Source organism: Chrysoperla carnea, chromosome X, assembly GCF_905475395.1.
Source record: "Chrysoperla carnea chromosome X, inChrCarn1.1, whole genome shotgun sequence".
Lineage (NCBI taxonomy): Eukaryota > Metazoa > Arthropoda > Insecta > Neuroptera > Chrysopidae > Chrysoperla > Chrysoperla carnea.
This window is the reverse complement of record NC_058342.1, coordinates 20,508,907-20,651,490: the sequence shown is the minus strand read 5'-3', so window position 1 is coordinate 20,651,490 and position 142,584 is coordinate 20,508,907. Positions and strand designations below refer to the sequence as shown.

Below are 142,584 nucleotides of genomic sequence, written 5' to 3'. Positions count from 1 at the left end.
ACAAGTTCGCATGTATATGACTTTGTTAAGTACACTCAGGCAAACATTTTCCACCAGTTCCCATAAAAATCTATTGACGAGAAGTCTATTCCTTGGCCAAATGCTTTATTTCCTACAGTAAAAGTAAAATAATACACGCTTAAATACATGAATGATATTTAAACAATTAACTCTGTTTTATATATTTGAAATAATTATTTGAATTTGATTAATAAAAAAGATTTATTTTTTAGGTAATGATTACATTTGGGGTACGGGGAAAGTCGGAACAACTTGTCACGGTAAGTTTATAAGCTAATAAATTTGATCTAATCTCAATTTTCTTTCTACTCAGGGATAATATACTAGCACAATTAGCAATTAATTAAATGTTTTAAATAATATTGAATCAGATCATTCTGTTTTTCATTTAAGAGCACTATGGTTGTTAAGAAGAAAATGCTATTTAATGATAAACTTTCTAAAAATTAACAGTCAATTATTCATATAATAAAGAAAGTTAAACCAAAATATAGAGTCATTCCTGTTCTGGGTTTTCGTGAAAAATGATGTTAAAGTCACTATTTTAAGACGGGTTATTGTATTATAGGTAAACGACAGTAAACACACTAGGGTTCTTGATTCGAGACTCCAAAATGATAGTTTAACAAACAGCCATCACAGTACTTATTAAACAAAATTAATTAATTAACGAAAATTATTACAAAATGTATGAAGATTAATATAATTATGCTTGGCAATTTTGCTCACATGTTGAAGGCTTTCAGGCCTTTCGGCCGCAAATTTGTTTTAGTTTTCGACAATTTCTAATAAGAGACTAATACTTTCAATAACAAAAGAATTTTTAATTATTTTTATAAATGTATTTAATAGCTGGATAACTGAGCTTTGCTCGGTATTTTTTAGTAAAAAAGACACAAATTTTATCACTAATATAAGAACCGTTGAAAATGTCTCCATGCAAATGTCAATTTGAATGTCCCGGTAATTTACTTTATTTCGTTAACTACGATATACACCAATAGATGTCATGAAAAGTCATATTTTGCAGTTTATGTTTCAGTTTTCCTGAAAATACAGATAAAACAACGTTTTTTAAAAATAAAACCTAGCTAGATCGACTTTTCGACCTCAAAAAACCCCTGCATACTCATTTTCATGAAAATCGTTGGAGCCATTTCTGTGATCGTTGATAAATATGTACAAGAATTGATCGTTTAAATATATAAGATTAACTGAAAAATAAAAACTTTAATTTTGCTTTAGTCGCTCTCATGTTTGCAACAAAGTTTTCAACCCAGCCATGAATCAATATGGTTGTCAAAATAGTCACTCGCAGAAAAAAATCAAATTTTTTTGCTTTTATTCAACATAAAATTCAATCATCAATCCATCCACTCACGTCCAACTTCGCTCGTACATCCTTAATTGTAACAGTTGATTAAAAGTGACACATTTTCTACACAGATTTTTTTCAAAAGCAACTTATTGATACTTTTTTGGAACCAAGAAAAAGGTTCCTTTATCGTCAAATTTTTGACCAGAACCACAAAATAATTTTTATTTTCGTCAATAACGAGTTTTCATCGAAAATCCGCAGACCAAAAAATGCTGTGAATTGTCCATAATATAAAATATATGTATATATATATATATATATATATTTTTTTTTTTTTTTAATTTAAAATAAAGATAATGTGGTGTCCGGAAGTAGAGTACTACTTATTGAGTACACTGAGTCAAACTTTTTCCACCGGCTGCCATAAAAATCTACCGATGAGGAGTCGATTCCTAAGTCAAACGGAAAATTTGTAAGGAAAAAAACTTGAACAACATAAACTATTAACTTGTATCAGATAATTTTTTTTTTTTGTAAGTTCCGCAATAAATAGCAATAAAAAATCGAATATTTTAATCGGCATAATATCTGATCCCAATATCAACATATACAATTTTTGTGAAACAAAGTTTAATCCTATCAACATAAATAAATAATTCACTCATGATTGGGATGATAAAATTTATTAAAAAAAAAAAAACTTGTGAGCAACAGAACTCCATCACTCAAGTCATATTTCCCTCTCATTATATATTTACCCGATTGAGCACAACGCAAAGGAATGGTAATGTGTTTATCAGTCTATGTCTGTTCTTATGTGGCACACTAGGCCAAACGCGTCGGCTGATTTTGATGAATCTAATATCAATCGATTTGTCTTAACCTTGCGAATGATACTGAAGATATGGCTGTATTGAAAATTCAATATGGCGATCACCAGACGCCATAAAGTGTAAAAAGTATGTGTGTTCCTATGTGGAAAACTAGAGATCAAGCGCGTCGACCGATTTTTATGATTCTGATGTTAATGGATTTATCTTAAGGTAGTACCTACACGAAAGTGATATTTCAAGAATTTCTCAAAACTCAGAATATAAAATATTTAATTCATAATACACATGCTGTTAAAATTAGGAGATGATTTACCATGCCATACATGAGATATTAGCAATTAAAAGTGACGCAATTTGTACGTGTACATGGGAGAAGCGTATAAAAATACACAAATTTACAAATATTATATTTATTTATCAATGAATGACGTTCACCATCTCTATGAAAAACTAATATAATGTAGAATACTATATTTAGAAAATATATTAAAAAAAATAAAAATTATTTACCATATAGTTTCGATAAAAAACTTAAATAAATAACTCGTTTTAGCGATCTTTTTTTGTGGAGAGGATATAGAAACTAATGGTAAACGTATATATCATAGTGTGTGTCTGTATACGTATAGGAGATAAATTAGTGTGTAACTACAGTCTTGTGAAAATAATATATGGTATATGTATAATAGTCATAGCACAGTTAATGCACTGAATGATAGTATTAGTCCAAAACTTTTTGACTGGACTGTCGCGGAGGAACTACCTTAACCCTGCGAGTGCTGGTGAAGAGATGGAGATCAATATGGCGACCACCAGACGCCTGAGACTGACTAATAAATTGTACATATTTTCAATAATAGTTTCCTGAAAATGAATTTGAAAATTGTAATTGAGTCCTTGTTACTCTTACATAATGTAAAACAAAATCCCCACTACTCTACATTGATCTTCGATACAGTGCATAAGTTTATATTTTCGGATAAAATATGAATAAAAATTATAAAATAAAAATATTACTATTGATTATATTCGAAGGTTTATTTATAGAGTGAAAATTAAAATTCTTGTGATTTGAGTGCATTTCTCACTAATTATCTTCTTTTTAAAATCATTAAAAAACAATCCTACTTAGAGTTAAATTTAGATGGCAGCACCGTGATGAATGTTTAATCTGCTCATAGGCGTACGGAACTATAGTTAAAAAAATATTTAAACAAGTGTTGTAAACAATGACTGAATTAATTATTGAAATACCCTATAAAATTGAGTATTTTTTTTTATAAATAAGACAAGTTTAAGATATTTGCAGTTCTTAAGCTAAAGCTATGGTAAAATTGTTTTTCAGCAGAATTTAACTAGAAATTAAATAAGAACTTAATAAGGCTTACTATTAAATTTCAAAGTTTTAGAAATTTTGACCGTTTAAAACATGACATTATTATGTCTACGTTCCGAATTTTGACCAATTTAAGTCAAAATTAATAACTAAAAATTTATTTATTAATTTTATTCTAAAAACATTTCTTTTACTGCTACTTTTTTTTTCAATACTGACGAGTGAATTTTTTATATCGTACAAAATAGCTGAGAGGACATTGATTTTTACATGCTTTGAATGGAGAAATTTTGAACTTTTAAGCTGATTATCTCACGATCTAAACGACCAAAAATTCTGCAACTTCGGGATCCTCACAGTCTGTCGATAAGTCCATTCTTGCTGGAAATACGTTAAGAAAAATAAAAAGATTTATGTATCTATGATAAAATGTTGGCCATTGTTATCCGAAAATTTTTCTAGGAATTTTTTTGTTTTTTGCCAACAATTAGCCAAATAGAGTTTTTTTTTGTAGTAATTTTGCATTTAGGTCACTCTTTCACACTTTGATAAAACAAATCCTCTATTTAAGTAGTGTTTAAATGGATGAATTTTGTTTTGATAAATATCTTATATGTATATTATTACTCTAGCAAGTTTTTATCAGTCCTACTCTTATCTTTCTTATTTATCCAATTCCATGGTTCACCCCTCATTTTCAAGCTTATTACGTCTAGGTTTGACGAAAAATATGCTCACGATCTAAAAATGTACTGCTTGAGAAAAAAACACGCTAGACAAATAAGTTTATTAGGCAAACATGTTAGTTTTTACAGATGCTCTCCTGGTACTTCAAACATATAATACTCAAAACATTATGAGGCAAACATGTAAGTTTTTACCGATGCTCTCCTAATACTCTACATATAATTACTATGTTTAATACATGTCTCCTAATATTATTCTAAAGACTTTTGACTTTTTTCACGACTTTTATACGAAATTTGTTCTTTTTAGCCACGGGTACAGTGTAGCCACGGGTTTCACTACAGGAGCCGAATTCCGCACGGGTCGAGCTAGCATTTTTTGTTAATTTATTAATACAGGACTAGGTTAATTTTCTCGTAAATTAGGCCTCAGATGCAAATTTGGTAAAGAACATATTCTTCTGTTTTTTCTCAGCTTATTCAGGAAGCGAAATTTTGTAGACATTTTTAGAACACCCTGTATAGTATGTATCATTTGGGAATATCAGTTATGTGTGTGTGACATGTATCCATATGTGGCTATCTAAGAGTGACTATCTTTCTTTACTTTCATGGTATAAAAAAATCAAACGATTATCAACACTGTCCATACATCGTATTTCAACAATTAACTCAGTCAATTGTTTATTTTCACTTCATGAGACGTTGAAAATTCTTTAGTTTGTAGAACTACCCATATAATAAACTTACCACGTATTTAGTTATCTTGAGAGGTAAAAATATTATAAAAAAAAGAGTGTGTGTACTTATGTACACGCGTTAGAAGTTATACTTCTTTCATTCAAAATTAATTATTCATATGAATACTATATTTCACAACCATCGACTTGAACTGGCTCAGGGATATAAGTACTATGTAGTGTATAGTATGAACACTCAGTACTGTAACTATATTCAGTGTTGAAAATATATTTTTTTATTATTTCAATTCTGTGGCTAACTTCATCATGTCGTTCGTGCGCGCGCAGCTCACAAATTCACTCTCATCCAAACGCGCCAAAAGAAGTATAACTTCAAAAATCAGTTTATAATTTTACATTGAACAAATCGGTTCATGGTTTTTTGCCATATCGAAAAAAAAATGTGTAATATTCTCACAATATTTAAAAAAAAAACTCATAAAATTGGCGCTAGTGACATTGAGTCCTTATCAGAGATTTTTATTAAATTGATAAATAATCTACAAGTTAAGTTAATTCCAGTATTTATTATAAATTGACCTAAATTTTGCGAATAAATTTTTTATAAAAAAAAGCACCTTTCTTTGAAATAACTTAACTGTTTATTATTATTATTTTTTTCATTTAATATCAGTTCCAAGAAATTCCGTGTTATAATGGGGCTTGTTCAAAATAATCCGTGATAAAACAATTATTTTAATTAGCTGTGTTTGTATCACTTCGAAGGTTATTTTTAAAAATTGAATCCTAGGAAATGTCTTTATTTTAAAGATATGTTTTAATTACATCAATTCCGAGAAATTTTACGTTTTGGAATTCGTTCAAAATTATATAAATTCGAAAAATAATTTTATTATTAAATTTTTTTGAAATTGGCATTTGTTATGGAATTTTCCTTCCATTTATTTTTTAAGAAAATGGAAATTTTTGATTAGAAGAAGAATTGTGTTAAATCGGATAGTAAAACGGAAACGTATTTCGTACCAAAATCCGAAGAATAGAATGTTTCATTGATGTTTATATACCTCAAGTCCCTTAAAAATTCAAATAATTATCTTTTATTTGCAATCAGTTTATGCAATTCATATTACATAAATGATAAGTCATTTGCATAGAAATATTTTTGGAACAACCAATAGGAACTGGACATAGTATCATGGTATCAAGTCTAGTTTTACATTTTTATGGGTAATATGGCCAATTCGACATCAGGATATTCTCCTATTCTAGTGGCTCAACTGGGTTAAGTGTAACAAATTCCGTACGCTATTACCCAGGATAGCGGATTCGATTTCCTAAAACATACTAATGGATCTGAAATTATCAGCGGAAAAAGGTGTTAACACAATGGCCCGTATAACCTAACTGTTTCACTCGTGGAAATTAATGAAAACTGTTTAACCAGGGTCAATTTTTCGCACTATGTATGTACTTGACCCCGTTTTTCTCACTTTCGTAGATCTTCAAGTATGTCACTTGTCTTGGATGTGGCCGTTAACTTTTTTAATTTATAGTCTTCGGTCTACCTTTCCCTCAATATATGGATTAACTGCGTGGATTTTACTAAAATCGATTAACAAAATTGATTTCTTTTTGTAACAAATTAGGGAAAAAAACTTTATCTCGAATAAAATACTAAAAGACATAATTATTAATGTTATTAGTGTCCGGCAAATTTCCTGATGCGTTTTTTCAGACCGATAGCTTAAATATGACGTTATCATGCTCATTAAAAAACGCAGCACTTTCGAAAAAAGTTGTGGAAAGAAGTTTGGTAGACTCGCCAAACGGAACCCACTCCCGAAGTTTCAAGTATGTATTAATCATTTAACAAAGCACCCTTTCTGTTCCACGATCTATACATTTAAAAAATAGAAATTTTTGAAGAACCAGGCGTTTGGTCTGTATACTGCCTGAAACTAATAGACATACATACATAGTAAAATTCGGATAAAAATGTTAACAATTTTTTTATGATTTGGTGTTTTGAGTTTAAATTAATTTGATAACAATTTTATCTAATGAAATTTTTATTTAAAATCAAAAACAAAAGTACTTTTCTGTTGGAGCATTTTAATTTTTTCCTAAATTTTGTCCACTCTGTACATTTCAATAAATTTTTTTTAATGTCAATCTTATTTTTGAACTAAGCAGGGCTTTTTATAAAGAATGACTTTTCCCTAAAACCCGTAATAACAAGTGAAAACAAAACAATTGACTGAGTTAATTGTTGAAATACCCTGTATAGAAAGTGTTGAATGTCAGTGTAGGCATTATTTTTTTTTTATTAATTGAAGAGTTTAAAAAATCAACCAATGTTTCACAAGACCATTAGTTGAAGCTACCTGCAAATTTTCAACTCTGTATATTTTATAGTTTTGGAGAAAATGTACACCAAAGTTTTGTCCTAATTTGCGCTATCACGAGTAAACAGTAATGTTAACGAAAAAATTTTTCAAACAAAAGTAATTAATTTTTTTATAAGAAACATTTTTTACATTTAAACTTTTGTTCTATTTCTAACCGTTTACAAAATGGGTCAACCAATTGACCTATGTTGCTGTTTTACGAACTCAAACTGACTTTTTGAGCACCTTATAAAAAGTTCAGCTTGATATCTATCTCTTTTTGTGTCATCAATATTTCTAATCGTTGCTAATTTGTGACTAAAATTTGTATACCTTGATATATCATCTATTCTATTATTTATATACATAAGCGATTTACCCTTTGAAAATTCACTACTGGAATTGTCAACAGAGTGAGAACCACGCCTCAAAGTAGATTGACAGGGATAATAAATGCCGAGGCCTGGTCATAATACGCATGTCTTAATATACAAAATAATATCCTGGCGCGTATTTAAAATAAGAGTATACCACTTTTAAATAAAGTTAAAACAGTATATTTTGAAAAAATTACCATTTTACCATTAAAAAATTGTTTTTCATAGAATTTAAACAAAATTATTTAACAATATTACTCGTTTGAACGTTAAAACAAAATAAATTTTATTTATTTATTTTAAGCACATGTGAATGTGAAATATAAACACATCATTGAAGCAGCTGATTCGGTCATACGATCATGCGCATTGAATACCAGTCCTCCAAAGTGGTGTTTTCTCTGTCAGCTGTTTGAATATTGTATTTTCATCTTTGTTAATCTACTCTGTGACGCCAAAATATACATACTTGGTATACACTGGGCTTATCTATTTAAAATATATGATCTAAGGATTTACCACTGACTGACTCATCTCGAAATCTCCGAAACTATCGGTCCAATTAAGTTCAAATTTCGCATACTTACCTCTTTCGTGACATAGACGCCCACTAAGAACGGATTTTACGGAATTTCTATCCCTACGGATTTTCAAATTTATAATTTACTTTTTTCAGAAAAATTCGTTAAAAATAAACAAGAAAAAAAAGTACTAATAGGTCAATTTTGTAAATAAATGTTTATTTAAAAAAAAAAAGATGGATTACTCTTTAAAAGAAATTTAAACAGTTCTTCTGAGTACTGTTTGAGGTAGAAATTGATGACAAATTTTCGACCGAATCGAAAAGAGGTGGATTTAAAAGTGGTCGATTAATACTCTCCGATAGCCACTAGCTTAAAGGATAAGGCCTATAAGGCCTACTGGGGATCCTGCCATAATAAATAACGGGAACGCATCCCAATACACAGTACCTCATGGGTGATGTGGAAATCTGTGTATTCACTGACTGGCACTATATTTTCCCATTTAAAATTTGAAAAATTAACAATAAATATCAAATCGAAATTAAACATTTCGTTAATAAAAGAAGTATAGAGTCACATCCAAATGGTTAGTGTGCTCAGCGAAGCGAACGGGAATCAGCTAGTATAACATATATACAGAGTATAAAAATGTTTTCCCTAAGGTAAACTCAATTAGCGGACATACTGTATACACAGAGTATACAAAGTATCGTGCATTCTGTCACGTATGTTGCAATAATTAACGTCAAAGTGCAACAATTACAACGATTCGAAATTCTAAGTGTTTATCTTATAATTCTAGGAACAGTTAGATTTCCCTTGTCCAATAAAATATTTTCAATAAATGCATTATGTCACGTACTACACTTCTCAAAATAAACCAGTATGTATTTGTGTAGGACCGACGAAAAACATAGGCAAAAATTTTGTTAGTGTTTTCTCGAAAATCCTAGAAGTCCATTTTATAATGACTTTTTAAAATCCACTATATTTTAGGAGATTGTTAAAAATGTTTTTTACCATTTAACCTAAAATTGTGATAATCTCTGATATATAATAATTTACATTAAAACTGATACATTAAAGTAGTTCGGCTGTTTGAGCACGTACTGTGAATGTTCATTTTTTTTGTAGTAAATGATAGTTCGAAGTCCCTTGATCACAATAAAAACAAAGGGGCCTCTTATGGGACAAAATTGTAAATTATTTCATTTTAAAATTGTGATTTTTAACACAATACTTTATGTAAGAATTAAGAATAATGTTAATTGTAGAAAAATTAATTGGATTTAACAGATTTTGTGTCTATGCAAAAAAAAAAAAAAAAAAAACATTACCTTACGGCTCTTTCCAAAAAGAAAACAAAAAAAACGTTCTGGACGTTTAGACGTTAAAAACTAATCAAAGTGACGTTTAGATTTTACCTTTTACGATATTTTTAAAGCATTAAAAAACATTTACGTGATACAAATATTATTTTTATTCATAATTTTATTCATAACTTAGATTTAAATTCAATGAATATAAATTGGTTGCTATCTTGACTAGTCATGTGACGGCCGAACTACTTTAAAAATTGTGACGACTAAACGCAAAGTGGTCGACATCTCCGAATCAACTGGTCGGATTGCGGTCATAGGCTTTAAAATTTTCCTCATTTTTTTACTTCATTCGCCGAGATATTCATTTACTTCATTCGCCGAGATATTCAAAAATCAGCAAGAAATTGTTAATTTTGAACCCTTAATTTGTTTATAACAATTGAAGGGCCAAAGATAAAAGGTCGCAAATAGTCTTAAACGACGTATTTTGTTAAAATGTTCATTTTTTGTCTCTTATTATTATTATTTTTTTTTTTTGACGCCCAGTTTTACATAGAAAATCGAAAAATATTAAAGCTCTGAAAATTGCCGCTTAAAAAGAAAACTTTTAACAATGGTTTTATAATTTTTGTTGTCACCACTTTTATATAAAAACTAGCTCCATACCCGCTCGCTTCACTGGGCCTAAAAGTAAAAACCACCGCCTTATAGCCTCCACCTCTCTTGATCTTACTTATCCCCCTTCCATAACACTCGAAGGGAATGTTTTACACATCTGAAATATATTTACATCAATTGTTTTACATTTACTATTTCGTAATTTTACAGAAATCTTTAATTTATGGTTCAAAGTTATGGTTATAGATGCAGCAGTAAAATGTCGGATTAAATTTAGTCTTTTTTTTTATATATATCTTTATAAATTATATCTCATGTGTTATTCTGATGTATGAGCTATATTGTTGTACAGTTTCATTCTGTAGCTTTTGCGTGAAAGCGTAACAAACAAATCAACATTCTTACTTTCACATTTATGTATATATATAGGGATATTCACTGGCCTCTTCAGATTTCTGACGTATATCGATAGTTTGAACTTTTCTTCGATTAAGTCAACTCGCCTAATATTTTTTTTGGAAGCTCGTACTCTGCCGATACGTGCCAGACTAAAATAATTATCTATGTGACTTATGTGAGAGATATATTTGACTCGAATGAACTTTTTTTTTTGCATGTTGCGCATTTAAAACAATTAATATTATATATGAATCATTTTTCAAAAATTATCGTCCTAGTTTTCACCTCTATGTACTAAACTACAAGGTAATACATTAAACTTGCTACTTACCTCCGTGTGCATATTAACAATGTTGTTTGAATGTTGTGTTGTACCTGACAAGGTCACAGGTTATCGAATACTGAACCAGTTTACAAGGTCACAGACTATCAAAAAATCTGAACTAGTTTCAACAATTTAAAGAGAAATGAATAAGCTGTCAAAAGCTTTTGTTGAATTTTTTATAGAAGCCATTTGTGTCTCGTGTACGCTCTTAAAGTATTTCGGCTGTTTGAGCAAGTATGGTGAATGCCCTTTTTTTGTGGAATATGATAGTTCAAAATCCCTTGATCACAATAAACACAGTTTTCTGCAAAAAAAAAAAAAAAAGCATAACCTTACGGAGTTTTTCAAAAAGAAAACATTAAAAAATTAGTCAAATTGACATAAATTTTATCTTTTACGATATTTTTAAAGCATTAAAAAACATTTACGTGATACAAATATTATTTTTAACCATAACTTAAATTCAATGAATATAAATTAGTTGCTATTATTCGTTTATTCTTTCTTGGCACTCCAAAATTCGTCTTTTACTGCGCAGGCTAGTCTATATGCATTTTAAGGTAAGGTCAAAAGCAATAAAAATCTTAGTCCGCCCTATCATAAATTATAAAATACTCCCCTTTTATAACATACAATATTATTACAAGCAGTGTCTCTCAAATAAGTTCGCTTGGAATTTTTATTACTATTGTAAAAGAAAATATTTTGTATTGGATTTACTTTCATTTACTTTTGCGAATAAACTGAATGTTGTTTATTAAAGAGAATTGAAAAAAATACACTCGAACCAGGACTTCTTGGATTCATGTCAAGCGCCATAACAATTAGGCTATTCGAGTTCTAGACACGAATGCAATTTGTATGTTGTTTGTTTATTGTTCATTTATCTTTTGTTGTTTTGCTAGATTTTATTTTGGTTTTAAGTATTTAATGCTACACAAGAAAATTGCTAAAGCAATCGATCGGTCTAGCTTAATAATTTTTTAATAGTGTCAAGTTAATGGCTTACTAGATACATTTTAATCTCAAAATTCTATTCAATTCAAAATAAATATCGAAAGTCGTCATTTTATTCAAAATAAGCATTTCTTATTTATGTTGGTTTGGTTACTTCCATACACTTAAAATATGTTTTTTTGGCCACTGGATTGTCGTAGGTGTACGTAAAACTAGTCATAAATATTTTATCCTTTTCCTAAGCATAATAATATAATTTTCTTTTTTTCTAAAAGTTCAATAAAACTCGGTACATGCAAAAATTTTTTATTTTACAAATTATTATTGGTTTATGGATGATGCATTAATTATTATTGGATATTCAATAAAACCCCCTACTTTTATATTTCGGCCATATCCTGCGCTAAGGGTCAATAATTTTTGTAATCACTATAACTTGACTAGTCATGTGACGGTCGAACTACTTTAAATTTCATAGAAAATAAATAAAAATACTTTTTAAGGGATAAGCTTTTATTGCATTAAGAAATAGATAATATTAATACATGGAGGTAACAAGAATGTCTCACACTAAATTTTTTATGGATATAATTTATTTTATTTGCAATCTATAAATAACATGGAAAATGTATTATTTGGTTGGCAATCGTAATTTAAATAATTTACAAATATTGAATGAAATATTTATATACATTTTTATCCACTCAAAAAAAAAGAATCACCTCATGTTGCTGCTTAGCCTTACCCTGGCTCTGGTTTCTTAATTTTTATACCATATATATATGAAATATATCAAGGTATACTAAATTTAGGCCTAAGTTTGTAACGTTTAAAAATATTGATGTAAGGTTAGGTTAGGTTAGAGTGGCTGTCCTGGGGTGGGACACACTTAGACCATGGAGTCCGTTGTGATACCGAAAAAGGGTTGGCCCCTCCACTACCCCATGATCCATTTGAAGCTGTTTAAGAACAGCAGGAGAGCTTTGACGTCGACGGACTTTAGGTCGGAGAGGTCGTCAAAAAGAGGTTGGCTCAAGTAAGTCCATCTCTTCATGGGAAGAGCTGGGCAGTGACAGAGAAGGTGAGACATTGTCTCTTCCTCCTCACCATTGTGACAGCTCCTGCAGTAGTCGTAATACACTGCCAGGTTCAGGCGTTCAGCAAATATTGATGTTACGGACTAAATTTTTGTATAGGTGTTCATAAAATTACCTAAAGGGTCCATTTCCGGTTGTATGTTTGTTCGCCTGTCCGTGTGAACGTAAATGTACAGGATAACTCAAAAACGAAAAGAGATATCAAGCTGGAATTTTTACAGCGTGCTCAGGACGTAAAAAGTGAGGCTAAGTGCGTAAATGAGCAACATAGGATAATTGGGTGTATCTTGTACACCGTTAGAGATAGAACAAAAGTTTAAACGTAAAAAATTGTTCCTTGTAAAGAAATAAACAAATTTGGTTTGAAACATTTTTTGTAAACGCCACTGTTTACCCTTGAGGGTGCAAATTAGCACAAAATTGGTTCTCCAAAAACTATAATATATAGGGAGTAAAAAATTTACAGGTAGCTTCAACTAGTTATCTAGTGAAGTATTCTCGAAAAACGAAAAAAATTCTAGAAGATTTTCGAAAACCAAATAACAGCGTAAAAACCAACACACTTACATTTTCACAATATGGCATCTGATGGTCCCCATATTGAATTTTCATTACTACCATATCTTCAGTAACACTCGCAAAGTGAATACAAATCGATTGACGTCAGAATCATCAAAATCGGTCCTCGTGTTTGATCTCTAGTGTGCCACATAGAGACACACAAACATTTTTTTTTCACAATATGTGGTCTGGTGGTCGCCATATTGAATTTTAATTACTGCCATATCTTCACTAGCATTTGCAAGATTAAGACAAATCGATTGACGTAAGAATCATCAAAATCGAAACACGCGTAGGCCTCTAGTGAGCCACATAGGAAAAGGCATAGACTGATAAACACATTACCACTTCTTTGCGTTGCTCAGTCGGGTAATAATGAGTAAATTTCAATTAAAAGCTTCCTATAATAAGAAATATATAATTCGAGGGTAATATGACTTTTAGTGGTGGAGCTCTACGGCTCACGAATTTTATTTTTTACATAATATGTTATCAATTTTTATAGCTTATTCATGCGAAAATATTTTAGATATATTATACAATGCTTAAGGTAACACATTTACGCTGTTTATTCTCTAAACATAAATTGCGCAATAAATAATTATTTTTATCACATCTTTATACCGGGTGTAATAAAACGATCGGAACATATTGTTTGATTTTTTTAGCGCGTACACAAAGTGTCAATTTAAAAAATCTATTGATATTATAGTATAAAAAAAAGGACGCCGCACACAATACATTGATTTATGGTTTCGGTCCAAATTTTTTGAAAACTATGTATTAAAGTAGTTTTGGTTGTGCTGATCAAAAGTTCTTTTAAACTCAACCCTCAAAAACCCTTCCATTCCAAGCTACGGCCCTTCAAAGGTTATGCCTACATGAGATATAGATTTTTGATTTCGGTTAAAATTTTTTGAATGCTGTAGATTAAGGTTGTTTTGATCATGCTGATCAAAAATTCTTTTTGGCTCAACCCTCAAAAACCTTCCCATTTCGAGATAGGGCTCCTGTAGGCATAACTTTCGCTCGGAAGGAAAGAATTTTTGAAGGTTGAGTCCATCGGAACTTTTGATCAGCATAATCAAAACTAACTTCCTAGCGTCTAGTAAGGACCTACTACTTTTACTAAGGACCTACCGTCCTTTAAATAAAAAACACAAATATGACTGATCTACTTTTTAGTACAATAAAAGCTTCCCTAAACAATAATTTGTAATGTAAATTTTTTATTTAAAACTAAAAAAACGTATGTATATCAAATATGGTGGAAGCGATGAAAAAATATGGTCTTGCTCACCATAAAAATTCATTATTACCCGATTTACATATGCATGCAAACTTTCAGCTCAATTGGATACCGAGACTTGGATCAAATTTAACTTGCGAGATTTGATTACAGACACCGGGGACAGGTGAAATTAAATAGATTAAAATTAGAATTTTCTACTTTTAAAAAAACTAACATTTCGAAAGTAAATAAATAAATAGATTCTACAGAAATTGCAAAATTGTACCTATTACATTGTGATTCTGTTTCGATTTTCGCGGAATTTAGTCGGTTTCGAAAAAATTGCTTCGATAGAAAATTTTGTACTATTGGAAAATCACATCCCTATATATATTATTAATGTGAAAGTAAGGATGTTTGTTTATTACGCTTTCACGCAAAAAGTAGCGAATAGTTTTTAATAAAACTGTACAGCAATGTAGCTTATACATTACAATAACACATGAGCTATAATTTATAAAGATATATAAAAAAAGAAAAAAAATGAAAAAAATTCAATTTAATCTGACATTTACTATGTTAAATTTTTACAGTAATTTTTAATTTATGATTCAAAATGATGATTATAGGTGGAACGGACCTATGATCATCATTTTGAATCATAAATTAAAGTTTTCTGTAAAAATTTTAAATAGTAAATGTCAAACAATTCAAAGTCACCTTTTCTAATATACTTAATGAATTATGACTATTTTACAATTTATAAAACAATCCCTTCAAGTGTTTTGGAAGGGGGATAACTGAGATCAAGAGAGGTGGAGTCTATAAAGCGGTGGCTTTTACTTTTAAGCCCAGTGAAGCGGGCGGGTATCAAGCTAGTATTTTCATAATGCATAAACGTTTTAACTTTCAATAATAGATGGCATACATGACCACTTAATACTGTAAATAATTTAAATGCAGATACATTTAAAGCCTTACATTTAAATCATTGACTTTATTATGGTAGTTCTTTTATTTTTTTAAGGTAGATTATTTATTTCCCGGCTTGTATGACTCGCAAAAAATCCGTTCGGGATTCAAGTTGTGGGGCTCTAACTTTTAATGGTATCTTTTTGTAAATCACAATATTTTGCACAATCGGAAACATCCTACGAAAGTTAAAAAAAAAAGAAGCACTTTCTTCATTAAGACTTATCCTAAAACCTTTCCATGATTATTAAACTCATAAATGCAAGATGAAACGCAAAAGAAAACGACAACCGCAGCTTCGTTCCCTTTAACTCAAGACCGGGTACCTCAAGTACAATAACTTCTATTTATAATTTTTTCAAAAATGGGAATAGAAGTTAAAAAATTATTCTATCGACCACAACGTTGAATAAAAATTAGATTTATTTAAAATAAAAATGCCATGTGTCTTTAATAAATTTGAATAATTTAAATTTTAAAATTGAATAATTATATATTGATTCTTGCCTCGCATACATAAACCGCAACCTATCGAGCTTAGGAATCACAACAAAAAAAAAAGAATACGATCTATTAAGTGGAAGATTTAGTTCTAATGCTAATGGTTCAGTTTAACTTTGTTCGAGAATTTATATACGGTCAAGTGGTCAACAACAGTGGTTCATTTTTTCCCGAGGCCTATTACTCAACTCTAAATTAAAGAGATATGCAAGGATTGAATAATACTATCGATTTCAATAAAACTTTATAAATACATTTTTTGATTAACAAAGTTTCCAAAAATCACAAAATTTCTTAAGTCATCAGGTTTATTATTATTATTTTATCGTTCAAAGTTGGCTGAAAAAATTATGAATCCATATAGGTTATCCTTTTCAATTGGATATTTCTATATCGAAAAATAGAGAGTGTAATAAAAAACTATCTAAAATATTTAGCCAATCTTGTAGTTTATAATAAAACCATAAAATATAAGGTTATCGATGATAGAAAAACAAAATTTTAATTTCATTATAAGTTCATCGAAGATCCATCATTTGATGAAGAGAGACGACTATAGCTAGACTATTGATGATTGAAGAGCGATATCTATATTATCAAATTTATAAACAGCACTTGTACACAATATGTTATATATTTTTGTAGTTGCGTGGTATTGTAAAGCTAAAAATAACACATTATTTGACTACAAAGCATGTATTGGTTTTATATATATACCGTGCAATAAACCAAAACTTTTTTACAATATTGTAGGGAAACAAACACCTTAAGGTAGTTTGGTCCTAAACCCACTTTTCTTGTGAACTTGATGAAATTAAAACATAGTATTTAATCGAGGAAATAAAACCGAAAAAACAGTCTAACTGAGGAATTTTTTCCTCGTCAGTAAATTTATATGAGAATCGGTGAAAAATGTTTGTCTGGGTGTATTTAACAAAGCCATATACATGCGAACCTGAGCTTTTTCGATTTACTCTCAAAGGGTGGTACAGAAGTACCCTACTTCCGGACACCACATTCTTATTACTTTAAATTTAAAAATACTATTGTATTTTATATTATGGACGATTCCCAGCATTTTTAGTTTCAGATTCTTAACATTCTTTTATCTAGCCTGACCGTTTTCGAAATATAAACATTTGAAAAAACAAAATGCGGATTTTCGCCGAAAAACTGATTTTCATTTTACTTAGGCACTCATGTATTTGACTGATTATAAATAGTCAACTTGACGCGCTTGGAAACTAATATGATTAAACACAGGCTACCAAAAGCACCAGATTATCCAAACACTATAAATTTCTTACGAACTTCTAAGACTTAAAGACTAAAAGGTATTTCGGAGGCTCTCAATCTGAGATTATTATTAGAAAAAATCTAAAGGGTCCAACTTGATAGTGACCTCTTCAACATGTAAGCGTTACAGAGTTCGCTCTAGATATCATGGGTGTATGTCATTGAAAAAATGTATTGCATATATTTTACCATGTAACAATGGTACATTATGCTGCTAGATTCAAGTTACATTACTTTGCGTATTTGAAATAAACCTACTCAAAATTTAACGTAATATTTAAAACTGGATCATGGTACAAAAAATTACTCAGCAACAATCAATGATTTACATAAAGGTAGTACGAGCGCCAAAGCTCTTACTACCTTTTAAAATGTTTAGCAAGTGGTTGAAATTTGTGTTCCTTATTTTCAACTTTGATGATGAACTTTGATATAACTTCATGAATGTCGACGAAAAATAAGAATAAAATTTTTCGATATCTGCCTTGGTTTTTGAAATATCGAAAGCTAAATAATTAAACAAAATTTTCAGTTTTCGATATTTTGAAAATTATTCCAGATATTGAAAAATTTGATTCTTACTTTTCGTCTTATATTATCAAGTTATAATACAATTCACATTCAAAATTGAAAAAATATATTTTTTAAAATTTTTGTCCCCACTTCCTTGCTCATACATCCTTAATTAGTCGGACACAACGGGTTTTTTTGTTATAAATTATTAATAAGGTTTTAAATTTGATAGTTTTGTTTTTAATTTCTACGGAATAGTTTTGGAGAAATCTATGAAAACATATCATCCATCTACCGTTTTACTATAAGACCAATGTTTAGGACTTCTTTTGAAGTCATTTATTTATTTAAATAATCGGGCATTTTGTTTGTAGAATCAATATTTTTTAGCGTTACAAACTTGGGGCTCAACTTAGTATATGTTGATATATATTACATATGTACAAGAGTTTTCAAAAATACTTAACAACATCAAACCAAATAAGTATAAACAAAGAGGTAAAATTTTTTAAATGCATCAAAATTCGTTGCATAGTTTTAAAGATCTAGGCATATAAAGGGATATGATAGGTACAGACAGCGGCAAGCGACTTTGTTTTATACTATGTATTGATAATAAATTTGAGAGCTTACTTATCTGTGACACCGTGGTTAGCAGTTTTCGAGAAATACCCTTTCAGAATCGTCAAAAATTCGCATTTCGACGTGGACTTTTATGTTTTCGTTTGTAAACGCAATCATTTTGTGAACAGGAGGTCGTGCACTAACGCCATCTGTTGCTGCATCAGTGAACGAGGTCGATAAATATGCAATACTAAATCGGCAATTGATATCTGTTAGTGCATAAGAGAAGTAAAGTCGCAAGTATGAGAACTAGTATGGAGTGTATAGGTAAGGAGGACAATTTTATATAGGGGTCAAAGTAAAAAAGTGTCCCAAATAACAGTAAAATAACAGTTCAAAAATTGATCATAATGGCGCTTGTGTAGCAAAAGATGTTCGATGTGAACTATCCATCTTTAGAAATTTGGTTGGATCTTTATTTGACTATTATTACTTTGTGTTTGGTGTAATGTTTATGTCTCTATCCTTCTCTAATAACTTGTTTAGATCTTTATCTTACTGTTATTACCTTAAAACTTACACTTTTGCTACAGCAGCGCCACCGATTTTCTGCTTTTCGTGGACACTTTTTATATACAGAGATATTCTCCTAATCTCTATCCTACAGACGTAAAACTTAGACTGTATCAAAGATGCAGCCCAGCAGGTATTTTTCGAATATTAATTTTATTTTTACGATAACGTTTTTATGACTTTGAACGCGAGGGAGTAACTTTCCAGGATATGAAGGTCGTGATTAGTCTCAAATATGTGTCTTTTCGGGGCTATCAACTTTCCAGCCCCTAATTCCTCTTTTTCTATACCATATAATCGTTTATTTTTTTTATTTTTAAGGCATTTCTCCAAAGTCTCATCAAACTAAGTAATAGGTTGAAATTTGTTATATAAGTTATACCAAGAATTACCCCTTTTTCGTGAAAATTCCATCTTTCTAGCATATATACAACGGAAAATCCTTTTTTTTTTCTGTTTTTTTGTACGCTCTCTTAACAATTAACAATCAAGCATTTAAAATGTAATTAGGCCAAAAATTTTTGCGGAACATTGTTGAGTAAGCTTTACACTACAATTAAAATTTGAATACATTATACAAATCTAATTTTATTCATACATTTTTTATTCAAAAACTGAAGGGCTTAGAGAAAAATGTCTGAGAACTTTTTTTTTGTTAATTTTAACCCCAATTATATGATAAAAATTTTTCCGAAGCGATTCGTTCAATATTATGTATTTGTTAAAAAAAATTAGTTAAAACAATATCCTACCGGGTTATTCACCGGCAACTTTTTTAAACGGAATCCTACAAAAATTTTCCATGCGAAAATTATTTATGCTAAAATGTTAAATGATAAGAAATATTAAATGGGGAGAAAAATTAGTTTAAGTCATGGACGTCTGCTGCTCCTTTTTTTTTTTTTTTTTTTTTAAATTACGCCCATTCTATAAAAAGTTCATAGCGCAGCAGCTTCGTTAGCTAAGCAAATTCTCCCAGAGATTTAAAAAAAAAAAAAAAATCTTAAAATCGAATAAAATCACAAGAGTGGCTTTTTGCTTTAAACTGGTCAAAAAATACAGAAATATTTTTATTTAGAAAAAAATTTTTATAAAATATAAAACAATATAATAGTATTTTATAGTTGAAAATAATAATAAACTTTGTAATATCATTTTTAGCTTTTTACTAAAACCGGATGAATTCAACATAAAATTTTTTTGCGATGTATTAAAATAATTTGGCCTCGATCGTGGTCACAAATCAACTTCATGATTTTTAGAAACAGCATCCTAAACGGAAAAAAAAATTAAAAAATTGATATATTACAATTGTAGATTAATTCCACAAGTAATAAATTTCCATATTTATCCATAGTAATAATTCATATACCCAAAAAAAGATGATTATTATATAATCCATTTTTTTTTTTTATCAAAAAAGATTACTAAAAAAACGAGTTTATGTGATAAAAAAAATTCAAAGGCTTAAAAATTAAATACTATTTTTTTTGTGTGTTAAAAATTATAAAGTGTTATCTTCTCTTTGGAGTGCAAGAGATTATAGCATTTTTTGAAAGTCTCCGCGAAAGATTTATTTTATATCGTAATTATTATACTCAAACACATCTACACTCTCAAAAAAACTTAACTACTTTTTTTTTGCTAAATTTATCTTTGTTTAGCGCGCGTAGTACATTTTAATAAAATTTAAAAAGAATATAAAAAAAAATTACGTATTACGTAACAAACGAATAAAAAATGATGGAAGACATGCACGATCAATGGATAGAAATGAGAGAAATATATATTAAAATAATATATGGAATATTATAATAATTCGGTAGAAATCGTATTAAATCGTTGTCATATGCTCCGTCCGATTATTGTCCATGGTGTATGTACCGACAACGACGGGCCAACACACACAAACTTAGTTGTTATAATCGAAAATCATAAGTTGAGAGAGCGATTGAAATGGTTTGTAAATGGTCCGTGAGTCGCGCTCGCATCGTATTATAAATACAAAGGACTATTAAAACCTTTTGATAGAAAGGCAATGAGAACAGCGCAAGGCAAGTGTGTCTTTTCAGTTGTTGCTATGGTCCTATCTCACTCATATACCGGGCATATTTGATCTCGCTTTAAATGTAAATGTGTAACATTAAATAAAGATGGATATATATATGAAAAGATAGTAAGCGTGTGTGTATATATGAAACGACACATGAAGTGACTACTGGTGTTGAACGAACAAATACAAGCCTACACGGAAACGACCGATTTATGTATATATTGCGATACTATATACCATCAAGTCGATTGTACAACACATTTATATTAGACATGTATACGCGTATTAGGTCAATATTCCAAACTATGGACATCTCACCAAATTTTCCTGTAATAATCGATTGAGAGCCGATCGTAAATTTAGCTGAGTATAACCGACCCGCTTGAAAATATATGTAAACGATAGACGATAAACCAAAGAATCAATTGATGTTAACTTGCCAGGCGAAAACCGTCCGTAAATACAGAAAAAAATCGTTAAAATGTGGTTAAAAGAGATACTTTTTCGGTTATACGCGACCCGAACTTGTCTATGCGCGTTGGATAGAATTTTTATTGTACTTGATAGATTTACTAACTTGTCTAGTTGAAATCAGGTCGAAAAATATTAAAACCTGAGTAGTTGTTGACAGTAAGGCTGCTATCTTGGATTGTGCATGCTCTACGATGATAATAATTATCAAAGGATTGATTATTTTTCGGCCTGATTTCGACTAGGCATCCTTCAAGAACATTAGAAATTCTATCCACCGCAAACAGGCAAGCCCGGATCGCTTATAATCGAAAAAGTGTCTCTTTTAACCAAAACCATAAAAGATAGAGAGTTGGAAATTTTCAGGCAGCTATAATTAGTGGCCTTGTTAAACATTCTCGAAAAACAAAATTCTAGAAAATACTTTCGAAAATTTTCGAAAACCAAATAAGATTGTGTTGATTTTTTAAACTCTTCTCATTTATAAAGAAACAATGCATGCAGTGATATTGAACATTTTCTATACAGGGTATTTCAACAATTAACTCAATTAATTGTTTGTTTTCATTCGTTTAAATAAAATTTTGTAAAATAATATTTTATTTCGAGTATCGTGGTATTTATTTAAATAACTGTATGATAATAAACAGTTACTGGCCTTTGCTATAAAAAACTTGCCCTTCAAAGAATATTAAAACTTTTGTTGTTAATAAAGCTGTCAATAGGTATTAAGAGTCACGGATCAACATACGTATTAAGAAAAAGTTGTTGATTGATATAGAAGAAAATAAATCTCTTGCGATTATGCTTTTTTATACCCAAAAAATTTACATAACGAGTAAAAAAGTTGAAAAATTAACGGTTCCATATTAAATAATAAAAGATCATAAACAAGAATTATTTGTGATATGTATTCGCTAGAATCTTATATCCCTTATAAAAATGAAACGAATTAAATTAGAACTCACTTTTGATCCTTTTGAAAGTTAATTTTTTTTCTAAACTATGATAGATAATATTTCTGTATACTAGGAGTTTCAGCAAAAGAAACAACAAATACGGAGGACGATGAAACCTTCATATATGTTGTTTGCACCTGCAGAAATCTTCAGGGTGTCAGATTTAGAGTGTTCGGGTTCGAAATCTTGGATCCATCAATCCTGGAGAAGATCCCGGCTGAGAATCTGTGAATCCCATAGCTTCATCTGCTTAAAATAGTATCCTTTATTCGAAGACCGCTTTCGGTCATAGGGTTTTCGTAAGGAGGGCACAGAGTAACTCCTGGATTAGATGCTAAGGATTCATTTGCGCCCTCGTATGTTTTATTATTATTATTACATGTTCGAGAACAATAAATATATAAATTTCGTATGTATAAAAACTATTAGGTGTCCATGATATGGATATTTCACCCTAGATACAAGTCGATTTACAATACATTTATACAAAACATGTATACCATTATACCGTTGACATTATTAACACACACACATTGTATATGATTCAGATAAAGATAGATTCAATATGAATATGTGTATGTGTGAATGTGATAGATATAACAGTTTGGCGAACGATACGCGTTTTGTTCATCAGGGATAATAGATTGGTTTGGAATTGGATTCTCTCTTAGTTGTCGGAATGATTGCACTAGACTTATGGTGTATAGAGAGATGGTTGTATATTAGAAATTCATTATAAGAAAAAAAGGAGAACATTTTTTTTTCGTTTTTTAATTTAAGTTTAATTTTTTTTCTAAACTATTTTGTACATAAAAAAAATTTTTTGTGACCACATTGTAAAAAAATTAAAGTGTTAACTGTGATTTTCAAAAATTTAAATTTTACCCCAAAAAATAGAAAATTTTGTTCTATTCAACCTCCTTTATTGGATTAGTACTTAGTGGTGGAAAAACAGTATTTTTAAATTAAAAAAATAAATTTTTGTGATGTTAAAAAAAGTGTTCGAAAAATCCATCGTAACGAAAGTCTCTAGTCAACTAAGCTATGTCAACTTAACAGAAATATTTTATGAAACCAGTAAACGAGTTGGAAGTTCTCTCAAAGTGATGTAATTTTAAACCGGTCCAATAGTCACATTTTTTTTTCTTCAAGTTTTTTTTTTTTTGTAACAATACTTAAAACACACGGGAATTGCATAATCCAACAATCAAACGATAGTGGTGTATTTTATAAGTTTTTAAATCATGATTAGAAGTGACTCGAAATTTCGGGTATATGTATGTATAAGAAAATGTTCATTTTTTTATTAGAAATATTTGTTATTTTTGATAAAATCAGTTAAAAATTTTTTGTAATATATTCCGTTCGGTTATAAAAAGAGAATAAATTATTAAAAAAATTCGAAGCGACATCATCTTACAAGGTCACTATCGATATATATATATATATATAAAATATATTCGTATATATATATATCATGTATACATGGAAAAAAAATCTAGGAATACTTTAAAATTTTGGTAGTTTTATTTCTCTAAATTTTTGGATGCATATAAAAGTTAATTTGTGTCCATTGTTGCCCATTTTTTGAGGGGATATATAGGAGATTCCATTGTTGTGATTAACGATTTAAAATATCGTCAATTATTTACTAAAAATTAAAAAGTTAAACCCTGTATATACTAAAATAATTTTAGGAGAATTACGTGAATTTAATGGGCATCCATATATTAATTCCATATACGTGTATTTGATCAAACCGGTATCCGAAATTATTGAAAGTCTATTTTCTATTAGAAATATTTTCTTTCTGTGTTGTGTTAATTACGGGAAAGTTCTCTACAATATTGTATTCATAAAATTTTTAGGAAATCTTTTTTTTGTCTAAATTATTTTGTTGGATTTAGACATTTTGTGCATACCTGTATATACAAATTGTTTTTTAATGGTATATATTTCTAACCGGTACAAATCTAAACTCTTAAAGAGTATAAAAAATAAATGATAGGTTATGCCCTCTAGTAATATTGGTCTAAAAACTTTTCACTGATCTGTTAATAAAACAAAGTTGTATGTTAAATCTAATTTTAAACACTTTTTACTTAATATGCCGGCTTTAGCGTCAAATTATCTCTGAAATGTAAATTCTAAGAATCAAATTTTAAGTATTTCGCTTACAAAATTAATTAATTTACTTGAAAATTTATTTTTCGAAACGCGATTACAATTTTTGAACGACAAATTTTTTTAGATTTAGAGCAAAATTTTTGAATATATTTTTTAATGGTTAACGATTAAGAAGCTTTTTAAGCTTGTATACTTATATACTTATATATCGATAAATTTTATACTTAATTTGATTCCTATTTCGTAAAATTGTAATTAAATTTTTCAAAATTTGTCTAACCAAATCATAATCGTATTACCCAGTCGATTTGAATCTCGAATCAATTCCTGAAGAAGAAGAATCTCCTATTCAAACAACCCTCGTAATTCTTTTAAATGTTCTTATACCTGACGAATCGGACAGGGTGGCCCGTGGCTTGATGGCCATAGCTTAAGGAATTTGGTCCAAAATCCAATAGTTAAGAAGTTGCTATTTTTCTTTAACGTTTAAAGTTTTTTAAAAGAAATTTTTTTAAAAGTAATTTTTAGAATAATCTTTCAGTTAATTAATACATTTACCCCATTAAAGAGAGAATCGATAATCATATCCGAATTTTCTATGAGCTTTTCAAGGTAAAAATAGCCTGAACCAATTATTCAGCTGAAAGATTCACTGCCCTTTTGAGAGCATTTATAAACCATTTAACCTGGTCAAGACGGGCAGGATATTGCTAGCTACGTAAGGCGAGAAAGGCAATGAAGTCAAGCTAATTTTCTTGGCATATTTTTTGTTGAGTACCTTTACATTTCATAACGCCATATTCTTACAATGCCGTCCTGTCAGTGTTCAGAAAATACAAAATGGCTTCTTGATATTTAAAAAAAATACTACATTCCATCCGAAGGCTGCATGGAACAAAAGAAGGGTTCCAAAGACGCTTCCAATTGAGCCTCGTGGTTTATGGACGCTTTTTTTTACAAACTGTAGGCAGAATAGGTTTTAAACGATCTAAAGTTTTTTTTGCTCCATGTTGTTCACAAATTCGAACGGTCATAGTAGATTAAAAGAATCCACTATTTAATTTCGAAACCTGTCATGGAAATTAAACTAATTAAATATCTTTTCATAGCTGGTCTACTAATTTATTCACCCTCACATTAGAATAACCCAATTTTCAAATCTTGTGTTATTCAATGGCAAAAGTTTTGCTTCCTCGAAGCATTTATAACCAATTTTGGAATCTCAAGGTTTTGACTATTTAAAAAATATCGATAATTCAATTCATAGTCAAAATAAATTTTATCTCTTTTTTATAATTGTTTACTTTACCTAAACAAAGAAATTTTTTGATATGATTCAGTAATTTCAGAATGGTTCATTACCACAAGAAGTAGCTCTGAAAAGACCATAACTCCTCATTCACGCTCTTATGGATTATACTCGCCAAAGTTAACTCAAGTGAACTCATTACCACACTACTGTCTTACTTTGCAAGTATCTTATTACTATGGCTGTCATAAAAGTTGCAACAGCAGCTTCGGTAGCTCTCTGTGACAGGGGTTTTCGTAGGAAGTAAGATAAGGATGAGTTGACGCTGTGTTTTCTGAAGGTTATTACAATTTAATTTTTTAAATCGCTATAACTTCAAAACTATCGATTGTAACGACAAAAGTTTTCCCCTAATTCTGATAATTATGGAGATAATTACCGGTAATTCCCGAGGAGAGGCGCGCAGGAAGTGGGAAGTGCCTTCTGAAGGTTTTTAGGGAGCTGATTACGAATATGAGCGTCCATTTTACGTAAAGTGGTTCAAAGAAAAATAATTAATAATTGTTTAAATTGCTGTAACTTGTAAACACACACGCTCGTTCTTCGCCCTACTTGGTGCTACTTCCCGAGAATTTGTAGAAAATTTCGTAAATAGAAAAATTGTATTATTTCTTGCAAACTTTATAAAAATTAACTGAAATTTATTTCACTAGCACAAATTCCAGTCTGTTTAAAATATCCCTAGTTTTTTTTCATGAGTGTACATACGAGAACACATGTAAATAATATTAAAATAAAACTATATACTCCCATCAAATTAGGTGAAATTTACTGAAGTTTTGGTTGTAGTAATGCCACCTATTCGTTGTGTGCGTAGTCATGGTAGTGACAATAAAATCGATGCTAGCGCTTCCAGTGAAAAATTTTGGCGATTAAGAAGGCTGTTATGACTAATTTACAATTCTTTACATGTTAATATTATCGAAAATGTCAAATTAAAATTATCGAAAAACACTAATTAATTAAACTTAATGCATTAAAAATTGTGAAAATAAGAAATCAAATTGCACAAATATTATTTTTCAAATGTAAATTATCATAATTATTTATTTAAATTTGTGAGACAATAATATTAAATTTTCAATTTAAGTCATAAATGCAATCCATACAATTATATATGCATCCATACAATTCTATAATTAAAGTAGTGTATCGTTACTATGGAAACGCCTCCAATAAAACTCACACACGGTGCGAATACCAATTTTTAGCTATTTACCTATAGAATAAAAGTTTTCATATATGCAGAAAAAATAAAAAGTGATTTCGGAAAAATCAACGATTTTCCTCGTTTTACGACAGTTTACTCAAAATACAATTTTCCGTGTTTTTAATGTTTTTTTTTTTTTCTTCTACAACTGTGGATTTAAGGGAAAAAATACTCTGAATGAAACTTGTTAAAACTTGTTAAAACACCACTGGGGTGGTGAAATTTAAAGGCCGGAAAAAACTATATACATATCGATTGAAAATTTTACGATCTACAACTTTGGGCTGAAGTGTTTTTCCCTAAGATGCATACTTTTTGAATAAATTCTAAAAAGCTGCATAAAACGAAAAATATTATTGAAATATCAATTTTCATTCAAATACAACTTTTATTCAAAATATAAGTGAAATCAATGATGTAGATTTTTCAGAAAATATGACATTTAAGAAAAAGTTTACAAATTAATCGCAAATTTTACGCCCGTTAACTTTGGACTGATTTATTTTTTATCTAAAATTCATAATTTTCGAGTAAATTGCAAAAATTTGTGCCAAAATCGTTGATTTTTCCGAAATCAGACTGTTTTCCTGCGTATATGAAAATTTTTATTTCACAGATAAAAAAACAAAAATGGGCATAGGTTGGTATTGCTGCACCCAAAACTTCAGTAAATTATATGTGAAATTTCATTTAATTTGATGGGAGTAATATAACACTTGTATTTTTAATCTAGCCGGCTCGTTAGTTCGTAGTGTAACCATTCTCGCATAGTTCAACAAGCAACTACACACAAAAAAACACACCAAAATGAACTATTTAAAAGAAAAAGTGTGATCAAAAAGAACATTTTGGACATATTATATTTTTGGAAAAAAACGAGAAAAAAAAATCCTGAACACATTAAGCAGCAATAACAGAAATTTCTTAATATACATCTTTAAGCCGGTCGAAATGAACGTTATAACATCAACCGGAAGTCCTACAGCAGCAAATTGTATGGCAAATACCGTACCGGGTGATTTGGTTATGGACACTAGTCGTTTATTCACAAAAACAAAAGATTCCCAACTGGTTGTGGGTAGCTCACAAACAGTTTTGCCGGTGTTAAATATTGACTCCGAAAATTATATGTTAAGATGCGTGGATTCGTCATCTCAAATAGATGCGTCGAGCGAAAATTCTAGAACGCGATCGTTAAGTTTTACACATGGCACATATAAATTTAGTTCGGCAAATGGAAGTTATGGTTCACGACCGCATTCAGTATTTGTTAGTACGGCGTTGATGAAAGGAACTCAACCAACTCAAGTATCCACAATTTCTGGCTATCATAATAGTACGGAGGGTAAGCCATATAACTTTTGCATTTTCGACATAAGTAACGAAATTTGGCACGGGTGTTCGTAAAATCCTTTTTTTTTCGATTTAATAAGTGTTCGATCAGATAAGTTGGTTGCAAATATTTGATAAAATTTGCAAAAAAATATTTCAGAGTGGCAATCTACACGGAAACCCAGAAATTTTCAAAGAATTTTGGAACTCTTAGAAGGAAATTTAGTATCGGTCCAACCTAGTATTCTGGGTCATTTAATTCTGAAGACATGATTCTTCATCGATATTTCGGAACCTTTACATGCCTTTTAATCCGGGCAAGAGTTGGGTCCAGACGCCACACAGAAAGCAAAAGCTGCTCTCAGACTTGATGGACCCAAGGTTTTGGAACCAAACATTATATACTGATACCTTGCATTTTCTGCAGGTTCAAATAACATGTACGAAGGTTTCATTATCCCCAAGTTTTGAAGGTGAGAAGTTAAGCCCTAGTGAGTTTCAGCTGAGCACAATCGAAAGCTTAGCACATGCACTGCGTAAAGTTCCAGTAATCAAAATGAACTTGCCATAGCTACTCCTTGATTCGTTAAAATACGGAACATTTTGCCATGAGAATGACATGTTCCGATAAAAGGGGAGTTTGAGACGAACTGTCTCGTGCCAACGAGTCCGCTGCTTTGTTCGGTTATTTAGCATAATAAAATTGTATTATATAAAAAAACTTCAAAAATAGTTAGAGAATTTTAGCTATAATCATAGAACAGTTAGGAAATTTTATGAAAGTAATTCGATCGCCACTTTGAAATACAGAACTTTTGTATTTTTTGATATTTTTGCTCCTTAATTATTCTCTAATCAAGGGTAAGTCTGGAAATTTCATCAGACTAATTACATCCCGATCCTGTACACGATAAGGAATTTTTTGTGAATGTCACTATGTCAGTATGAGTATTAGGCCCATACTGATTGGCGATACGCACAATACTTCTGGTGGATAGTCCTATTCAATACTGTAATATTACTTATGCTAACATAGATACATAATAGTACATCCAAATTTTCAATCAATTTACTTGAATCCTATGAAAAATATTGAAATTTGGACCTGTTTCCATTTTATGCCGAGACACAAAAATCGAAAAAGTATGGTTTAACGAATGTCTGTACCGAATTACCTAACTTTTGAAGTGAAAGTACAATGTGAGTGGTAATATTTGCAGGTTACCGTCCAAACTATCATCATGATATGATTAATGGTGGGGGAGGGAGTGTGTCATCATCGATGGCAGCTCAAACATTGAGCAGCTCAACAACAATGTGTCGACCAGTTTTAAGTAGTGCCCCAGGTATATTGGGGGGTGGCAGTGGTGGTATTTCATATTGTAATAGTGCCGGTAGTACAACATCTGAACTAAACAATAACTCTTCATCAAATTCAAATGCAGTTGATAGTGATCCCTTAGGAACCTTTTTATTCGATGGTGCTCCCGATTCAATAAACTATTGTGCTAGTATATTCCCATTTCATAATATTTTTTGTACATGTTTTACGTCTTGTTGTTGCATCTGTTCGGCAGATTGTCATTCCTGTTTCCATAAGTTGTGCCTAACTTTTGCGCCAGAATATGCCTGCCAAAAAAAGAATGCATCGTCGTTGCCGGCCGATGTGTTTATACAAGAAAAGGTAAGAAATTTTATTTATTTATTTTTATTAATATTTTTTGAACCTCAATAAGGAACAAATTTTTGTTTCCGATTTCGATAAAAAATTTACTTATATATAAAGTAATTTTGACAAAAAAAAAAAATCGGATTTATGTATCGATTGGATGCATAGTTTCGCTCTTTGTGTTCAATTTTGGATTATATCTCAAAAGCCACGCATCCAATCATTAAATAAACACTATTTTTGGATTTTTTGGATCAAAATTATTTTATATAATGGAATTTTATCGATATCGAAGGAAAAAAAAATTTTCGATTTTTTTAAATTTTCTTAAAGGATTATAATTTAAAGTACATCAGATAAAGTTTAAAGATTTTCAAAAGGTCAAAACGCTAAGATAATAAATTTTAAAAAAAATAGTGACTACTGCTGGATTGGAACTCGGAACTAGTAATCACTAAAATAATATAAAAAATACTTCCGCCTTGACAAGTGCGGCCATCTAACACACATGGAAAAAATCATAACACAAGATATACCATGTGTGTTTGTACCATCTAGGCATATACATATCTGTAGTAGGACAGAATACATCCGTTTAGTAATGCATCTAAGCGAGAGGTATTATATACATGTATTGAACATTAGTTGGAAGACGCTGGGAGAGTGGGAGTTTTTTAGTTACAGATAACTAGTAAGTTCATCAAATCACCAAACGGATGCATTCTGTCATACTACAGATATGTATATGCCTAGATGGTACAAACACACATGGTATATAATACTAATGTCATTAGCATTGCAATATTTTTCTTAACTTTTTCGCTTTTATTCAAGGTTTAGCAACCGAATTAACGTCTGGCAAATTAATTTTAGGTTTTTGTAAACTTAAATAACATAATATTAAAATTACAGACATACTAAAATACTTAAAATTTAGTACTGTACAGGTAGGCTGTACAGTACTAAACGCAACTGTTACCGCCAGCCAGATGGCCTAAGCTCTAACTGAAAGAGCAAGAAGAACAACATATCATAAAATCAACAGATCTAAAATTCTTGTTTTGCCGACGCTGCGAGCTCCTGTACCATTAGTTAGAAAAGGTTTTCGAGAGTGCAAGAATTACGAAAAATTTTTAGCCTTGATTTCAATAACTTCTATTTATCCTTTTTTTACAAAAATGTGGAACAGAAGTTAAAATTTAAGAATTTTACCTTCATATTTTCAAAATCGATCCGTGAATATTAAATTTTTGTGAAAAAAAAATCGATCTCTTATCATTTAATAGCTCTACTCTGAGCATACTATCATAATAAACATTTTTTTTAGGTAGGCTTATCAAATGTTACAAAATGTCTCCTTGCACGTTAGCGCGCATATAATTTAAATTAAAAATTCATAGCGCAGGAGCCGCGTTAGCTAAGGGAATTCCCTCAGATATTGAAAATGCACACATTCGATTTCTTAAAATCGCATATTGCATTTTTAATTTTTCAAGATTTTTTTTTTTCGAAAATTAAGCGTCTATAGACAAAAATTACAAGAGTACTTTTTTGCTTAAAACTGATCAAAACATACATAAATATTTTCAAAATTTTGTACTTTGCGCATCCCCCACCCCTTGTTACATGTTACTACTGAATGGGTCTTTTTAATCAATTTTAAAGAAAAAACTCGTGAGCCGCAGAACCCCGTCACTATTGTCATGCTCCTATACGTAAAAGTGCAGATTGCCGGTGGGTAATCGGAATTGCTTCGGAAAAAATGGAGAAATATTGACCGAATTGCTTCGGAAAATATCTTATAATTGGGGATCAAAACTAACAAAAAATGTTCTTAGACATTTTCCTCTAAACTCTCCAGTTTTCGAGTAAAAAATTTGTAAAGTTTAAAAAATTTTTACCATACCAGCTTTGCAGTAAACGCCATTATTAGATTTAATTACTTTCCAAATAATTCATTTGTTCTTCTGAAGATATCGTGTTGTGAAACATAATCATTATTTGATTCGATAATTCTTTTTGGGGAAGATATCATTTCAAAAAAAAATTCCCGTGTAAATAAATAATTTTTAATATTATTTCAATGTTAGCGTGTAAATATTACTTTGCAAATAAAAAATATTGTCTTATCATTATTTAAAGATATTGAAGTGTTTTTTTTCTTTTTTTTTGTATCAATCAGCTTAAATAAGAGAAACGGATCAAATATTTCTGTCTTGATATGGTACAGATGCTTATTTATAATGCTCATGTCAAACGAGCAGACTGTAAATATGAATACCGCAGTAATTTAAACCTAAATATATTTAAAAGAAATTAAAAATATGCAATTTGCATAAATAATATTCATTTTATAATTGCATTTTACATTAAACGTGGTTATACTAAATTCACAATTCGGTTAATAGTGATGAAAATGATTCCAAACTTGTTTCTCGGGGGTTTTTGGGGTCGCTTTTTTGGCACCAGACATCTCTGAGGTGAATTCTATCGCGCTATTCGTGCTCAATAACCGCAAAAACTCCCCGAGTAACAAGTTTGGAATCATTTTCATGCACCTGCTAATGCAGTTGTGTCAATCACACCACTTTTTTGTTATCATATTTAAAAGTGGTAGAACCAATCAAAAAAAGATTGTTTAACTATGTTACATTTCAAAACAACAATTTTTGTTTGTTAGACAGTATATTACTTTCATACAAACAACTCATGCGATTGTGTCAATTTCAGCACTCATCCTTGGTAGTTGAATCATATTCGTGGCCCCATTCGCCAAATTTTCTCTCGCGATGAGATCATTGTCTATTTAAATAACGATTTTGAATCAGATACTTATGCTCTGGCTCATTAAGACCATATTCAACGCGGCTTGTTTTTAAGGAATTCTACAAAGCTCTGTGAAAATAACACCCCCAAATGTGGATTTTCATAATATGCTGATTGTATACGGCTGTCCATCCTCTAATTGAAAGTTACGATACAATTTATTACGAAATCGGCACCCTCAGATCAAAATCATAATTGTAATGATGTCATAATTTTCAATTCGAATTTAGGGGTGCTATTTTCACGGAGCTATTTCTATTTGTATATTCATTCTGATAATATTTAGCTTGTTTATATTTTGAGTGAGGTTTATTGATAAAAAAAAACTTGTGCTTAAAATGACTGTAGTATAACCTAAAAATATTTTTATTACTTTATTCTAAAATTGTATCGATTAACATATAACAATATTGATTATTTGGCACGTTAACAATTTTTAATATAGCGCCACAATCTCCAATCATGTATCATTTCGTTGAATATACTATATCCCATGTATGCAGTCTGTCCAAATATAGCTCATAGGATTTAGAAAGTTCAAATGTCATGCAGCCAGATATCGTTGTATGACTTTTGGAAAAATTATTTCTTAAATAGTTGTTAAAGGAATATTATAATTTTATACCATGTATATATGAAATATACCAAAGTGTACTAAGTTTAGTCCCAAGTTTGTAACTCTTAAAAATATTGATGTTACCAAGAAAATTTTGGTATAGGTGATCATAAAATCACCTTATTAGTCCATTTCCGGTTGTCCGTTAGCCCGTCATTCAACACGATAACTCAAAAACGAAAAAAGATATCAAGCTGAAATAACGTACTAAGGACGTAAAAAGTGAGATCGAGTTCGTAAATGAGCAACTTAGGTCAATTGGGACTTGAATCCGTAGGACCCATCTTGTAAACCGTTATAGATAGAACAAAAGTTCTATCTATGTAAACAATTTTCCTTATAAAAAAATAAACAACTTTTTTCTGAAACATTTTTTTCGTAAACATCACTGTTTACCCGCGAGGGTGCAAATTGTATAGTATGTATTATATGGGAATATCAGTTACATATGTGTGACATGAATGTATGTGTAATGTGATAAGAGTCACCAATACTGTCTATACATGGTATTTTAACAATTAACTCAGTCAATTCGAAGTCAATCAAATTTTATTTAAACATGTTGTCTTTCTATGGACATAGTGTCAGAAAATTCAAAATTTGTGTACACTTATTAAGGATATTACAATAACAAAAATTACTACAAAAATTCGATTGACCGTGTCTAACTCGAGATAAACTTAGTTCAAGTCGAATCATTAACCCGAAGAGAATTGAAGAATTTGTGATTTTAAGTAGTTTTTTACTTCTAAAAAAAAATTTAAAAATTTTCCAAAAAATAACTGTGTTAATATTGGTGTATTTTTCTTGAGTTTATAAAACAAAGAAAAATTATTGACCGTTTCATTGATGTGGTATAATAACGCAAAATTAAACAATATTATTTTTGAATAGAAACAACAATATAATAGTATTTTTTGCTGTAAGAGAAATAACTATAGTAGAACGCACTGATTGGTGTATGTGTACTAGTGATGTTCCGAATATTCTCATATTTTTTAATGTTCGCATTCGCAAAAAACTATGCGAATATATACTTAAGTCAAAAAGAATTTTACTTTTAATTGATTAATACGACGAACTCATTTACGCTAATGACGAATTATACGCTCAAGTCACAATTTTTCTCTTAAAGTTTTTCGGTTGTTTGAGCAAGCATGGTTTTGGCACCTTATGGAAGAACTCACAATAATGTTAATTGTACAAAAATTAATCGGTGATTGAGCTTCAAAAAATTTTTCATCATGACGAAAATTTATCACAGATTCTGTTTATACAAAAAAACTTTACCTTATGGCGCTTTCCAGAAAGAAAATATAAAAAAAAAAGAAAACTAGTCAAATTGACGTAAAAATTTTATCTTTAACGATATTTTTAAAGCATTAAAAAACATTTACGTGATACAAATATTATTTTTATTCATAACTTAGATTTAAATTCAATGAATATAACTAAGTTGCTAACTTGTGCCGACCGAATTACTTCGACAAATTATATCATTTTTAGTACATTTTTTTTGAGAGTGATTCTATTTTTCCTAAACAAATAATTTTATTTTTCACTTTATACAATAGTGATTTTATAAAGTTTTCTTCAAATGTTTATTTTTAAATTTTATAGTTATACGCGTGCAAAACTGTTAAGTATTTGCTTTGAACCTAAAATACTTGGCAAAGAGTACCTCATTGTAGTAAATATCGCAATGAAATACGGTCTATAGCTCTCGAAATATTAACGAACAAAATTTTTTTTTCGTAATTTGCAGATAAAATAGATAACAAATTATATTTTTTTTTTTGAATTTGTAACGAAAAGTCGCTTGTTAAAAATTTTTGATTGTTGTTCGATTTACTTCGAATAAAATGACAGTAAAAAATGGGAAAATTTATTTTGAAAAATTATTTTTATAATTTAGTGTACATTAACAAAAGGTCTGTCATTAATATTAAAAAATAATTTAATAATAGTTTTCTTGCACAATAATAAGAAACAAAATTCAAATTTAATAAATTCATTTAAATACAAATATAAATAATAACAAGTTAACACAAACAATTGACTGAGTTAATTGTTGAAATACCATATATAGACAGTGTTGATTACATTGTCACATTACACATACATAACTGATATTCCCATATAATACATACTATACAATTTGCGCCTAATTTACGTCCTGACGGGTCAACAGTCATGTTTACAAAAAATGTTTCAAACAAAAGTGATTTATTTTTTATAAGGAACATTATTTACATTTAAATTTTTTGTTCTATCTCTAACGGTTTACAAGATGAGTCCTACGGACCCAAGACCTTGACCTATGTTGCTCATTTACGAACTCGACCTCACTTTTTACTTCCCCAGCATGTTTTATTTCAGCTTGATATCTCTTTTCGTTTTTGAGTTATCGCGTTGTCAGACGGATAGGCAAACAGACAATCGAAAATGGACTAATTAGGTGATTTTATGACCAATTATCCCAAAATTTTTTTCGTAGCATCAATATTTTTAAGCATAATAAACTTGGGACTAAACTTAGTATACCTTGATATATATTACATATAAATATGGTATAAAAATTAATTCAATAAATTATTTGAATTTAATGCAAGATTCCTTTCACAGAAATCAGAAAAAAAGTTCATATAAACATGTAGCTTTGAAAATTTCTTTTCCGAGAGTCGAGATAAAATTTGAATATAATGATGAATTTTATCTGCCTTGGTTTTCGAAATATTGAAAGCTGAAAAACTAAATAAAATTTTCAATATTTTGAAAAGTACGCCAGATATCAAAAAATTGTATTCTTACTTTTCGTCTTCATGTTATAAGCTAATTCACTATCAAAATTGAAAATATATATTTTTTAAAATTTTGTTTACTTGAAATTACTTGATCTTATTATATACACGCTCATTCTTATTTTAAGCTTTATTAATATCTACGCTTTATGCCTATATAGCGAAAAAATACCCACACATATATAGTACACACAGTGTGTCCCCGGATAGAGATAACTATACTTGTAAATTTTTATACCATGTATATATGAAATATACATAGTATATTAAGTTTAGTCCCAAGTTTGTAACGCTTAAAAATAATGATGCTAGGAAAAAAATTTTGTCATAGGTGTTCATAAAATCACCTAATCACCCAAAAACGAAAAAAGATATCGAGCTGAAACTTTTACAGCGTACTCAGGACGTAAAAAGTGAGGTCAAGTTCGTAAATGAGCATCATAGGTCAATTGGGTCTTGGGTCCGTAAGACCCATCTTGTAAACCGTTAGAGATAGAACAAAAGTTTAAATGTAAAAAATGTTCCTTATCAAAAATTAAACAACTTTTGTTTGAAATATTTTTTCGTAAACATCACTGTTTACCCGTGAGGGCGCCAAGTAGGCGGAAATTTTATAATATGTACTATACTTGATTATCAGTTATGTATGTGTCACATGTTTGTATGTGTTATGTGATAAAGAAATCAACACTGACTATGCATGGTATTTCAACAATTAATTCAGTCAATTGTTTATTTTCACTTGTCTTAATTTGCATTTGAAGAAAAAAAGTCATTCTTTATAAAAAATTTTCCTTATTCCGAAAAGTATGTAGGAATATTTAAAACTTCTAAATAATATACAGGCTAGCCAAAAATTTGGTAACACTATTTTTTTTTTTTTTTTTGGTAAACTACCCATCCTTTTTATAAGTTGACAAAATGTTACTAAGAAAAGTTGCTCGAAATTAACAATTATGACTCAAGATTCAAATTCATGACTGAACTTCGAGAAGATCTTTCCAACTTTGACAATTCCATTCTTAGTGAATGTTTATCCGAGAAAATAAATTTTATCAATTAGTACATGTTAATTGATTTATTATTATTTTCTTTGTTATGTTTTTTTTGTAATTACAACTTGTTCAAATAAAAAATGATGCTATAATTAAAGTACACGGATCTTCTTGATATTTTGTATTAGAGTCATAATTGTTAATTGCGAGTAGGTAACTTCTGAATAACATTCTGTCAACTTATAAAAAGGAAGGGTAGTTTACCAAAAAGAAAAATAGTGATTTCAATTTTTTGGCTACCCTGTACATTATTTAGAAGTTTTAAATATGCCTATATACTTTTCAGAATAAGCAAAATTTTTTATAAAGAATGACTGTTTTTCTTAAAATGAAAAATAAGAAAATTTACATGTATAGTTTTTGTGTTTACCTCTATTCGGGGACACACTATATATGCGGATAGAGAATGTAAGTGTGTTTGTACTAGTGATATGATTAAAATGTCAATCGCAGTCGTAGCCACAAATATAATATATAGCACAACAAAATTAATTAAAATGTCATGGTAATAAAGAAAAAATGCATGCAGCTTTGAAATTTTGTATAGTTGTTTACTAAGTTGGAAATACTTCGTAAAAAGGCGATCTCTTAGAGGCGCGCTTAACCCACTTTAGATAGAACCGTTAAGTAAACCGTTAAAGATAGAACAAAACTTTAAATGTAATAGTTATTTCTTACAAAAAAATAAACAATTTTTGTTTGAATAGAAATTTTCGCAGGTATTTTCTGGAATTTTTTTTTTTTTTTTTTTTAATTAGAATGTTTCACAAATGCATTAGTAGAAGTTTTGGAGAAAATTTTCACAAAAATTCAGTTTTTCCTATTTAATTTTTATGAGATAGCTAGGATCTTGGGAAGGGCATAGGGTACTTTTTGGCACGAAAATAAATTTACATTTCTCAAGCAAAGTACAAAAATTGAATTTTTTAAAATAAAAAATATTTTTGTATTTTTGATCAATTTTAAGCAAAACACGTGAAAACAAACAATTGACTGAGATAATTGTTGAAATACCATGTATAGACAGTGTTGATTGCTCTGTTTTATTACACATACATGTCACACATATATGACTGATATTTCCATATAATACATACTATACAATTCCCACATAATTTGCGCCTTCACGAGTAAACAGTGATGTTTACGAAAGAATGATTCAAATAAAAGTTGTTAATTTTTTTATAACTAATAACTATTACATTTAAATTTTTGTTCTATCTAGAACGGTTTACAAGATGGATACTTTTTTATTTGATTGAAAGAGCAAAAAAATTTCCATCTTAAAATTGGCATATTTCGATCAATTTAGAAGCTAGCAAAAGTCGAAAAAAATCAAAAATGTGCACAAATAAATCAACTTTTTTAACTTTTTTTTAGTTGGACTTTTTTTGATACATTTATTTTGTAATTTGTAAAAAACTGATTAAGACCCCCAAGAAAGGGGGCTAGTAACGCCCCTGAAAGCTCGACTTTTTTACGAAGTATTAACCTAATTAACAACTGTGGAAAATTTCAAAAAAGCATTTATTTTTGCCTTTGAAATATTTAATTTCATTGTGCTATATAGTAATATGTTTTTTTGTACTCTAGTGTATACACTATTCACACTCAGTGTAAGCACAGAGGGATAATATTATAACATTGAGATAGCACGATCCTTTTTTAATAACACTACGTGCACTACACTGAGCTGAAAAGAACAATTTTAATAGTGGAAAAATGTACAACGTATTATGCTTGCCACTATTAGCATTAACTCTTCTCGACCATATGTCTAACTATCAAGGTTACAGGAGTCAAATTGTATTTTAAAACATCAACCATAATATCATATGTATTATGTTGTATTATATGATCTTAGTGATGGGACGAATATTCGCGTATTTTTTAACATTCGCATTCTCAAAAATCTCTCATTTTCTATCATAAATTGCAAAATTACCTCAAACTTCACTAGTATGTACTTTTCTCATATTTTTAGATCACTTTTTAAATCAATGTTGGGCAAATGCAATTATAGTAAACTAACCTCAAATAAAAAAAAAATAATTTTGCTTTTAATGGAATTATATGATTTGTTTTTAATAATCATCACGATTATTCAAAAACGAAAAGGGATATCAAGCTGAAATTTTTATAGCGTGCTTATTACGTACAAAGTGGAGTTCGTAAATGAGCAACATAGGTCAATTGGGTCTTAAATCCGTAGTACTTATCTTGTAAACCGTTAGAGATAGAACAAAAGATTAAATGTAAAAAAGATTAAATGTTAATTATAAAAACAACTGACAGAGTAGTCAACATTGTCTATACATGGTATTTCAACAAATAACTCAGTCAATTGTTTGTTTTCACTTGTTTTTTTGTTAAAGTTATTTATTATTTGTCTTGCCTGTTTTTTTACTAAGCGGTACAATTTTAGTCCGTGAGTATATATCCCGTCAGAAGCCAATATGATAAGCTTGAAAGGGAGGGGTGATCATTGAATTTGATATAAGAATAAGGAAGATAAGGTGGGGACAGAAAAAAACATGCTGAAGAAATAATACCATGTGTGTTTGTACCATCTAGGCATATACATATCTGTAGTATGACAGAATACATCCGTTTAGTAAAGCATCTAAGCGAGAGGTCTTATATACATATATTGAACATTAGTTGGAAGACGCTTGGAGAGTGGGAGTTTTTTAGTATGTATGCAACAAAACTCCCACTCTCTGCATGCATACAACAGAAGATCTGTCGTATCGTATCTGTAGTCTTAAAACACATATATATAATACCTCTCGCTTAGATGCATTACTAAACGGATGTATTCTGTCATACTACAGATATGTATATACCTAGATGGTACAAACACACTTCATTCGCGAATATTGGAAATAAACATTCGCTCTCTCGAATGTATACAATTCAACATTCGTCCCATCACTATATGATATTGAGAAGTAAAAAAAGAAACAAATATTTCTAATCTAAATTTTTTTTATTTATTAAAAAAATTATTCATTTAGCATTGATTTGAATAGAATCGATCAAGGTTCCATGTATGGTGTACATGAAAAAATATTTCTAATATGAATGTATCGATGTTGTCTCCCTTTAAAGAGATTTTCTCATTTAAATTACCGGAAAAAACACACTTTTTAAGGATGTACCAGTGGGATATAGGAAGCATTTTTTTTATTTGTTTTTTAAGTGAGAATTATCAAAAACTCTCAAAATATATCGTTTTTTTGAGATTTCTCCATAAGAGCTATTTAAACTCAAACTAACGTTGAATATTTAATTATAATAATAATAATGGGGTTTAATCTCCTTTTTTTTGACACACGCCTTATGACAGAGGCCACCCACATCATTAATTGTTAATCTTTATTTATTAAATTACATTAATTTTTACAATTATATTTATGATGTGGGTGGAATCGGTTTCTTCGTTCTTATCCAAGCGACGACAATGTGATCAATTCCACAGACCCCATTAATTATAATTGTTCACACTGCCGCTGCCTGGATTCGAACTGGCAACCTAAGTCTAAGTAGTCAAACGGTCAAAGATTAACGCCTTAGACCGCTCGGCCATTTAGGCCCTCTTAGAATAGTTAATTAGAGACTCCGATGCCCCTTTCCTCTGAAACTTTGATAATTGATTTGTATGTTTTTCAAATATAAATGAAAAAAATCAGGTCCTAATCTTTCAGATATTACCTAAAACTATGGTAAAACCAACCCACTTTTCGACTATTTTTTTTTTCATAGATTAAGAATAAATTTTTTTTGTTGACACGAGTCTACCTGCAAAGTTTCAGCTAGATTGAATCACGAGAAAAGGGTTAAAAATCGATCCAAATTTTTTTTCAGCAGACACGCAGACACTACGAGTTAAAAGAAAGGGAGTAAAAATCTTATATATTATAACTCTTGCAAGTTTTTTTCTGTCCTACCATTATCTTCTTTATTCCTTTATCAAATTCCATGATTCACTTCTCATTTTCAAGCTTATTATGTCTCTAGGTTTGATGAAAAATATATTTACGGCCTAAAGATGTGTACCGTTTATCAAAAAACACGTTAGACAAATAACATGAACGAGAAAATATCATAAATTTAAATAAAAAGTTTATTAGGAAAACATGTTAGTTTTTACAGATGCTCTCCTAATAGTCAAGACATATAATACTCAAAACATTATTAGGCAAACATGTTAGTTTTTACAGATGCTCCTCTAATACTCTAGAAATAATTAATATTTTTAATACATGTTCTTCTAATATTTTTTTCACCACTTTTCTACGAAGTTAATTTGTGTGTTGTTTTTAGCTTCGGATACAGAGTGGCCACGAGTTACGGTAACTATGTCAGCGGAATTCCGCACGAGCCGAGCTAGTGTACCTTATTTCACTACAAATTTATATGCTCTGACCGCATATATAATTCAAAAGTTTTTGACAATATTGTAGGAAGATAACAGCATTAATAATTTAACAAAATCTATATTGACAAAAATCTGACACTTATTCTGAAGCAGCCGAATAAAAATGTTAAATAAAAAAATCCGGTTTTTTTGTAAGCAATTTAAGGTAGTATGGGTAAAATATAAAAATAAACTTAGAACAGTTAGCCTTTTGTTATATTAAATATAAGCATCTAAATAATGTTTTATTCAAGTTTGAGGATGCCTTATCGACTTTTTTAATGAAATATTGAAAATTAAAAATCGTAGTTTTTACATTGACTCAATGGAATCCCGTGCATTATTCTTTATACAAGACCAAGGTCTCATATTTCCAAAAAAATTGTGTTCACATAATAATGCACCAAAAAAAAAAGCTTAAAGTTTAAAGAAATTGTATATATAAAAAAAATACATGTTATCAATCATTATCAAAAAATATTAACGATTAATCATAATTCACATCGTAATTTATGTATGTTTCATTATGAGTATGATAACTTTAAAAATTATTAACAGATGTCGTTGACATAGGTTGACAAGTTTAATTAATATGTCACAAAAAAATTGTTTTTATAAAATAGACAATCGACTCCGAAAATTTTTAAAGGACCATAACTCGACGCTTTAAACCGTTGTAGCGTTGCCAAATCTATTATTTTCGTTATGATAAGGAAGATTTCTAGAGTATAATATGTCGATAATATAGGAATTATAACTACAATAACTAATCAAGTGAATGGTCAAAATACTATTTATTTTTTTTGTAATAAAATTTTATGTATTATTAATTGTTATAAAATCAGTTTAATTATTATGATAAATTATGGTAATGTGTGTATTAAATTTTGTATGCTATTTAAAATTTTGAAGAAAAAAAAGATGGTCTGTTGACGCCCCATACTACCTTAAACATTACTACTAAACCACTAAGATTTCCTGTGTGATATGCAAAAATCAGGTATATATAGAATTATTTTAACAGTGAAAATTTGGTCGAACGTAAATTGAGCAATTTGTACCGACAAACATAATTCTTAACATTATATGGGTTGCTCTAGAAATATCAAATTGAAAAGGATAACCTATATGAGTCGTCATTTGAATGACATAGGAATTTTTTGTGATTTTTGATTTTGATTCGATTCGTCAGAGCGTCATGAAATTTTGTAGCGATATTTGTGTTCAGTGACCCCAAAAACTCCCGAATAAGGCAACCAGGCACCAGGTACCTTGGACTCGGACAATTCTCACGGGATATTAAAATACATATTATTTTTGCAAATTGCATATTTTTAATTTCTTATAAATCAATTTAGGTCACAAAATTTTCTGACGCTTTAACGAATCGAATGCTGAAAACCGCATTCAAATCCGACTTACTGTTCAAATTTTTCGATCTTCATTGCATCGTTTCTGCGACTAAATTGCTCAGTGTTCGAGAATACAAAATTGAATTTTTTCGATCAAAATTAGTATTTTAGAATTTTAAATTAGTCTAAGATAAAAAATCCTAGGAAAATAAATTGTAGTTAATTTAATTTTTTCTAACTTACCTTGTTATAAAAATTATCGTATTATTTACCGCGTTAATTGTATTCAAAACTGTAAAAGAACCTTATAGAATTTCATCCTCTACGCTGAAATTTACTGCACTGAGTCATTATTGACAATTTTTTATCAATATTATCTCTCTACAAGCACTTTTATCAATATTATCTTATAATCTGAAAAAAAAAAGTTAAAATTATTAAAAAAATATGCGTTTGTTAAAACTATTTTTTTTATATTAACTCCAATCGAGTGGAAAAATTTCAGTTGTAAAAAAATCTTTTAAAATGCATCGAATGAGTCTGTTTGATCAATTTTAAAGAAAAAACTCGCGAGCCGCACAACTCCGTCACTAAGGTCATATTTACTACCCCTTATTATAGTCCTGGCAAAATCCGTCATGGAGCATGCTTAATTTTAGTTTAGTTTAGGAAGGATATTGTTTAAACTAATTTTTTTTAAAGAAATAATTAATATTGACCGAATCGCATCGGTCAAAATTTTTATCGTGGGCGTGTTCCGTAATATTCACCAGTATACTGCCAGTGATGATGACGTCATAAACCGACGCCATACCGGTGAATCGTTCCGAAATATACTGGCTAGTGCGTGTATATATATTCTTATTGTATTGTTAATTACGAGTAAGTCTTTTTCAGACGCCATTATTCCTTCTTAATGAACAATAAATAAGTAAATTTCTGGCACAAACACTCGGTGAACACATGTACACTGTCATGCCCGTTTTATCAGTACAATTTGGCGTAGTATACCAGTACAATATGGCTTGAGGGATTTTTATCCCTCAAAAAGTCTATAAAAAAAATCTGATTTTTAATATGAATAAAATTTTTATTTGTAGTGTAAAGCTTACTCAAGAACATTTCGCCAAATTTTTTTTTGTCTAATTGCATTTTTAAGTGCTTGATTGTTAATTGGTAAGAGATCTTGGGAAAAACTGCCCAACAATAACGATTTTCTGTACTATACATACAAGAAAGTTGGGATTACCACGAATCGACTCGAAATAAAGTTAAATTAACAAAAAAGTTCGAAAAATTATTAAGTGAAAATATTAGAGCAGACAAATAATCTAAATAATTAAATTCATTTTAACTAATTTCATCATATTTCTATTAAAAGTTTTTTTTTTATTTAATTTAACGAGTACAACTTAAATTAAACTTACGAAAGTACACAAACCGGCCCGAAAAGTTAATATTTTTATTTATTTCTAAGAACGACCTTGACAGCCACTTACGATTTTAGCTCATAGAAATATAATTAGGTAAAAAATATATCAGAAAAAAAAAACCGAAAAAAATTTCTCTACTAGTGTCCCATTTTTGAACGCAAGGGCTAAAAACTTCAGAACTCAACCAACTCCTCTATAGTCGGACAAACTCAACCCAATCAACTCGTAATTACAACAATTATCCGGATCTATTAAATATTGGGTCAATTTTTCCAATTACCCAATCAGATATTCCTTAAACCAAATAAATCGTGTTCTATGGGCGTCATGAAAGGTATATATATAACACATTGTCATCGTTCTTCGTTGACCTTGAGCACAGCGAATAAGTCTATATTTTTGGTGGAAAATAAAAATAAATTAAAATTCACGTGGTGTTTAGAGGAATACTGAAATACTGTACAGTGCATATGTTCAAATATTAGTCAGAGTGAATACAATTAGTATAATTTATTTAAATTAAATAAAGATGGAAGAATATCTCACATGTAAACTTTTATATCACTATGAAACATAAAAAATTGCTTCTTTTTTTTTTTGTTATCAGGGTGAATTACCCAATAGATGGACTACTCTAGCAATAAAATGGATTTGATGTAGTCATCAAAAATAGTATTATCAGATTAATTTTTATCGGATCGGAATATTTATATATATTTAATTAACTAATTGCACTGAAAATCGGCATCTCATTTTCAAGCTAAAGGTTTAAAGTATCATGCAATATCCAAATATTATTTAAAGTAATTCGACCGCCACATGACTAGTCAAGTTAGCATCTAATTTATATTCATCGAATTTAAATCGTAAGTTATGCATAAAATTATGAACAAAAATAATATTTGTATAACGTAAATGTTTTTTAATGCTTTAAATATATCGTAAAAAATAAACTTTATGCGTCAATTTAACTAGTTTTGTACGTTAAAACGTCAAAAACCAAAGTTTTTTTATGTTTTCTTTTTGGAAAACACCGTAAGGTAATGTTATTTTGTATAAAGAGAATCTGTGATAAATTTTCTTCATGATTAAAACTTTTTTAAAGCTCAATCACGGATTAGGTTTTGTACATTTAACATCATTGTGAGTTGTTCCATAAGGTATTGTGCTAAAAATCACAATTTTAAAATGAAATAATTCACAATTTTGCCCCAAAACTGTGTTTATTGTGATTAAGGGACTTTGAACTATTAATTACCGCAACAAAAAGTTACCGCTTCGCCAAGGATCATGCTCATTTGCCAAGCACTAATCAACTGATTGGCTGGTGTCACTGACACTACAATTTTATAGATACTTTGAAAAGTATAAATTATAGGTGCACGAAAATATAAATGTGCAGTCCGCCACCAAATTAGCAACGAGTAACATACATAATAAGAGTAATTACGATTAGCTAATTCATACTGATGATGACTACTTGGTAGTCGAAATACGTATTTATAAAATACAAAAAACTGATCTAGGAAATTGGGACAAAAATCGAAATTTATACGATTTAAGTTTTCTCAGGTAAATATTTTGAAAACTTTTGCTTCTACGGAAATTTTGTATGGAACTTTTTTTATGTAAAATTAATTCACAAACGAGTTATATAATAACTAAAACTGCGATAAACTTAATAGTTTACGAGATATTTAAAAAAAATCCTTTTTCGCGGTGCAAAAATTTCACTTGGTTTTTTTAAGGAGAAAATCTTTTATTTTCATGGGCTATAACCTAAAAAGATACAAAATAAAAGCTAAATTAGCTTTCAAATGAAATGTTTCGCCTGTCCAGTGAGTAGTGCCCGTGTGATGGTTCGCTCACCCTGCATACACACACTATGTCGTAGTCTAAAGTGAACCTCTATGACGGACAAACAAGCCTCAAAGGAGTGTTCTCAGAACCAGGTATAATATTCTCTGAACACACATATTTAATAATTCCAAACACATGGAGTGAAGTGATCACAGTAGTAGTCGATTCGTGTTTGCCAGTTTTTATTTTTTTTTTTAAATACTATAACCAAATCAACGAATGTCAGCCAAGCCTTTCAATGCCACTATTTATAAAATAAATATAAAAATATACTCCTCACAAATGAGTTTTTATCATAAAAATACGGCAAATGATTAAACACAAAATACTATCTCCCATTTTTGCGTCTTTTTTTTAGAAACGTTTTAGTTTGATTTTTTTTTTTTTTAATAAAAATATTTTAAACGAATTTTTAAGGTAGTATGGGTAAAATCTCTATATATTATAAATGCGAAAGAAAGCATGTTTGTTTGTTATGCTTTCACGCTAAAACTAGCGAATGGTTTTTAATGAAACTATACAGTAATATAGCTCATACTTCAGAATAACACATGAGATATAATTTATATGAATATATTAATAAAAAAATAAAAAAAAAATTTTAAATTAATTTAATATGACATTACCATAAATAAAAAAAATTTTGTAAAAACAGTCAATATAATTACCATAAATTTTGTAAAAACAGTCAATATAAAATATTTCACAGCCATCTTTTTTGATATACTCAATGAATAATTACGACTATTATACAATTAAAAAAATAAAATGGTTATACATATAAAATGGTTTTTATAAAATAGACAATCGACTCTGAAAATTTTAAAGAACCATAACTCGGCGCTTTAAACCATTGTAACGTTGCCAAATCTATTATTTCCATTATGATACAGAAGATTTCTATAGTATAATATGTCGATAATATAGGATTTATAACTACAATAACTTATCAAATGAATGGTTAAAATACTTTTTTTTTTTAAATAGAATTTTATGTATTATTAATTATTATAAAATCAGTTTAATTATTATGATAAATTATGGTAATGTGTGTATTAAATTTTGTACGCTGTTTAAAATTTTGAAGAAAAAAAAGATGGTCTATGGACGACCCGTACTACCTTAAGTTATAATTTTTTTAATAATGTAAAGTTGTTTATAAAATTGCTGGTGACATCTAACTGTACACATTTAAAGTGTAATCTCACACTCAGGATTCATAAATTTTTTGTTGATCTTATCTTAACCTCTTTAAAACAAAATTTCAACATCTATTTTTAACTATTTTTTTTTTGTAACTATCTCTTCCTTGTTTATAAATTGTTTTTGAATGTCCTATTTTTTTTCAAAATGAAATTTTTTTACATTTCGTGCCATAAGTCAAAATAGTACATTTTTATAAACGCTTTTACATAACAGATATCGTACTTTCTGTATTAAAATTTTAAATAACATTTTCTCGAAATGGTGTTTTTCAAATCGGATGCCATCATAGCTCCAGTTTCATTTTTAAAAAACATGCATCATAACCTTTGAAGTGTAGCTCTGAAGGTAAGGGTTTTTAAAGGTTGAGTTTATACGAATTTTTGATCAGCATGATCAAAACTACCTTATTCTATAGTTTTCAAAAAAATTTTAACCGAAACCAAAAATCAATATCTCATGTAGGCATAACCTTTGAAGGGCCGTAGCTCTAAAGGGAAATGTTTTTGAAGGTAGAGTCCATAAGAACTTTTGATCAACATTATCAAAACTACCTTAATCTATAGTTTTCAAAGAATTTTAATCGCAAAAAAAAAATCAATATCTCATGTAGGAATCTTTGAAGGGCTGTAGCTCGGAAGGGGAGTGTTTTTCAGGTTTGAATCCATGAGAACTTTTGATCAGCATGATCAAAACTATCTTAATCAATAGTTTTCAAAAAATTTTAACCGAAACTAAAAATCAATGTATTGTGTGCGGGGTACTTTAAAGAAGAAAAAAATTTCAGCAAATAAATTTTTTGTACGTTTACCTACACCAAAAACAAAATTTTATTTTTTGAATTAAAAATGAATGGACATAAAAAAACATGTCTTTTATTGTAATACATTTTTTTCTTTACAAACTAATCCTTGAAACTATTTAAAGTATTAAATAAAAAAAAAAAATTAAATCGACCCTCGAATCACTAATTTATAATATAATATTTTAAAAAATATTCACACTACTAAGATCACACTATGAGTTTCTTAATAATAATAATAGGGTTTAACCTCCGTTTCTCTGACATATGCCTCTAACAGAGGCCACCCACATCATTATTTATTAATCTTTATACTATTTTGGATATCTTTATATATACAATTACATTTTATGATGTGGGTAAAGTAACCAACTTCGTTCTTATCCAAGCGACGACAATGTGATTCAATCTAAAATTTTGTCATCAACAAAATGGAATTTTTAAAATTTTGGTACGCTTCTAAACTTCATATAACATTTCTCACCCTTTCAATCCTCCGCGCAAAGCGACAAATTTTCCAGAATTTTTTTTCGTTTTCCAGAATGTTTCACAAGACCACTAGTTGAAGCTAAGTGAAAATTTTCAACTTCCTATCTTTTATAGTTTTAGAGAAAATGGACTCAAAAATTTTTTCCTAATTTGCGCCTTCATGGGTAAACAGTGATGTTTACGAAAAATTGTTTCAAACAAAAGTTGTTTATTTTTTATAAGGAACATTTTTAACTTTTGTTCTATCTCTAACGGTTTACTATTTTGCGAAAAGTCGTATAACTTGACAAAATAGACAAACTTTGAAGAGCTGTATCTCGGAAACTATCGGTCCTATAAAAATCGGCTTGATATCAAATTGTTGAAAATTTAACCTTCTTTAAAAATAAATACCACATTTTTTGATGAAAAACCAGCCTTTCCAGGCCTAAATCGGCAAAAACTGAAATAAAGTAATAATTTTCGAGGTTTTTCTTATTTTTCGGCATTATCCGGTTGTTTGCCGAAGTCGAAAATTTGGATTTAACATTGCCGTTACATTGCAAACAACATATCAAAAAAAGCCTGATTTGATGCAAGGTCCAATGTTTAATTTGATTGAATTACTGGATTTAACAATTGAAAACAAACACTTGACTTAGTTAATTGTTGAAATACCATGTATAGACAGTGTTGATTACTCTGTCACATTACACATACATACATGTCACACACATATAACTGATATTCCCATATAATACATACTATATAATTTGCGACCTTACGGGTAAACAGTGATGTTTACGATAAAATGTTTCAAACAAAAATTGTTTATTTTTTTTATAAGGAACATTTTTGTCATTTAAAATTTTGTTCTATTTCTAACGGTTTACAAGATGGGTCCTACGGACTCATGACCGAATTGACCTATGTTGCTCATTTACGTATTCACTTTTTACAGCCTAACCACGCTATAAAAATTGCATTTGGATATCTCTATTCGTTTTTGATTTATCGGGATGATAGACGGACAGACGACAGACAGACAGATAGACAACCGAAACGGACTAATTAAGTGATTTTATGAACACCTATACCAAAATTTTGTTCGTATCATCAATATTTTTAAGCGTTGCAAACTTGGGACCAAACTTAGTTTACCTTGGTATATTTCATATACATGGTATAAAAATGCAACCATATTGTGAACATTTTAATTATACTTTTAACGCGTTGTGGATGTATTATTCGGACAATAGCCTAGTGCGGATATTGCGCATAACGCACACTTCGTTTCATATTATAAACTATTAATAATACTATTAAATTTTTTTTTAAAGAAAATCAATGGTCTGATATATCAATGTTTAATTTTTATCTGACGTTAGCCGTTGACGTAAATATAAACGTCAGCGTGTCAATATTACTCTAACAAAATGTTCTGCTGAACTTGAGAAATGTTTTAAAAGCTTTCATTCATATGCACTTTAATTAATTAATAATTAATTTTCCGTATCATTCGCGGCCAGTTAAAAAATGTGTAAACTTGGCAAGGATGTAATTTCCATCACATACGCGTCGATATGTTTGGTTTCACGTTGAGAAAAATTTACTTTTTCCAAAATTAACGTCTTTTTAGAGAATATCAATCAGTTTTTCCTATTTAATTTTTATGAGATAGCTAGGACCTTGGGGAAGGGCATAGGGTACTTTTTGGTACGACAATAAAATTACATTCCAAGCAAAGTACAAAATTTTTAATTTTTTTAAAATAAAAATATTTTTGTATTTTTTGATCAATTTTAAGCAAAACAAGTGAAAAAAAACAATTGACTGGAATAATTGTTGAAATACGATGTATAGACAGTGTTGATTACTCTGTTATATTATACATACATACATGTCACACATATATTACTGATATTCCCATATAATACATACTATACAATTTCCACATAATTTGCGCTGTCACGGGTAAACAGTGATGTTTACGAACAAAAAATATTTCAAACAAAAGTTGTTTATTTTTTTATAAGGAACATTTTTTTACATATTTTTTTATAAGGAACATTTTGTTCTATCCCTAACGGTTTACAAGATCCCAATTGTCCTATGTTGCTCATTTACGAACATCTAACGAACGTCCTTAGGACGCTATAAAAATTTCGGCTGGATATCTCTTCGTTTTTGAGTAATAATGATGACAGACGGACAGACAATAGACAGACAGACAACCGGAAATGGACTAATTAGGTGATTTTATGAACACCTATACCAAAATTTTGTTCATAGTATCAATATTTTTAAGCGTTATAAATTTGGGATTAAACTTAGTATACCTTATTTCATATACATGGTATAAAAATTAATGTGACTATTTCTCTTCACGCTTAGTTTTCGAAATAAACATTCTTGAAAAACTAAAAATGCAATATTCGATTTTAAGAAAAATGTGTTATTTTTCAAACTCTTAGCAAATTCACTTAGCCAATGCAGCTTCTGCGCTACGATTTTTTTTTATGAGATAAATTAGTACAAGGTGAATGAATCAATGGATAATTTAGTTCTTTAAATGAATCAATGAATCATTTAGTGAATTAATTGTTGAAATGAATCGTTATCGCGGAAAAAAGCTTATTATTGGATAAGACCATTTATTATTAAAGATTTTATTTAATTGTTATTTTTTTTATTGTTACAGCCAATATCAGAATGGACCTCTACAAATATTGTCGAATGGATGGCCGCATTAAATTTATACACATATGCAGATGTATTTAAAGCTAAAGATATTAAGGGCTCGGACCTGATTCGACTCAATAAAGAAAAGTTGATGGTGAGTACATTATTATTTTTATCCTGTTTTTAAGGTGTTTGCCTGTCTACAGTATTGTAGGGAGTTTTGGTTTATATTTAGATTAGGTTAGGTTATATTGGCTGTCGACAAAGGACACACTTAGGCTATAGAGCCCATTGTGATACTATATATGTGGTTTACCAACTTTCTGCTGATAATTTCATTTATCAGCTCCTCAATTTCAGAGGCTGAGTGCACCTCCTTCATGCATATACCATGCACTACACAGCCCATCACAACTATTAATTAGATTAATTTTGTTGCGACAGCGGGAATCGAACCCGCTGCCCTATGCATACCGCGGGCGGAATTGATAACGCCTTAACCAACTAAACTTTTAGGGCTTCTTGGTTTATATTTGAAAGGCTTGGTTTATATGTTCTTAGTCAAATAATGTGTTATTTTTACCTTTTAGTCCCGAGAAAATTCGTCATTGAGTATGCTTAATTCTCGCACGGAAAATTTTTGCACAATCCGTTTAAAAAATGCTCCTGCACGTAAAAGTGCAAGTTGGCGGTGGATAGCCCGGTAGGATATTGCATAAACTATTTTTTTATTAAACAAATAAGTAATATCGACCGAATTGCTTTGGAAACCGCACGGGTACCGCATTGCGAAATTCCCTACGGGTCAAGCTAGTTTTAGTATCAGTTAAGACTGTACATTTTATAAAGTTGAGAACAGTCTTAGGAAACTATAGATAAAAATAGAAAATGTCTTTGCTTTTTCAAAATTTTCATCATTTACTCTTATATTTTTATATCATGTGAAATATATCAAGGTATACCAAGTTTAGTCCCAAGTTTGTAACGCTTAAAAATATTGATGCTACCAACAAAATTTTGGTGTAGGTATTCATAAAATTGCCTCATTAGTTCATTTCCGGTTGTCTATCTGTCTGTCTGTCCACACGATAACTCAAAAACGAAAAAGGATATTAGTCTCAGATGAATCAGCATCGATATATTAGTATCAGAATTCAGTTTCCACAGAAGGATTGAAATATTGGGTGATCATATTATGGGACTGTTCTTTATTGACGGATCTACAAAAATATTTGAGTTTGTTACAAGATAATATATTTCCAAATGTTAGAGCTCTTTATAATTTGACCTAGAATCTGTATGGTACCAACCAACAAGATGATAGACAATGTTGATTACGAAATCGTTTGTTTGTTCATGTAAGTAAAGAAAGGAAGCCACTCTTAGCTAGCCAGACATACATACATGTCACACACACACGACTGATATTCCCATATAATACATACAATATAATTTTCGCCCTCGCAATAGTCGGTGAGAGGGATAAACAGTGATGTTTACGAAAAAATGTTTGAAACAAAAGTTGTTTATATTTTTTTAGAAGGAAAATTTTTTTATTTACACTTTTGTTCTATCTCAAACGGTTTGAATCGTAGGTCCTAGGATCCAAGACCCAATTGACCCAACTGACTGATGTTGCTCATTTACGAACTCGATCCCACTTTTTTACGTCCTGAGCACTCTGTACAAATTTCAGCTTGATATTTTTTTTCGTTTTTTAGTAATCGTGTTGACAGACGGACAGGCAACCGAAAAACTAAATAGGTGATTTTATGAACACCTATACCAAAAGTTTGTTCGTAGCGTCAATATTGTTAAGCGGAAGGACTTTTCAGAATACTGGCCTGAACATAAGCGAATTTGACTTACGCGGTTATGTCTCGATGCCACCTATCGTGTAAGTTCGAGGTATCACTGTATCGTATATTTTTAAACACGTGTATACATTGTACAAAAAGTAAAGAAACATTTTTCGAAGGCTACCTTTTATGTTTAACACAATAGAACTAGATTGATCTAGAAAGTAAATTTAAATGAATTGTAAAGTAGAAAAATACAATTTTTGTCCTGAATGACCTGTAAGTAACTGTACGCAAAAGATTCAGGCAGTGGCGGATTTAGGCTAGATGCCGAACTAGGCACGGTTTGATATGCCGCCTTTTTGCTTTGTGAGGGAGTGATTGACATTTTATTTAAATAATCACTTATAGAATCACTTTCTTCTTCCTGGCTTTGGTTTGCGCGAAATTATGTTGATTTTATAATTTCTTGTACTAATTCAGCTTCAATAGACTATAATGTAAGAGCATTAAATCTAGCTTTTCCCATGCTTGCTACTTTAAAAGTTAAGACTTAATATTTTTGACAAACTTTCGTCTAGATAGTACTTTTGTAGGCCATGAAATGTTTTGACTTCGCGTGTTCCGACAATTTAGGTTATTTGCAAGGTACGCAATAGCAACTTATCACCAATGAATATGATTATCGTTTTTTTTTTTTTTTTTTTGGTTAAAGCACTTGAACAATATTGATATTTATGGTAATTGTGGTTAGTGGAATGATTATTATTATTTTTAGAACTTGATTATAAAGTTGTGGTTACGTTAATAATCTTATTATAATATAATCAGTAATATTATAGTTACGGCAGTACGCATACGGGCACGTCACAGGTACCTTTTATAAGATTTATGTTACAATTCTTTTTCAAAAATTAAACTAACGACAACCTCATCCCGAAGTTGGCCGTTTCATATTGAAATAAAGTAAATATACTTTGAAACAATGTCCTAATGGCTTGGTACCAGTTCAGCTAAATATTTGTATTCACAATAGAATGGGATAGAATTTAAAATATGATACACAATCACACAAGTTAAATAAACAAAATCATTAATTAAGAGATTGATTTTAGTTTAAAGTCATGCATTTTATTGATGGAAATCAAAATTGTATTTGGTTGGAATATATAATCGTGTAAATAAAGCTGTCATGTCTAGCTGATGTGCGTTTGTGTCAACTACATGAAGATTGTTGTTACTAATTTACAGAGCGTTTGATTTTGAGAGTTTTTTAAGGTCGCTAGTTCAAGTCCTACTCGAAGAAATATAATTTCTTCTAAATAAACCTAATAAACCTGCTCATGCGGCTGTGCCCTCCACATCATTATTTTGTTATAATATTTATAAGTGGTAGAACCGATCAAAAAAAGATTGTTTAAAACTATGTTTCATTTCTTAACAACTATATTTGAAATTTGTTAGACAGTATATTACTTCCATACAAACAATTCATGCGTTTGTGTCAACTTCACCACTCAACCCCCTGTATGGTAGTTGTATCACATTCATTGCCCCATTCGCCATATTTGCTCTCGCGATGAGGTTGAGCCAACCTCGTATTTGGTTGATATTAAGCATTTTTTTTCAGTCTAGTCATTTTTGTTTTCAATAATCAAAAATTGAAATTGAAACTATTGGTCACAAATAAGTTATCCAGATATTCCTTGATGGTTTAGTAGCCAGCGCTACTTTTTTCCTAGTGTCTAAATATAAGTACATCTATACTTAACTTGAATTATCTTTTATAACTGAGATTATTTATGAATAAAGTTTATCTGTCGATTAATGAAAAAGATTATTAAACAAAAAATTAAAATTATCACTTAGATAATAAAAGCATTAATGACAAAAATAGATAAAAAAATTTTATACAAAAATACAACCGGCTTCAAAACAGTTCACTAATTTCTTTTTATGAAAAGATAATTAATTTTAAGCATGTTTGACATCAATCATACGAAGAAAAGTACAATCGAGTGGGGATTTGAATACATGGCCTCCGATTTAACTAACCGATAGTTTCAGTTACTTTGAATTATTTTCAACAGCATTGCTGAATATGAAGGAATGACAGAGGTGGATTAACCATCAGGCGGATTAGTCAACTGCCTAGAGGCCCAGCATTGGCTAAAGGCCCCGGGTAAAATTCAAAAGAGAAAACTCGTGTTAAAGTCTGGCGTTAATTTTGGGGATTTAATTTAATAAAAATTACTAGCTCGACCCGTGAAAACAAACACTTTCATAATATATGTAACGTATAAATTTAAAATATTAGTATATACCTGTATAAATACTATATAATGTTTCTAACCTAATTTCGACCTCACGGGTATAAAGTGTTTTTTTTTTACATTTAAACTTTTGTTCTATTCTATCTCTAGTTGGTCGTTTTTTCTGGTCGTCTTCGTGAATCAAATTAGTGCCTCCCTCGTGGTACCCTTTCCTAAAAATTTGTGTTCTCCCCCTTTTTTTGACTTCGCTAATGAACTTTGTTCACCCATTGTCGTGCCCTTTTATACCAAATTGTCTTTTGCCCCCTATACATTTCGGACCATTTTGTGATGCCCTACTTTGAGGATGCAGTGAGCAACTGCTCCTTTGCCATCCCTTAAATCCGGCACTGTGCGATGCTCTCATCATTGAAGCGGAAATTTCCAGGCAATTTAAATTTGTGTTTTAAGAGTGTTATCAGCTCATTATTTAAAATGTAGGTTAATCTTATAACACGAAAACAAAAAATTTGTTTTATCAAAATTTATGTGAATTTTTTTGGGTTTAACATGAATTGCATACAAATATTGTTACTAATTGATACTAGAGATGCTTTGGATGGATTCTTAGTTCATTGATCTTTCTTTTATAAGCGTATCTTGCTTGCAGTGTTCGTATACTCTAGGAGCCATATAACTTGTTTTACAAACTAAGGAAAGAAAATCAATCTGATTTTTTCTCGATATTTTTATTCATTGTAGTTGCGAAATTCAGTTTTAGTACCACAAAATTAAATAAAAAACAAGTGAAAACAAACAATTGACTGAGTTAAATGTTTAAATACCATGTATAGACAGTGTTGATTACTCTATCACATTAAACATATACCTACACATGTCACACATACATAACTGATATTCATATATAATGCATACTATACAATTTGCGCCCTCACGGGTAAACAGTGATGTTTATGAAAAAATGTTTCAAGCGTTACAACCTTAGGACTCAACTTAGTATATCTTATATTTCATATATATGGTAAAATCATGGTAATATAGAAAAAAGTCTTGTATCCTTTGAGTTTTGGTTGTAAAACTTTTTATCAAAAATGTACCTCTCTGGGTGAAAGGGTTAATCGCCCTTTTTGGGGGTTAAAAAAACATTTTTATACAAAAAACTATGCATCAAATAAAAAAGAGTTAAAATAACAGTTCAGGCTGAAGAAATCGTATACTTTCTCTCTTTAAAATAATTGCCATTTTTTATCGGAAATTCCAGTTTTTGGCACAAAAACGGCAAACTTATCTCCCTAAATTTTTCATTTACACAATTTTATCAATTTATTGGAAGTTTCTAACGACTAAGTTCTGAAAAATATATTTAATTTTTAGTTAGTACCAATGGCATGATTTTTGGAATACGTGACAGAATCCGTGTAAATCTGATATCAGATTCGTATTCAGCGACTAAAAATACCTATTACATGACAATTTTATGCCAAAATAAGCTTTTCAAAAAAAATTTTGGGCCAAATATTCCTCGCGGTCCTAAAATTCGTTATAAAAAATTTCAAGAAAAACGGTACTGTGTCCCAACTTTTCCTTACATCCCGGCTTATTAACTGTACTATAATTCTTCATTATAGTAAAAAAGTCCATCGTATAAGTCTATTTTTAAAAAACCGTATTAGTCCATTAAAAGAAAAATACAATTTTTTTTAAATTGAGATTAGTTTGCTATAAGTTATTGCATTTTTCCAACAGTCAAATTAAACTGTGATTCAAAAGTGATAAAAAAATATGAGTAAAGTACATATTAGTGACGTTTGAGGTTATTTTGAAAAATAGAAAAAAAATTGACCGTTTCATTGTTGTTGTCAGATATAATAACGCAAAATTAAACAATATTATTTTTGAATGAAACAACAATAAAAGCGTATTGTTTGTTGTAAGAGAAATAACTATAGTAGAACGCACTGATCAAATTTTATTTAAACATGTTGTCTTTCTATGGGCATAGTGTCAGAAAATTCAAAATTTGTGTGCACTTATTAAGGATATTACAATAACAAAAATTACTACAAAAATTCGATTGACCGTCTCTAACTCGAGATAAACTTAGTTCAAGTCGAATCATTAACCCGAAGAGAATTGAAGAATTTGTGATTTTAAGTAGTTTTTTACTTTTTATTTTATTTAAAAATTTTCCAAAAAATAACTGTGTTAATATTGGTGTATTTTTCTTGAGTTTATAAAACAAAGAAAAATTATTGACCGTTTCATTGTTGAGATATAATAACACAAAATTAAACAATATTATTTTTGAATAGAAACAACTATATAATAGTATTTTTTGTTGTAAGAGAAATAACTATAGTAGAACGCACTGTGTGATGTATGTGTACTAGTGATTTGCCGAATATCAGCATATTTTTTAACCTAAAAAATATTCGAATATTCGGCACGTCACTAGTGAGTAAAGAGAGACAGCCTTAGTAAAGATTGGATACCTTCTTATCCGAGCAACCTTAAATAATATAAAAAAGAAAATAGATTTTTTTTTTAAACTGAAAGGATTTCTTAATAGCTAAATTCCATAGTTATACATCCTAGCTACAGTTGGTATACACAGGGGTCCATTAAACTTAGTAAACATTATGCAAATCCTTTAAACATGGATCACGTGATTAAAACAAATGACAATATTATTTTTATATTATCTACGTATTAATAACTACTTAATTGATATTTATATTAAAATATTTACAAAAATAATCATAATTGTATATTTTATTGTAAATGTCTTCAGGCGTTATACATAATACTATTATGCAGTGTGTTTAAAAAGTACCGAAACAGCTAAAGAAAAAAACATAATGGGAAAAAGGTAAAAATTGTCCAAAGAATACGCTCTTAAGCTATATCCCTCGAATCACGTGACACCCTGTATATAGGAATTGCTTGTTTAAATATATGAGATACAAGAAGTGTTAGAAGACCTTAAGGTAGTTCCTCCGCGACAGTCCAGTCAAAAAGTTTTGGACTAATACTATCATTCAGCGCATTAACTGTGCTATGACTATTATACATATACCATATATTATTTTCACAAGACTGTAGTTCCTCACTACTGTATCTAATATACATATAAACACACACACTATTATATATACCTTTACCATTAGTCTTTATATCTTCTCCACAAAAAATAATCGCTAAAACGAGTTATTTATTTAAGTTTTTTATCGAAACTATATAGTAAATAATTTTTATTTTTTTTATATATTTTCTAAATATAGTATTCTACATTATATTAGTTTTTCATAGAGATGGTGAACGTCATTCATTGATAAATAAATATAATATTTGTAAATTTGTGTATTTTTATACGCTTCTCCCATGTACACGTACAAATTGCGTCACTTTTAATTGCTAATATCTCATGTATGACATAGTAAATCATCTTCTAATTTTAACAGCATGTGTATTATGAATTAAATATTTTATATTCTGAGTTTTGAGAAATTCTTGAAATATTACTTTCGTGTAGGTACTACCTTAACTAGTAAATCAACAAAACCATTATTCATTTTTTACTGAAATAATGCTCATGGCAGTTTCATTTTATAACGAACTAATGCTCAGTATACGCATGCGTACACTAAAGTCCAAGGAGCCAAAATACAAATTAATGGTGATACTGGTTTAGGCAACAAACATACCTCAAAAATATTTCTCACCTATCTACAAATTATGTTCATAATAAAAGAAAACACGACAGAATCGGATTCGAAATGTGGGCGTGACAGGACTTGCAAAAATTCCAAAATTGATCAATGTTAATAAAACGACCCACGTGCAGTGTTATGGCAAAACTAATTCGCCACTCCAACCTCTATGTTTCACTCAAATGAACTCTCCCGCTGGAACTTCGGCCTGGAGATATACGCTGTGCGCTCACGTACTCACTGCCAGTGTTGCCAACTCTAGTGTGAGAGACTCGTTTTTGAAGATATTACAACAATCTAAAAATGACGCAAAAAGACATATTTTCATCTATAAATTAAGATTGCAAATAACGATAGTCGACTTCCGGGAGTGGGCCTTTTTTTATTGGAAATTGCCTCCACTTTAAGAATCTTTTTTTTTCATAAATATTACATCATAATTACAAATTTTTTTTTGTCAACATCGTATTCAGCGCATTTTTATGCCATGTATATCAAGGTATACTAAGTTTAGTCCCAAGTTTGTAGCGCTTAAAATTATTGACGCTACGAACAAAATTTCGGTAGTTCATAAAATCATCTAATTAGTCCATTTTCGGCTGTGTACACGATAGCTCAAAAAAAAAAAGATATCAAGCTAAAATTTTTATAGCGTGCTCAGGACATAGAAAGACAGGTCGAGTTCGTAAATGAGCAACATAGGCCAAGTGGGTCTTGGATCCGTAGGACCCATTTTGTAAACCATTAAGAACAAAAGTTTAAATGTTAAAAATGTTCCTTATAAAAAATAAACAACTTTTGTTTCAAACATTTTTTCGTCACTGTTTATCCGTGAGAGCGCAAATTATATAGTTTGTATTATATGGGTAAATCAGTTAAGTGTATGTATGTATGTTTGGCTATCTTTATTTACTTATATGACGAAAAAAAACAAACGATTGCGCAATCAACACTATGTTTACATGGTACTTCAACAATTAACTCAGTCAGTTGTTTGTTTTCACTTATTTTTTCTTTATTCTTGACCAAAAAACTTTGATATACAACTTTTTATTCGGAAATCATTATGTTTCGAGTTCTTCACTGTTTCTGTACTTTTGTAACATTCTGTATTACTTACATGAATGTATATTAATTATTATAGTGTTCAATGTTGATGACACATGTATGCAAACATTGGAATATAACTGTGCAGATTTTCCAGACAAAAGGAAAATCTAATAAAAATTTATACATAAATATAAAATAATTAATAAATTAATTATATTACCGTTAATAATTGAAATTAATATTAGCATGATAAATAAATACCTACACAATTATTGGAATTTAAACCATGGGGTTTTTCACAGACACTTTTCCAGTTAAGATGTTTGTGACATAAGCAATATAACCTTTTTTTTTTACCAGAAGCCATTCTAAGTAGATCTTCTGATATTAATAGATATTCTTACCATCTTCTCGAGTGGGCGAATAAATAAAATAAAATTCGTGAGTAGCAGAACTCAATCACTAATGTCATATTTTCTCCTCATTTAATAATTTCGATAGATTAATTAATGTAGAAATATAAAATAATTCAATCAAATTAAACATTGGACCTTGCATCAAATCAGGTATTTTTGTTTTTTGATGTTTGCAATATAAAGGCAATGTTAAATTCAAGTTTTCGAACTCGAGAAACATACCGAAAAATAAAAAAAAAACCTTCAAAATTTTGACCTTATTTCAGTTTTTGCCGATTTTGACCTGAAAGAATTGATTTTTAATCAAAAATGTTTTTTAGAAGAATAAATTTGCAACAATTTTAAATCAAGCCGGTTTTTATAGGACCGATAGTTTCGGAGATACAGCTTTTCAAAGTTTGTCTATTTTTTAAAGTTATACGATTTTTCGCAAAATTTAATCTTGTAAACCGTTAGAGATAAAACAAAAGTTTAAAAATTTAATACCTTATAAAAAAATTAAAAAACTTTTACTCACTTATCCGAGACCAGTGGCGAAAATTTCTGCCGATTTAGATGTGTTCCACCGAAAAAATGGACTCCTTTCCTCTATTACCCCCTGTGTAGTATTCCGAATTCGGAATCATCGAGTCAATATACTGAGAAAACGCTTTTGTGGAAAAAGACACAACGAATACAGCGCGAGTTGTCCTTTGCCGCTGTACTAATTCATTTTAATGTATAATATCAGCTTATATCATTTTGCCAACTTAACATTGTCCCCATAAAAGAGTGTATCTAGAGATATATCCTTCCATCCAAGCAAGATATTACCTTCCAAAAAAGTGAATTTGAGTTCGTAAACTGGCAACATTGGTCCATTAGGTCTTGTAAGCCGCAAGAGGAAGAACTAAAATTTAATTGTAAAATTGTTTCATATAAAAATGTAAACAACTTTTGTTTGAAACATTTTTTCGTAAATAACTTTGTTTTCCCGAAGAATCTAAATTAAGGTCAAAAATTAAATTCCCGTTTTCTAAAAACATATAAAAGATGGTTAGTTGAAAATTTGTACGTAGCTTGATTGATTTTAATTTCATACTAAAATCATCCGATAACTGAATTTAGTTTTTTAAAGCAAGTGGATGCTTTGAACCATTTTTGTGAATCTCTAGAGGGGCAGTTGCCTCCTCGTGCCCCCTCTCTTGGCGACGCCCATGAATTTAACTTAGTATATTCATGGTGTTTAAATAGTTATCCCTATATATTATAAATGAGAAAGTAAAGATGTTTATGTGTTTGTTACGCTTTCACGCAAAAACTTCTGAATGGGTTTGAATGAAACTGTGCAACAATAGAGCTCATACATCAGAATAACACATGAGCTATAATTTATAAAGATATATTCAAAAAATAATTGATCCACCTATGATCATCATTTTGAATCATAAATTAAATATATCTGTCAAAATTTAAAATAGCAAATATTAAAACAATTCATTGCCATCTTTTGTGATATACTCAATGAATTATGACTATTTTACACTTTAAAAAAAATTTGAAAAATGTGCAATGAGTGTTATAGAAGGAGGATAAGTGAGATCAAGAGAGGTGGAGGCTATTCGCTCCGTGCGTGAGTTTCGTTTCCATGGTAACGATACACTATTTTAATTATAGAATTGTATGGATGCATATATAATTGTATGGATTGCATTTAAGACTTACATTTAAAATTTAATATTATTGTCTTACAAATTTAAATAAATAATTATGATAATTTACATTTGAAAAATAATATTTATGCAATTTGATTTCTTATTTTCACAATTTTTAATGCATTAAGTTTAATTAATTAGTGTTTTTCAATAATTTTAATTTGACATTTCTATAACATTAACATGTAAAGAATTGCAAATTAGTCATAACAGCCCCCTTTAACTCCAAAATTGTTTACTGGAAGCGCTGGCATCGATTTTATTGTCCCTACCATGACTACGCACACAACGAATAAAGCGGTAGTTTTTACTATTAAGCCCACTGAAGAGGGCGGGTATCAAGCTAGTAAATAATAAATATTGTTTTATTTTGTTTCAGAATATGGGTATTAAGGATGAATTCCATCAAAAACAAATACTAATATGTGTGGAAGAATTATGTAATAATCAACAGCATTCAGATATATTTGAAGGTGATGATCAACCGTTAATAAACGTTGATCAGCATCTACATCAGCATCAGCATCAGTATCAGCATCAGCAGCGTTGTGGTGGCAACGGTGGCATTAACATAAGTAGCAGTAGTAGTAGTAGTGAATGTGCGACATCTCATAACGATACCTTAGAATCTGTATCTGTATCCACAGCTGATAATAAGTTTAGCCAACAACAGCAACAACATAATCTGATACAACACAGTTATAATACGTTAAAACGGTGTGATAAGTGCAATAAATATTTGAGAGGTCTTTTTCATCAGGGATTCACTTGTCAAAGTAAGTACACAAACTTTAATTGTACTTTTATTTATCGAAAATTTTCAGTTGACAAAATTTTTAAAATTTGTGTTTTATTGAAATTTTTCTCATAAAGATGTATATAGGGCTGCCAACTTAAAAATTCTTCGGGGATTCCCCGTTTAAGATTTTTCCCGTTTTCTCTCTGCCTAATGTTCAAATTTACTTTAAATATGTCTTTAATTAATCATTGAATTATTTATTTATTTCAAAGTAAAGGCTTTGTAAAAGTCAAATTCAAATCAGTTTTAAAATATCATAGTTTTAAGGGAGTACGAACACCAAGGCATTTTTAGATTTAAGGTTGAAATTATTTGTATGATGATGAATTTTGTTATAACTTCATGAATGAGACGAAAATAAGAATAACATTTTTCAATATTTTCCTGGGTTTTCGAAATATTGAAAGAAAAATAATTAAACAAAATTTTCAATTTTCGATACAGTAGGCGCCGATTATCCGAATTAATTGGGACCGAGGTCGATTCGGCTAATCGAAAATTCGGATAATCAGGCATAGACTGGTAATAAAGAAAAGCGAACTGTCACACTTACAATAAATAATATTTAATTATTAATTGCTATTGAGTTGAACAAAAAACAAACGTTCCAACGTCGCAAAACATGACAGTGTCTTGCCTCTAGCTTTCAACCACAACAATTGAAATATATCTGGACTCCAAAGAGTTCCAACTTTTTACAACGGATATTGTTACATTCGGATAATTGGCAATTCGGTTAATCGGCGTTCTACTGTATTTCGAAAATTACTCCAGGTATCGAAAATTTTATTCTTAATTTTCGTCTCAAAATTGAAAATATAATTTTTTTAAATGTTTGTTCCCACTACCGTGCTCATACATCCTTAATTAGTCTTGCCCAACGGTTTTTTTTTTTCAATTATTTATTTATGTTTTAACTTTAATTTAATTAGTGATTTTTTTTTTTTTTTTTAATTTCTACCGACTAGTTTTGGGGAAATCTATGAAAACATTATCTATCTACCGTTTTCCCATAAAGCCAATGTTAAATAGTCCTACTTTTGAAGTCATTTATTTAAATAATCGGGCAACCCCCTAAAATTTTCAAAATTGATTTAGGCTTAGTTAAACTTTATATATAAAAAAGTCAAGCCTTTTATGCAAAATTACCATGGCGCTCGTACATCCTTAAAAAATTTAAATTCCGGAAATATGATCGGATATTACGTCTTCCTACATATATGAAGAATAAATTAAGCAATTTTTTTATTTTTATACCCTGTATATATTTTGTATCAAAGTTTAGTCCCTAATTTATAGCGGCTATAAATATTGATGCTACGAACAAAAATTTTTTGTATAGGTTTTCAATAAAATTACCAAAATTAGTTTATTGCCGTTTTTTTGTCCGTCTGTCCGTTTGTCAAGACGTTTGTACTTTCTGTTTAAAATTAATTTTTTAATATTATCATCTGGCTTATATCACTGTTGTTTATCGGAAACATTAAATTGTATTTGATTGTAGTAGTGTACACTACAATAAGCAATATAATTAATACTAATAAGCATACAATACGTATAGAATGGGTAATAAGCCAAAAATTTTATACTGGATTGAAGGGAAAGAACCACCTTAAATGCATCAATAGAAAATCAGATTTTTTTAGCGCATGATCTACGAGATATAAATAATTAAAGTTATAGGAAATATCTGGGATCTTTAAGTGTCCTTGAACAATACCTCCGGAAATCGAGGCTTTATAAAAAAACGGCAAATCTGAGCTTCCAAAAATACTTTTTAATAGATAAAACGAAATCACAAACATGTATTAGAAAAAATACAAAACTGGGTTCTATCACTGTTGTCTATCGGAAACATTAAAACGCATTGTGCGCGGAAATTGGAATAATAAAATATTCGTTAGATTATATATAACGCGTTTATGAATGGTATCATAATTAAATGCTTACAAATATGAAATATATATATATGAGTTTCATTTAATTAATAATCAAATCAAAATAAAATATATATTAAAACAAGTGAAAACAAACAATTGACTAAGTTGATTGTTGAAATACCATGTATAGACAGTGTTGATTACCCTGTTACATTACTCATATATACATGCAACACAAATGTAACTGATATAGCCATAACATACATACTATACAATGCACTCTCACGGGTAAACAGTGATGTTTACGAAAAAATGCTTCAAACAAAAGTTGTTTATTTTTTTTATAAGGAACATTTTTTACATTTAAACATTTGTTTAAACTATCTTTAACGGTTTAAAAGATGGGTCCTACGGACCCAAGACCCAATTGACCTCTGTTGCTCATTTACGAACTTGACCTCAGCTTGATATCTCTTTTCGTTTTTGAGTAATCGTGATGACAGACGGACAGACAGACAGACAGACAAGTGAAAATGGCCTAGTTAGATGATTCTATGAACACCTATACCAAAATTTTGTTCGTAGCATCAATATTTTTAAGCGTTACATGCTTGGGACTAAACTTAATATACTATGTATATTTCATATATACATGGTATAAAAATATTTTTATTTTGCTATTCTAATTTATTATAAATTTTTATACCATGTATATGAAATATATCAAGCTAAACTAAGTTTAATCCCAAGTTTGTAACGCTTAATAATATTGATGCTACGAACAAAATTTTCGTACAAGTGTTCATATAATCACCTAATTAGTACATTTTCGGTTGTCCGGCTAAACAATAAGAGATACGGTAAATAGTTTTAAATTTTTTCTAATGCATTTTTAAGAAGCTTCCATTACCGGATTTATTGTTCAAGGACACTCAAAAGATTCTATATATTTTTCTATAACTTTAATTATTTATTATTCGTGAATTATGCGCTAAAAAAATCTGATTTTCTATGGATGCATTTAAGGTAGTTCTTTCCCTACAATCCAGTATAAAATTAATGGCATATTATCCACGATACGCATATACAGAGCTATACAACTACACTGAATACAACTAAGTTTTTACTGCTTACTGTAGTGAACACTACTACAATCAAATACAATGCAATTAATACACACATGCACTCCTCCATTAAAAATAATTCTCTAAATGTCATATTTAATTTAATATTTTAGGGAAACTGAATAATTTTATTTTAATGATTCTAAATATAAATTAGTTTTTGTCAAAACGGCAAATCTTCTTCACTGGAAAAATTAGAAACATTGCCATTTTCACACGCTTATCCTATGCTATTTGTGTTAAAAATATCATTTTAATTGCAATTATCTCATGCTAGGAGCGGTAAATTGTCTTTCAATTTTAACGGGGTGTGTATTACCCTTTTAAAAACTTATATTTAAATTTTTGAAAATTTCTTAATATTTGCTAAAATGACTCAACTACCTTAAGTATAATCTTTCGAATAAATAAATAAAAAATGTGGGGTCAAGTTTAAGTGATTTGGCTACTTTAAATAGTAATAAATTAAAAATAATAACACTGGAAAAATCCTAAACCCGATAAAATGTTTCCCTCACTCGATTCCATTAAATTCTATTTACATTTTTTCAAAAAAACGGGAATAGATAACCAAGGACTAATTTGGAAATTTTAAAATTTATTTTATTTATAACCGTTCGTAAATAATATTAGCAGTTTCCCGCTTACAGTTTATTATCTGTGAACGATTTTATAATCAATCAATTTAAAGTAGTTCGGCTGTCACATGACAAATCAAGTTAGCAACTAATTTTTATTCATTGAATTTAAATCTAAACTATGCACAAGTGAAAACAAACCATTGACTGAGTTAATTGTTGAAATACCATGTATGACAGTGTTCATTACTCTGTCACATAACACATACATATATGTCACACATATATAACTGATATAGCCATAACATACATACTACACAATTTGCGCATAATATGAGCTCTCACGGGTAAACAGTGATGTTTACTAAAAAATGTTTCAAAAAAAAATTATTTATTTCGTATCTAAGGAACATTTTTTACATTTAAACTTTTGTTCTATCTCTAATGGGTTTCAAGATGGGTACTATAGAACCAAGACCCAATTGACCTACGTTGCTCATTTACGAACTTGACCTCACTTTTTACTTCCTCGGCACGCTATAAAAATTTCAGCTTGATATCTCTTTTCGTTCTTAAGTAATCACTAAACTTAATATACTATGTATATTTCATATATACATGGTATAATAAAAATAATATTTGTATCACGTAAATGTTTTTTAATGCTTTAAAAATATCGTAAAAGATAAAATTTATACGTCAATTTGACTAGTTTTTTTATGTTTTATTTTTGGTAACCGTAAGGTTATGTTTTTTTTTTGCCTAAACAGAATCTGTGATAAATTTTCTTCATGATGAAAACTTTTTTGAAGCTCAATCATCGATTCCAAAATTGTATTTATTGTGATCAAGGGACTTTGAACTGTCATTTACCGCAACAACAAAAAATTTCACCGCTCTTGCTCAAACAGCCGAACTATTTTAGGAATTTTCATAATTTGTCAACTGAATTTTATAATATCATATTTCAATGGCTTGTATTAATTTTGGTGTTTTTTTCTCTTTATTTTATAGCTTGTGGATTTGTCGCGCATCGTATGTGTTCAAAGTTAGGCATTAAACGCCCCTGTATCCCTACAAATTTTGAATTAGCTAGTAATCCAGTAATGCAATCAAAAACTATGTTTGGTCTTAATTTATGTGCTCAGTTTAATCCTAGTGAGCAGCCAGCTCCATTACTTGTAAGTAATTTTTAAAGATACTAATTTGTTTTAAAGTCATTTAAGGTTGAACGGATACGAAATTAGTTTTATTTAAGCCCGACAAAATCCGTCAATGACCATGCTTAATTTCCGCATGGAAAATTTTTGCAGAATTTATTTAAAAACAATGTATGCCGTGGATCCAGGACCTAATTGATCGTTCGTTCACGAACTCATGAAAAACTGTCTTTTTACTTCTAGATTTAATATTTCTAATATTGTCTTTTTTTTTTAGGTAATAAAATGCACTCAGGAATTTGAGGCAAAAGCTCGCAACAGTAATTTAGATTTATATAAGATGTATCGTTCAACTCCGTCTGCGGAACAATTTGCCGAATTACAACAAAAAATTAATGATAATATTAACTCAGTTCAATGGGAGAAATATGATCCAAATTGTATTGCTGGTATACTTAAGAAATTTTTAAAGGAACTTCCTGATCCGGTTATACCCGTTCAATGGTATGATCGATTTCTCGAAGTGCTAAGTAAGTAATTATTTTTATTAAAATTGTATTTTTGTTTGTAAGATAAAATTATTATTAATAACCAGTGGCGTAACTATAACGTTCGAGGACCCTTTCCAATCCTGGGTAGGACACTTTCTCATGTTATATGAAAAATGTAAAAAAATTTCAAGAAAGTGCTTAGAATGGCCAAAAATAAAATATCATACGGTTTTCAAATCAAATTTTTTACCAGAACCACACAATAATCTTTATTTTCGTCAATAACAAATTTTCGGCAAAAACTCGTTTTTTTTTAATCGTTTATATATTGAAAATGATAAGGTTTGGTGAAAATTGCCAGGAGTCAAAAAATGCTTAGAATAGTCCAAATTATATTATCGTATGGCTTTCAAATTAAATTATTGACTGAAACCACAAAATAATCTTCGGCGAAAATCCGTTACTTTTCTAATGCTTATATCTCGAAAACGGTGAGATTAGGTAAAAAATGTGAAGGATATTGGTATGTTTGGAATCGTCCAAAATAAAATTCCAATAGCTTGTTTAATGTTAAATAAAAAGAGTGGTGGTGTCCGGAAATAGGGTACTTCTGTCCCACTTTATGGACGCAAATCGAAAAAACTTTAGTTCGCATGAATATGATTTTGTTAGTACACTCAGGCATACATTTTCCATTGATTCTAATAAAAATTTCTCTTCCATCGTACTAATTTTTGGGTAAACTCAATGAAACTGTGAGAAACATTAACAATATTTTTGCCTGCCGTCGCCATATTGTCAGTGTGTGAGTTTCCTCGCCAAGTGGCAGAAAGTGGATCTAAATTAAAATGAATTTTAATTAAGCTAGTTTTATGAAAAGTGTCAATTTAGCTGGGAACCCAAAATTATTGAGATATTGAACCCTTCGAGGGTTTCAAATTTGTAATATCTATCTATTTAAGAGAAATTCCGCTGAAATTGGTTCTTCCAGCCTAACTAGGTGTTACTGAATATAATCAATGAACCTGAACAAGCAGAAAAAAAATTTTTTTAAACCTTTTTTGGGGTACTAATCGGTATTGAAAAAAACTCTTGGAGAGGGGGGGGTTCTGTTGACTCAGTTACAGATTAATTAAAAAAAAGTTAATAAAAAATATTTTTACGAAGAAGCTTTTATTTATTGTACTAAAAAATAGAAATTAATTTTTCCTATCACTTATTCAAGCTGGATTCAAATGATCAAGGATAATTAGGAGCGCCTCAAGCTTTTACAATTAGTCAAATATGAAAATTATTTTGTACTTTTTAGTACAATAAATATGGTAGAAGCGACCGGAAAATCAAATCTTACTTACCATAAAAATGCATTGTCATCCGGTTTACATATGCATGCAAAATTTCAGGTTAGTCGGAAATCGGTGAAGTGGATCAAATTTAACTTGCAAGATTTGATTACAAATAACGGGACAGGTGACATTAAATAAAGGCTTGTAAAATGAACACAAATTTACAAAATATGATATGTTTAACTAAAAAATAATATTTTTAGTCCAGTCGACAGGTAGTTTCAGATAGAAAAAGTTTGGAAGTTAACGAAACTTTGGAATGTTATTCATGGATGGTTAATTAAAATTTTCTCAAATTTTGGACCCCGAGAACCCTGTACGAAAAGAGGAAGGGAAAGATAGCTGCAAAATTTTCGACCTTCATTTGGCTTTTCCTCAATAACTTTTTTCGCTTTTGTCCGACTTTTTTTTATCGAGTTACTATTAAAACATGTTTGTATGTTAATTCGTGTACGGTGGTAGGGTGGGGTGTCCAAAGTTGGTGATTATAACCGGAAAACATAATTTTTTTTATAGAATTTTATATCTCGGTAAAAAAAATCCAAGATATTTTGTAAAAAAATCAATCTTTCGAAATAATCCAATCGATAGGTTGGAAAAATTAAGGTTAGAATTCATTCATGGGCGAGTTATTTTAAGTCGAAGTCACCATTGTTATAACTTTATTGTGTGCCATAAACTTTATTGTGTGTCTCTTTATCCAAGTCCGCATTGCTCATAGAGGAGGAAGCGAGACGGGTATACGACTCTTCTACCTATCTCAGTTTCTCTTATAGTAATGAGATAGGTAGGAAAAAAAATGTTGTCTCTCTGTCTTACTCGATCGGCACTGGTTCAGTTGTCACTGTCTTACTCGTATTTTAGATACAGAAGTATGACGGACTTCTCTAAGTCACGTTTGCACATGCCTGTGTTAGCTTAGAATATTATTCAGGAATGGCTTATTAATATTTTCTCAAGTTTTCGACATCGAGGACCTTGTGGGAGAAGAGGGGGGGGGAAGCAACATTTTTTTAGATAATTTTATATCCCGGTAAAAAAATTGGAGGAAATTTAACGCTCTACAAAAAAGTTTAGAGCGAGGCTTTTGCCGTAGGACTTAAAGGCAAAAAGTTACTGAGAAAAACTAGAGATCGAAAATTTGGAAAAATTAGCCATCCCTGAACAACATTCCAAACTTTCATTAACTTCCGATGTTTTTCCACCTAATCCCACTTTTTTCAATCTATCGACTGGATTATTTTGAAATATTGGGTTTTTTTTTAAACAAAATATCTAGGCTGTAGCCTCTCAAGCAATTTTAATTTAAAATGAAGTCGGCATTAAATTACTTAAAAACTTGTTGTATCGTGTGTAGTAAAAAAAAAAAATGCATAAATATTGTTGACAACTTAGTCAACTTAGTGTATATGTCTGACCCGAATTAATTGATTTTTAGGACGTTAAAAATTATAAAACAAATATTGATTTTATATTCAAATGGATTTTCCTTCTTAAATAAAATTATTTGTTTTTGAAATAATCATCTTCGAGGATTCCAATTCAAATTTTGAAAATCAATTTACGTAATATTTCAATTCGATTCTAAAAATCTTTAATTGTTTGTATGTTAAAATTAACCTTGATTTTAATGAGATCAAAGACTACGCATTCATTAAAATTGCGCAAGTATACATTACTTTGTAACTAAATACAGAAAGTTCGGGAAAATATTGCAAAAATTTTCACAGATAACATAACTCAAGAAAAATGCTGGAAATAATGTGGAAAAAATTCGTTTGTTGTGAATAACAAATCACATACAGTGGAACCTGGTTAAGTGAGACATCAAGGGACCTAAAAATTTTTCTCGCTTATAGAGATATTCCACTTACCCAGTGTCTCAGATATCCAGGTGTAAATAAATATCTGTCTCATTTACTCAGGATTCCATTAATAGAGGTCTGAATACAAGTTATTCTGCGCTACTACGGTATGCTTCGGTTAGCGGGTTCGAGTTCCGCCGTCGCAACAAAATTAATTTAATTAATTGTTGTGATGTGCTGGTGTAATGCATGGTATATGCATGAAGGAGGTGCACTCAGCCTCTGAAATTGAGGAGCTGATAAATGAAATTATCAACGGGAAGGTGGTAAAACACATATATGGTATCACAATGGGCTCTATAGCCTAAGTATGTCATTCGTGGACAGCCAATATAACCTAACCTAACTTAACCTAGCCTTCGCGCGAAATCGTGTGCCTTTTCATTAACCATCGGTCCACTTACCGGAACGTTTTTGTTACGAAATTGCTTGACCCATGTTAGCAAATACTTTTCAAACTTCAGGATCTTCTGTTAAACGTACACGACTTAGTTTTCCTTATCCTTGTGATTGAATTTTATCTTTATTCTAAATTATTCTACAAAGAGTAGATTTTGGTACATTAAATTCGACACAGACTTCATCGCATGTCTTCCCACTTTCATAAACGAATATTAATTTCAGTTTTTCACGTACTGATAACGGTTTGAGCTTTCGTTTCGGCATTTGTAAAATAAAAATCCGCATGATAGTAAAGTAATATTAAAACTAAAGGTCGTTGAGCCTCGAAATTAGTTCAGTGCGAATTTTGCAGGTAAAGAGAATAAGTAAATAAACACAAACAAAATGAGGTTATCTCAGTTCTCAGTTACAGAGGTTAATGCATATAAAATTCACTCGCTGTCTCAGTTATAGAGGTAACTATGACGATAAAATCGAAAGACCGAATCCCAGATACAGGCAAACCTGGATAAGCGAAAGTTTACATGGGTAGCGTTTCTCTTCTATAGAGGTACGCCGCAATAACAAGTCACAGCAAGTACGAATGTAGTAAATTGTAGCTATAGTTCCTCTTAAAAAATATAAATAAATAAAGCTCGACTGTCGCTTATAGAGGTATAAATAAGTAGCAGTCTCACTTACGGAGGTCCATCAGGGAAAAACAACTCTCTCTTACAGAGGCTTCTGTTTCTCGCTAATAGAGGTTTTGGGAGCTTAAAATGATGGGTCCTGGCTATTACTCTCACTTCGTTTTCTTCGTTTTCTCACTTATCCAGTTCTCACTTACCCAGGTTTGACTGTAAGATTTGCTTCGTCCCACTAACAGAGTTAATTCAGTGGATAAAGTGTTGGGCCCTCAGCATGAATTCCAGTTAAGGAGATTTCTCAATTATACAGCTCCCACAAGTTCAACTGTAATATCCAAAATATTTAAATATTTACTCTGTCTATACTGAAATATATTGGACTTGTTCTATTAAAATTTAAACTCATTATTTCATTCCTTTTCAAAAAAATGAAATTTACAAAATTAAAAACCTAAGAATATTCTCCATTAAATTGCCCTCCAAAACTTCTAAATCGATTAATCCGTTTAAGAGCTACGGTGACACAGACAGACACACATACACACACACATAGCGGTCAAACTTATAAAACCCTCTTTTTGCGTCGGGGGTTAATAACCGTATCAACATGCAACAGACGGTAAATAGTCGTTACAAAGTTACCCGCCCTCAACTCTGGACATTTTCCATATCTGCAAGTCTTAATAAATCAAATATTATTTTTTCTCTGCTTATTGTTCATATTTTCATAAATATGGCTTAAATTGATCCTTGAATTATTATTTATTTCAAAGTAAAAGCTTTGAAAATCAGTTTTAAAATATCATAGTTTCGAGTAATCATAGTTTTAAGGTAGTACGAGCACGTAATACCTTAAGAGAAAATATTTCAAATTGGACTATTTTTAAAACATCTTATGTATTATTACTCTAGCAAGTTTTTTTCTGTCCCACCCTTATCTTCCTTATTCCTTTATCAAATTCCAAGATTCACCCCTCATTTTCAAGCTTATTATGTCTAGGTTTGACGATAAATATACTCACGGTCTAAAAATGTACCGCTTAGGGAAAAACACGCTAGACAAATAATTAAAACGAAAAAATATCATAAATTTAAATAATAAGTGTAATAGGCAAACATGGTAGTTTTAACATATGCTCTCCTAATACTCTAGACATTTAATTACTATTTTTAAAGTATGTTCTCCTAATATTAATTTTAAAAACTTTTGATGTTTTTTCTACAAAATTTGTTGTTTACTGTTTTTAGCCACGGGTACAGGGTAGCCACGGGTTACAGTAACTACGGTACTAATTTAAGCAACGATCATTTAAAATAATCTTTATTTATTGGACAATTTTTCCGTTAGTTTTTAAACTTTCACTCATTTCTTTCCAAATGATCCCGAACGTATTTTAGTGTTTGTAACCCCTAAAAGTTTTTGGAGGTTATCTTTCATGTTATTTGCATAGTTTATTTTGATATGTGAGTTATTATTTTTATACCATGCATATATGTAATATAAAAGGTATACAAAGTTTAGTCCCAAGTTTGTAACGCTTAAGTAAGTCTATTTTCGGTTGTCCGTCCGTTCATCCGTCAGTCATCACGATTACTCAAAAACGAAAAGAGTAAATCCTTATAAAAAAATAAACAACTTTTGTTTGAAACATTTTTTAGTAAACATCACCCGTGAGGGCGTAAATTAGGAGCAAATTGTTTAGTATGTATTAGATGGGAATATCAGTTATGTATGTGTGACATGTATGTATATGTAAAGTGACAGTGTAATCATCACTATCTATACATGGTATTTCAACAACTAACTCAGTCATTTGTTTGTTTTCACTTGTTTTTTATTTGTTTATAGCACTGCATGACGATGAACAATCAGCGGCCGTTTTACGTCAATTAGTATCCGAATTACCTGCTGCTCATCAATCAACGTTACGTTATTTAATGGCTCATCTATGTCGTATTTGTAGACTTCAGCATGCTAGAAATCATACAGAACCACCGTCTGTTCTTGTACAAGTCATATGTCATATTTTAATGCGACCACCATGGGAAAAAATCATGTAAGTTTATGTTTATTTATTATGGCTGATAATCTTTTGACTTTGTATATATACATATATATTTATGTATATTCACTGTACTGATTAAGTGATTACTTCTCTTACTCAACTCAATTAATAGATCGGGCGATTTTAATAGAAACAAATGTAATGAAAAAATACAGCCCTGCCCTTTTAAGGGGGTATTCTGGTTAAGAAGCCTAAATTAACAGACATTTTTCAAACTTAAGTTTATAAAAATGTGAAAACCTTTTTTTAGCCATTTTTTCGTGTAATATTTATTTAAGTAATCAGCCGTCACATGACTAGTCAAGTTAGCAACTAATTTATATTCATTGAATTTAAATCTAAGTCATGCAAAAATTAATGTTATGAATAAAAATAATATTTGTATCACGTAAATGTTTTTTAATACTTTAAAAATATCGTAAAAGTTAAAATTTATTCATTAATTTGATTATTTTTTTGACGTTTGACGTCGAAATGAAAAAAAATTTTTTTAAGCCTTTTTTTTTGACCTTTTCGAATTTTTTAAAAATATTTAAAATTGAAGTGAGACAAGGTTCAGGCGATAGAGAGATTTATACAGAAGATTCCCTGTTCCCACCAAATTTCAAAGGAGTCATCTAAATAGAACTTAAGATATCATGTCAATCACCTCGAAAAATTTTTTTCAAGTTGGTCGACACGATCAAAGAAGTTCATCTTGTTTCAAGAAAAGTGCCTTTTAAGTTTGAGAGATAATTCCGGCAGACTAACTCGGATAAAAATATTACTAACTTTGGATTAACCGGTGATCTCAGATCCATACATTGGACCTTCTTCTACTTCATATTATTTCTGCTAACCGATCTGTTTCAGTCCTGTAAAAATCGGAGTTGTATTATTATATTTCGATTTCAAATGCCTTCTTTCCTAAACTTATTCTTCCATTTTATTTTTGCTGTTAAAATCGCCCAAACTATAAGTTAATATATTGTAAATTCTTTAAATAGATTTAAATCATCTAGAACCTATTTATAAAGTCATTTCATTTTTATCGTGTTTTATATACACAACAACGATTTTATTGTTGAATGCACTTTAAAATTAATATTCAAGGAATGTTGAACGATCTTAACAATACAAGGGGGACGAGTAATCAGATGCCATATTTTGTAGTGTTGATGTAACGGCTAAAACAGATCCGTTGTCGTTAATTTTCCTAAATTTGTATTGCATTCAAAGTAACGATAGTGATATCTTTACCTTAACCCGGCGTCCATTGTGGCGACCAAACAGATCATAGCAGTTGTGGCCAGGTATATTTTACTCATGTACATTATTGTACACTGAATCAATCTTTTTCAATATTAGTTTTCTATATTATGGAAATAGGTAGTTATACCATAGAGATAATACCATAGAGCTATAAAGTCACCGCTAAACGATTGATCACAGTAGAGAGAGAACAGAGGCGCGTATAGCTTTGTTTGTCTCTTCCCGCCTACAATTTTTGACTCTTCTTATCTCTCACTGTGGTCAATGTATGTCTATTATCTAATAGACATAACCTATCTGATTATCTGTCAGGTCGCCCTTGGGGCCCTTGATGCGTCAAGATTCCAATCGATGATAGTATATTGATGCTTCGAGGAGCTGAATCACCTGGCACTTAAAAACACAGTCAGGCGAGTCGTCTCAACCGCACTTTTCACCTAAGCCTGTCATTTCCGTAACAAAATGCTCCCTTATTTACCGAATCAAAGAATGGCTACCGCAGGCCCATCTTGACTACTAGGACTTTGCACAGGGCATGCGACATGCCAAACCATGTATAACCACAGGTAGACCATTCGACTGTGCTCGTTTGAAACTTACCAGAGCACAGTTGAAAAGGGTGATGGGACTCTTGACAGAGCACCGTTGATTAAACTATCACTTTCATAACATGGGGATCTCTAATGATCCCACTTTTAGGTTATTTGCATCTGCAGAATTTATTTAAGCGTCAGACTTAGACTATGTTTGTTTAAGACCTTTTACAATATAAAGCTGGCTTTAGTTTTTGAAGATAAATATTAAATTATCTAGTTTTTTTTTTATAAATACTGGATAATTTTTTCGTTCAAATGTTTAATTTATCTATTTTGTGATAAGATTAATTGCTAACTCTCGTGTTCGCTATATTTTCTTTTTTATTTAAAAAGAAAATTTTTGCAAATTTTTTCTTTTTTAAATTTTATCAGACTGTCTGGATTATTTTATAAATCATAAGTCCATATTGTTTTTGCATGAAGTTATCCTTCAATTTTTTACTTATAGTATCAACGACACACATTGGAATATTTTTAACAAATTTCCGGATTTTTTAATTCTTTTTTAATTTTACACTTTTTAGTTAAGATTTTTAAATACTTATTATATTTTACCCCACTTCATGGTTCGTCGACTTTTATTTTTAGCCTATGTATGTATGTTAGGTCTTTTGTGTCGACTTTCATTGGTTTCTTTTATACAATATGGCGTCTGATTGTCACTCTGGTTGGCCACTTATGAGTGTCTTTGTTCAATTTTACCGGAAATGGTTTATGTTTGCAAAGTTGGCACAGTTCACCTATAGTAAAAAAAACATCTTGATGTATTAAATAGCACTAAAAACGAATTTTTGTTGAATTTCAACATGATTTACCGTACAGTTTTTTTTTAAATTAATTTTTAAAACTTGACGTTTGTCTTTGTTTTTCTGTCAACAGCTATATTTAGAGGAAAACAAATTTAGGGAAAATAGAGGGCCTAAGTAGCTGAGCAGTCTAAAGCGATAGACTTAAATTGTTATCACAACTATTTAACAATTTATTTGTAACCTATCAAAAATTAGTCAGTCTGAATCAGAGTCGAGGGATTTTAATTTTTAGTTACAATGCTTCTAATTGGCTGCCTATTTCTATTAATAGCTAACTATCCGTGAATCGAATCAAAAAATGGAAGAGGAATTTTCGTCTAAGAATCTTATTTTCTACCTGATGCAATAAAAGCATGCGGTATTTACGGGACACCTTGTATCTTATTATAATATTTAATTTGATAATTAATCGCACCTCTAGAGACAGATATTTATTTATACTTAGATATCTGAGACACTGAGTAAGTGGAATATTTCTATAAGTGAGAAAAATTTGTAGATCCCTTGATGTCTCACTTAACCAGGTTTCACTATATAATATATAGAGAAAAAAAAATTATGGCTGATTTAACTACGGTGATATGGCTTCGATACTGCTATACCGCCTTAATTTTTTGTATTATTTCTTTAATTCTTGCCCATTTCATTTTGAAAATGTAAATCACCATAAATAATTTGCTTAATTTTATGTTACAGCCAAGTGGTTTACAATACAAAAGCTCATATAAAAATCATGGAATTGCTACTATTAATGGGTGATTGGGGTGAAAAATTACCAGAATTTTCAGCGGCACCAGCTTTACCCCCACGAAAAATATCCCGTACTCCCTATAATAACCCATTGCCAGCTTTATTATCCGAATTAGAATTAGATGCAAAAGAAGTCGAAAAATCAACAATAAATTCTACATCATTACAAGATGCCGAATGGTATTGGGGTGATATAACACGAGACGAAGTTAATGAGAAACTAATGGATACACCAGACGGTACGTTTTTAGTACGAAATGCTTCGACAAAAACTGGTGAATATACGTTAACGTTACGTAAGGGTGGTACAAACAAATTAATAAAAATATGCCATTGGAATGGAAAATATGGTTTTTCGGAACCGTTTAAGTTTAACTCGGTTGTGGAACTTGTGAATTTCTATCGGAATGCGTCTTTAGCACAGTACAATCCAACGCTAGATATAAAATTATTACATCCGGTTTCACGTTTTAATATCGAAGATGATATTACGAATACAACGGATATTGATAAGTTGACCCAAAAATTAGTTGAGATTCATAAAGATTTTCAAACAAAATCGAAAACTTTCGATGAATTGTATGAACAGTTTACAACAACATTCCGTGAAGTGAATTTAAAGCGACAAGCGTTAGAAGCATTTAAAGAATCGGTGCATATGTATGAGGAACAATTTAAATTGCAGGAGAAATTTAAAAATGAAGCACAACCACATGAAATTAAAGGATTAATTGATAATTCAGATACCATGAAGTTACGTTTTCGAATATTACAGGAGAGTCGTGATCAATTAGATGAAAATTTAAAACAACAAATTGATTATCATCGAAGCTTAGAACGTGAATTAACATCTTTGAAACCGGAAATTGTTAGTTTGCATAAACAACGACAACGATACGAAGGGTAAGGATTTTTTTAATCACTCTCTATCATTTTTTTAATCACTTTCTATCAACTTATCTAGTTCTGAACTCATGGAACCAAATTTAGATAAAAAAGATTGTAAAAGATCGTCAATATAACTACTTAGGTTATTGGAAGTTATAAGATAAGCCAAGCACAGTTAGCAGGAGAAGTGAAACACTTAGGTTGGGTGGTGATTGATCCAACTAGGTGTAAGAAAAATCCCTAACTATCTAAGACCCCATGACTCTAAGAACTTATTGTTGGTTTGGAGCTTCAAGATTTAAGCTTGTTTAAATTTAATCATAATTGCCCGTGCCTTAATACTGTCCCTTGAAGGCTTTGTTTAGCTAAAACTAACAAAGATCAAGTTCAGAAGAACAATGAATTTTTCAGGTATCGTTGAATGAAGTAAATATTTTAAGACTACTCTGTTTAAATGATTTTTTGGTTTGGTTAATTTTCCATGTCTATTTCTTATTCGTACGCCAACTCTAAAAATGAACTTAAATTTCGATTTTCCCTAGATCAATTTTTTTTATGAATTAGCTAATCGTAATTAATCTTATAGTGTGTATTACTCGTTGATAAGTGACGATTTGCACACTGGTGGTTTTTTTGTTTGCACAAGTTATACTCCTCCAAGTACCGAATAAATTATGACGTCGGCTAATCACTTACGAGCGTGATACTTATAGATTAATGTTATTCGAATTTTTTTATCACCTGATTTTGGCATTTAAGATAATACGAGCACCGAGGCAATTTTATATTTAGGGTTGAAAGTGAATTTTTTTTTTAAATTTCAAAATCTATTATTAATTCTAAAAATTCAACTTTGACTTTGCAATTTTTATTAAATCCAAATTTGGAATAGATTTTATCCAAGTTCATTATTTCATTACCCAGTTTTTGAATGTAGATGTTTTCATAGGCATCTAATTTGCTAGGGTTGGGTACTGATTGTAAAAACGAAATTTAACCTCCATCCAACACAAAGATAGTCTAAGAAACAAGTTAAAATTGGTGAAATGTAGAAATACTGGCCGTAAAAATACGTGTGATAGCTCGGAATAATGTCTAGAAAAATCACACGTATTTTTACGACCAATATTTCTATATTTCACCAATTTGAAGTTGTTGACTAGACTCAGTCAGATCACATTTGAGATATAAATTAGTAATTATTAAATTTAATTTCCAGATGGCTTAAAAGTCGTGGTATGAAACCATCCCGAATTCGTATGCTTCTCTACGACGAAGGTTCACCAGATAGCAACACAATGTTGGAGAGTGATAACGAAGATATTGATACATCTTTACATCAGAATGAAGCGAATTGGTTCTTACCAAATTGTTCCCGTGATGATGCTGAACACTATCTTAAAGGACGTCTGGATGGTACATTCTTAATACGTCCTTCACGTCGTGCTGATTACGCGCTATCGATCACATGTAATGGTATCGTTAATCATTGTATTATTGATAAAACAGTACGTGGTTATGGTTTTAGTGAACCCTACAATATTTACGATTCGTTAAAATCATTAGTTTTACATTATGCGCAAAATTCACTCGAGGAGCATAATGAAACATTAAATACAACGCTTAGGTATCCAGTTTTCGCAAAATAATATTTTATTTTTTTTGTTTTTTTCATTTTTATATGTAAACAAATCAATTCAAATTCAAATTGAATGTACAAGTGATTTTAAAGAAAGCGGTTTTAAAAATATAAAACGATTATTTATATCTCGAATATTATAAATCCTTTTAAATCGACCCATTTGTTCTTATATATATTTCGTATTACCTGATCAAGAATCTCGAAATTATCTTTCACGAAATGGTGGTTTAAAAAAATCAGTTTTGTTAAAATTTGAATAATTGCTCCGACAAACACAAAGTGATTTAACCATCGCGGGTTTAAGGTCGCTTTCTGTTTATCACAACGTTTTAAGTTTCACTGAATAATGTCAGTTTATTTTACATAAATTGAATAATCGTAGAACAAAAAGAAAGCCGAAATTATTAATTTTCGTGTACTCATCAATATTTATTTTATCACCTTTCAACTCCTTTAAAAAATTTTGTTTTAGAAACGAGGTTAATCATTCTAGTAATTTTGGCTATTTTTGACGATCGATCGATTTTATGGATTTTTTGACCGTCTGTCATATCGAAGAATCTTCTTTAAATGCTTACAACGTGCGCAGGCTCGTGTATTTTTATGAAAACGGGCCATAAGCCTTTTGTAACATCAGATATGAAATTTTGATTTTTTCGATCTTTACAGTTTATGTTTTTCTGAATAATGTCACGTTTACAAAAATTGAATAGTCGTTGTAGAATAAAAAAACGACAAAAAAAAATCCGAAATTATTAATTTTCGGTTACCATCTTAAGAAATTTGGTTCGACTTAAAACGAATAAAATGGAATGACCTTTGTAGTAAATTTGGCTCTTTTTGACGGATTATATCATTATAATTTTTCGAAAATCTAAAGAACTTACAACTGGTGACCTTTCAACAACTTCTTACGGCAATTTGATTCCTTAAACTTCCAGATTTGAACTGAAAACAAAATCAAACTAACATAATATATAATGATACCGCGTTTCTATATGACGTAATAATAACCATGCGCTGTCGCAATGTTATTTGTCTACTGTCTACCTTAAATATCGTCCACAGAAGTCTCTCTCATTTGAAACAATTTCGAACAATCCAATACTAGATAAGTTCTGAAACAACGATGTCATGTCCTAGCTATTTGAATATTCTCCAGGCTGTTTATTGAACGTCGTCGTTTATTAAAAAGGCTGGCTGTTAATTAAACGGCTGATTAGCTAGTTGACTGCGACATATATTCCTCTGAAACGAAGATATCCACAATTGAATAATAGTTTCAAGAGATTTTAACCCTGTTAAAAAATTTAGAAAATCCAACTATCAGTTAGCTCAAATTTTAACCAAATTGACAGACACCATTAATTTTATCATATTTTCAAGATTCTCTTAATCGAAAATTTGTAAAGTTTAAAAGGATTTATAAACAAATTATGTATTTTTGATGGTTCAGTGTGTGTTGTAAGTAGATCTCCATAAAAAAAACTATTAAATGAAGAAAAGTAGGCTTTAAAATCATTCGTATATGTTTTTTGGTACCTCGAACAAAAAGCAAACTTAAAAACAAACAAAAAAAATGCAAAAAAAAATTGAACAAAACAAAAAAATCTAAAAAACTCAAAAAAATTAAAAACTAAAAATAAACTTTTTTCATCGTCTTAGTGTGTGTAGTGATTTTTGATTTAATTAATTATTCTGTGATTTATTATTTTTTTAAAAAAGAAAGTATCATCTGTGTTTTTTCCAAAAATTTCTACAGTCAAAATCTGTTATAATAACATTATACAAGTTATAAGCGTTTTTATCCCTGCAGAATAATTATATTCCAGAGAGACGTGTTACTAGAAGCTTATTTGGTGACTTTCCCACAAAAAAATTATCTTTTTTAGAGGAAAAATTAAACTCAGTCGGCAAAGCCAGTTAAGGAACCTTTGTTCCTGAATTACATTTCTGTATTGAGGACACTATAAACCCTTAATTTTGATATAATTTGTTAATTATTGATTCGTCCTCGAGACCAATTCCATTCAATTCAGTGTCCCAAAAATATAAAAATTATTTCATTTATCCTCGGATAAGAATGATTTTAGTGTAATAGCCACTAAATAAGCGAATTCTGATAACTAATTGAAACTGATGTTAACTACATTGTAGGTGGAATTTCGTAAAGTTGTTATTTATAAAAACAAAATAATACTTTCCATTTACAACAGTTATTCCTGTGTCTAAGGCCATACTCTTTATGAGGTTCATGATTACAGACCGTTTGATTGCATTTTTGGGTTCCTACATCCATGAATATGAGAGACTTCATATGTACATGCAATGTGTATAAGAAAGATATACTATTATATGTTTGTCTGTACAATAATTTATTAATTGATAATATACAAACATATATCTTTCTTATACTCATTGTAGGATACACTCTCTCCTACTCACGATTAATTTTAATCACGTTTCGCCTCTATAACCGATATGTCGCTTTATCCGATATCGCTTCAACGGCATGTTCATATAATGTATTCAAATTTGAATTCAGCTAAGGCCATGCCAATTCGTTGTTATAAGCGATGGTTGTTATAATCGATTTTTACTGTATATTTGTATATTTTCGAAAAATGATTCGCAATATATACGAGATAAAACAAATTTGAAGATCCTTAAACAAAACAAATTTTATAGTACTATAAAAAAAACTCTTAATTTAAGAAAAAGAAAAAACCTAATTAAATATGAAAAAATCATTTTTTCTATTGTGTAATAAAAAGTCATGTTTTTTTCTAACCATAAACAAACAAAAAAACAAATAAAAATCACGAATTGAAAGAAGTTAACAAAAAAAAAAAAAAAACAGTTCATTAGAGATTCATTGAGGGCACGAATATTCGAGCGTTTAATTCAACGTCCGTAACGACCTGGAAGATTTTGAAAATGTTAGGAAGGGGAAATAAAAATATTTCCGAGTCTCTACGATTGGATTCTGAAGGCCTGATTTTCGATTTTGGATTCGGTTTACCTAGACAAGGAAATGAAGCACTACAAACAGGTCAACTGTCGTATTTTTGAGTAGTATGTCAGATCGGGATGCGGTTTCTTGCATTTAATTCGTGAAAAATGGCAATGGGGGAGAAATGAAAAACTGGAAACTAAATATCAATGTAAATGAGTTTAATTTTGTTACTCGGTGGTTTTTAGAACCTCTGAACTCGAATATCACAATGAAAATGTCCCCGAGGTACCTGGTGCCCAGGGCGAGGAGTATTAACATCATCTCTTGGAGTTTTACGAGAATATGTAACATCTGTCGTCGAAACTCGTTATTCAGAGGTTTTCGAGGCCCCTTAACACGAATATCTATAGAATTGTGTCTAGAGCGGATAGTATACTCCGTCACTTGAATTTTCATCTGCCCTGGTCACCACGTACCTTGGGGGGCCATTTTCATAGTGATATTCGTGTTTAACGGCCACGAATTCCAGTTTCTCATTTCTCCTTCATCACTCTTCTTCGCAAAGTTTGTATACGCCTTCACGAATTGAATGCAAAGACCGCATCCCGATCCGTCTTACTGCTTAAAAAATCTACAGTTAATTTGTTTATTTCCTCGACTAATCTTAGATTTTTATTCAAATCTGATACATCTACTAGAAACTGAAGTAACAGACTTCAAAACCAATCAGGGAATTTCGACTACAATAATTGATTAACCAGAGCAATCATATCGCCACGTTGCAACGACCTTATAGAATCCGATGAAGATGAATTACTAATACTTAATTAAATACAAAGTTTAAAATTATACTGCCAATAAAGCAATGTTTAGATTTAAAAAAATAGTAAATATTTTTTTAACAGATCTGACGTGTAGTTTTTGTGTAATTAATTTTAAAAAAATTGAATGTTTAGCATATATTCAATAGAAAATCTCGTGTGAAATACTTTTTCAAAAATTTAATCACAAAAAATAACAATTGTCGTAGATTAGACAAAAGTATTCTGACGTGTAGTTTTACAGATACTCTGATATAAATAATTGAAAACATATTCTTATATTAGACCTTATTCGGACGGAATACTATCCGTATAATTAAGTTATACTTTAAAGATAACGTACATCCTTAAAAAAAATCCCAATATTATACGTGCGTTTTAGTACGCCCCTTATAGACGCCTACTTTCAAGAAGACGGAAATTTTATAAACGCTCGACAATTCGGCTCTAAACGATTTTTATATGGTTGAATATTTTTTGGACGTAAAATTAATTATCATAATTTTGGAGAGACGATTTAGATCAATTTGGTTAGTGCTTCTTAAACCCGTTAAATGATTTGAGTGACGAATTTTGTCTCTGCGTTACCCTCGCTCAGGATCACATACGACCTAAAAACCTCTCATTTTTCAGATAATTTTCAGATTTTGTTAATGTCAGAGTAATAATTGATTTTAAGATCCGAATTTTTTATCGATATACCAAATTTTTTTAATCGAGGAAATAAAATCGTAAAAACAGTCTGAACCAGGAAAAAACTCCGCGCCAGTTAAAAAAATGTGTCCGGAGTATAGGGTACTTTTCCCACTCTATAGGCGTATATAAAAAAAAACACAAGTTCGCATGAATATGATTTTGTTGAATGCACTCAGGCAAACATTTTCTACTGGCTCTCATAAAAAGCTACTGTTGCGGAAATTTCTCTGGATCAAATACCTTATTTCCTCGATTCGATTTAACTTCGTAAATCTGAGACAAAATATTTTTGTATTTTTCGCATAATTATGAGACTTTAGGGAATTTTAATCATGGCATAGCTAAAAAAAGTCATGAAATTGCATCAGTTTAATTATATCAACATCCTGTCAAAGTAGATTAACTTAACCTCTAAACGTTGTACGTTATACAATTTTTAGAATCTAATTTGGTCACTCGCGAAAAATTATACTTTCACGAGTAAAAATGTAATCCGGTCGCCAAAACGGGTTAAAGAAATCCTGTTTTCTTGATTAATTTCCTGCATCAAGATCGTTTCCATTAAATTTTTCATAAAAAATTCAAAAAAGGCATTAACAAATTTCCTCATTGGGTTTAGACCAACACGAAAAATCATTTAATTTTGATATAATTTGTGAAATGCTGATTCCTCGACAACATTTCCACCTAAAGACTGGTTCCTTTTTATAAAATTCCTTAATTTTGATATAATTTGTTAATTATTAATTCGGCCTCGAGACCACTTCCATTCGATTTACTTTTCCAAAAACATAATTATTCTTTCATTTTACTTGGAGATTGATGATTTTAGTAAAAAATCTCTTACAGAATTAAAATTCTTAATTTTACGCCAAGGTATCTGCGCGCTAAATAAAAATCGTATTTTTCGCTCTAATAATAAATTTAGATTGGAATAAAAAAATATCGATAGTAAGAATTGAGACATTTTTATTTCAAAATAATTTTTTGTTTAACCAAACTTTGATTAACTTACAATTACAAATGTTTTTAAAAAAAATGTGTCATAATACGTGTAAACTATTACGTGACGTAAAAATTTCTATACATCCAATAAATTTTGTATCCAAAAAAAATCGAATTACATCTTTAAATTTTTCGTACGCAAATTAACTTGCCATAATATTTAATGTATCCATATTTTTATAATTTATACCTTAACTGAAAACAAAGAAAAAACAAATTTGCTCATAACTGTGTGTAATATATTAAGGCTTTAAGTAAGGGCTTAACAAATATTTTAAAAAATTAATTTGCGTCAAAAAATTTTTTTACGTTTTAAAAAAAACCGTGCAATATAGACGTTTTTTTATGTTGAAAATGTTTGCATGTGGTGGCTGATCGTATAGAAACTTTTACGATGAACGTAAATTGTGGTTTTATAAAACAAAAGAAATGTGAACGGGCAAGCAACCATTTTAATTTTTAAGTCAACTAAAAAGAAAAAAAGAAAGATGCTTCAAAATATTGAAAGTTTAATTTATAATTTCTCCTTTAATAATTAAAAAAAAAAAAATAAAAATAACAAAAAAAAAAACAAAGAAATATTTATATTATTAAATAAATAAAAAAATATGTATATATTTATATAAATTAGGGTGTAATTTTATAGATGTAAAGAAAATTTGTACTTGTGGATTCTTTCAGGGTTAAAATTTACAAAAACTTTTAAGGTATTAGTTTTGGGCCATTTTTACGAAAAAAGTTTGTTTTATTAAATAGAACCTGGGGTTGCATTTAGTTTTAACCCGTCAGCACTCTCGTTATGAGCATTTTCATCGAGCTCGGTTTAAAATATAAATAACTTCAATTTGACGAGTGACGAGTTAAAGGAAATCACAATTTGTATACAAAAATCGAAAGTATTTCCAAGACAAGAAGTATTTCAAAACTAACTCGATCCGTACGGAATTTCGTAGATCGTACCCGTAGTTTTTCACGTGGACAGGAAAAAACAGACTAGAGAAATAGTAAATATAGAATTCGAAAGGAATCAAGGTTTGTTTCAGAGCTTCCAATTTTATACTTTCGTATGCCCAACGTCTGGTTATTTAGTACAACTCTAACAAAAAAATGTCTGGAATTTTTAATAAAACACAGTTTTCACTAATTCATCAATATTTTGTACACCTATGCTACTAGTGTATTTTTCTAATCTTTGGAACACTTTTGGTGGGCGTTCTGGTATAGTCTTCCACTCTCAAACGCTTTATGAATTCAATCGATTAAAATTGGATGCCACGGAGTATCCATTTTAGTTCTGAATACAAAAAGAATTTAGCGAAATCAATTAGGGTGATAATTGCTGCCTTATACGATCGTGTATGATCGTCATGTAAAATCGACGAATAACTCGACAATTTTACCGCATTGTTACCAAATTTTCCTATTTAAACGCTTTCAATATGACGAAATAAATAATCGAGCATAATTTCCTTTACGTCTTTCGTGTTATCATTAATTTAAGATAGGCTGTAGGAGGTTTGAAACTAAGGATGTTCTCGACGCAGCCTCGGTCTTTTTGAAACCATTTGTACCCTTGGTGTAAATCCGAGTTTTTGGTAAAATATATTTTCCATTATTTTGTTAAACAAATCATAGTTAAACCTTGTACATTTTTTTATGCGATCGCACAAATAAACAACAGATCTTATGCATGCTGTCAATTTGTACCACCCCGTGCCCCAAATTTTGAACATTAGGAATAGGCCGCCTATACTGACTAATTAATTAAAATTATTAAACAAAACTGTCATTCACAAAAATGTGTTTGAAATTACTAATAGTTAATTTTTAATACTGTATTTTTATGGTAGTTTGGAAAATACAGTCAAGTTCATAAAATCATGCCCACATACGTATACTATTTGTGACAACAATCATGTTACTATACGTAATACTTAGACGTAGTGTGTGTACATATACTCAATATACACACAAAACTGCGTATAAGTTTTTTGTTTATCTTTTTTAAGGAAAAAACGCTTTTTAAGGAAACTATGCCTTTTTTTATATTTTTATCAACCTGTTGTGTGTTTATTATGTGCACTTTAGTTATAAAAATTTCGCTTTACAATCAATCGCAAAAATTAATTTTTGTTTACAAATTAAATATACTATATTTTAATTTTATCAAATTCTTTTGAAAGGTCGATTTATAGCCAAACTACCTTAAACCGGGGTCATTTTGGCCATCAAACAGAACATAGAAGTTGTGGCCGAAATTTTTGTTAGTAAAAAACAAGTGAAAACAAACAATTAACTGAATTAATTATTGAAATACCATGGATAGACTGTGCTGATTACTCTATCACATTACACATCCATACATGTCACACATGCATAACTAATATAAATGGTATTACCATATAATACCTACTATAAAATTTACGACTAATTTGCGCAATCACGGGTAAACAGTTACGAAAAAATGTTTCAAACAAAAGTTGTATATTTTTTGATAAGGAAGATTTTTTACATTTAAACTTTTATTCTATCCCTAACGGTTTACAAGATGGGTCCTACGGACCCATAGGTCAAGACCCAATTGACCTATGTTGCTCATTTACGAACTTGACCTCACTTTTTACGCCCTGAGTACGCTATAAAAATTTCAGCTTGATATCTCTTCGTTTTTGAGTTATCGTGTTGGCAGGCAGACGGAGAGACAACCGGAAATGAACTAATTAGGTGATTCTTTGAACACTTTTACTAAAATTTTGTTCGTAGCATCAATATTTTTAAGCGTTACAAACTTGGGACTAAACTTAGTATACCTTGCATATTACATATATGCATGGTATAAAAATAAATCGAATCGAAATTTCTAAAATTTTCTCTGCATCTTCGTACACCCTATATATATTTATAAATATATGCATATTAAAAACTATATCTATATATATAAATAATTTTCTTTCAAATACAGTGTGATAAGTAAAGTCAATCTTTTTTTTATAATTTTTAAAATAATATTTGAAAAAAACGACAACTTTGAAAAATATATATTATATTAATATAAAAAATGAAAACTTTTGATTATAATATGTTTAAAGAACAAAAAAAAAATGTAACCATGTAATAACCTTTAACGCATGCACATTATACATATACATATGTGTACAGGATGATACATAAGTGATTGTGTACATATTTTTATATTGTGATATAAAAATTGATTTTACGATTTATAATGTGTGTAATATTGAATAACTCTCGTCAACATTTATATACCATCGTCTTAAAAACAGTTTTTTTTATGATTATTGAGTCATTTTTGGTTTTTAGAAATAAAAAATTTATTATCCTGTATATGTATATATGTGTATAAGATGTGTACAGGGTGTTTGAAATGGTTAAAATATATATAATTTTTAGTGCACACATATGTAAATTTATATATTAACGTATTATATATATTATAATATTATCTATATATGACTGTGATACAAGAATAATTATGTGTTTTATTTATTTTATCAATTACTACCAGTTCCCCACCCGCTTCGTTGAACAATTACAACTTTTGAAACAAAAACTAATCCCGTTAAAGACTTCATTTCCTTTGCTCTCATTTATATCCCCCTCCTCCCTAAATGATTCATTTAGTGAATTGATTCATGTACCTTGCCTCGCTTATTCCTTCTATACACCACTCGCACTATAGATAATGGTATTTTTTAACCAACGAACTAAAAAAAAAAGGATGTTATAAGTTTGATCGCTATGTGCGTCTGTCTGTCTGTCTGTGGCATTGTAGTAACTAAACGGATGAACCGATTTTAATTTTGTTTCGTTTGAAAGGTAATTTAATAGAAAGTGTTCTTAGCTATGTTTTAAGTGCAAGTTTAGGGTTCCGAGGTTCATTTTGGTCGGTAAGCCCCTCAATTGTCAGCGGCGGTCCATCAATTTTCAAAAACAAGCTGGTATACCTCGTAAACGTATTATATGTTCTTCAGTTTCAGTTGCAATATACGTTTTCTTCAGTTCCGTTGTTTAGTTAGTGGACAAATAGTTGTAGTACAATAAAGTCATAGAAGTTTCAATATGTTACCGATTGAGATCAAACAAAATGAAATCGACTACTGGAGGTGAGTACAATACAATTATAAATGTAGAATAATCATTATTAATAAATCAATGATTGTTTATGTTTTTTCAAAACGTGAATGAAAAAAGATAGAATGAATGTTAATGATTAAAAAGTTATACTGTTCCGTCGCCATAAACAAATTAGCGCCAAATATTAATATTAAAATAATAATAATAATAATAATAAATATATAAATTTCTCTTAAAATGCTCTTTCAGAATATACAATTGCTCCACTAAAATAATTCAATGTTAATGAGTTATTCATAATTAAAAATTTTAATTCCTTATTGTCTCTATTTAGACCTATATATTTTATAGTGTCCGACCGAAGTTTCGGCTTCGACCACCTTGGGCCAAAAAACCACCTTCGGTCAAACATTCGGCTTCGGCCTGAATTCAGGCCGAAGCTTTGGCCGAAGGTTCCTAGCAAACGTCGGAATTGAACGAATTGTTCTAAATGTTATTATTTTGAAATAAATTTCAAGGTAATTTTTTTAATCATATTTAGATTGACTTCTAGATCAACTTCTAAAGATCATAATCTCTAGATCAACTTCTAGAAATCAACTTTTATATTAAAGTTTTAAATCATGTTTTTAAACCTTCGGCTTCGGCTCGGCTTCGGCCGAAGGTTGTGCCGATAGCCGATTAATCGGCTTCGGCCAAAAATCGACCTTCGGTCGGACACTAATATTTTGATTGTTAATATTTTTAAAAAAAATAGAGATGGTGTTAGTGGGTTATGTGATAGTTTTATAATATAAACATAGATGGAATTAGTACGGCTGAATGCCTTATGAATGCTGAATTTTTAAATTATGAATAACTAATTAATTATTAATTATTTAATTGGAGCAATTGTATATTATCCTGAAAGAGAATTTCAGGAGCTTTTTAATTTACAAGCTTTTTTATATATTAATATTTGGGTCTAACTTTTTTTTGGTATTCTGTCGTGTTGGATGGTTAAACGCTTACCATGTGTTAGCTAAACGTAAAAGCTACAAAATAAAAAAAAAAAAAAATGTATATAATGACAATTTTTGAAATAAAAAGATTAATCATTTTGAAATGTGGGATGTGTAGTTTTTAAGCGTGGCAAAAAATAATGATAAAAAAATTTATTAAAAAAAAAAAAAAAAAATTAATTTTTCGATTTTTACCATAGGTTTTATGAAATTTCACGTCGAAAGCAAAAAACAGCATCTTATAAACTGTGTTCGTTGATTAAAATTGATGTCAGCAAAAAAAAAAATGATTATAATATAATTAGCTTACTAAAAATGATTATATTATTATAATTAGACTACAGTCGATTTGGCTTTTCAGTTTTAAGAATTATATCTGCTTTGCTATGCAATGAAATAGTTATACAAAGGTGTAAAAGAAAATGCTGCTCTGTTTTTTCCAATTATGATAGTATGGTCTTAACTGACCACGTGACCTTATTTGTCGCTGTCACCATCAAACGTGATTTAAGGCCTATTTTTTTACATAATCAGAATAAGCTGTGAGATGCCAAAACAGTGACACACTTAGCCTTGATACCGTCCTAGGCACGGTTTGATATGCTGTCTTTTTTGCTTTGTGAGAGGGAGTGATTATTATTATTATAATTTTTTGTATCCTTATCCTAATGTTCTTTTATGAGTTCCTAAATGATTATATCTGAATCAAAAATGGCATCAAAATCCGTTGCGTAGTTTTAAAGATCTAACCATACATAGAGGGACATGTACAGACAGCGGGAAGCGAGTTTGTTTTATACTATGCATTGATTTATGTTTTTGTTTGCTTGATTTTGTATACAATTTTTTCAAACGTCAAAGCTTTTCAAGCCCTTATATATACACAGATTTAAAAAAATTTAAAACTGTGTTTATAATAATAAATTCTTTAGAGCGTTCAGAATACACCAAATTTTTTTCAAATTTTAATACCATGTATATATGTAATATACAAGGTATACTAAGTTTATTCCCAAGTTTGTAACGCTTAAAAATATTGATGCTACCAACAAAATTTTGGTATAGGTGTTCATAAAATCAAATAATTAGTCCATTTTTACCTAATCAGAACGTGAGGTCGAGTTCGTAAATGAGTAACATAGTTCAATTGGGTCTTGGATCCCTACGACCCATCTTGTAAAACGTTAAATATAGAACAAAAGTTTAAATGTTTCTTATAAAAAAATGAACAACTTTTGTTAGGAACATGTTTTCCTTAACATCACTGTTCTTCCGTGAGGTTGCAAATTAGTCGCAAATTGTATAGTATGTATTATATGGGAATGTGTGACATGTATGTATGTGTAATGTGATAGTCATCAACACAGTCTATACATGGTATTTCAACAATTAACTCAGTCAATTGTTTGTTTTTACTTGTTAAATTAATATTTAATGCCTTAAAGAAATTATTAAGTGTGAGATACTCTTTTTTGAAGATATATAACAACAATCAAAAAATGACGCACAAAGACCTATATCTTCAGCGTTAATTAAAATTATAAATAATTGCACTTCCGAGATTGGGAGTTTTTTATTGGAAATTGCCTACTCTTTAATGAATCTTTTTTTGTTAAATTTCTTAAATATTAATATTTTATGAAATATTGTCGAAAAAAGAAATACCTTTTCTTTCGTCTTCGATGAAAAACGCTGCCGATACGTTTTTCTAGACATCATTCCAAATCCAACGACTAGACCAGGGCTTCTTAAACTTTTGTAATTCACGACCCCATTTATGATTGCGAGTTTCTTGACGACCCCATACAAATATAAAAGAAAAATAAATTAATATTTTTTGATGATTTATCTATTAGGTAACAATAAACATATACATATGAAAATATATAAGTTTAGAATTCGTTTTGAAACATACAAAAATCTAAAATTAAAAATTGCACAAAAAATTATAAAATTGTATTTATTATAGTTTCAAAAATAAAAATGGATTCTGATCGTCTTAATTCTCTCGAATATATTCAAGTAGTTGCGTGGTAAGTATTAAATTAAAGTATAAGTTAAAAATTTAATGAGATGGTTGTGCCTGTTTTTTATTGCATTACAAATCAAATCTTGCTGGAATGTTTGAAACTGCTGGACGTAAGACCTCTTCAACATTTTTTATCGCTGAACGATATTGGGATTTAATATGTGTTAAAGCTGTTTCTTCAGCATTAATACCTAAAAATTTTGTTGATAATTATTTCTCGGGATTATTTCGGCTTTTAGAGATTGACAAAAATAAATTTATATTTTTTACTAATTCCAATAACATTTCATAATTCATAGTAAATGTTATTCAAGTTATTATAATACTCTTAATAGAAATGCAGGTACAAACAATCTTTCCGAACTAGAAGATTTTATGATATATTTATCTACGATAATTGTTATTTTATCTTTATAACAATAATTTTACAAGTTAAAAAACATTTTTTGTTAAATTGTATTTTTATCTCTCGCGACCCCAGAATTTTGCTACGCGACCCCAAATGGGGTCGCGACCCATAGTTTAAGAAGCCCTGGACTAGACTATTAAAAACATGTTATATTCAATCTCTTTTGCACTATTCTTAAAACTAGCTTGAATCGCCTTTGCAGGTGACATCATTTTGTACAGAATATACTCATCAAACCGTATATTATATTCTTACAATTTTCAGTATGGTTGTATTTTTTGATAAGTAAAATACCAAAATGATTGTAGTAGTAAGCCATTTCAAATCTCATATTTCACTGCGATAGAAAGAAATTAATCATATTATTTAATTTGAAATACGCCAACATTAACGTTAAATATCCATCGTTATTAATTTCAAACACTGTTTATTTAATATAAAAAACTTGCGAATAAAATTTTGTTTTAAAATATAACAAAATATCTAACGATGAATCTTTAAACTTGAAAAGCAATCAAACAATGAATTTATGATTAAAGACGAAATAGTAAAAGCAAATGGATTGGATATAACAACGGTGAAATTCGAAACGATTGTCCAAAATTCCAGGCAAGATAACAATTTCTACTTCAAACGGTTCACTTTAGTGATTTGGTTGAGTAAGGAACCAAAAGGACGCGCAACAAATTGAATGACTGCGGTGATATTCGATACTGTTGGAAAATTGACAAGAGAACATGTAGGAGTTCCAAGTGGTTCACTTTGGTGATTTGGTTGATTAATGAATCTAAAGGTTAGTAAAAAACTTTTTTTTGTTCAATTTTAATGATCTCAAATTCTTAAAATTTTATATCCTTGGTTCCGTTCAGTCTCGTATAACAATTTAAAATTTTTTTGAAAAACCCATATCCCCATTAAATTATTTGCAAAACTCTTCCATCTAAAATTTTGTAGATTTATATTTATCCCAAATTTGTATTTTCAAATTTATCGCAATTTTGTAGATTTTAAATTATCCCAATTTCATTCTTAACCATTATTTGAATCCTTTATCATTTTCTATATCAACAACCGCCCTCCTCCAAACCTCTTGTAAAAGTTTTAATTCCCTTTTCGTTGCGCCCCATCCGCTCAATAAACTCATTTAGACACTTTAAGTGAACTTACCTCGAAATATATTAACAAAACACTTTATTAATACCGGTATAATCTTGTAAACCGTTAGAGATAGAACAAAAGTTTAATTGTAAAAGTTATTCCTTATAAAAAAAATAACAACTTTTGTTTGAAACATTATTTCGTAAACATCACTGTTTATCCGTGAGGGCGCAACTTATTACAAAACTTTGGTGTCCAGTTTCTCCAAAACTATAAAATATAGAGAGTTGAAAATTTGCAAGTAGCTTCAACTAGTGATCTTGTGAAACATTCACGAAGAACGAAAAACAATTTCAGAAAATACCTTCGCAAATTTCAAAATTTTTGAAAGTCTAATAAATATTTTTGAGACGCCCTCAAGGGTAAACAGTGATGATAACGAAAAAATATTTTTGAAAGAAAATTTTTTGTTTTTTAAAAAATAAATAACTTTTATATTTAAACTTTTGTTCTGTCTTTAACGGTTTGCAAGATGAATTTTTTTTTCATTTGATTGAACGAGCAAAGTTTATAAAATACTGTCAAATATTGTTCGAAATGTTCAAAACAATTTTCTAGAATTTTTTTCGTTCATCTAGATTCTAGAGTATTTCACAAGACCATTAGTTGAAGCTATGTGCAAATTTTTAATTCCCTATCTTTTATAGTTTAAAAGAAAATGGACCCCAAAGCTATGTCCAAAAAAAATTGACATTGGTTCATTAAAATAATGTTTAAATAAATTTAATTGGTGCCAAGACTAATTCATGAAAATTATGAATTGTATATTAAGTCGATATTTTAACAGCATCCACTCATTGTGCTCGCCTCGGAGGAAGGTCAAAAATTTGGCAGCTTTTCCCTCTCCTCTTTTTGTACGTGGTTCTCGAGGCCGAAAACTCGAGAAAATGGTAATTAACCATCCCTGAACAACATCCCAAAATTTCATTAACTTCCTATATTTCCACCTGAAACTACCTATCGACTGGCCTAGCTGTTCTTTAAACTTGGCTCGCCTCACTGCTGTCCTTTAAATCTTGATTAACACAGTAAATATTAATAGGGAATATTCATGAAATTTAAATTTGGTTCAAATATTTTTTTTCCGTAACTTTATTGGCTGGACAATTCAATTAAACCATTATTTTAGTAATTAATTACTTTTTAATTACTTAAAATTAATTAATAATAGTACAAATTCAGTGAGAAAAATCAAAATTTCTAAAACGGGAAATTCAAATTTTTAAACGGACGTGACATCATAGTACTGGCTTGTCAAATTTGTTGCATACTGTATGGTATTAATTACTTACATTTGGTATGATATTACATTAATTTCTATTATTCTACGGCTTTTTATTAGAAAACTTTATAATAACAAGTGTAAATTCTATGTTGTAAATTCATTTTTTTAAAGTGTAAATTATACATTGAACTGTCACCAATTGACAGATCACGTACTTATACGTCATCAACAGATAGCGCCAAAAAACTGCGTTTAAATATCTCAAAATTATGATGTATTTTAAATATTTTTTTACACTTAATTACAGTATTTTTAAGCAGTATTTATATTTTTTACTTTGTTATAACGGTGTAAACAATGAATTAAAAATACATAAATATTCCCTATTTTAACGAAAATTCACAAGAGGAAAAATTCCAAAAACAAAATTAAATTCAAAAAAAGTTTGTACTTTTGATGTGATTTGATTTTTGAAAAGTGATAATTACCGAGAAATACAGTTGTTTACCCCTTTTACAGAGAGGATTTTAACGTAACTGAGCTTTTTAACTGATATCAACAATTTAATCCCGTAATGTCTTGCATATCAATTTATGCATTCAAATAAAATGTTGCTTATTTTTCTTAGGGAAAAGAAAATGATTCGATAGGCTCTCAATTAGTGTAAAAAGTTCATCAGTAATCAAAGATTAACGTTTTAAAATTGAAGAAGATTTACACATTGAATATATTGTAAGCTCCTGGACAAATTATCCTCAAGGATTTTACCAAGTTTTTCCTTGTAAAATATTCAAGACTGGTTGGTGGCAGCATTTCCCAGGATCCTTAACCAAGTGGGTACACAGCAGAATTGGTGGCAGCGGTGGGATCAACACGGTTGGAGAATTGACAGTAGATCAATTTTAGTTCAAACGGTTCACTTTTGTGATTTAGTTGATTAACGAATCCAATAAGGTCAGTAAAATACTTTACATTTTTGATTTTCTCAAATTCTTTCCCGGTATAAAAATTAGTGTGTTAGAACCGCGATTTTAAGGATAATGCCGTCCAGGACCTAACAATATTCTATTCTAGAGATTTCAATAAAACTTTATAAATACAATTTTTGATTAACAAAGTTTCCAAACATAACAAAATTTCTTAGGTCATCGGGCTTTTTATTATTATTTTATTATTCAAACTTGGCTGAAAAAATGATAAATCACATAGGTTATCGTTTTCAATTGGATATTTCTATATCAAAAAATCTAGAGACTGTGATAAAAAACTATCTAAAAAAATAGGGTTGTCGATGATATAAAAATAAAATTTTAATTTAATTATGAGTGCATCGAAGATCTATCATTTGATGAACAGAGGCGACTGTAGTTAGAGTATTGATGATTGAAGAGAGATATCTATATTATCAAATTTATAAGCAGCACTTGTACACAATATATTATATATTTTTGTAGTTGCGTGGTATTGTAAAGCTAAAAATAACATATTATTTTAATACAAAGCAGGTATTTGGTTTATATGTATGTACCATGCAATAAACCAAAACTTTTTTACAATACTGTATGTTTACAATCACCTTAATGAATGATTACTAATTTTGAATATTTCTCTTTTAGCACCTGTAAACGCAGATATGTGTGTCTACGAGCTGGTCAACAAGCTGATTAAAGCTATGTACGATGAGTACACAGTGTGAATCATTGTGTCCCATATTCATTTTTTATATAAAATTGTTGTATATAATTGTTGTTGTATATTTTTGATTTTTGTCTTTTTTAAATAAATAACAAAAATTGTGTATTAGTAATATATTTTTATATTATTATTATTATTTATTATTTGTTATTCTGTTTGTTTAGTTATTGTGGGCGTGTTCCGTAATATTCACCAGTATACTGACCATTGCTGATAACGTCATAAACCGACGCCATGCTGGTAAATCGTTCCGAAATATTGACTGGCTAGTGCGTGTATATATTATATTTTCTTATTGTATTTGGAAATTCGAGAAAGCCTTTTTCAGACGCCATTATTCCTGCTTAATGAAAAATAAATAAATAAATTTCTTGTACAATCAAACGGTGAACTCATGTACACTGTCTTGCCCGTTTTACCAGTACAATATGGCGTAGTATACCAGTACCATATGGCGCCGATTTGTGACGCCATGAGCACTGGGCAGTATACTGGTGAATATTACGGAACACACCCTTTATATTAGTTGAATAAATCTACCGGATTTTGATAAAGAGTTCGAAGTTTTTGCAAATGGCTAATTTTTTTTAATAGGTTTTTTTGTTGTAAAAAATACAGAAAAGAAGTTTTCCTTTTCCGAGACGATCCGAGCGAACTTCTGCACGCGAATTTATCTCAACATTGTTTTCTTTGGTGACGTTTTCTTGAATTTCTCTGCTTCTATTGATCGGATTGAGACGAATAACAAAAAGAATTGTTTATTAAGAACGTTTGCATCGACATTGCCTGCTATCGAACCCTAAACATAGTAAAATAACCTCAAAATCTCAAGAAAACCACTGTAATCTTATATTTTTAACTTTTTTCTTAAACTGTACGGTTTGCGAAAAAATGTTTGGAACAAAAAATATAACAAAGAAAGAATAGAAGAAGAACATAGTGCATCTATTCGACTAAAAAACATTGGTGCAACAGCTTTTTCAGACCATTGCATTTTAAATGCAGATAAATTAGATGAAAAATTCAAAATTTTACACACATGCGAGAAAGGGAAGCTTATGAACGTTTTAGAAGAGTTCCAAACAAAATATGTCGTTTTTCATGCTCATACATCCTTAACGTTTGGAAAAACTCCAAAAAGATCATTTTCAAATCTGAAAACAATGATAAAAAACTTAAATTTTGGAAGCTTATTTAATGATTTTTGGACATCTTTTATAAAGTTCTGAAGAGTAATTACAAGTTTCTTCATTCTAGATGTTTAGATGTTAAGATGTTTAGATGTTAAGAATAATGAAATAGAACAGTTTTAAAATACATTGCGTTTTACTCGATAGTTGTGAAAAATTAAAATACTTCAGATTGTATTTTAAAAATCGTTTTTGTATTTTTCATATTGTTTCATTTAAATTAAAAAATTAAACCGTGCAATATTCTAAGATCGTCTCTGCAAGCGGAAACTATTTTTATTGGATTATTCCATAGAAACAACAACCTAGAAATATAAAGACATAGGGAACGCAATAAGTGAATTTTTGACCGCTAAAAAAGCGACAGAAAAGAAAGGCGTTTATACGTTAATATGTTTTTAAACACCTACTGGTGTTATCTTTATTTCTGTCTTAACGAAGACAGCTATACGCGCCTCCAAAATTTGGTTTCACTACAACGTTCAACCTTTTGGGCGCCCACTTTACGGCTCTATGTTAATATCTCTATGGATTATTATTATCAAATATTTGATATGTTCCCACAACCTTTCAATTTGTTTATATTTTTTAGAAGTGAAACGCCAAAATGATTGTAGTAGTAAAAAACAGTGTAAAATCTTACTTTTCACTTATGGAGGGTAGAGATAAGAAGAACTATCTTAAATAGGAGTTAAAGTAAAAAAGTGTCCATCTAAAAACAGCAAATAACAGTTACAAAATTGACCAGAATGGCGCTTGTGTAGCAGGAGGTGCTTGATGTGAAATTCTCTATCCTTCTTGAACAAATTGTTTATATCTTTATCTTACTCTTATTACCTTACGATGGACACTTTTTATATACAGAGATGTTCTCCTTATTTCTACCCTCCATAATTTCACTTGCGATAAAAACATGAGCTAAGCATATTAACTTGAATGACGCCCAAATCAACGTTAAATATCCATTCCATTAGTTTTAAAACTCTACTTATCTTGTTCAATAAAAAAAATTTCCGGACAAAAGTTTGCTTTCATATAAAGGTTGCTTTAAAATTGAAAAGGAATCAAACACTGAATTTAATAACTTAAGACGAATTGTTTAATAAAAGTGATCAAGAAGATCAACGTATCCATCATGAGCATGAACATTTATTAAATAAAGCTTAGTGCATTGAAACGTTATACATAACCTCTTTGGTTGAAACTGGACAAAACCATTCAGAAATGCTAGATAAAAGTGATCCAGAAATTTTGTATAATGAAAATCAATAAAGATGAAAGTATTGAAAATCAAAAATGCAATTCAGAAATATTACAGGTAATTCATAATTTTTTAATTATTAATTTTTGACAGATATGTGTCATTCTTTTGAACCAAACAAAGTTTGTAAACAAATAATACTTTTTTCTTAATATATTTTTTTGACAAAAGAATGAAACTATTTGGTCAACGATCTCGGTATTCCTGTATTTTGACTTTAAAAAATTTCTATTCCATCTGTTTGAAGATTAAATTTTAGGTTATGGCCATGGGCTTCTACATGTGAAATAGTGATGTGCCGGATCTGCAAAAGAGTAGATTCTCCGATACGGATCATCAGTGTCAAGGTCTGGGGTTACAAAGACGAATCTCTGTTTTTAGAGATATACATTTCATGAATGCTTGTTTCAATTTTTTTCCATGCGTCTTTTTACAAACAGGAATAAAGTCAAAAATTAAAATGTTGTTTTTTAAAATAGTACAGTAAAAATTTGACCATAGTTCCTATTCGTACTACAGTGTAAGAATCCGATGACTCCCTAACGATTAAGCTGTTAGTAAACTTAAGTGTGAGGTATCGATTTATATGTTGTTTTGCATGACGAGTCGAATAAAACCAATACCGAAACAGTAAAATCAACCATTCGTGAGATAAACGGGATTTTATTTCGAAATTGTAAGGAAAACTCACTCATAAAGAAACGTACGATTTACGAACTAAAAAATTTGGAATACGTTCATGAAATATACCGCTTCTATATGCAGGGTGTCCCATGCCCGATGTTCATAGCTTTAGAGCGTATTCTTTGGACAATTTTAAGTCGAAATTGTCGTATATACTTTTGTCTAAAACCAAATAGTTAAGGAGTTATGTGCTCTTCAGAAGTCTACGCCTTCAATTGTTAGAAGAGCAATTATGTGTTGTGAGGGGGGGGGGGGCATTTTGAACTAAAATTTTAATAAAATTTGTGTTAGCATTAACTATTTTCGTTCAGAATTTTCCGATACTGCTGAAAAAGTTACTTTAAATATAAAAAGTAGGTACATTTCGAATGGGAATTCAACCCATAACCTCTGCCTTGTCGGAACATTATTTTATTTATAATTAGCTATCCGCTTGGTTTTGCAACGTTTATACTGAATAACCTTAAAATTTCTAGGTATAAAATTAACCAAAGCACCCGATAGAAACCCGCCCGATGACTTACCGACAAAATATTATTGATATTTTCGTTTAAAAATATCAAAATTTCCGACTTTTTCGATTGATTATTAAAAAAACCAACCAAATGGTTCGAGCCGTTCTCAATTGATGATCAGTCATACAAGCGGCACGTTGTAACCAGCTAAAAATCTATAATTTAAACCCATAAAAGCTTGCATATCGATTTTTACATTCAAACTATAATTTATTTTCTTATTTCTTTTAGACAAAAGAAAATAATTCGATGGAGCTTCAAACAGCAATCGAGCATCAATCTAGTTTGGTAATCAAAAATGTAGAGATTGGAATTGATCAAAACTCACATATTGAAGTATTGAAAAAATATGATCAAGATATTGTTGAAACATTAGAAAAATTTGATAAAGATAATGCTGACACATTAGAAAAATTTGACGAGGGTAATGTTAAAACATTAGAAAGATTTTACGAGGATAATGCTGAAACATTTGAAAAACCTGTAAAAAATGAAGAATTTGTTGAACCGTTTGCTGCTGAAATATTGCAAAAATATGATCAAGAAGACATTGTTGAAACATTAGAAAAATTTGATGAAGATAATGCTGAAAAATTAGAAAGATTTGATGAAGATAATGCTGAAATATTAGAAAAATTTGACGAGGATAATGTTAAAAGTTTAGAAAAATTTGATGATAATAATGCTGAAAAATTAGAAAGATTTGATGAAGATAATGCTGAAATATTAGAAAAATTTGACGAGGATAATGTTAAAAGTTTAGAAAAATTTGATGATAATAATGCTGAAAAATTAGAAAGATTTGATGAAGATAATGCTGAAATATTAGAAAAATTTGACGAGGATAATGTTAAAAGTTTAGAAAAATTTGATGATAATAATGCTGAAAAATTAGAAAGATTTGATGAAGATAATGCTGAAATATTAGAAAAATTTGACGAGGATAATGTTAAAAGTTTAGAAAAATTTGATGATAATAATGCTGAAAAATTAGAAAGATTTGATGAAGATAATGCTGAAATATTAGAAAAATTTGATCAAGAAGATATTGTTGAAACATTAGACAAATTTGATGAAGATAATGTTGAAAAATTAGAAAAATTTGATGAAGATCATGCTGAAACATTAGAAAAACCTGTAATCAAAGAGGTGCGGATTAAGATTGAACGAAATTTACAAATTGAATTAATGATCAAAAATAAATATTTAACTCAAAGATTACAAGAATCTGATGAAGATAATGCTGAAAAATTTGAAGATTCAGATGAAAATGGAGATATTTTTGAACCGTTTGAAGCATCTTCTGAAGATGAATATGTTCCTGAGACATCAGAATCAGAAGAATCTGACGAAGATGAATACGATGATGTAAAATCAAACGATATTTATTTTCAGTGTAAACGAATTTATTCTGGAGATGAAAGTGATTTAGAAGAAAATAAACACATTAATGAGAATAATCCTTTGGAGATAAAGAATAAACGAATTCGTATTGAAGGAAATGAAGATGTTTCAGAAGAAAATCAAGGTACTAAAGAAAATGATGATTTATTAAACAAAGAAAATGAATTAAATACAAAATTAATTAATAAAGAAGAATTAAAATTAATAGCAAATGATTCAATAGATCAACAAATTTATCTGAATAGTTCTTTGATAATCAAAGATGTACGCATTAAAATTGAACGAAATTTACACACAGAATTAATGATTAAAGATGAATATGACACCGAAACATTCGAAGAGTTTAATGAAATTAAAGCTGGAATATTAGAAGAATCAGATGCATCTAATAACGATTTTACTCATGAGCATAGTTTGGTTCGTAAAACTCTTCGTACAGAAGAAAAACATTTCGTTTGTGATGTATGTGATAGATTGTTTCTTTCAAAATCTAGTTTATTACGACATCAACGAGGTCATATTGGAGGAAGCTCTTATTCATGTGAAGTTTGTGATAAAGATTTTTTCGTAAAAAAGAATTTAATAAGGCACAAACGAATTCATACCGGAGAAATTAAAACATATTCGTGCGATATTTGTGAGAAAATATTTACCAAAAAAAGAAACTTCGCTAAACATAAAGAAAATAATGTGTGCGTAGCACGTTTTATATGTCGTGAGTGTAATGAAAGATTTTCCGACAGACAGGATTTGGTTAAACATAATCGAGAAAAACATTTTTATTGTGATCTTTGTGATAAAAGTTTTGGTTATAAAGACAGTATGGAGAAACATACGCAACTTCATAGCGAAGGGAAAAATTTTGTTTGTCAGATTTGTTGTAAAGCATTTGTCTGTGAAAGATATCTCGATAAACATAAAGAAACTCATACTGACCGGAAAAAACGTTATTCATGCGACATTTGTGACAAAACTTTTGTCCAAAAACACAGTTTAGATGATCACAAACAAGTTCATACCGGTGAAAAGCCATATTCTTGTAATGTTTGTGATAAAGTATTTGCGTTACGACAATATCTAAAACTCCATGAAAAGACTCATACTGGGGAAAAAAGTTATTCATGTGGCGTTTGTGGTAAAGCTTTTCTCCAAAAACCTAGCTTAATTAGACACGAACGAGTTCATACCGGAGAAAAGCCATATTCTTGTGAGGTTTGTGAGAGAAAATTTTCTGATAAAGGTGATTTAACTAAACATAAAATAATTCATACTGGAGAAAAGCCTTTTTCATGCGATATTTGTGATCGAAAATTTTCAAGAAAAGGTTTATTAAATGATCATAAACGAAATGTGCATTCGACAGAGAAACCTTTCGCATGTAATTTATGCGATAAAAAATTTTCAAGAAAGGGTTTATTAAGTTTTCATAAACGAATGCATACAGAAGGGAAAAGATTTGAATGTGATGCTTGTGATAAAAAATTCAAATATAAAAGTAATTTAGGTCATCATCATAAACTTTACCATAGCGGAAAATATTTTTCGTGTGATGTTTGTAACAAACCATTTTTAACTGAAGACTCTTTAAATCGCCATAATCGAAAATACCATTCTAAGAAAATTCCAAAAATATTTGCATGTGATGTATGTGATAAGAAATTTCAAAATTCATCGGATTTTACTTATCACAAACGAACTCATACAGGAGAGAGGCCATTTGAATGTGATCTCTGTGATAAAAAATTTATAGTGAATTCTCATTTAATTCGTCATAAACGTTTGCATAGTGGAGAAAAACGTTTTGAGTGTGATGTTTGTAATAAAACGTTTTTTTTCAGTTTTAATTTAGTTTCACATAAACGAGTTCATTTAAAAAAACGAGTAAAACCTTTTAAGTGTGATGTTTGTAAGATGAAATTCACCGATAAAAGTACGTTAAAGAGACACAAACTAATTCATACAGGAGAGAAACGTTTTTCCTGCAATGTTTGTAATTTTAAATTTTTACGGTCGGATACTTTAAAACAACATCAACTAACAAAAAATCATTGTAATTTATAATAAATGACGAAAGTTATACTTGAAATTAAATTTTATACTTAAAGTTATAGGGCGTTATATACAGGGCGTTCTGTTATTAACTGCATATCGTTGGCCTACAGAATAAACTCATAAAGACGTAGGAAAAAGTTATTTACCAACTTTGGATCTGAGCCCTAGTTTGGGCGCTACAGGTATGGCAAAAATTGATAAATTGGTAAATTCACTGACTTTCATTCGATAACCAGCAGCCAATGATAATCAGTAGATATTAATAAATTTCATTTAATAATATTCAACTAAAGAAGGGATATGAACTGTTTACGTTTAATTAAAAACACTCCTTCCGTGACGTAATTTTTTTTTTTTTACTAATCATCTAATGTTTTATTGCAAAAATGAAATAATATAATAGTTTTTTTTAAAATGTTTTTTTCAACATAATATAAGCCAATTGAAATCAGTTCATATCCCTTCTTTAGTTGAATATTATTAAATGAAATTTATTAATATCTACTGATTATCATTGGCTACTGGTTATCGAATGATAGTCAGTGAATTTATCAATTTTTGTCATACTTGTAGCGCCCAAACTAGGGCTCAGATCCAAAATTGGTAAATAACTTTTTCATACGTCTTTATGAGCTTATTCTGTAGGCCAACGACCTGCAGTTAATAACAGAACGTCCTGTATATGATTTACTGATGGTCATGGTTACTGTTTGCTGAACCTTAAATATGATAGTAGGTGATGCCACAAGTCGCCCTGTAAGGTTCCGCGAATTTCTACGTTGAATATCCCCCCCCCCCCTCTCTTTCACTAATTGATGGTTCTGGAAACTGTCTGCTTGTTTGATAGTTCATTCGATGTGATTCTGAACAGACATCTTGCAAAATTTGATCCCAGCAAGTGGTCTCAATCCCGAGTTATGTCGAAAAAAAACGAAAAAATCGACATTTTTTGTTTTTTGTTTTTTCGGCATAGCTCCGTATTAAGACCATTTGCAGGACTCAAACTTTGCAGAATGACTGTTAAGAATCACATCTAATTAATAATCAAACAAGCAGACAATTTCTAGCACAACCACATAGTGACAGCTTTTTAAACTCCCATCTGGTAGGAATATTCGACGTAGAAATTCGCGAATCCTTACAGGGTGACTTGGGGCATTACCTACTATCATATTAAAGGCTCAGCAGACAGTAACCATGATCATCAGTAAGTCATATGGACAATATTCTAACTATGAAGGTAGTACGTCCATTACAATCCAGTTTAAAAATACATGTTCAAACAAATACGTGCACTATAGTGATGGAACGAATTTTGTACATTTGCGAAGACGAATGTTCACTTTCAAATGAAGCATTCACAAATTGTTATGTATTAACTTAATACATACAATTCTTTATTAGCGTAAAAGAGTTCGTATAAGTGAACTAAAAGCAAATTTCAATTTCTTTTTAATTTGAGATTAGTTTGCTATAATTGCATTTGTCAACCAGTCAAATTTAACTGTGATGGAAAATATAAGCAAAGTACATATGAGGGATTTTTTTTTCAAAAACATTCGCATCGTTTTTTTTTTTTGTGATTGCGAATGTTACAAAATATGCGGCACATTACTAGTACACTATATGAGACATAATTAGTGATATTTAGGATGTGTTCCGTAATATTCACAAGTATACTGGTCAGTTCTCTTGACGTCAGAAATCGACGCTATATTATACTGGGCATGACAGTGTACATGTGTCCACCGGGTGTTTGTGCAAGAAATTTATTTATTGTTCATGAAGAAGGAATAATGGTGCCTGAAAAAGACTTACTCGTAGTTATCGAATACAATAAGAATATATATTTAAGAGTATATACACGCACTGGTCAATATATTTTGGAACGATTCACCAGTATGGCGTCGGTTTATGACGTCATCAGCACTGGTCAGTATACTGGTGAATATTACGAAACACACCCTTATTTTTTTACTGAGACATTGCATGTATTTTTTAAGAAATCGCATTAGTTAAGTTTTCTTGGTTTTAAAAATTCATCATATCATTTTAGAAAAATTAAACTGTTACTTTTATGAGCAGAACGGCCAGTATGACGATTAAGGTAGTACCAGCATGAAATCACTTTTCGACAGATTTGGCCGAATTTTTTTTCTCGGGTTTATAATAGCTTTATTTATGAATTCCTAAAATTTCATAATTTTTGACCGTTTAGATCGCGAGATATTTAAAGACAAAGTTCGCGATTTTGAGGGTCATGTCCCATTTAAAGCATGTAAAATGTCCGGTCTCTCCAACTATTTTTTATGATATTATTATATATTGAAGAAAAAGTAGAAAAAAATGTTTATACAATACAATTCTAAAAAAAAAAATTTAGAAATTAATTTTCACTTTCGAGATATTAATTTTGACGTAAATTGATCGAAATTGGGACGTTGGCATAATTATTTCCCATTTTAAACGGTCAAAATTTCTGAAACTTTGGGAATTAATAGTAAGCATTATTAAATTCTTAAATTTAATTTTTCGTTAAATTCTGTCGAAAAAAAAATTGTACCATTGCTTTAACATAGAAACTGCAAATACCATGCTGGAACATCCTTAAAATAAATTTTTTTTTACATTTTTCTCATTCAATAACTTGAAGTAAAAAGTGCAAAAATTTATTAATTTACAGACATTGGATAGAATAATTTAATACTATGGAGCTAAGGAGAAAAAATTCCATTATTAGTTATTAAAGTGGTCGTCAAATGTGTCTAATTGAATTTGTGGCACCATGTTAGCAAGTTTTAAACCAAAAGTATAAGTTTTAAAAGAAGTGCTCAAAGTAATGAGGAAAAGATAAAGATCTAAAGAAATTGTTAGAGAAAGATAGAGAAGAATTCAAATCATTCCCTATTGCTACACTAGCGCTATTTTTGTTGGCTTAAGTTATAGTTTTGTTATACTTTGCTCCTTTTTTACCGCTTGCACTTTTTCAAATTTTTTCACATATAAGATGGTTCTCCTTAGCTCTACATATATATTGTTGATTTTATTGACATTAAACTTGAAAAAATAACTAAAAATGATCTAAGAACCAAACAAAAATTTTAATGTATTATGATTTTGACAAAAAGTAAAAAATATTTTATTCTTTAAAAGTTATTTTTTTTTTTAATTTTCAAATACCTTTCAAGCAATGTCGCAATAGTAGAATAGAAAATTTTGTTTGCCGTCGAGCAGAATCAAATTGCATTTCGTTGTCAGTTTTTAAGATTATTTAATGTTGCTATGAAAGTGGAAGGGTCTCATTGTCCCTCTCACTCATTTTCATGACAAATGCATAGAACGAAGTATCTGCTGCCAGCTTTAAATAAAGAAATTTTTTTAAATTTTAAATTTTATGTTAAAGCAAGTTGAGACGCCTTACCAAGCTCGGCTAATATCCGGTGGGTACACCTTTATATGAATGGCCGACAATGATTGCTTAGGGGACATTCATAAATTTTGTAAGCATTTTTTTTTTCAATGTAGACCCCTCCCTTTTTTAGGTAAGATATAGTGAGATTTGTTGGAACCCTCCCTCCCCCTTACGTGAGATTTGTTTTTCAATATGAGATTATATAAAAAAATTCCTTATAAAAAAATTTTTGTTTGAAACTTTCGTAAACATCACTGTTTACCAGTGAGAGCGCAAATTATGCACAAATTGTATAGTATGTATTATATGGGAATATTAGTTGTATATGTGTGACATGTATGTATGTGTAATGTGACAGAGTAATCAAAACTGTCTATACATGGTATTTCACAATTAACTCAGTCAATTGTTTTCATTTGTTTACAATTAAAGTTTTGTTCTACCTCTAACGGTTTACAAAATGGGTCCTACTTGATCTCACTTTTTACGTCCTTAGTACGCTGTAAAAATTTCAATTTGATATCTCTTTTCGTTTTTGAGTAATCGTGATGACAGACGAACAGACAACCGGAAATGGACTAATTAGGCGATTTTATGAAAACCTATACCAAAATTTTGTTCATAGTATCAATATTCTTAAGCGTTACAAACTTGGGACTAAACTTAGTATACCTTGGTATATTTCATATACATAGTATAAATATACACTCATGTCAAATTATCATATCACAAAATGTTTTACATAAAACATCGTGATTTCACTGAACTTTTTCGCTTTTTGACTTATTTATAAAAATACTTATCATTTATCATTTTACATTTTTTCTTACGAATCTACAGTGGCAAGTATGGCAACAACACTTTCGTTTGACATTTCCACATGATGGATTTGACCCAAGCAATTACCACAGATGTTACCACACTTTAAATCTGTTTGACGCTACGTCCATGTATTTAATGGTCTAAGATTCCGGCAGACTTTAAAAAAAACATTCTTCAGCAGTTTATAGACATTCCAGTCTAGCAATTCATCTCTGATTATTCGTAATATAAAAATAATTTGTGTTATTTTATCAAAACTATTATATATGTAACCTAATAGTCTAGGCGCAAAGTTATTTTTCGAACGGAGGTATAATTTATCGTAACATTGATCATTTCCGAGCAATAACCAATTTAATGTTTAGACAAAACCAAAATGGCCGTTTTCAAGGCTATAAACCAACTTAAGGTAGTATGTTCGTTACAGCCAAGTCGAAAAAACAGCCGTATATGTTCTCATTTGTTCTTCTTTTCCATTGTCCACTTTCGTCTTTTTGGCCTCCAAAGATTCTTCGTAGAATTTTTCGTTCCCAAATCAATAGCTTGTTTTCAATTTTTTTATTTACAATCCATGTCTCTGCTCCGTACAAAACCGTTGGTCTAATTACTGTCTTATATACTCGGACTTTTACCCTTCTTGAAACCATTTTGGACAGCATGACCCCTTTCAAAGAACTCATGGCTCTGCTTCCACTCTGAAGTCTTTTATTAATTTCGGATTCTTCTTCACTTTTGTCTTCAATTGTCACCCCCAAATAGTCGAATTGTCTTACTCTTTCGAATGCATATGCTTTTTCGTTCGATTGAATTTGTATAACATTTTCATTTTCCTCATTATGGTTTCGTAGCTTAAGATACTTTGTTTTTTGTTCATTTATGGTCAACCCGTACTCTTTAGCTTTATGTTCAAGGTTTTTAAACACAGTGATCAACTCTTGCTTTGTTCTAGTTATAATAGCTATATCGTCCGCAAAAGCTACAATCTGATGTCGAAAGTGGTTTACAGTTCCTTTGGTCTGTAATTTACATTCCCGAATAATTACTTCCAGCACCAGATTGAACAGCATTGTGGACAACGGGTCACCTTGCCTTAATCCTTTTTGAACATTAAAAGCTTTTGATATTTTTCCTTCCCATGTTACTTTACTCCATGTTCTCTTCAATGTCATGAGTACCAATTCAATCAATTTTTTGGGTATCTTTAGCGTCGTCATAGCTTCTATCATTTTTGTTCTAATGATCGAGTCGTATGCTTGTTTAAAATCAATAAGTATAAAAATACAAATAATCGAAATTTATGCCCCAATCTTCTACATCAATTTTTGTTTTATAAACATACGTATTTCGACTACAAAGTAGTCAGCATCAGTATGAATTAGCTATTCGTAATTACTGTTATTGTGTACGTTACTAGTTCCTAATTTGGTGACGGACTGCTCATGGTAGTCGAAATACGTTTTTAAGAAATTGCGGCAAAAATCGAAATTTATTTCGAAATATTCAAGAGGTCTCATATTTAAAAATACACACAACTAAAAATAATTTATAAGTAAGTATATTCGTTAGAAGTGAGTTTTTAATTTTCAAGAATCGTTTTCTTGGTTTCCAAAAATTCGTTATAAATCAATGTATCAATAAATTGTTTTCGGAAAAACTGGTACTAAATGGTACTTTTAACCCATGCAAAAAGTTCCAACTTTTTTAGTGAAAATCTTGTTTTCTAGATGAGCAAAAATTTTTTAATTTAGGATTCTCAAAGAGGCGGATTCCTAACATCAACTCAAAATTTTATTACATATTACACAAAAATGTGCTTATGTGGACGCAAGTACTACCTTTTTTAAATTCAGGTTGCGCTTCAGTTATTATACCATGCATATATGAAATATACATAGTATATTAAGTTTAGTCCAAAGTTTGTAACGCTTAAAAATAATGATGCTAGGAAAAAAATTTTGTCATAGGTGTTCACTAAATCACCTAATTCATTTCCGGTTGTCCGTGCGTCCGTCCGTCTGTCTGTGGACACGATAACTCAAAAACGAAAAAAGATATTGAGCTGAAAATTTTACAGCGTACTCAGGACGTAAAAAGTGAGGTCAAGTTCGTAAATGAGCATCATAGGTCAATTGGGTCTTGGGTCCGTAGGACCCATCTTGTAAACCGTTAGAGATAGAACAAAAGTTTAAATGAATAAAAATGTTAAAAATTAAACAACTTTTGTTTGAAACATTTTTTCGTAAACATCACTGTTTACCCGTGAGGGCGCCAATTAGGCGAAAATTTTATAATGTGTACTATACTTGATTATCAGTTTTGTATGTGTCACATAATTGTATGTGTAATGTGATAAATAAATCAACACTGACTATGCATGGTATTTCAACAATTAACTCAGTCAATTGTTTGTTTTCACTTGTTTTGTTTAAACTGAGTCAAAAGAAATGTTTTTCGTGTCAAAAATTTAGACTATGTTATTTGTTAAAAACAATTTGTATACCATGTATAAATGTAATATATATCATGGTATACTAAGGTACACTAAGGTTGGTCCCAAATTGTAACGCTTAAAAATATTGATGCTACCAACAAAATTTTGCTATAGATGTTTATAAAATCACTTCATTAGCCCATTTCCGGTTGTCTGTCTGTTTGTCCGTCTGTCTTCCCGTCTGTCATCACGATAACTCAAAAAAATATCAAGTTGAAATTTTTATAGCGTGCTCACGACGTAAAAAGTGAGGTAGAGTTCGTAAATGATCAACGTAGGTCAATTGGGTCTTGGATCCGTAGGACCGATCTTGAAAACCGTTAGAGATAGAACAAAAGTTTATGTTCCTTATAAAAAAAATAAACAACTTTTGTTTGAAATATTTTTTCGTAAACATCGCTGTTTAGCTGCGAAGGCGCAAATTGTATAGTATGTATTATATCAGTTATGTATGTGTGACATGTATGTATGTGTAATGTGATAGAGTAATCAATTTTGTCTACACATGGTATTTCAACAATTAACTCAGTCAATTGTTTGTTTTCACTTCTTGATATTATTTTCCAACCAACCAGCTTTGAAAATTAATTTTTGAAGAAAAAATACGTAAAACATTTATGATGTAGCTTTGGTTCTATATCGGTTACGAAATGTCCTCTCGCGCCTAGAGCAAAGCGATATCAATAATGGATCATATTTCACTTGCGATAAAAATAGTTAATTATTTTACTTAACTTATCAGCCAATAAAAATAATAATAAACAATCTATCTTAATTAGTTTATAACGCACTATTAAATGTTAAACATTGATTTAAAAATAATATTTGTGACAAATTCATTAAAAAATTTAACGAAAATGTTTAACGGTTCATGTGATGACGTAAATAATGCTCAGATTATCAGCAATGAACAAAGTAAAATTGAAAAACAATTAAATATCGAATTGCGAATTAAATTGAAAATGTTAAATAATAATGATACAGAAGAATATCAATATTTACATAAAAATGATAATTTATTAAACAAAAATGAGTGCATTGAAACTGGACTAAACAATTTAGAAATGTTAGAGGTAAGTGATTTAGGAAAATATCAATATATAATTTAGTACACCGGTCAAGTAGAACAGGCGCTGGATGGGGTTGAGTGTGCAAAATATGAGTACCGCATTTTGTCAATTGATTCTTGATCAAAAAAGCTTATAGATTAATATTGTGAATCTTGCCAGAAACCCGATTGGTCCAATTTTTGTATACCCCCCCCCCCCTCCAAAGAAACAGTTAAATGACATTTTTTTGAATCAAGTAAAAGTTACTCTTGATTCTATGAGGTATTTAACGTCAAAAAGGCTCCTTGTGATTTTTTCGTAAACTTCTTCTTTTTCGAGGTCAGTTTAATGTTTGGAAAAACTCTAAAAAAACCATTTTAAAAGCTGAAAAACGGGTCTTAAAATTATATATTAGAGTTTATCAAAATTCTAAAATAATGTTTGAACATCCTTTATGAAGTTCTGAAGAGAAATTACAGATTCTTTAATTCTAAAGCCTCCACTTTTAATTCTTTAAAGATGTTATAATTCTTATTAATAACAGTGTGTAAGACTGAAATATTTAGTATCTCTGTCTTACTCATTATTAATAATGGGAATTATAAACATCTTCTTAAGAATTGAAAAATGAGCCTCTAGAATGGAGTAGCCTGTATTAGTCTTCAGATCTTTATTAAATGATGTTCAAACTTTATTTTAGAATTTTGATAAACTCAAAAATCTAATTTTATGCCCTGTTTTTTTAGCTTTAAAAATGGCCTTTTTGGAGTTTTTCCAAACATTAAACTGTTAATATTTCGAAAACAAAGAAGTTTACGGAAAAATCACAAAGAGAGAGAAAATGAAATGAAATTTTTCGAACTTTTCTCTTAATTTTACTTTAGTTCGAGTAGATTGGTCAAAATCTCATCTTTCTAGCATGTAAAGAACAGAAAATATGTATTTTTGGGTGGTTTTTCGCGCGCTGTGTTAACAATTAACAATCAAGAAAAAAATGCAATTAGCAAAGACTTTACACTCACATTTACAATTCGGTTTTTGTCAAATTTTGCGAATTTTTCACTCGAAAAATGGAGGGTTTAACGAAAAATGTCTATGAATATTTTTTGTTAATTTTGACCGCAACTATATGATTAAATTTTTTCCGAAGCGATTCGGTCAATATTACTTATTTGTTTAAATTAATTTGCTTAAACAATATCCTACCGGGTTATCCACCGGCAACCTGCACTTTTACGTTCAGGAGCATGTTTTAAACGTTCTATGCAAAAATTAAGCATGTTCAAAGACGGATTTTGCTGGAACTATTAGGTGAATAATGAGAATTATTTTTTCGAATTTTCTAATGACATGAAAATAGAAAGAAAATTTTTTTGTTTATCTTCATTAAGGAGATGTAGCACGGCGGGAACTAGGAAATGCAATAACGGCTTAAGTATCTACTTATACAGGAATCCAAAACATATCCACGAGTGAAATCCGCCTTGGCTTAAATGCAAGATATACTAAGTTTAGTCCCAAGTTTGTAACGCTTAAAAATATTGATGCTATGAACAAAATCACCTAATTAGTGATATTCCATTTTCGGTTGTCTGTCCCTCTGTCTGTCAACAAAACAAAAAAAGATATCAAGGTGAAATTTTTACAACGTAATCAGATAGAACAAGTTTAAATGTAAAAAATATTCCTTATAAAAAAATAACCAACTTTTGTTTGAAACATTTTTTCGTAAATACCACTGTTTACCCGCGAGGGCGCAAATTAGGCGTAAATTGTATAGTATGTATTATATGGGAATATCAGTTATGTATATGGACATGTATGTATGTGTAGTGACAGAGTAGGTAATCAACACTGTCTATAAATGGTATTTCAACAATTAACTCAGTCAATTGTTTGTTTTAACTTGTTTTATTAGAAATTAAATCGATAAACGAAATTAAGTTTTTTTTATCTCTTTTATAGGAAAAGGAAAATGTGTCAGTAGAGCATCAACGAATTACTCCAGTAATCAAAGATGAAAGCACAGAAGTTAATGAAGAAATTATTGAATTATTAGATGAAGATAATGCTGAAATATTAGAAAAACGTGATGAAAATGGTGGTAATGCTGAATCGTGTGAAGCATGTGATGAAGATCAGATCATGTTGACGTTTGTGATGATAATTTTGCTCGTAAGCATAGTTTGGTTTCTAAAACACTTACATATAATACTGAAGTAAGGTTTGTGATGAAGATTTTGTCCAAAAACACACACAGCATTGTGTATTTTATCCAAAAACATACACAGCACCAAAAACATTTTGTCAAGTATTTGTACCACGATAATATTAAACAAACCTAGAAATTTTTGGATTTCTACGAAAAAATTATTTGTATAAACTTGTGGTTTTTTAAATTGGCTTCAGAAAAATAAAGTGAAACTTTTTAGTTTCAACTTCCGTGCCATTGGGGTGAAGGGGGTTTAAATCGTAAAGTAAACCAGATCTCAGAATCCCGAAATTTCAGATATTTTTATTAATCAACTCATTTATGAATCGCCCTCCCTTTTGGGGAGGTTGGAAAGGATCTCAAAATGAAAAAGAGATTTAAGACTTTTAATCACGTAAAAGGGGATTTTTGGGGTCACTGATCTCGAATTTTCCAGCCAAAATGTTTAATTTGCTACCCCCTCCCCTCTTGTAGTACAAATAATTAGTACACATAATTATTACCCCCAAATAAATAAAACCATTTCTTTAAAATTTAACCCTTTTTAAGGAATGAAGTCGATACACCCAGCAACAATTTTTTCGAAGGAAAAAGACTCGTTTACTTTAAACGATTATATGTTATTTATTTTTTGTATTTTTGTATTTATATTTGTATAATATTTTGTATTTAATGTTTTTAATTTTTGAATTTAAATAAAACAAGTGAAAACAAACAATTGTCTGAGCTAATTGTTGAAATACCATGTATAGACAGTGTTGATTACTCTATCACATTATACATACATACATGTTATACATGACTGATATGCCCATATAATACATACTATACAATTTGCGAATAATTTGCACCCTCACGGGTAAACAGTGGTTTTTATGAAAAAATGTTTCAAACAAAAGTTGTTTATTTTTTATATTTAAACTTTTGTTTTATCTCTAATGGTTTACAAGATGGGTCGTACGGACCCAAGACCCAATAGACTTATGTGCCCATTTACGAACGCGACCTCACTTTTTATGTCCTGAGCACCCTGTGAAAATTTCAGCTTGATATTATTTTTCGTTTTTGAGTTTTTGTGTTGACAGGCAGACGGACAGACAGACAGACAGACGGACAGACGGACAAACAACCGAAAATGGACTAATTAGGTGATTTTATAAACACCTATACCAAAATTTTGTTGGTAGCATCAAAATTTTTAAGCGTTACAAACTTGGGACTAAACTTAATATACTTTGATATATTTCATATATACATGGTATAAAAACTAATTACTTTTATCATTTACAATTATGTTTTCGGTCCGATATACACTGTGAGCACTGCTTAGTACTCTTACTGAAGAGAAAATCGTTCCGAAATAGACTACCAGTACTCGAAGAAAATTAATGACTTTATACAACGTCATCAATCACCGCCATTTTTCTGCAAGCACTAACGTTTAGAGATAAGGTACTCTCAGTGCTTCGGTCACATAATGTTTCGCGTCACTTTTTAATATAAAGAAATTATTCATAATAATTATAAAATGTTAAGTAAAATTGTTTTATTAATACAAATTTTAGACATTACATTCATGTTAAATGAAAATGTAACATTTTAACTAAATAAAAATTGATATTATAATGTAAAAAAAAAAATTAATTTTTTCAACTAATCTTGAATATAGGTATTATAAATATTCATCAAATAATTAAATTATAAAAATATTCAAACAATAATTTATTTTGTTGAACATAGATCTTTTTAATGAAAATTATTTTCGTTTGACAACAGTTTCAAAAAACGGAGGAACAGTATACTGCACTGCGTTCCGTTTTAACCAGTAACCAGTATATCTGACTAAAAAGGAACGGCTTCGCAGTATACTGAATAAATGTCATATCTTACAGTAGTCTCAGTCTTTGAAAATACACTACTGGAATCGGCAACAGAGTAAGGACTACGTCTCAAAGTAGATTCACAAGGATAATAAATGCGAAAGCATGGTTATTAATGCGCATGTCTTAATATACAATATAATATCCTGGCACGTATTTACAACATAATAATTGCCATTTAATAAATATTATTTAATAATTAAACTTTACTAACCTGTGATACATATATTCCTTGAAAATAAAACAACTAACTACTAACCATTTTTTAGAATTTTCATACATAATTAATTATACAAACAGTAACTTTTACTGTTTGTATAATTAATTCTGCGACTTAATTATTGTTGCGACTATTGAAGCAGCTGACTTACGTCAATACGATTATGCGCATTGAATACCATGCTTTTGTATTGTGTTTCTCTGTCAGCTGTTTGAATATTATATTTTTGTCTTTGTTAATCTACTCTGTGAAGCCAAAATATACATACTTGGTATACGTTGGGCTTATCTATTAAAATATATGATCTAAGGTCTGAGTGTATATCGGAACATAAAATGATTAAATACTAACAGAAAGATGATTTGTATTTTGTTTTCATAAATACCAGTATAAATTATCGTACTAATACTTTTTATATAATTTTTGAAAGTTTAAATTGAATATCCGATAGATAACTGACACGAAGATGAACCCATTTCTATATGTTGTATAAATAAATCAAATAATTTGCTTCTGGTTACATGGGAGCCACCAGGATTGCATTCAGGGAGGTGCGTCTGCATCTACACTAGCGTGGGTCGATACATTCGATTTTTTTTAACTTCCGATACCGAAAAATTGGTTGCTATGCACCTCTAGAAAATTATCTCCAAATACGAGCTCTTAATATTAACACGAAGGTCCTTCGTTTCAAAGTTTTCCAGTTTTACTTCGATCACATGTGAAATAATTCATAGCTTGCAAATAATTGTTTTTAATTTTCCAAGTGTTAAATAATTACAGTGGAACCTAGTTAAGTGAAACACCAAGAGATCTGCAAATTTGTCTCACTTATAGAGGCATTTCACTTACTCAGTGTCTCAGATATCTAGGTATAAATAAATATTTGTCTCACTTACAGAGGGTTCCAGTTATAGAGGTAACTATGACGATAAAATCGAAAGAATGAATTCCAGATATAGAGGTTTTCTTCATCCGATTAAGAAAGGTAATTCAGTGCCAAAGTGTCGGGACCACAGCATGAGTTCTAGTTATGGAGGTTTCTCACTTATCCAGGTCCCACTTAACCAAGTTCCACCGTATTTTGGAAAATATGATCATAACTTTTTATTATATAGAAACCTGTGTATTAGCGAAAAATTAACAGATACAAATAATTTTTGCGACATTCAAAAGGATTTATTAAAAGCCGAATCTGATTCGATTTTGAAGTTCAGTGATTAAGTAGTTTTAACCTCAAAATGACGAGATATACGGAGAATTCAATTTTTAGAAATCGGTCCGAAACAAATAACTTCCTTTCTATTTATGTGTATTTTCGTTCCTGAAAGCGGGATGCAAGAGCTTCAGCTTGCATCCCCTCCCGGCGCCCATGTATGGTTACTTTACACTTAAAATGGGATCCCATGTCTCGATCCATCGTACTCATCTGGATTATTAACTGGTTTTGATAATTTAGCTCATAGGGATAAATTAGCTAGCTTGATCTGGTTGTCATTGAATATATTCCGATCTCAATCCACTACCCATCTAGTTTTGATGCTTTATTATAATAAAATTTCAAAAGATCCTCTATCATATTCGATTTGGAAGTTATGTTTGTTATGCACATGAAATCTTTTTTGATTCGTATAAGTATTATTATTAAGTTTTCTTTGAATGGCCATTGTTGTTAACAGATAGAAATCAGAGCACTTTTAACCGACCAACAACAATATACAAATATTGTTGTAATCTCATGGACCCTTTTTGATTCAGATAGTACATGAGTAGAGTCTAAAAAGCCCGAGCCACAAATCTTGCCATGTAGCGGCGTTTATGACGTAATCAATATGACCGCCAAATTTTCTCGAAAAGATTTTACATTTTCCTATCTAACGGGTTTTGTATTTTGATGTTAACCTACATTGTTAGTGCGGTAATCGGAAAAAATAGACCCGGGAAAAATAGATCGAAAATTTTATAGACCCGATTTATTGTTGTAGAGGAGTTGGTTGGGCTCCGAAGTTTTTAACCCTTGCGTTCAAAAATGGGATATTACAGAAATTTTTTTCGATCTATTTTTCCTAAATACTTTTTATACCATGTATATATGAAATATATATAGTATATTAAGTTTAGTCCCAAGTTTGTAACGTCATAGGTGTTCATAAAATCATCTAATTAGTCCATTTCCGGTTGTCCGTCCGTCCGTCCGCCCGTCTGTGGACACGATAACTCAAAAACGAAAAAAGATATCGGGCTGAAATTTTTACAGCGTACTCACGTAAAGTGAGGTAAAGTTCGTAAATGAGCATCGTAGGTCAATTGGGTCTTGAATTTCCATCTCGTAAACCGTTAGAGATAGAACAAAAGTTTAAATGTAAAAAATGTTCCTTATCAAAAATTAAACAACTTTTGTTTGAAACATTTTTTCGTAAACATCACTGTTTACCCATGAGGGCGCCAATTAGGCGGAAATTTTATAATATGTACTATACTTGATTATCAGTTATGTATGTGTCACATGTTTGTATGTGTAATGTGATAAAGAAATCAACACTGACTATGCATGGTATTTCAACAATTAACTCAGTCAATTGTTTGTTTTCACTTGTTTCCTAATTGCTTATTAATCATGAGAGCCTTCCAACTGTATATTTGGCTAAATAACTTGGAGCCTTTTATATGTATCTGAAAACGTGTCGTATACTTTTTGTACGTCAAAAAATTAGCTTTCGAATGGTATATAATCTATATAACTTCTATTTTGTCACAAACAGTTGCTGAAAATTTACCATTAAACAGGATGATCAGTTCAAAAGTATCCTATATTAATAACACTTGACCTGATGTGATTATTGTTTTGAGTGAAAACACACGTCGATTTAGGCATTGGCGGGAAATCAAAAATGGTACCTAGAAAATTTTAGGTTTCATTCCTTGACCCCCTTTAATAACTACAACCTGAGGCTATTTATATTTTATCGTTTCGGAAAAAACTCCTAAATACGTTTTCTGAAAAGCATAATCCTAAATTTTGCGAGGAGATTAGAATCATTTTTTTGCATAAATGATAACTACCATATGCAACAATCCTCAAGAATTCTAAATCGGTTCTGTATTTTGAGGACTACAAAATTTTGAAATAAGATTTATTGATCCAAAACAATAAAATAAAAATTATCCACTTCCTTTTTTTAATGATACGAGAAAGTAAAAATGTGATAAAAATATTGTAAAAACAAGTGAAAATAAACAATTGACTGAGCTAATTGTTGAAATACCCTGTGTAGAAAGTGTTAAATATCAGTGCTTGTATTATTTTTACAAATAAGGTTAAAAAAAATCATCTAAGATAACATAGCGGCCTATTTCATCAAAAATTTCAAGAATTTTTCTAGCAATTTTTTTATGTTTTGGAATTTACGTACTTTAAAACGAATTTTAAAACACAAAAAGGTTTCCTCGAAAAGTGACTCTTTGATCCTCTTAAATGTATGGGATGGGTTTAATATGAAATTAGAACCAGTAGACTCACTATTTGAAGCTACCAACAAATTTTAAACTCTATCTTTAATAGATTTTGAGAAAATGGGAAATGCAAACTCAATTTTCACCTTAATTTGAAGCCTCACGGAAAATAAAGACATTAACAAAGATGGAATTTTCACTGATCGACTCAAAATAAAGTAAAATTAACAGAAAAGTTTGAAAACTTCCCGGAAAATCACAAAAACAGTTTCTTCAATTTTCCGGAGGGTTGCGTTGTGGAAAAATAAATTTTTCGAGCTTTTCTGTTAATTTTTCGAGTCGATCGGTGAAAATCCCATCTTTCTAGCATGTATAGAACATAAAATCGTTATTGTTGGGCGGTTTTTCGCGTGCTCTCTTAACAATTAAGAATCAAGCACTTAAAATGCATTTAGGCGAAAAATTTTTGCTGGATGTTGTTGAGTAAGCTTTACACTACAAATAAAAATTTTATTAATATTAAAAATTTGACTTGTTCATTAATTATTTGAGGGATGAAACTCGAAAAATAGCATTTTTTCAAATTTTACGAATTTTTTACTCGAAAACTGGAGGATTTTAAAGAAGAATGTCTGAGAACATTTTTTGTTACTTTTGACCTCAAGTATATGAGAAAATTTTCCGATTCCAAGCAATTCAGTCAATAGTACTTAGTTTAAACAATATTCTACCGAGTTACCCACCGGCAATCTGCATTTTTACGTTCAGGAGGAAAATTTTTCATGCGTAAATTAAGCATGCTCAATCCAATGACGGATTTTGCCGAGACTAGGTATACAAATTTCAAATCGATATCTCTTTTATTTTTGGAGTAGTCATATAGACGGATAGATTAATTGGGTGATTATATGAACACCTATACCAAAATTTTGTTCGTATCATCAATCTTTCTAAGCGTAATAAACTTGGGACTAAACTTAATATACTCTGATATATTTTATATATAAAGTATAAAAAAATCTCAAATAGAAGAAAAAACAGTTATTTGCGGGTGTTGAAAATAGGAGGCATAAATATTCTACAATTTTATTATCAAAAATTTTGAAACGCTCTATTAAAAAGGTTAGATTATATTATTTTTATATTAAACGCAATAATTATAATTTATATTTTCATACAATAATCAAATAAAGTTATTGAATTTTGGTTCAAGTGAAAATTTGTGTGTAAGTAAACATTTTTGTAAATTTTCACATAAAAATTTTTATTCTCACAATATTTTTATCTAAGTCATATTATCATGCCATTATTGTGTACAGTGAACGTATTTTGTGCAAAAAAAAAAAATTAATATAATCACATCAGCTGTAAACAAGTTTTTATAATTTTTTACACAATTTATGCTGAGAGTACATTCATATACTTTTTATTTCTTAAATGATCTCACATAGATTTTTTACACTTCATTACAAAAATTATGGACTCTTGTGTATTTATAAAGTTCAGTGCAAAAATTGTTTTGTTTATGAAAAATTTATGTGTACAGTGTAAACTTTAGAGCTAAGAAAATTTCGTAAGTAAAATAAAAATTTGATAAGTAATACTTCTCAAATCTCAATAAATAACACAAGGAATGATATTGCATATTAAAATTTATTAGAAAAGTATAATTAAGCAGATATAACTTATTTAAGTTTGGTCAAACATCCATATTTTGTTTTCAACGCAAACATCGTCAGTAGCTAATTTAAATTTATAAAACACATTTCAAATTAGGGTTGCCGCCTGTTCGGGCCTCACCCGGCACTCACGAGCTTAGAAGGTTTTGCCGGAGAATTAGAATTGATGAATCTCCACCACGATGGATTTGATCTCAGCAACTGCAGTAGTTAGGATTGATTTTGTTTATGATTTTAGTGTTTATAAGACTTTTCAGCTTATTTTCTTGATATCAAGATAGTAGAGTCAGTTGAAAAACTTTTATTTTCGTTCTATTTAAGTCACGTTCGTGCAGAATTTTCATGTTTGTTAGTTTTTTTATGACTGTACCTTGTGATTAAGTGTTGATAGATACTTAAGGATTAATGCCAAAACAAACTGACATAATTTTCGTGCAAAATGATGGACAAAATGTGCAAATTTCTAATAATATATTTATATTAGGTTAGGTTGTGATACCGAAAAAGGGTTGGCCCATTCCCTGCCACTACTCCATGAACAATTTGGAGCTGTTTAAGAACAGCAGGAGTGCTTTGACGTCGACGGACTTTAGGTCGGAGAGGTCGTCAAAGAGAGGCTGGCTCAAGTAAGTCCATCTTCGCATAGCAAGAGCTGGGCATTGACAAAGAAGATGAGACATTGTCTCCTCTTCCTCACTATTGTGACAGCTCCTGCAGTAGTCTTGATACACTGCCAGGCCCAGTCGTTGAGCATGCCTGGCGCCCAACCAGTGTCCTGTAATAGCCGCAACAACTTTGCTAATAAAGGCCCTTGGAAGTGATAAAAGATCTTCGAAACGCCTACGATTGTACTCCGACCATATCTGTCTTTACATTTATTTTACTTCATAGTTTCATACTTATATTTTTGATGTAGTTGAAATAAATTAAACATGACGAAATTAGACTTTTTTAAATTTCCTGTTTCTCACTGTAATACCCCGTCCCTCCACAGCGCCACCTTCATAATGTGCCGGAGGAGAGACCGAACGAGGTGACAACCCTATTTCAGATAATTAAATAGATACTATATTAATTATATTGGAGTTTCGAAATGGGTTAATATTGGTTCAAACCTGGAAGGAGACGATTGTGGATTGAGCCAAATTTGCAAACAAAAACTAGCATCTAGAATTAACTCTGAATGATAACAATGCCCAAATCAGTTAAGCCTTCGTTAAAGTTGAATTATCAAACCTTCGTTTTTCCAAGCTTTCTACGGGTTGGCCTCTAATGAAGCCGAGCTTGCACGCGTCTACAGATTTTTGCCTTGCATTAAGCATGTGATTTTTAAGCGCTTTGTGGGTTGACCATGCCTCCAAAAGCGTCGAGTATGAAGAGCTCCACTGGTTTTTAGCCGCTACGTTAACCTTATGATGGAAATATGCAGGCATGTTACGGTTGATTTAATATCCAGGTATTCGAGTTTGTCATTACCGTTATAAGGTTTCTGATGGTCTTTGACGAAGGTTAATTTTTTCTGAGGCTACTTAAGAACAATATAATTGATCTGGGGATGAATTTCCGAGGAAGATATGCATGTAAAATGAAATTTCTTGGATGAAATGACCAGGGAAAAATGATCCTGATGAAATTTACGAAGATGAATCGACATAGAATCTTACAAATTTGCAAATATAGGAATGAAACTTGGTCAAATGATTTTCATTTAATTGTCAATTTCATTCCTACATTTCCATTATGATACTTTAATAAAAGTCAATAATAGATATGTCACATCCCGAGCTTGAACTTTCATCATTTATTTATTATTTATGTTCTGTTTACTAGGTTAGGTTAGGTTAGAGTGACTGTCCTGGGGTGGGACACACTTAGACCATAGGTTCCATTGTGATACCGAAAAAGGGTTTGCCCATCCCCGGCCACTACTCCATGAACCATTTGGAGCTGTGTAAGAACAGCAGGAGAGTAAGGAGTAAGTCCATCTCCTTACGGCAAGAGCTGGGCATTGACAGAGAAGGTGAGACATTGTCTCCTTCTTCTACCGCCAAATTCTCTCGATTATGATAGACGTTTTTATTATGATACAAATGGCGCAAACAAATATAGAGCCATACAAGCTTTAGACACTGAGTGTAATTTTTTTCAACGCTTCGAATTTTTTAATTTTGTTTATTTGTCAACATTAACTTTATTTATTTATTATTTATGTTTTGTTTACTAAACTCCTGCATTTTTTTACTTCCTGTTTGTCAAATGTCATTATCAAGATTTGATTTATTATATTCAGTTTTTAATTTATTAGATTGGTTAAAGCTTGGGCAAGGGTTGGAAAACTTTATTATAGATACTTAGCTCAGATTGAGACTAGAACTGAAAAACCGAATCAATCGGGTTTCGCATAGACTCTTGCAATTACTGAAAGTTAAATGCTCAACTACCTCAACTTAATTTTTATATTTATTTCTATGAAGTTTGATACAATTAAATTAATTTAATTGTACCTTTCAAACAATGTTTTTATCAGTACCCTTTAAAAAATTTTTTATAATTTTTGCTGATAGTACATTCTTACAGATACTTTTTCCACATAGATTTTTTTACACTTCATTTTTTTATTTACACTACATCACAAAAATTATGGACTCTATATTTATAAAGTTAAATAAAAAAATTATTTTGTTTGTGAAAATTTATCTGTAGAGTTTAAACTTTAGAGCTAAAAAAATTCTAAGTAAAATAAACATTTGGAAGATACGTGATAATCTCAATAAATAAATTATAGCATTGATAATATCAATGCTATTACTAGATTGAAGCTATATATACCTGCACGGGAATCGAGCCCATGATCTTGAGTATAACGAACGAACGCTCGTATTTTTTAGAAAATATGAAAAATAATGTTAACATCTGCATATTGGGTTTTAAAATCAATTTTTCGTTATCTGACAAAATAAAAACTTGTGGAAAGCAGAATTCCATCGCTAAAAACATATTACTCCGTCATTTAATGTTTCTTATTGTTTTATTACCCGAGTGAGCAACGCAAAGGAGTGGTAATGTGTTTATCAGTCTATGTTTGTTCCTATGTGGCACACTAATGGCGAAACGCATCGGCTGATTTTGATGATTTAGACGTCAATAGATTTGTCTAAACCTTGCGAGTGCTACTAAAAATATGGCAGTAATGAAAATTTAATATTGTGAAATGTGTGTTCCTATGTGGCGCACTAGAGTTTAAGCGCGTCACCAAAGTTTTTTTCCATATTAAAGGGCGAATTTCTCGAAAACGTGACCTGCTGAAGTGCGTCAAAAACATTTCAAAAAGTAAACTCATGCTTCTGTGACAAAATTTGTGTTGACCAGTGTTTTTATACCAACTAATTCCATATTTCACAATCAACAAAAGACTTAAAAAAAAAAAATAGTGAAACAAACAATTGACTGAGTTAATTGTTGACATACCATGTATAGACAGTGTTCATTACCCAATCGCCCCTCTAAGATAATCACACATACATACATATCACACACATATAAGTGATATTCCTATATTCGTTGTGTGCGTAGTCATGGTAGGGACAATAAAATCGATGCCAGCGCTACCAGTGAAAAAGGAGGCGTTAAAGGAGGCTGTTATGACTAATTTGCAATTCTTTACATGTAAATGTTATAGAAAATGTCAAATTAAAATTATTGAAAAATACTAATTAATTAAACTTAATGCATTAAAAATTGTGAAAATAAGAAATCATATTAAATTTTCAATGTAAGTCATAAATGTAATCCATACAATTATATATGCACCCATAAAATTCTATAATTAAAGTAGTGTATCGTTACCATGGAAACCATGGAAGCCTTCAATAAAACTCACACGGTGCGAATAACACGTACTATATAATTTGCGCCTAATTTGAACCCTCGCGGGTAAACAGTGACGTTTACGAAAAAATGTTTCAAACAAAAGTTGTTTATTTGTTTATAAAGAACATTTTTCACATTTAAACTTTTGTTCTATCTGTAACGATTTACAAGATGGATCCTACGAACCCAATATCCGAATTGTCCTATGTTGCTCATTTACGAACTCGACCTCACTTTTTACGTCTTTAGCACGCTATAAAATTTTCAGCTTGATATTTCTTTTCGTTTTTGAGTAATCGTGATGACAGACGGACGGACGAAAGACAGACGACAAACAGACAGACAGACAACCGGAAATGGACTATTTAGGTGATTTTATGAACACCTATACCAAAATTTTGTTCGTAGCATCAATGTTTTTAAGCGTTACAAACTTGGGACTGAACTTAGTATAGCTTGATGTGTTTCATATATACATGGTATAAAAATCAACTTATTTTCAATAAACAGAGTAATGTAATAATGAAATTTGATACTAATATCACTTACTATTTTTACGAAGTGTAGTTTACCAGATTATTATAGTTAGTGATATTTAATAACTTAGCTATCAGAAGTAGAAGTTTATATGAAACAGGTATTAAGAATATCACGAATTATACCTTTAAGCATATCAGACCATGTTCACACCAATGCAATAAATACGGTAAAATTAACAATCATACAAAAATATATTTTTTTAAATTAAAAACATTTCATTGTTTAAAATTATACAAATTCAAGTTTTTGTTGTTGTTGTAATTGTTTTAAGAACGGATTCAATTAGTTTAAATATTTTATTTAATTAATAATAATTGAGTGGTCCATAAAAATGTTCCATTAAAATTTAATTTTTAATCAAAATATATTTGATTATTTTAAATATACTAAAAGAATCGGTTTTTGGATGCATTGTTGTTTATCCTCTGAATATAAAAAATGTATTAAATAAAATGTCTACTTTGATTAAAATTGATCGAGTAATTTAAAAAATTTAGTCATGGTTTATTTGTAAATATGCAATTTTTCTTAGTTTCAAAATAAAATTAATTTATAAATTCTAAAATTTTTTACAATTTCCAGTCGTGTCCAAACAGAATCTAAAATAACACTATTTTTTATACTATGTATATATATAAAATATATATCATAGTAAATTAATTTTAGTCCCAAGTTTGTAGCGCTTAAAAATATTGATACTACGAAAAAAATTTTCATATAGGTGTTCATAAAATCACTAAAGTAATCCATTTCCGGTTGTCTGTCCGTCTATCTGTCCGTTTGTCTGTCTGTCAACACGATAACTCAAAAACGAAAAGAGATATCAAGCTGAAGTTTTTATAGCGTGCTCAGTAAATTCGTTCGTAAATTAGCAACATGGGTCAATCGGGTCTTGGGTCCGTAGGACCCATCTTGTAAACCTTTAGAGATAGAACAAAAGAATGTTCCTTATAAAAAAATAAACAACTTTTGCTTGAAACTTTTTTTCGTAAACATCACTGTTTACCCGCGAGGGTGCAAAATAGACACAAATTGTATATATACTTATTATATGGTGATATCAGTTATATATGCATGACATGTATGTATGTGTTATGTGAGAGTATAATCAACTCTGTCTATACATGGTACTTCAACAACTAACTCAGTCAATTGTTTGTTTTCACTTGTTTGGAATTTAAAAAATGATAATTTCTTTGAAAATTACTTAGTCTAATCTTCATTACTAGTCTTCAATGAAAGTTTTCTTATTTTGAAATGGTGAAATTAGAACCAACATTTGAAAATAGCACTTATATCTAAACAAAAAGTAAAGTACAGGTATTTCGAGTTGTTTTCCAGCTATATACTGAAAACCAAGAAAAATGTTCTTTCTTGCCAAATTTACCAAATTCGAATTGTTAAAAAAAAAATTCCATTTTAATTTCGAAGTGATTCTGAGCAGTACAATATTATCTTCCAACATTGTGCCAGATTGGACCAGAATTTTGAAGATGGAAGTTGTTTAAAAAAATTCCTTGCACATTTTTTACTCCCTGCCGTGTTCTATTATTATAATAATAAAGCCTAACATTCCAATTGTTGGGCAAAAGCCTTCTCTAAAAATTGCGATCCTGAGCCTTTTCCATCCATGTTTTACTCGTAAACATGATAAACTCGTCACGTCATCGCTTGAGCGGTCTCCCTCGGTTCTTTTTATTGCTATGCGGTGTCCATACAGAAATTTTTAGCGTCCAGCAATCGTCTTTGAACTTGACAACGTGTCCTACCCAATTTCAAGCTTTTAAAGCTAACAGTGACATCTTTAATTTTTGTTTTATTTATTATTTTGGTGCATTTTAGTTCTTGTGATAGATGTATGTTTAGCATTGATCTTTTCATTGCACGCTGACGTGTTCGTAACTTTCGATATTCACCTTGGCTGTATGCTAATGTTTGACAACCCTACGTCGAGATCGTCGAGATCGAATTCGACAAGAAAGAAGAACGAAAAAGTTCTAATGTATGAAGAAAATTTTGGTCATTTAGAGACATATTCAGAGTAAATATACCGACTCAATTGAGTTTAAAGAGCACATATTTGCGATACTTGCGCTCTACGGGTACATGCGTAAGGCTCTCGATATCGACCAATGTAATATAGTAATATAGTAATAATAAAACTTTTGAAAACAGTTAAACTTCGTACTTGCCAACGACGCAGGGGAAAAGTATGCTTGGTATTAAGAAATTTAAATGAAATGCTTAGAAATAAATCATTAAACTAAGCTAAATATGTTAAAGCCATTATCAAAAGACTAAAATGGTATTGAGCAGATCACGAGTCGTGGGCGAGGGATTTGCACTGGACAAGGATCAGTTCCTTGTCCAGTTCAACACAACATGAAAATCTTACGAACAGAAAAGAAATAGAGCTGATACATTTTTAAAAATTTTCTTCAAAGAAATAGAAAGGTACGCTATTTGCAGTACATTACAAGTGAAAATATATGAAATGAGAAACAAACAAACTGATAAGGAACTAATTTTTGGCTTGGTTTACTTAACTTAGAGAGCCATAGTCGTCTAGCTCATATCGGACGCCGCGGTGGTGCAAAAATCAACCCGCGTCTATTTTATCATTAAAAAAACAAAATTTTATCTCTATGTTCCGTTTTTATTTATTTAAAGATCATAATAATAATAAAGCCTATTAACTAATGAGCCCACTGCAGGGCAAATGCCTCCACTTGTTACGATCAATGGCGAGTCTTTTCCACATTCCTCTTGCGTAGCTAACAAGACAATACCTCCATCGCTTAATCTAGCGTCCCTTCCTTCTTTTGCAAAAATACCCAAATCATCAAGGCCATGCAAGAAAAAAATTTGTTTAAACTTTTGTTTTGTATCTAACGGTTTACAAGATGGATCCTAGGGACTCAAGATCCAATTAATCTATGTTGCTCATTTACGAACTCAATCTCACTTTTTTCGTCCTGAGCTCGCTATAAAAATTTCATCTTGCTATCTTTTTTTGTTTTTTAGTTATCACAGGCAGACAGACAGACAACTGGACATGGACTAATTAGATGATTTTATGAACACCTATACCAAAATTTTGTTCGTAGCGTCAATATTTTTAAGCGTTACTACTTAAAATATCTTAATATATTTGATATGTACATGGTATAAAAAGTGAGAATTAGTCAGAAAAACACCCTCTCCAAAAACACCCGGAAAATAATTTCATTTTTTAAAAAGCAAAAAACCACGCACGATCCTTATTGAAAATGTCTCTTTCGATAAAACTACTTAACTATTATTTTGAAGAAAATCTTTTTCTCAACATCCTGAAGAGAATTGACTTTTGCCACAATGTTCAATTCCTGTTCCAAATCCCCGTTCACATACTTAAAAAATCGATGGATTTATACTAGATTTTTATAAATAATAAAAAAATATTCCGTCAAATTGTTTAATATTTTGAGAAAATATTATTTCCAACATATGAACCGAAATAAATTTCGATTTTTCCCCTTATTTCCTCTTATCAATTTTTGGTTGCATCCCCATTAAAACCACCCCTAGAAGTAACAGGCAGTGCAAGGGCAGTGCAAGGGCAGTGCAAGTTGGTGGGGTCGCTGATCACGAATCCAAGGTCAAAAAGTAACTGAAGATGGTTGCAACCCCATTAAAACCAACCCTAGAAGTGATAATGATAAACATTTAGAAATTTTTAAATTTCACTTTTGAAATCGTGTCTTGGTAGTTTTGAAACTTTATGTGGTTGCAAACACATTAAAACCACCCCTAGAAGTGACAATGATAAAAATTTTGAATTGCCTACATTTTTTTATAAATTTTTATCATTATCACTACTAGGGGCGGTTTTAATAGAGTTGCAACGATCTTCAGTTTATTTTTGACCTCAAATTCACGGTCAGCGGCTCCGAAAACCACAGAGAGACAATTTCTGAGCTGAAATTCAGAATTTTCTAAATTTTTTTTATCATTATACTTCTAAGGGTAGTTTTAATGGGGTTGCAACCATCCTCAGTTGCTTTTTAACCTTGGATTCGTGAACAGCGAACCTAAAAGCTCCTGAAGAGACGATATCTTAGGTAAAATTTTTAATTTAATAAATTTTTTATCTGTCACTTCCAGGGGTAGTTTAAATGGGGTTGCATTTTGATTTGTTTTCACTGTTACTATTTGAAGTGCTTTGGGGATAGGAAAACTACCCTAATTTTCTCAGTTTTCTTTGTATTGCCGAGGTTAGTGCGGTTGAATGTTCCTGAAAGTCTAAGGAAAAAATTTTTAAATCAGAGCTGTCCACCACTTTTCCACATTTTACGGCTTATTAAATGTACTAATAGTAACTTTTTAAAGGATAATTTGTGGAACAATACGCAAATAATTTAAGACTTTTTAACGCAACGTTTCACAATCGTTTATTGTTTCTCCACACTGCTTATGATGTACTATTATTTTTTTCTGCTAACATGTATGTATTTTACGATTTTGAAACGTTGCGTTGCGTTAAAAAGTATGAAATATATTCTGAAAGGTTACTAATAGCAATCATTTGAACTGAATCAAATTTATGATTCTTATAATTAATTTTTGATATCATCAAATTTTACGATGAAAATACTACAATACATCTTAAAAATTATAGTTTTTAGCCTAAACTTTACCTACAATACATCATTTTTAAATTAAGTACAGAAGGAGGGACAAGTCACTAAAGTGACATCTTTATAGCTTTAATTAACAATTCTGTTAAAAAATTCAAAAATATCTAAAAATTGGTGTGTATATTTCTTTTTCAGAATAGTGATCAGCGACCCCTTAAACCTCCGAGTAGACTCTGACTCATTTTGTTGAACATTTTTAAAATTTATAAATTTTCCAAAAATTACCTCAAAAATGGATTATAGAAATTTGCCTACTTGGCCCATAAAAATGACCAAACTTTCTAGCATCACCAAGTTACATGTAGATTTTGATGTATGCAGCTTCCTGAACATCTAAAAAAATATTGGTCCGATAGGTCGAGGTACAAAAAATTCTCTTTGAAATGCTAAAATAACGCGACTACTTGTATTTTATACCACATCGTGGAATCACGGTGAAAACACCGTACCTATAACTATCATAGGCGTCCCTAGGATCAAATTATTTGGGGGGGGGGGGGGGTACCAATAGTAGAAAAAATGGATAGTTAATTAAAGACTATCAACAAAAAAAAATGCTTCCTGCTTAAAAATCATAATAATTAATAAAAATACAAAAATCATCAAGCTTTTCTTAAAATTGTAACAAAAATTAATAAAAACAGTATTTTCTTTAAAAAATCAGTTTTTCATTAAAATTATAATATTAATAAGAAGAATAAAAATACAGCTTTTTTTAAATTATAACAATAATAATAATAAAAAATCTGTCTATCTTAATGTAAATCAATCTTCTAGCATGCATAGCAAATTTTTCGACCAACATATGGAGTCCTACATCTGACATCAGCTCAGATGTCTTTTGTCTTTCGATGGCCATCAAATCCAATCCTGCTAGTCTATCCTTTCAGACGCCTGAGTGTCAAAAATGACCTTTCTGCCGTTGCTGTGGTAATTGGCCAGGAAAGACTAATCTCAAAAAAATGTAGTATGGATGGAAGAGTTTTACTTAAATCATATTTTAAAAATAGACCAGCATGCTTTCTAAGTGACGGTTTTCGATGGTATCTTGAGAGTTCCTAGAGTTAGTAATTGCAAAGGCTCTATATATTTTGTATCCATTTAATTTGTGGAAAGAACATAATTCATTTGAATGTGTATGCTATTTGTTTTTGTGGTGTTAGATATTTGAAGACGTTTTTTATGATGTTAACGAATATTTAAAATATCACATAATACGTAGTAAATAAGGTATTTCCATTTTTTTATTACGTGTTTAAAGAAGTCCAGAATAGTAAAGAAGTAAATAAATTATCTTCATTTTTATTATGTTTCCAAAAAATTTGAAAATTATTGAGGGGATACGTGAACCACCATTGAATTATTGTGCAAATGCGGTTGAAATCCTAGCCGCCAAGGACTCATTATACAGCATTAAAATACAGTAAAAACCCGTAAATATAGTGGTGGTGACTGCATAAAACTCATCGTGTTGCATGGGATTTCAATTGCGTTTTCGCAGTAGTTTCATAATTGTTCTCAGGGCCCAATCCAGAGGGAGCAAGTTGGGCAACCGTCCGGAGCGGCAAAAATGTGGGGCGGCAAATCCCTAAAATATGATACACAGTAATCTCGATAATCGGGACACTGAAAAAACAACATTGGTATCTATGTTTTTAAACGAAACTGTGCATCTAAGACATATATCTTGTATACAAGATGTCTTTTTTAAGTTGACATATGCTTGAAACTCGAAAAATAAGATTTATCGATAGAAAAAAGCTTAAAGCAAAAAATGTTAGACATTAAAGGTGACCTATTTTTTCAAGCTCACTCTATCCCATAACTGGTAATAGATAGATAAACACTTTAAATTTGAAAGTTGTTATTGATTAAAAATTTTTTGTTCGAAACATTTTTCCGCAAACCGTGCAGTTTAGGCAAAAACGGACTGAAAAGTTTTATCCAAAATAGTTTTTTCATAACAAAATTATTATTTTGTTTATTTCTGATCATGAATTTGAGGTCAAAAAGAAACTTCACGTCGTTCCATCCCCATTAAAACCACCCCTAGAAGTGATAATGATAAAAATTTTGAATTACTGTCTAAACTATTCGGTTTACAAAATAATGTTTCAAACAAAAATTGTTTGTGTTTTTATAAAGAACAACTTACTCATTTAAAGCATTAATGTTTGTTAGTTATGAATCAGATTGAGGTTTTAATTGGACCTGAAAACTTAGATCGAATTCAATGCGCGTATAAGATGTGTCAGTTTGAAATTGAAACGATTAAAGTTTATTGAATTAAAATTTACTGAGTTTCAAGCATATGTTAACTTAAAAAAGACACCTTGTATATGATAGGAGTGTAAAGGGCGGCAAATATTATTTTTGCCCGGAACGGCAAAATAGCTAGATCGGGCCCTGGTTGTTCTACGGTATTTTCACAGGGTGGTAAAAACTACAAAGGGTTGGAAAAACTTTGAACAATTTCCAATCAAAAAAATATCCTTAAATGAAAAAAATCGTCTTTATTTTATTAATGGCTTCAATGGAAATGTTGTAATTAACTTTGTAATTTAAAGTAATTAGAATAACAACAAATACAAAACGTTAAAAAAAAACCGTGTAACCAGTTTGATCAGAGCCCAACAACTAAAATGAATATAATATAATTTTTATTAAAGAGAAGTGAAATAAAATACGTACGCTCAGTGAAAGCTTAACACAATCTCTTCACACAAATCAGAAAAGATGCTGGAGGCATGGATCGATCTATCTTTATTCTCTTGAAAAAGAAACCATACACTTGTTATGTTCAACAGTGTGGGTCATTTTGTTTCTGCGCTGAATAATTTTCAATTTTTTTTTTTCATTTCATTTACGACACAAAAATATCAATCGTAATTGTCAGTGAGAAACAACATTTAATATCAAATTTTAGTGTTTATTTATTTTTTTTTTTTTTTGATTTGAACATCTGGTCATCTGGTTTTGTGTCTTATACGGGCATTCATATTTTTTCAGTGTATGTAGTAATTATTAAAAATTTTTTTTTTTTTTGCAATAAATAATTATTTCTAAATACTGAGAATTTTTTAAAGGTCAAAATCGATTGTTAATAAAAAATCAAACTATTGCGCAATTCAAAAATTTTTAACAAAAAAAAGACCAAAAATTTTCTTTCAAGTTGTTTACCTTCAAGAATTTTATTTAAAACAAGTTAATTCTTTCAATTTTAATCTTCCTGTTAACTTGAGAGTGTTGTTAACTTTTGAATTGACAGTGTTTTTGTACATCTGAATTGAATTTTTTGATTACAGATTTTATTGTGGTAGTGTTTTTGTACAAAGAATCCAAAAAAAATGAAACAATTTATTATAACAATGCTTACTACATCGTTTATGGTGGCATTCACGTATTGTCATCGTGAACATAAAGTACATAATATCGTTTTGTATCCGGATAAACAGTCATGGTGTAAAACTACCCCTATCAAACAGGTATGTACCGTAATCTTAGTCTTAAAGTAGAAAATATATTCTAAAAGTATTCTAATTCAAATACTTTTGCTTTATCAAGTATTTGGAATAAAATACAAATATATATACATTGTTTTTTAAAAGTGTTTAAATGGAAATGGAAATTTTTGTAAGATATTTGAAATACAAAAACTTCAGACTTAAATAAATCTCAAAAAATAGCAAACTTTATCGAAGTATCTTTACCAGTTTTATTAAAGTATTTGCAATGAAAGGCAAAGTTATAGTAATTTAAACAAGTGAAAACAAACAATTGACTGAGTTAATTGTTGAGATACCATGTATAGATAGTGTTGATTACTCTATCACATTACACATACATACATGTCACACATACATAACGAATATTCCCATATAATACATACTATACAATTTACGCCTAACTTGCGCCCTCACGGGTAAACAGTGATGTTAACGAAAAAATGTTTCAAACAAAAATTGTTTATTTTTTGATAAGGAACATTTTTTACATTTAAACTTTTGTTCTATCTCTAACGGTTTACAAGATGGGTCCTACGGTCCCAAGACTCAATTGACCTATCTTGCTCATTTACGAACTCGACCTCACTTTTGCCGTCCTGAGTACGCTGTAAAAATTTCAGCTTAATGTCTTTTTTCGTTTTTGTGTTATCGTGTCCACAGACGGACGGGCAGACGGAAAATCGGAAATGGACTACCTAGGTGATTTTATGAACACCTTTACCAAAATTTTGTTCGTAGCATCAATATTTTTAAGCGTTACAAACTTGGGACTAAATTTAATATACTATGTTATTTCATATATACATGGTATAAAAAGTACAAACGCGGATCTAGCCCACAAAAAAGGTAATGGACACGGGACAGCACCCAAAAATCAGCCAAATGCGAATTGGGTTATGAACTCGCTCATGATCAATATAGTGCATTCCTACAAAAAAGGTGTTTACAAAATATTTGACGCCCTGACCAAAATTTTGTACAATATATTTGTAAATTAATACACCTGTACAAAGTTAGTTTGTTCGCTCACAAAAATTACAAAAGTAAATGTGCGATTGTTTACACATCACAGTGTCATATTTAAACTCTAAACTACTGAACCAATAAAACGTTGATAATATCATCGACTTCCAGATGTTTAGGAAAGCAAGCCCGAATAATTTTTTCTGTCCCATTTAGGCACGCAACTAAGATATTACCCCGCGAAGTGTAGAAAACGATCTCTCAGCGAGCTACGCCGGGAGGAAGAGTTGCAAATCTTAGTTGCATGATTCAATGAGATGAACTACCGATTTTGGTTTGGCGGAATTATTTTCACATTCTGTTTTCCATTTGGCCATTCAGAGTCGGTATTCATTTATAATAGTTGATTCGCTATCATTAATGAATCGCCGGTACATCTGAACCACTTTTTTCTCTGCCTGGATAACTATATTCAGGGACTTGACACCAACATTTGGTTCATTGATAACGGAATCTAATATAAGGGTATGTAAATTGATTTCCAAAAGTACTCTTCTACCGATTTCGCTAGAATTTTTTTCCGATTTTTGGAATTTGCATGCTTTGAAACGAATTTAATAAAAAAAATATGTTCCCCCCAAAAATTATCAGATGGGGGTTTAGTATGAAATTAGGGACAATAGACTAACTATTTAAAGCGATTCATTGCTTTTTTTTTAAAATTTTATAAAATAAGTCTATTTAGGTGGTGGGCATGCCCATCATGCCCATATGGGTGAATCTGCCACTGAAAAAGTACTTAAGTACTTATATTAAAAGTACTACTACTAATAAATACTTTCATTGAAGAGTATTTCAAATACAGGATATTCCTGAAAATGTCTTTACCACACTCTATCACATATAGCTTAGCTCAAAATAAGTCGATTTGACTAAACTTGCTCTAGTAAAAGTTGTTTTGGCGCTATACATTCTTGAAGCTGCAATTTTGAAATCGTTTTTATACCATGTATATGAAATATACCAGTATACTAAGTTTAGTCCCAAGTTTGTAACGCTTAAAAATATTGATACAATGAACAAAATTTTGGTATAGGTGTTCATAAAATCATCTAATCAGTTCTTTTCCAGTTTTTCTGTCTGTCATAAAAAGTGAGGTCAAGTTCCTAAATGAGCAACATAGGTCAATTGAGTCTTGGGTCCATTTTGTAAACCCTTTGAGATAGAACAAAAGTTTAAATGTAACAAATGTTCCTTATAAAAAAATAAACATCTTTAATTTGAAACATTTTTTCGTAATCATCACTGTTTACCCGTGAGAACGCAAATTATGCGCAAATTGTATAGTATGTATTATATGGGAATATCAGTTACATATGTGTGTCATGTATGCATGTGTAATGTGACAGTGTAATCAACACAGTCTATACATGTTAATTTCAACAAATAACTCAGTCAATTGTTTGTTTCACTTGTTCTTCTATAACTTTAAAATGGATAGCGTGATTTTGATAAAATTTAGTGTTGTGATACTGTTTTTCATACAAAACAACTCAATATTAACCTTATAAGTAATATCAATTCATGGGTGTAGAATGTGAGGGTTTTTGGAAGCAGAAACCCCCCTAATCTTTACGCCCACGGAGGTAAAGGAATTTAGATGAAGTTAACTGTTTTATAAGTTTTATTACCTTACGGCGCTTTCCGGAAATAAAACATAAAAAAACTTGGGTTTTTGACGCTTTTTCGATATTTTTAGAGCATTTTTTTCATATATGTTATACAAATTGCCTATTTTACGATATGTTTAGAGTATTTTCTTACATTTTTGTCATACAAATTGCCCAGTTGACTAGTTACGTGACAGTCAACGCCATTAATTACCTACCGACGATGATAATTTTAGCAACGCGATTTATTTTGGACTATTTAAAAAAAATTCGAAATGATTACTTTTCATATTCACTTAAGAAGCGTTAGCTTCACAAATTATCGAATATTTAATGACAATGGTGTTTAAGGCATATATTTTGTGATTTTTTTCCATGAAGGGAAGATGAAACTACTGAACTTAGTTGTAAACAAGTGAAAACAAACAACTGACTGAATTAATTGTTGAAATACCATGTATAGACAGTGTTGAGATTACTCTATCACATTACACATACCTATACCTATACATGTCACACATACATAACTGATAATTCCATATTCGTACATACTATAAAATTTGCATCTAATGTGTGCCCTCGAGAGTAATCAGTGATGTTTACAAAAAAATAATTCAAACAAAAGTTGTTTATTTTTTTATAAAAAACATTTTTTAAATTTAAACTTTTGTTCTATCTCTAACGGTTTACAAGATGTCCTACGGAGCCAAGACCGAATTGATCTATGTTGCTCATTTACGAATTCGACCTCACTTTTTACGTTCTGAGAACGCTACAAAAATTTCAGCTTGATATCTTTTCTCGTTTTTGAGTTATCGTGTTCACAGATGGACGGACAACCGAAAATGAATTTATTAGATGATTCTATGAACACCTATACCAAAATTTTGATCGTTGCATCAATATTTTTGAGCGTTACAAACTTGGGACTAAATTTAATATACTATGTGTATTTCATATATACATGGTATAGCAAACTTTATGTCACAGTGTTATTAATAAAGATTTTCTTTAAAAATATTATTATCAAGTGAAATTTATAAGATTTTAGATAATTTTCTAACATTCAAAATTTTAACTTAGGTAGGAAGTTTTACATATTTTTATATCTTGTATATATGTAATATATATACTAAGTTTAGTCCCAAGTTTGTAGCGCTTAAAAATATTTATGCTACGCACAAAATTTTGGTATAGGTGTTCATAAAATCAATGATCAATAATGTTCAATAAAAGTCCATTTCCGGATGTCCGTCCGTCTGTGAACACGATAACTAAAAAACGAAAAAAGATATCAAGCTGAAATGTTTACAGCGTAGTTAGGACGTAAAAAATGAGGCCAAGTTCGTAAATGAGCAACATGCACAAAAACCCGTTTTTGTGACTTTTGACTTTTGGCGTAAATTTTTTTCCACGTCTCGAATCGATGAGTATTTTTTAGATTTCATTTATGATGGTGATTTGAACAATCCTACCAAATTTCAACCGGATGTAAATTTTTGTACCCTCACTCATATTTTTTATTTAATTTGACCGAATAAATGGCGCTAAAATATTTTTATTTCAAAACATATTATTCATATTATTACTAATCGTTTTACTAATGTTCATAGGTTGTTGGAGAACCTGGATATGAATCCACAACAGTTGAAAACAGTGTTTGTGTTGGTACATGTTTTTCATATAGTATACCGCACACAAGTGATATTACAATTACGCCTTACTGTGATAGTTGCCAACCATCTGAAACACATTGGTTTCATGTAAGTACAATATTTTATCTAGCTTACTACTTATAATAACACGTAATATTGTAATACTTTACCAAAACTAAAGTCTAGAGCTAAAATATGAACCAAAAAATCGATTTTTGAACAAACTTAATTAAATACTCATACCGATCTCAAAAACTGAGCGATCAGTTAACATTCATCAGTTAGCTTTATTACAAATACATTGTCTGTTTACGTAAGGTGATAGTGCTGCATTCTTAAGGTTTTATTACTATATATGGATATGGACCAAATTGACGATGGATGGTATTTTTAGATTATACTGACCTAAATCTACAAGACCTATTTTGATTTTCTTTAATAACTGTATTTTTGGGCCTAAAAACTGAATTTTACGATTTTCCGGAAATGGTTGATTTTTGCGCCGAAAGTGGCGATATTCAAAAAAATCAAAAACCGCTGAAACAACATAAAAACCGCTTTCTTTCCCGGCATGTATTTTATTTTTAGATTATACCTCGAACTCGAAAAAAAAAAACATTCAAAAAAAAAACGGTAAAAGTGGGCATAAGGGGCCATATCTGAGGCCCATGACTTTTAGTGGGCGGAAAATTGGGCGTATGTACGTTTGGTACAACTTTTGCCTGAAAACTTTTTTGACCTGACTCCTCTGTTCAAAGCTAGCCTAAAGCAAACCGATATTTCCATGTTCAAATGAAATTTCGCGTTTAAACATGGACATATCGTGATCAGCGCAAAAAAATTAAATTTAAGAAAAGTACTTTCAGCCATTCGCAAAAAAAAAAAAAAAAAAATCAAACAAAACCTACCAAGTGACTGGGATAGATAGACTGCAGTCTATAATTATAGGGATTTGCCGTTTACACAACATTGGGCCGCTGTGCTGAAATTTCAAGTTAGAGGCGCGGCGAACGCTTGAAATATATAATGAACAACTGGTAGATAAAAAAACTAAGAGCGATTGTAATCAAATAAATATACAGATAAATTTTAATATATAAAATATTTTTTCCAATTTTTTTGTTTTTCGTTTCTGAGGCCACCGGCCCACCGGGAAATTTCTCAAATCCCGTATGATTACCCCGCTCCTGACAATGTTTAATATATAAAAAGACAAAAATAACGAATATTGTTTATATTTTTTAGGTAACCCTAAAAAAACTAGCAAATGCAGATGAAGAATTAAGTGAGTATCCAAATCAAGATGTGGTAACACCATTACCGGAAACCATCCAAAAACAAATTCAAATTATAACAAATTGTACATGTTTGTCATGTACTGAACAATTGAACAATCAAAAGAATTTCATTCATGAAAACACAACAGAACTACCAAAAAGTTTACTTGCCAATAATAATAAGAAATCTGATCAGAAACCATCATCAATTGATCCAAAAATTTGGGATGAAATCGAAGAAGAAGCACATAACATCAAAGATTTAACCCAGAATACTATAAATGACAACGATAACGATTCTAATGAAGATAATTCAAAATCAAGTAATTCCCCACCATTTGAAATACCAGAATTATTACAATTAGTGAATCGATCAAATTCCCGAACAAAATCGACACGCGGTCCCAACACGGATTTATTTATAAAAGGTGCAAATATTGACTTCCAAAATGTTTCAGCTGCACAACGGTATTATTTAAATACAAAATTGATCAACTTGTTGAAAAATATCCAAAACAGTTCCCAAAATGATTCAACTCCAACCGAAAATAATTTTAATTTTGATCATGAATTATTATCAGAATTATTGGCAATTATCGAAGGATCTGAGAATCATTTAAATGATAAAAATCTCATGGAATTTGTGAATTTCGTAAATGTACACAATAGCGAAGATTTCGAACTAGATTTGTCGCGATTAAAAAATGTTCTCACGAAATATGAAAATGAAAATAAGAATAAACAATTCGAACTATGTGATAATGCTGAAGATGATAACACTAATGTTGATTCAATTGAGTATGCAACGTTGAATAATCAAGATGCAACCAAGACAAGTGTGAAAACGGATGCAATTAAGGAAGACCATGATCATAATCATTTCGCTGGCGAACATATTGACATTGCATTAGATGATAATAAAGCACACTTGAGTGGTCATTTAATACCGGGTCCACACGGTAGCCTTGTGGTACAACCGGATGATACAGAGAATATTGAAGAGAAATTAAATATTGAACCGCATCAATTAAGGCCAAATCATGAAGGTACAATTATTAATTATGAGAGTCACAATCATAAAGATAAACATAAAACAAATAATTAAAATTATTAGATTTAAGAGGTCTAATTTATACCAAAGTTTTAAAAAAATTTTTAACTTTAAATTTTCGCATACAAAGTATTTTTGGATCTTTTTCGGAATTTATCCTCTCACTCCAGTTATTTTTAGATTTTGACCAAATACTAATTCAGAATAGACACTTCCAGTAAATTTTTTGATGTACCAAAAACAAGTTGAATCGATTGTAGGGGCCAAAAAAAAAGATTCCTAGAAATATTTTTTTACATTTAAAAGTGTTTTGAAGTAAATATACTCGCTTAAAAAAATTGTGACATTAAAACACTTCAAAATCGTGAAATTTTTCTTGTTAAAATCTATCGATTCCACACATAAAATTTCTATAAATTCTATAGGGAGGATGATTCCGAAAAAAATCCGTATTTTTTGTTTGTTTACTTTTCAATTGAAATTTTTTTTCGTTTTCTTTTACGATTAAATGTCTACCGGCGTTATTGTATTAGTTCAAGTACACTTTTGGTTTAATCAAATTAGGTATTTTTGTTTTTTCTTTTTTATATGTTTTTGGCCATATAAAGGCAATGCTAAATTCAAGTTTTGGACCTCGTTAAACGAACGGATCATGTCGAAAAATAAGAATTATCTCGAAAATTTTGACCTTATTTCAATTTTTGCCGATTCTGACCCGGATGGACTGGTTGTTCATCAAAAACTGTAGTTTTCATTTTTAAAGCAGGTTAAATTTGCAACAATTTGAGATAAGACCGACTTTTATAGGGCCTATGGTTTCGGAGATACAATTTTCGATAGAATGTTTCACAAGACCACTAGTTGAAGCTACCTGCAAATGAACTCTCTATCTTTTATAGTTTTGAAAAAAATGGACATTAAAATTTTTCTTAATTTTCGCCTTTACGGGTAGAGAGTGATCTTTACTAAAAAATGTTTCAAACAAAA

General features: G+C 30.1%; 4 protein-coding genes across 4 annotated transcripts; all 4 read left to right on the top strand.

Moving 5' to 3' along the window:
* The first annotated feature begins 23,512 nt into the window (after positions 1-23,512).
* LOC123302198 (phosphatidylinositol 3-kinase regulatory subunit alpha) lies at positions 23,513-83,591 on the top strand. Its single transcript, XM_044885036.1, has 10 exons — positions 23,513-23,872; positions 27,975-28,586; positions 29,794-30,257; positions 51,780-51,914; positions 63,082-63,478; positions 68,098-68,264; positions 68,521-68,773; positions 74,823-75,030; positions 78,392-79,348; positions 80,553-83,591. Exons 2-10 carry the CDS (start codon positions 28,193-28,195, stop codon positions 80,980-80,982), a joined length of 3,405 nt encoding a protein of 1,134 aa, XP_044740971.1. The 5' UTR covers positions 23,513-23,872; positions 27,975-28,192; the 3' UTR covers positions 80,983-83,591.
* Positions 83,592-100,334: 16,743 nt separating this feature from the next.
* On the top strand, positions 100,335-103,877 carry LOC123302996 (high mobility group nucleosome-binding domain-containing protein 5-like). The gene is made up of 4 exons (XM_044886090.1): positions 100,335-100,573; positions 101,947-103,243; positions 103,310-103,665; positions 103,863-103,877. Exons 1-4 carry the CDS (start codon positions 100,514-100,516, stop codon positions 103,875-103,877), a joined length of 1,728 nt encoding a protein of 575 aa, XP_044742025.1. The 5' UTR covers positions 100,335-100,513.
* On the top strand, positions 103,798-105,280 carry LOC123302219 (zinc finger protein 888-like). Its single transcript, XM_044885062.1, has one exon. It carries the CDS (start codon positions 103,942-103,944, stop codon positions 105,178-105,180), a length of 1,239 nt encoding a protein of 412 aa, XP_044740997.1. The 5' UTR covers positions 103,798-103,941; the 3' UTR covers positions 105,181-105,280.
* Positions 105,281-134,290: 29,010 nt separating this feature from the next.
* On the top strand, positions 134,291-141,873 carry LOC123302210 (GATA zinc finger domain-containing protein 14-like). The gene is made up of 4 exons (XM_044885052.1): positions 134,291-134,485; positions 134,781-134,960; positions 139,228-139,377; positions 140,515-141,873. Exons 2-4 carry the CDS (start codon positions 134,823-134,825, stop codon positions 141,649-141,651), a joined length of 1,425 nt encoding a protein of 474 aa, XP_044740987.1. The 5' UTR covers positions 134,291-134,485; positions 134,781-134,822; the 3' UTR covers positions 141,652-141,873.
* Positions 141,874-142,584: the final 711 nt, after the last annotated feature.

Excerpts from the sequence above, each read along its gene's own strand:
- LOC123302219 (XM_044885062.1), top strand. The coding sequence starts at position 103,942 with ATGGAGAAACATACGCAACTTCATAGCGAAGGGAAAAATTTTGTTTGT.
- LOC123302996 (XM_044886090.1), top strand. The coding sequence starts at position 100,514 with ATGAAAATCAATAAAGATGAAAGTATTGAAAATCAAAAATGCAATTCA. Across the intron at positions 100,574-101,946 it reads GCAATTCAGAAATATTACAG|ACAAAAGAAAATAATTCGAT; the intron begins GTAATTCATAAT and ends TATTTCTTTTAG. Across the intron at positions 103,244-103,309 it reads TGTTTCAGAAGAAAATCAAG|AAGAATTAAAATTAATAGCA; the intron begins GTACTAAAGAAA and ends TAATTAATAAAG.
- LOC123302210 (XM_044885052.1), top strand. The coding sequence starts at position 134,823 with ATGAAACAATTTATTATAACAATGCTTACTACATCGTTTATGGTGGCA. Across the intron at positions 134,961-139,227 it reads AAACTACCCCTATCAAACAG|GTTGTTGGAGAACCTGGATA; the intron begins GTATGTACCGTA and ends TAATGTTCATAG. Across the intron at positions 139,378-140,514 it reads CTGAAACACATTGGTTTCAT|GTAACCCTAAAAAAACTAGC; the intron begins GTAAGTACAATA and ends TATATTTTTTAG.
- LOC123302198 (XM_044885036.1), top strand. The coding sequence starts at position 28,193 with ATGAACGTTATAACATCAACCGGAAGTCCTACAGCAGCAAATTGTATG. Across the intron at positions 28,587-29,793 it reads CTATCATAATAGTACGGAGG|GTTACCGTCCAAACTATCAT; the intron begins GTAAGCCATATA and ends TAATATTTGCAG. Across the intron at positions 63,479-68,097 it reads TCAGGGATTCACTTGTCAAA|CTTGTGGATTTGTCGCGCAT; the intron begins GTAAGTACACAA and ends TTTATTTTATAG.